This window comes from Xenopus laevis, chromosome 1S, assembly GCF_017654675.1.
Source record: "Xenopus laevis strain J_2021 chromosome 1S, Xenopus_laevis_v10.1, whole genome shotgun sequence".
Taxonomy (NCBI): domain Eukaryota; kingdom Metazoa; phylum Chordata; class Amphibia; order Anura; family Pipidae; genus Xenopus; species Xenopus laevis.
This window is the reverse complement of record NC_054372.1, coordinates 135,405,185-135,549,363: the sequence shown is the minus strand read 5'-3', so window position 1 is coordinate 135,549,363 and position 144,179 is coordinate 135,405,185. Positions and strand designations below refer to the sequence as shown.

The 144,179-nt window shown below is 39.3% G+C and overlaps 3 protein-coding genes and 1 long non-coding RNA gene across 4 annotated transcripts; 3 read left to right on the top strand and 1 right to left on the bottom strand.

The window, feature by feature from the left end:
- Positions 1-8,854: 8,854 nt before the first annotated feature.
- On the bottom strand, positions 8,855-21,364 carry LOC108707074. The gene is made up of 3 exons (XR_005965056.1): positions 21,229-21,364; positions 12,350-12,468; positions 8,855-11,185 (listed from the first exon to the last, which is right to left on the bottom strand). It is a non-coding gene; the product is annotated as an uncharacterized LOC108707074 (long non-coding RNA).
- Positions 21,365-21,768: 404 nt separating this feature from the next.
- Positions 21,769-34,108, top strand: foxn4.S (forkhead box N4 S homeolog). Its single transcript, NM_001095652.1, is given in 10 exon segments — positions 21,769-21,903; positions 22,958-23,046; positions 29,999-30,156; positions 30,244-30,350; positions 30,502-30,609; positions 31,387-31,514; positions 31,681-31,777; positions 31,887-32,094; positions 32,331-32,708; positions 33,448-34,108. Coding segments are annotated over 9 exon segments (1,521 nt in total). The 5' UTR covers positions 21,769-21,903; positions 22,958-22,960; the 3' UTR covers positions 33,699-34,108.
- A 27,265-nt stretch (positions 34,109-61,373) lies between these two features.
- Positions 61,374-95,887, top strand: coro1c.S (coronin 1C S homeolog). Its single transcript, NM_001085893.1, is given in 11 exon segments — positions 61,374-61,506; positions 73,702-73,901; positions 82,943-83,065; positions 83,179-83,308; positions 84,258-84,439; positions 86,007-86,126; positions 86,956-87,060; positions 89,057-89,202; positions 91,008-91,065; positions 93,308-93,553; positions 95,107-95,887. Coding segments are annotated over 10 exon segments (1,443 nt in total). The 5' UTR covers positions 61,374-61,506; positions 73,702-73,706; the 3' UTR covers positions 95,245-95,887.
- Positions 95,888-108,620: 12,733 nt separating this feature from the next.
- Positions 108,621-115,382, top strand: LOC108707073 (P-selectin glycoprotein ligand 1). Its single transcript, XM_018244017.2, has 2 exons — positions 108,621-109,744; positions 112,586-115,382. Exon 2 carries the CDS (start codon positions 112,591-112,593, stop codon positions 113,638-113,640), a length of 1,050 nt encoding a protein of 349 aa, XP_018099506.1. The 5' UTR covers positions 108,621-109,744; positions 112,586-112,590; the 3' UTR covers positions 113,641-115,382.
- Positions 115,383-144,179: the final 28,797 nt, after the last annotated feature.

Genomic DNA, 144,179 nt, shown 5'->3' with positions numbered 1-144,179 from the left:
CTATCGAGGGAATTCCCACTTCAGAGGGGAACCAGGCAGGGGTGCCCACTATCCCCCTACCTCTTTGCCCTGGCCATAGAGCCATCGAGTACGAGCCAATATGAACATATTTCCTCCAGCCTCTGCATAAGATGCAGAGGCTGGAGGAAAAGGTCTCAATGTATGCGGATGACATGCTGGTCTATTTAGCAGACCCAAGGAAGTCAATATCAGCACCTTTGGGAACCTATCGGGCCTCAAAGTAAACTGGGGGAAATCCCTAGTCTTTCCCATAGACTCTGAAACCAGAAGGGACCCCCAACATGGCCCTCAGTTGCAGTGGGTAACTACCTTTAAGTACCTAGGAATAGTGATTCATAGGGAAGCCCCCAGATACTGTATCTGTACCTGACGCCTATCATATGTTACATGAAAAACAGGTTCCAAAATTGGTCTGGTCTGCCACTGTCCTTGCTCGAATCAACCTTCTCAAAATGGTGCTGTTACCAAAACTGCTCTATGTGTTTCATAATTCACCTATCATACCCACCAAGAAATGGTTTTGAGAGCTAGACGTCTAGGTGAGGGGGTTTATTTGGGCTGGGGAGAGACCAAGGATTAAAATGCAGAGGTTGCAAGCCCCAGTAAGGAAGGGGGGACTAGCCCTCCCTAACTTCCTCCTATACTTCTATGCCAGTCAGCTGGTGTATGCCTGGTGGTGGCTCAACCCAGACCCTAATAACCAGACCACAGTCCTTGAGGCAGCAGTGGTCTCATCATTTGAAGCTTTGGCTTACCAATTACACAGAGGGCTCCCCTCTATTTATAAATTGACGCATCTCATGAGAACAGTGACTCAGGTCTTCCACAGAACTGTAACACTTCCCTACAAGGACTTGGCCTTTGGTGCAAATGGACCCCGATTTGGGGTAACAACACACTCTCACAATTTATAACCCTACCGGATGCTGGGTTGTGGGCTGGGGCCGGGGTGAAACTCCTGGGGGATGTGGTACAGGGGGATGTCCTGAAACAGTTTGCCCAGCTCAAAGATGAATTTGCACTACAGAACCACATGTTATTCAGTTTTTTGCAATTTAGATACGCCTTCCAGTCCCAATTTCCTCCTGGCACTTTGACCCTTGCCACATTTACCCTGGAGAAATATCTTTGCAGGCCAGAAATCTCTAAAGCACTAAGTTGGTTTACACCATATTACTCCAAGACAGCTTTGATTCCATTAAAACCATTTCCTTGAAGTGGTCCCAAGACCTTCCCCACATAGAGGAAGGTGCCTGGAAAGACATATTAGACCGGACACTTGCATTGCAGTACGGGACAGATATATCTATACTAAATTTCACAACAGAGTCTATTTGACTCCACATAGACTGGCACAGATATACCCAGGGTGCCCGGACATCTGTATGAAATGCAACCAGGATGCTGGCACTTACCTTCACATCTTTTGGGATTGCCCAAAAATACAGCGCTTATGGACTGAGGTATTAAGGGTTGTGGGTTCCAATATAGGCCTGCCGATCATACGGACTCCTGTTTTTGCCTATTGGGCCACTTGGAGGGACTTACATTAAAGTCAAGTGAACGACTGTGCTTGTTACAGCTCTTGCACTATGCAAAAAACAGCCACAGTAATGACCTGGAAGGTTGTGGAAGCCCCAACGCAGGAACTCTGGAAGAAATTGGTGAATGGCAGTCTCCCAGGTCAAAAACTCACATTGGGTTATATACCTTTGATTTAAGATATGCAAGCCACATGGGAAATCCATATTGGAGAAAGACGTAGGGGCACTTGTGGATAATAAACGTAGCTATAGCAAGCTAGTTAGCAGTAGGCTAGCAAGCTAGTTAGTAGTAGGTACGGCCAGTAAAGTATTGTCTTGCAATAAAAGAGTTATAAATTATGGGGTGGGATAGAGCAATTATTATTTAGACTGGTAAAGCCACATCTAGAATATTGTTTGGTCTCCAGTGTTCAAAAGGGATATTACTGAAATAGAGAAAGTACAGTGTAGTGTGGCTGATTCTTTAGACTGAAGAAAATGTGCTATGAATACTATGTATAATCATATAAAGAAGCATATACAATAAACTATTTATTCACCAGTAGAGCCTTCCAGCAGACACATCTGCATACATTAACACAAGAAGAAAGGAGGTTTCCGCCTTAAAATGTGAAAAAGAGTTTTGTACTGTGAGATTTGTGAAGTTGTGGAATTCTCTCCGAAGGGGTTTTATTGGCAACTACATTATATAGAGAAAAAATACAAAGTTATTGAAACTACAATTGACCGGGTCCCTGTTATAAAAAATAAACCTTCAGGGGGCCCCCCATAGCCTTGGAATGTCACTCATAGCTTGTCAGGACGACTGTTCAAGGAGAACCAAAACACATTAATGTGGGCGGAAGCTTCAATAAATTCAAAAGAATATGCCCGTGAGTGCCTCCAGTATTTCCAGCTGTATACATATATATGGCTAAAAGATAATGGGGCTCATTCATAAACACTGGACAAATTTGCACCTGGGCAGTAACCCATAGCAACCAATCAGTGATTAGCTTTTTTTCAGCCATCTGTAGGTTGAACACTGGAAGCAATCATCTCATTGGTTGCCATGGGTTACTGCCCAGGTGCAAATTTGCCCAGTGTTTATAAATAACCCCCAATATGTATTTAATCATTTTTGTACTTATATTTATTCTAACATAGTGGATTGTATAGATAACACTTCACTTCCGCCAGGCATCTTTTTGCCCTTTTTTTTTGCTTTTGTTCAATATACACTCATTAGCATAATTGTGTGTGATGTCACCAACAAGGCGCGATTTTTAAACTTTTATAATTGGTATTTTCATTGTCCGTTTTTAAATATGGTAGTGCATCTTGACAAAGGTCCCAGACCATGGACTGAAATGTTGATGTTTTTAATATGTATCATGTATCATTTAATATGTATATGTATTTTACTAAACGGGAGTGCGTGCCGCTACAGCCTTTCTTCAGTGCATCCCTAATATATATATATATATATATATATATATATATATATATATATATATATATATATATATATATATATATATATATATTAGGGATGCACTGAATCCCTAATTTCTGGATTTGGCTGAACCTCAAATTCCAAACCTAATTATTTGCATATCTAAATTATGGAATGACGGGTGGGGGTCTACAAGCTCCTTTATCAAGTGACCTGAAAAAATCAGTATGGCAGCTCATAACATTACGTTTGAAACCATATTTACTAATATTGGGTATGTACTGATATAGTGCATATTCCCTTCCCAGGACTATATGCAGGGATGTGCTGAATCCTGTAGTTTGGCTTTAAATTTAAACCCATAAAATCATGCAAACTTAAAGTGCTAATAACTAATGAATGCGCTTTTTGGTTTACAGTTGATGATGTTTAGTTGATTCTATTGAAATCATATTGGTTGCAGACTAGACTTACACTACAATAATTCTATTCACTGTATGATTTCTCTTGAACATTGGCACAACTAAATCCAGGTGTCATTTTGCATATAACCAAGCACAATGACGGGGGGGGGGGGGTGGGGGGTGGGCGTGGCTCTCACTGAGGCAGGAGATGCTCAGCAAACTGACAGGGCTTTTCCCTTTAGAAACATGCTAATTTTTAGGTAACAAACTTAGATTTGATTTAATTATTTACTATACAACTCTGAAACATGAAAATACCACAAAGCACTGTAATATGTCACATTTATAGGAATATACGGTAGCTAATTGTTTTCCAGCCATGTCTAAATATTTCATTTTTTTTTTTGTTATTTGCCAGTAACTATATTTGCCCTAGACTGTGTCACATTTGTCCACTGTGTGAGACACATACATGTTGTGAACAGTTCTAATCTGCAGCCCAATTAAAAATAATGAGGACTGTCCCCGGCTGTCACGGCCAGTTATGCATAATGGGAGGTGATAGATTCTCAAATAGATGTCGTTTTTTGGCAGGCAGTACTGTGGATAGAAGTCTAGCAGGATCTATTGGATAGAAGAGACCACAAAGCATTGATTTGTGGACCTGTCTAGCTCTAAAAATATTGTTTAAATTATGAATAATTAAAGTAAATATCTAGGTTACTTATAATAGTTCTTCTTTAATGATTACTCATACATTCTTGGTATAAATGACCATACACAATTTGTGCAAGGCACCCTTAAGGGCAGAGACATGTGGAGATTTTGGAGATTAGTCGCCCTGCGACAAATCGCCTCTTCTTCAGGCAACTTATTTCCCCAAACTGCCTTCCCGCTGACTAGAAACGGAATCACCGGCTGGATGGCGCTCTGAGCACTTCCTTTTCTGAAGTTTCCTTGTGAGGCAACTTCAGGTGAATTTGAAATACAAAGTGCTTTGAGTGCCATCCCGCCGGCGATTGTAGCTGGCGGGAAGGTGATGGCATGTAATGGCTCTAGGCATGATGCTAAAGACACTAAGTGCTGGAACAATACAATGAAATCTTTTATCATGATATAACTTTTTCATGCAAAGCAATATATGATAAATATAGAAAATAATACAACTATAATAATATATTTCAGAAAAGGAAATTGCTAGGAATGTGATGATGCAATCTGTGTACCACTATAAGATTTAAGCCTTTATGAAATGATGCTGTCAAGGGCAGAACAATTCATTTGTAAATTGGCACTCAGAAAACTGAAGCTTTGGGGGTATTTCTGGGCTTGAGAGTGTGGTGTTTTCTATGATAGGGTATAGTGAGCTGTGAGGACCTTGTTGCTGAAGAGTGTGATTTCTGTATTTCCTTCTTTTTGTTCAAGGAAAGAGCAGGTGGTAAGAAAAAATCTAGGATCCATTAAAGTAAAACGGGAAACTAATTTTCCCTTTGAATGTTGCCCATTGAAGCAAACATAGTTGCCAGCATTAATAATATGGCTACCCGGGCTATTTAAGTCAATTCATCTCAATGAGTGTTTAATAATGCAACCAAATCATTTGGGAACAAGATGCTGGAAAGTAGCCAGTGAGGCATAAATAAAAGGAAAGATGCATCTAAATGTGAGTATACCGATAATCCTGTACAGGTACCAGAATTACAGTTATATAAGCATTTACTTCCTTTGTGGTTGATCTGGCATTATTTGTTGTGATGTTTGATGTGACAGCCATGGAGTTTTCACATTCTAGTGAAATGCTGCTAATCACTAAATCAGTTTCTGATTATCACAGGGAATAAGGGATTGAACTATACTATGGCTGCCCATGAAGTCAGATTTGCTTTATAAAAGAAACACTTCCATTAATTCTATTGTCAAGCTTCTTAAATGAGCAGATTCGTTACATATGCATTAAAGAAATCCTATTCATGTGCAAGGTGGGAGCATACATTTGGAACTGCTGGAAAGGATTAATTCAGCTGGAAAGATCATGTCTTGTATATTATTGCCAAACAGTTTGGTTTACTGTTTAATCCCCCAACAAATGGATCGGTCTCAGACCAATCTGAGCTAAAATTCAATATTATTTGTTTGGGTTACTTCATAAATGAATATAAAATGATTATTTGTGAGACTAGCTTTGGAACACATAACCTAACAGATGAACCAAAGTAATGAATAAAACCCAAGACAAAAAAACATACAATTTATATTAATTTTCTATTAGATTTTTTCATTTTGTGAAGTATGGACTTTAGTAAATCAAAGGTAGTCTGGTAAATGTAAACCTAGTTTTAGATATGTAGGCTCTTTATGGTTCTGTTTTGTAATTAATACTTCGACCTGATAGTTGCTTTATGTTTCTAGACACAAATATGTCTGGTATCCACTTTGTCTATGAAAGTCTATGGCAGGGTTATGTTTCTTCTATGTAGCAGAAATCTGCCTAACAACCACTGCATTAACCTTTAAGCATAGAAAGAGAGATGATGCCAGACAGGCATGCTACAAAGAGACCTCAAAAGGGTATAAATGTATACAGGCATTGTGTGAGAATTTATAAGGCCATTCCAGGGCCATAACTACAAGGTTTGGCACTAACAATAAAATTGCTGTTTAAAGGAGCCAATACTTAATCCCACAGGACAGAAATTAGTGGTATTCTTGGCCACAGGGGCAAAAACATTGCACCAGTGCCCATGGGCCCTAGGAGCAATGCTGGCACAAGATTTATATATTTATGTATTGCTTCAGTTCTATATCTGTTGTATAGATGTTCACTGTAGCTTATTGTACAAGGTACTTCAAGTCCACCCTGATACTTTGTGCTCAGCCATACATTGGTGTTGTCATCCATTATACTGACCTGTGCATTACTCCAACATTAAATATAGATAACTAAATGCTCAATTCATAAATATGCCGTTGCCTCATTGTCTTCTAACACGTTTTCATACAAAGAAGAAAATACACCTTTCCCTTCAAGTTTCAAGCCAATTTGAATAATAGAGGCAACAGAAACAGCATCACCACTGTAGTAGGTGGGGAGACAAAGGATCTGAACGATACAGCACGAGAATTTATTTTGGTCAGAGGAATAGGCCCCTGAATCCATTAAATTAGCAGTGAAGCCTACATGCACTTACTTTGAGAGTCTATAAACGATGAGGCCAAAGGGAGATCAGTCGGATACTGTCTGGTTTAGCCATCCACATGGATGGCCAAATAGCACTAATCTGAACAGAAGTTTGGTATTTAAAGGTTACTGATCCTACTGAAGTAGCTTCAGTGACAGACTATATAAGATGAGTAGTAAAAAGCCTAAATTCAAACACAATAAATTCTAAAAAATGCATAATAATATATCCTTGCCCTCAAAACCAAATTGCATTTTTAGTTAAAAAGAGGCAGGATAAAAAAAAAATATATATATGGATAAAATGTAGACTACTATTGTCTGTATTATACAAAAAATTCTTTCTCCTTGAAAGTACTAATTTTACAATAGAAACCAAGAAAAAAAGCACATACAAAAACCTACACAGTAAACATTACAGAATAAACTGTACTGCAGATCATGCTATTTTCCCCCACAAATGCTGCATTTCTCCACACCTCCTTTTCACTGAAAGAAAATCAGGTTGGACTTGTCTGGAAGTAGCCCACAAAAGATGATCTATTCATTGGGTCTTGTGAACCTCAAGGTCCTGTAGGTCACTGAGCAAATCCCTCCCTGCTGGATTGTTGACAGGTCTTTGCAGGGTTCCTTACTAAACACCAAAACTTAATTGACTGTCTTCCCCCTCACCATGAAATGATTGAGAAAATGTTCGTTTTTAAGCCTATTATCCGTCACAATGAATAACTCACTCTGTCCCCATGACGGTGTCTGCATTATAAGTGCTATGAAGAAAACACAGAGAGAGAGAGAGAGAGAGAGAGAGAGAGAGAGAGAGAGAGAGAGAGAGAGAGAGAGACACGAACAGATTTAAATGTTTTATAGCAGCACATTAATTGGACTTAGAAACACGTTTTTTTGTAAACTTAATGCATATAGTTACATTTCTGTCTCTACCTATAAAAGGGTAAAGGCTTGGCTGCAGTATTTATTAAAGACATAACCAAACTAATGCAAGCGATAGAATTGAAAGGTTGAAATAGGTCACCTAAAAATAATCTTACTTACTCTTAAAAAAGGGCGAAGATATCTTTATTGGAGAGCATCAAACATATTCAAATTTAAAATGTATGGCTCTGTTTGTAATAGGAAGTCTGTTTTAGTTTCTGATATTGTCACTAGCATCCTTAATTATATCTGTATTATTATCTTTAATGTTCATTTTGTGTTTACTTTCTTGCTACAGCTTGGTTTCCATGCTGTAAAAATGTTGTTGTGTTTTGCCAAACACTGAAACCTCCAGTTGCTGCTACTTATTCTATCATATGCACATTACTCTCTCTGCTCCCTTGTATGTCATACAGAATAACATAAGCACATTTACATATTGACACCTTACCGGGGCCTTACCAGGGTCGAACACCAACTATTGTAGCTGCACTCTCCGGGACTTGCTTGCTTCAGGGTCTCAGTTAAAAGTATACATTTTTGTTTACACATCTGATTACAAAAAAGTTTATCAGGTCTGACGCGTTTCGCATCTACGCACTTCCTCAGAGACCTCCTTACCAGGGCCGTACTGGGAGTAAAAAGCAGCCCTGGCAAAAAAATCAAAGCAGCCCACATATATATATATATATATATATGCAAAATTGGTTGCCAGCCCCCCTCCTCGGCTTCGCTCCATCTCCCATTCAGTAGCTTCAGTTCCCATCAGCGGCATCGCTTCAGCTCCCATTCACCGGCTGCTGTCTTCCCTGGTCCACTTATCAATAAGTAGAGTGGCCCATCAGCCATTTGCCAGATTGGGGAGATTGCGAGTACGGGCCTGAACTTTACTTTGTAAAAGATAGTGGAAATAGAGGTTAAAGGGTCTCACAGTAAAAAATTTTAGGCCACCACTCTAAACTTTGAAAATACTTTTTTAGAAATTTATATTGAAATGTTTTTCAGTCAGTGACTTGCTGTACAGGAGCACTAAGGAGGTTCCCGATCTCTGTACTGAGCACCAGATCAATAATTATGATCATCATCATTTATTTATATAGCGCCAACAAGATAGGCAGTGCTTTACCGTAGTTATAACAAACAGGGGATAAATGGTGGATAACAAACAAGGGTTACAGAGTACAATAGGATTAGAGGGCCCTACAAATTAGAGTTCACAAACTAAGGGTTAGGATACAATTGAGACATTAGGATTTTAGAAACAATTTTATGATTTATGATACAGCAATGAATGATTAATTAAGGTACATTGAATAAGCTTCTTTAAACAGGAGGGTCTTTAAGGAGCGCTTGAAAGTTTAGAAAGAAGGAAAAAGTCTGACAGCTCAAGGCAGAGAGTTCCAGACAAAAGCAGAAGCCCGAGAGAAGTCTTGTAGACAAGAATGGCCAGAAGTGATGCGAGGAGAAACGAGGCGGAGATCAGAAGCAGAGCGAAGGTTTCGTGAAGGAGTGTATTTGGAGCTCAGGGATGAAAACGCGTATAACTAAAATTCTCATTAATGAGATACTCCCCGACTGCATTAACTAGAGTGTGTGCGGATATGTTTCTATACTTATGCATCCCATATATTAGGCACCCCCCCCCCCAATATAAAGACTTTGCTTCTTGTTTAAGTGGTATGATTTAAATGTCGATGACATTTTACCAGGGGGGAACAAAAGGCCAAGCCTGGTAATGGTAATAGCCAAATTTAAATTTTTTAGATTTGAGAGAATAGACAAGCCAGGGGTGGGGATTCGTAGTGGCATCAGGTGATAGGGGTGCCCCTGAGGACGAGGCATGTAAAGTGTACATTTTATGCCCCTTAAGCTAGCTGAACTCTATTATATAGGCTTGGCAAGTATCCATTTAGAGCAACCGATAATGTTTAAAATGGGCTAAATGAAGGAAAATATTGCTCCTATACAGGTAAAAATAGAGTAAAACCATGAAACAGTAAAACCAAACACTATTTTGATTGAAACAATATTGGATACAAAGTCATTCAGCATGTGGGAAAAGAAGTTGATGGGGATGTTTACTTTACATTGTATGTAGACTTCACTGTGTGTTATCCAGTGAGTGCCTCAGAAAGTATTAAAGCAGAAGTGATTACTTTAAAATCAGTCTTGTGCCACTGTCTGTCCCCTGTCAAATAACAAGTAATGAGAAGGAAATTCATTAGTGCAGAGAGAAAAAGCCAACTTGACTTCTAACCTCAACATCCAACCATGCTTGATTAGTTCACTGATGCCTATTGTAAACTCTATTTGCTCTGGTTTTGTTTTCTTCAGTAAAAAAGAGGCCAGAATGAAAGATTATGGGGGATTTGCAGGATTTCTAAAACCTTGTAAAACATCCACAATTAGCAACAACAGCAACAAAACACAAAAAAGAAACACAGAACCTAATGTTTTGAAACAAACAAGGTAGAAACAAAAATTGTACTTTGAATTGTTTTTCACAGCTCATTGTACTGCTGTTTCTGCATTCAAAACTGGGTAGGGTTTCTTTTATTTCATTGCTCTTTATTGATTTTGTTTATATTTTTGTTTTATAAAATGTTCTCGCCATCTACCGAGTGTTCGCAAGATATTTTCTTCAGATGAATAGGTGTAATTGGTGTGTATCGTGTGAGGAAATGAGCAAGCTAAAATTTATGAGATAATATCAGGACACTGCACTTTTTTTCCAGACAGATGAATACTATGTAGGAATTAGAAGAAATGTAGTCTGTTAAAAATCCAGGAAATGCACTTCTTCAATCGCTTGAGAAATCAAATTACTAATCAATAAAGCATTTTCCATTCTACTATGGAATTGTTTTGTATCCAAGTTATTGAGATTCCTACTAAAAAGGAATGTTTGCCCTAAATTCCACCGCCTCTTCACTGTGTTCCTAGGCCTTTCTGTTTGGCTGGAAAATCATAATGTGACTTGCATTTAATTCTTCCTGATAAAAAAACTGTCACAATAACATTTGTTTTATAGAATTCCACTGTTCTGTAATAGCAGCACATTATGAAGAATAGAAAGGCATGCTATTGCCCTTTAACATATGACCCAAATCAAAAGTTTGCAAATGCAAATACAACTGTAAAGCAAATAAATGTAGTCAAATTGATACGTGTGCAAAAATACATTGTATACATTTTTCTAAGGTAATTACAACATATACATAAAGGCTAAGATAATAACAACATACACACAATGGCTAAATGCCACAATGTGCCAATGTCTATCACCTGACTTACTAAGGCTATGACAAAAAATGCAGCCAAGCGAGAAGTCAGTGGATTATTTCCAAAGGCAATCACCTTCATTTTCTACACTGTAGCTCAAGGGGGGGTTAAACCCACATGCTGTGTGTAACTGATGCTGTATTGTACTGTTTCCATGTAACAAATTGTACTTAAATGCCAGTTAGTGTGAAATTACAGATAGGTCTCTAGGGATAAGGGGCTGTGATATAAAGGCACCCCCATGGGAGAGTACAGATGGTCCAGGTTAGATCCACAATAGGCACAATCCAATGATTAAACAGGAAACGTAACGGAAAAAATCAAGCAAAGCAGTCTTAGTGCCTGAGCAGCCAGTAGGTTCAAATGATGCAGTTCATCTCACTCATAGTTTCTGTGAAAAAAAAATAAGATTGTGGCACTACATGCTTCATAGTGTTAGTCTCTGTGAAAGGTGGCAGGTATTAACAGAATAATGTCATAATAATGTTTTTCCTCTTGTTAAAAATCTTTTTCTTTTTTTATATTTATTATACTTACAAAGCAGAAAACCAAACGACTGAACATTTGAATAATACTGTATATTATAAGCATTTAAGAGAAGGATTTTATTTATTTGCTATCATAACTATTCCTTGCTGCAGGATGAAGAAGAGGACATGTAAACTAATTGGGGGGAGAAGCTATTTGCAGCAGTATAGGAATGTTTCATGGGAGAATGGAGGCATTTGACTTTATGTGTCAGAATGTTACATTTTGGTGTCACAGTGTTAGGGAAGGGCTAGAGATTATGGACAGAATAGAATCCATGAGACCTATAGTATATAATAAATGCTGTCTGACTATAGTATTGGGACACCCTATGCTGCAGCTTACTATACAAAAGGAGCAAATGCTGGTCTAAATAGGTGGTAATCTGGTTAAGAAATGAATGGACACCATGAGAAGTCAAGAATAGCTTAGACAGAAAGGGGGAATAACAAAGCAGATGACAGAGCAAAAACATCAACGAACAAAACATAATGTCTGCTGGTTCATTCACTTGTGTGAGAGTTTCTAACGGTAATGTTTCACAGCTCTTTAACCCCCATCAACATAATATCAAAATCAGGACAACATAATCCCTATTGGGAATACATAAAAGTGTACACACCCTCTTAATTACTGGAAATAATGTTATCACTATTTATTATTTCATTAATCAGTGTCATACAGACACAGAATGTAATTAGGAAAGCATCAGTTGAAAACAATCCATGTATTCAGTTTGTATAAACATGTCCTATTAAACAAGAACATTATGAGCGGCCAAAGGTAAAGGCTTATTAATAACAGGCATTTCATACAACATGTATTCATATTTAAGTAATCCCTCATGCTTCCCTCAGATTGTGTAGTAGAGCAAGTGCCTGCACATGACTCATGCTCATATTAAATGCACCTTAAAATAATTCCCCAAATGATTAGCTTTTTAATGTAATGAGTTGAAATCATTGAAATATAACTGTTAACACTGATACTATGTGACATGTTGTTATATGTATAATTAGGGGCTCACCGTATATTACTCAGATGCAACATCTTCATACCCAGCTCAGAGAGAGGTTCATATTCCAACAAGAGAGCTTCAGATCACATCTCGCAAAGTTATCTTTTTAACCAGGAACAATCTGATTTCTGTATTGGCAATAGAAATGTGTGGTTAAGTAACAGCTCATTTACTTAAAGAGATACTGACACCAGAAAATAACCTTCTTTAATATCCATCTTAACATTATCTTTGAATGCTATTTATAATTTTGGCATTAAAGTATTTGTCTGGTGCTTTAACATTACCTTTCCTACCCCATCTTCCTCTATAAGGGGGCTGCCATATTTGTGCAGCAGGAAACTCTAACTGACAGACTGAGATGGGACAGTCAGTTTGGCAAAACAGTCAGGTTTATGAACTTTAAGTAATAATTAATTACAAAAGCAGAACTATCAGCAAAAAACGTGGCCTATATGTAAGTTGTAATGTAGATTAATATTTTGAAAATACATTTCTTTGTGTCAGTATCACTTTAAGGGAAGGCAGTGTGTAAGTGAAATAACAGCCATAATCTACCATTTTTTGCACTTTGCATACTGCATTCCATGAATTTTAATCCCTGTCCCAAAATGTTAAATAGATTACCTTTTTACTATAATCTCTCACATGTTTTAAGTACTGAGATAAAACATCATAAATATAAATGGCAGGCTGCTGAGTAGTTTGACAACCAATAGCGAGAGTACCAAAGATTATGTGACATGTAGGGCCCCCAGAAAGGAAACAGTGAATATACATTTTCATTGCTGATCTGTGGCTGCTGCAAAACAAACATTTCAAACTGAAAAAGTAAAACTGACTGCCTTGTCCAACCATTACATATTTATAAAATGTATTTCTGTTATCCTCACTAATAAGACTTTCATGCTAAGGGTCTAATATTTCCACATGACACCTGTGTGCCACTCTCCCTTCATGGGACAGCAGGAGCACTGGAAAGATCAGTTGTCCTAAATGGAAAAGTCCTTTATATACATCCAGATCATGATTGAGATAACTTTTAACAAAGCAATTTTACAAAACATGCATCAATGCGTCATTCAGATTATCATTATAATCATATTAGTTTAAAAATTTTAAGCTCTTTTTAATATAGTTAGAGGATGCTGAAGTATACCTCACGTAATAGTGCCAGTTTTAATGGATAATACTTCAGTCTGTTAAGACCTCAGATATTTTTAATTACATGGGTACGTTACAATCTTTGTTCCCAAGGGTCCTTGGGTTTGTGTTTTCATAAATTAGTAATTATCTGATGCAGCAGCACACTGGTACCTGTCTTTCTCTTGGTGGCACCCCCATGAATAGACAGTGCCTAATTTAATCAATATTTACTTGGGGACTCCTCTGTCATTTATATTTCAATTTCCTTCTTTCAGCTGCACATGATGGTGAATTTGGATTTATATACATTAATCAATGTAGAATCTGGATAGATTTAAGCACTAGTTCATACTCAATTTAAATGTATCTCAAAAACAGGTTATTTTTTCAGTTATTGTTATTTAATTTAAAGACTATGAGCTATAAGATAAAAGAAGGTTGTATTTGAGTCTGGGCAAAACAAACACACAGCCTCCCTGCCTTGTAAGAGCCCCTAAGAATAGGTTGACCCCAGAAAACCATATATTTTTTTTAAAGATTAAGTACAGGTATGGGACATGTTATCCAGAATGCTCGAGACCTGGGGTTTTCCGGATAACGGATCTTTCCGTAATTTGGGTCTTCATGCCTTAAGTCTACTAGAAATTCATTTAAACATTAAATAAACCCAATAGGCTGGTTTTGCTTCCAATAAGGATTAATTATATTTTATTTGGAATCAGGTACAAGCTACTGTTTTATTATTACAGAGAAAAAGGAAATCATTTTAAAAATTTTTAATTATTTGGATAAAATGGAGTCTATGGGAGACAGCCATTCCGTAATTCGGAGCTTTCTGGATATCGGGTTTCCGGATAAGGGATCCTATACCTGTATATGGATGTTCAGGACTGACACTTTGCTGGAAATCAAGTACACTGCCTGCATCTTATGTGTCATAACAGCCCCTAAAAGCTGACTGTAACCAAAGTTTATTTCTTCAAGGTACAGATTCTGCCAAATTTAAAAACGGATAAATATGCATTTCTACTAGAAAGGACCAAACTGCACAGTATTGCAACATTTTGTGGTTATCATAGCATTTCTTAACAATACCTCAAAGCTTGCACTTTGCAACATCTTATATCTATAAAATATCATGTGAATTTTAGGAGACTTCTAAACAATTTGATGCTCAATTGCTTAGGATAATATATTTTTATGTTCTAATCCAAATTACTAAACAACAAATCAAAGATACATTTTGAATTTTGTATGACATTTCTAAAATCCACATGACCTGAGGTAAAACATAAAAAAAAGATAAAATATTATAAATATGATTAGGCATATAACATTTTCTGAATTAAACAGACCTGAAAGAAGAACCAAAGGACAACCAGGATCAGATATTACGCTTCTAGGTAACTTGTTGTTAGTTGTTGCAGATTTAATAATATTTGTGATTTCACTTACTTTCAATGATAGTGAGGGTTTTTTTCGCTAGCATATTTAAGAAAAAATATGAATCGGTTACCCAAGATTGTGTTTACTTGTAGAGAAAAAGTAGACTGAAAAAAAACGGCATTGTTTCATTAATTTTTAAAGGATGTAAAATTCCAGCTGTTTTAATAAACAAAAGCAGAGAATCTAACATGATTAGAGCCAAAAACCCTTCAAGTGCAAGCCAAGTGGTGTGAAGCCTTCTGAAAACACTCCTTTATGTCCCTGTGGCCAGCTATGCATCCAGAACCTCTGGTTTTATAGCAGATACAGCCTTAGTTCAGAGCCACATATCCAAACAAAAAAAACCTGAAAAACAAGCTTGCTAGTAAGCTTCAAATATACAGTACCTACTATACTTACTATACTTACTGTACGTACTGACTTGGAAACTTTAGAAACTTGGCAGACTCTAGTTCAAATTCAAATTTTCACAATTTTTTTTAAAATCAAGAGTTTGCTAATTGAAATATATTCAAGATTTTTTGATATTATTTTCTTGAATTATGGCAAAATCTTGAAATGTTTTCCCGCACAAGTTTGTGACAGATTGTGGAAAATTAGAATATAAAGATCCTGATAATTTTGCCAATGTTTTTTTCACCATGCTGTGAACAAAAATCATACTATCAACTTAAATGACTTTTCAACAATTGGAATATATATTTTTATAGAATGAAGAAAGGAGCAGAAAACTGCCCTGACCTGGTGCTCTTCTCAGTGAGCACAATGGAGTGAAAAGCTGAACCTTATCCAAAAAAAAGTCTTTTCCACTTTACTGCGCCTGCATCGAAGAAAGACGAAGTGCAAGAAAAGGATCGCTCTGTGGTGCACACTGAGAAGAACCCCAGGCTGGTGCAGTTTTCTACTAGCAGGACCACTGGCCTGAGCTAACAGGTAAATGAGTACAATCGGGGGGGGGGGGTGCCTAACTTTTGGCACCTCAGTGATTTCATGTTTACTTCTCCTTTAAAACCAGAATATGTGAAATTTAAGTTTCACTGTATTAAAAAATGTTGTAATGGTTAACTATTGAATATTTGAATAAATACTGGAAAAAAAACTTTACTCGTGTTTTTTTCATCACTTTCTCTACTACTGGTAGGTCTGTAGTTGCCATAATCCTCCCTTTATGATGTAGTACTACAAAGGCTGTTCACCACTCATAAGAAACTATTCCTTTTAACAACAGCAAGCAGTTCAGATACTGTTTATGTTAAATATATGCAGTGCTTAAATTGGGATATAAAAGGTGGAGGGATGGTCGAATTGAAAATGTTGAATTTTTTAGGCCACGCCCACAATTATTGGCCACACCCCTTTTAATATGCCTCGCCCACCAACGTTTTTTTTTGCTAATTCCATGTTTATTAAAATAATTTTTAAAAATATTGCATTATTAATTTTTTAAAGTATTGTTATTGCTACTTTTTATTACTCCTTTCTGTTCAGGCCCTCTACTATTCATATTCTACACTATAATTCAAATCAATGCATTGTTGCAAGGGTAATTTGTACCCTAGCAACCAGAGTGTTGAAATAAAAAAAACACAAATAATAAAAAATTAAAACCAATTACAAATTGTCTCAGAATATTGCTTTCTTAATCATACAAAAATTTAACTCAAAGGTGAACAACCCCTTTAATATTTATGTTTTTCCAATTAATTGGCACATCAAAAGATACAATTAACAAATTGTTTAAGGCATTTGTGTTAAAATTCAAATCAATGCATGGTTGCTTGGGTAACTGGGACCCTAGCAACCAGATAGCTGAAACTGCAAACTGGAGAGTTCGCGAATAAAAAAGCCAACAACTCACACAAAACAACTCCTTACATCAGCAGGAGGCGAGGCAGGGAAGGTAAATAGAATAGGGTGCAGCAGGGCAAAGGGTCTGGTGCTCTGCCAAACTAGTTACAACGATTGCAAGCCCTCAAGCAAGCCCCTTTATCTCTATCTCTCTTTCTATCTATCATCTAATAATCCTCTATCCATCTGTCTGTCTATCTCGCTATCTCTTTCTTTCTTTCTTTCTATCTATTTAGTAATCTATCAGCTATCTAGATGATAGATAAATAGATATAAAGAGATAGATGATAGATAGATAATAGACAGATAGAAAGAGATAAAGAATAGATAGATAGATAGAGATGACAGATGGATAAAGGATTATTATATGATAAATAGAAAGAGAACTAGATCGATGAAGATAGATAAAGGGGCTTGCAATCATAACTAGACTGAGAAGCATTGGCACTATAACAGACAGAAGTTGTAGTTTTTAGAACAGCATTAGGCATATTAAGAGGGGCCCGGAATGACAGCTTTGCTTTAGTGGCTTAGATCTTCGTGAGCACCTGCTGGTGCCGCTGTGCGCGGTACTGTGCACCCAAGGCAGCTCTAGCCGAAGTTTTGTTCCGCAGCTGCAGCTCCGCAGCTGCCCCGTGTTCACCCGAGCGACTGGCCGCTCCCCGTGTGCAGAGTTGGTGCGTGCGCCTGGGTGTGGCTGCTGCCCGGTGTGCGCAAGGCTGGAGGGAGAGTTGTGCAGGGCCGGGGTGTACACTGCGCGATGTGCCGGCAGGGGCCTGCTCCAATGTTCTACCCCTGGCTGCAGGTGCTAGTCTTGGGAGTCGGGGACTGGGAACTTGCGGAAAGACCAGGAGCAGGAGGAAAGACGCAGACTCGCAGAGTATGGGAGCAGCCAGGAGCAGGTAAGCGCAACGTGGGCTGCCTTGGCATACAATGGTAGCGCGAAAACAATAACTTTTTCAATAAAATTATATTATAATAACGTGGAATCCACGTTACGCTAACCTGTTCCCCGATCAAACTACTAGGCCTTTGCATTTTTTAGGTATGTATTGCAAAAACCCCTGGCCCCTGCAAAGAAAAAAAGAGCGTGCAAATCATGCGATGAAACAAGTAGTAGCTAGGAGCCTAGGGCAGCAAAATATAACTTACATGATTTACTTTGACGCGACAGGCCTGCCCAGGTCCAGCCCTTACACTCCGAGTCTCCGACTGCCTTCCTAAGTAATAACCAAGACGCTATTTGTTACTATTTAAGGCCTGCACAGCCAATACGCTGTTGTTTCATTTGGTGCGCTCTAAATAATTGGACATAGCATCGGTCAGTCATTAAAAAGAGCGCAAAAAAAAAAAATGTTCCGGTATTATTTATCTTACCATCCCGTCCCACGGGATGGAAACTATCAATTCTAAAAAAGTGTCGGGATGCCATCCCGCCGCATCCCGCCCCAATTCAAGCACTGAATATATGTCTTCCAAGTAATTCTGACATGTATTCCAAGTGATACTGACGTGCTCTAGGCCAGCAGAATTCCAGACTTTTTCTCTGCATATAAACACAGGTGGTTAAAAGGCTGATGCACTCCATTCCAGCATCAACCTATTAATGGACACACAAACAGATGCTTGGAAACCTGATAACATTTTTATTCCTGATGAAAAATGGTTCTGGTGTGCTGATTGAGGCCTTGCCTGCCGGTGCACTGAGAATACAGTAATGGAATGGAACTCAGCATAGAAAGCCTGAAAGTCTCACAGAAGTTGCCTCCCAGTTGAGGTCAGGGAAAGACTGGCCCAACAAAAGCAGTCAAGTAGTCCAAGAGCAGCACTAGAATGTGGACTTGAAGTAACAGGAGCAGAACTGAAATAGGTACACAGGGCACATTGACAGTGGATGGTATATTGGAAGCTTCTTGAACTAAAACTGTTTCAAGAGCAGCTCTCCTACAGTTTTGAACTGAAACGGAGCCTGACTTGAGATTCTATAACAGTATGGCAGGTCAGTAAAAATTACTCTTGTATTTGGAGGACAAGAGAACATGTATTTCAATTTTTTCCAAGAGCAACTTCTTCTGTGGTGTAAAAGAACGCTTTTTGGATCAGGTGTGATGTAGACACATGGAACAGTAATTTTGGTAGTGAAGATTTAAAAGGATGAGACCTGAATGCTGTTTATGATAAACATGTAGAAACTTGATTCTGTAAATGAAGGAATGCAAGAAAAAGCTAAATTGTGTGATGCCCCACCCAGACTCAAAGTTTTGGGAATGCCACAAAGGCTGAGGCATAGGGTGGCAGGATTTTAGGAGCGGCATATGCGGATCACAGGATGTTTTTTTCACAAAAAATTTTTATTCACAAATCTTTTTATTCACAATGATTTTTAAGCATAATGTGGTCTTTTATTGCGTATTATACAAGGGGTTATTAGTAAATTATTGCCTCTGGCAAATATGTCGGGCTTTGTATTAGGAAATTGGATTGTTATCAGGTGACAGTTGTATGTAATTATGAGGGTATTTATGTTGTGGGTGCACGCTACTTTGCATGTCTGACGAAGGGGTCCGCCCCCGAAACGTAACATCACAAGACTTGAATAAACACGCAGGGGTCCGCCCCGCTTCACTTGCTGTCGAGTGTCTACACAGCTAGGGTTGCCACCTGACCAGTATTTTACCGGTCTGACCGGTAAAAATGATGCTTGGCCCCAATGTTATTAATAGGGAAAAAATGTTAATATACAGGAAGGCCGGTATAGGTGGCAACCCTAGCTGCAGCAATACTGCAATTATTAGTGGGATAGCTAGATTAAGGTGGTAGTATATAGGTATGTATGAGTAATGTAACCCCTACTGTAAATAATACTGAAATAAGACTGAAACCAAGGTTCAGGAGAATTTACGTCAATTAATGCTACTATGCAGAGAGGTATAAGTCCTTTTATACTATGACCAGAGGTAAACAAGTTAGGGACCAGTGTGTGGGGTTTACCTAGAAGTGGTATGGTGGCTTATCAACTTTATGATCATAACTTTGTAACTAAAAACCCCTGAATTACTTAGACAGGGGCCCATGGAATGTGCATTGATTAATTGGCCAAGACAGTAGCATTTCCATTATACTTTTAATACATTTTACTTAGCCTTAGGAGTGCTCCCACAACCCCCCTTTTGTACCCACTGTAAATAATATCACCAAGGAGTTATTTGGTAATATAAAGGCCAAAGGTCATGGAACTCTGACATCACTAAGTACAGTTCATCTATAGAATAAAGTACCCCATACTGTAAAATATAAGGACATTATAAGTCACAGAGGAGTCCCCTGACCCAATAAAAGCAAGAGGCCAAAGGCTGTGAAACTCTGAGGTGACTACTAATATCTGAATATTTTCCAGTGGTGTCACGTGAGATGACACCACTGATTCTAACTGCTACATCATTGAGCACTGATTATACCTGATACAATCACTAAGAAGTGTTTATATAGCGAATAAAGCCCCCCCTATTGTAAAATATAAGGATATTATAAGTAACCGAGGAGTTTCATGTTTTTATACAGGTCATGGAACTCCAAGGTAACTTCTAATATCCTCATATTTTACAACTGGGGGTACTTTATTTATTATAATACACAAGTTTCAGTGAGTCGTGTGACAGAAATGACATCACTACTCACGGTTTATAACTGATGACATCAGAACTCACCGTTTATAACTGATGACATCAGAACTCACCGTTTATAAGGATATAATTTACAAGATATTCATGGCTTTTGTAAGGAAATCCCTAGCTCGTGTGTATATATACACAGTGTAGAGAACTTTGTGGGCAGGAGGCAGAAGCACTTGTAGAGAAACAGTTGTGATTGTATAATGTGGATTTAATGGTGTTCTACAGATGTGGGACACAATACAACGTAAACAGTGGCCTTAGGGTCAGATACGGAAGCCCTGGAGCTCCACGGCAATGATAAAAGTAAAAGCCCAGGGGGCTCCGAGTATTGAGGAGGATTCTGTGCGATAGAGTTCGCTGTCAGAAACAATGGCACAGGCAGGTTTGTTTGTTTTTCCCTCTCATCTTGTCCCTGTGTGAGCGCCGTGTCTGTCCCTCCCTCTCCTCTCCCCCCACTGGTGCCGCCATCCCAGCTGCCTTTCCCGGGCTGAGGCGCGGGCCGAGCGGCGGGCATGGACAGCGCGAGCCGGGCGGGCTCAATGAGTGGCCAACGGCTGGTGCCTAGTGTGTTGGAGAGAAGCAGAGCGAGAGACAAGCAGGACACGGACACACAGGGCTCCCCTGACAAACTGAATGTGACACAGGAGCACAACAGAGCGGCTTCAGTATTGCAGGAAGCCACAGACACAAACTGCCTCACTGGAACTCACGGCCCGTCTCCCAATCCCGCCTCGCTATCTTGGACCCAACTTTCAAACAACCACGGGCACGTACCATCCGCCGCGCTTGCCAGGGGTGTTCACAAATGTTTCAGACTCGCGGCTGAAATTGCAAGTCGTCTTTTTAAACAAGTAACTGGAGGACAGAGGACATTTCACCCTCCCCATCAGCTTTGGGTGCAGGTGTCCCGGCCCAGCTAATGAACCTTATGATTTTTCTTAGCGCCCACTAACCCCATATGCTGATTTTACATCCTAAAATCAGGTGCCAGAATAGCGCCTGACAAACGAGAAACCCCCGTTCTTACCCTAATATACTACAACATTTTACTACTACTATAGTCATTTTAAAGTTAGTATTTGTTCCTTAAGCTCCCCCAGTGCTTGTAGTTGCAGTGTTCCGATGGCACTGAGTGTCACTGAGGCCTGTCAGGAGCAATTGTGAGTGGGCACAAAGACGGGCTGCTGTTGGGGGTAGGGAACATCATCTTGTCTCTAATGGGAACAGCTCAGTACTCAGCAGCTCTGCCCTATCAGTGACCCAGCGAGGCAGAGTGTGCGCATGCGCGGCGCTGGACAGCTCCTGAGAGGGAAATTTAAAAACGGTTTGGGGACAGAGAAATCCCATTACAAAGGAGAGAACACAGTGCCCTGGAAGCACAGAGCTGCTCAATCACTGCAGCTTCCCTGCTCACTAATCATACCAGAGACCTACGCCTGGGACATTTAGGTATTGCATTTACTCCTTATCTTGCTAATATATATATATATAATGTTTTTCCATAAAGTGGAGTGTGCTTATACCTATGCACATGTTATTCTTTATAACCCCACTTGTTTGTGGGCATCATCACTGGCAATAAGGGGGTGAATTCCCTCCTTCTAAACATCCCTTCATATGTGCAGATTGTCAGTGCCTTAATAATCACTTGAGATTCTTATCAATATTTTAACCTCAATGTACCTGTTTGTCTTCACTAACATTTGCTAAGCACCTTTATATAATAGTATATGCTTGCGTTGTTCATATTTGAAGTCCTGCACATCTATAGAGATATTCAAACAGGGAGTGGGGACAACAGTTATTAAACGCTCATAGAAAGCTTTCAAGTTAAATGATGCTGATTTGTTTTTTAACTTGGGCTTGTACATTTCTGTAAATAAATATATTCAGTGCTACGCAATATGTTGGCACTATATAAATACATGTTAATAATGATATTTGTATTCATTATTATTAAATATTTTTATTTCTTAAAAATAGCTTCAAGAAGGGGTTGGTTGTTTGAGGAGATACAGGGTTATTGAAAATAACTCGTATTCCAGGGACTGGTCCGATTGCCTTTTGGAGTCAGGGAGGAATTTTCTTCACCGCTTTTTCATCAAGAGACCAGAAGGGGATTTAGGCAGGTTTTAGATAGACCTAAAAAGGCTGAACTTGATGGACATGTGTTTTCTTCAACCTTACTTACTACTGTATGTAGACATACTGGTGCTAATAAATGCAAACGGCTTAAATAATAATATGTATATTTCCCCCATGCACTATGCATTACATATCTGTAACTCTGTGTGACATGCTAGGGACGTTACACTCACCCTAATTCATGCCATTGACATTTCTAGTACATAAAATCACACCCCTCCCTCCCATTTATATACCATGTCCATTATACTTTCCTTTAAGACAAATCTGGCAAATGCCAATTAGGGGCCACTCTTTCAATTCTAAATCTTTGCATCACAGTATTGACTGATACCATATTTTCTCCTCTCCCCCAAAGGAGATGATAGACAGTGACATCTCTGCTATAATGTCTGGGATAATAAGGACATCAGAGCAGAATCATCATCCACAAAGCCAAGAATACAGGTATTGTTTTGTTTTCATTTTGGTACATGGGATTAAGCACTGGAAGTCAGAGGGGTCTTCTTTATGCTTGATACCATAGGACATTTTCTATAGTGGAGTTTACTGTTTGCAAAACTCAGATTTACCACTTGATTGTGGTGGTCTCTCTTCTATAAAGCTTTCACCCTATTAAGTGCATACCCACATGCAGCATAAACTGTATGTGCATACACATACAATTAGCAGGATAGGGTTTCCTATGCAGGGAAATTGTTTCTAGTTTTATGGATTTCACAGAGATTCACAGACCCTCTGTAAAGCAAAGTAATGTCATTGTTTCATTTTGCACATTGCGCTGCTTGTTGTGCTCTGTGGTACACCTAGTTGTGCTCCTAGAATGGATTGCCGGACTCTTTATGCAGCACTGCAAGTGCTAGATTCAGAAGAGACAGGAGGTGGGCAACACCTGGATGTCTCCTGGAATGACAGAAAACTGTGTAGTGCAAGGTGCTACTGAGCCCTGAACTTAATACCTGCTTAGGGTGCAAGATGTAGAGTGCAAGTTACACATTAAATGGCAGTTTCATTAACTGAGAAGGATCTAGGGGTTTTTGTGGATAATACATTGTCTAATTCCGGGCAGTTTCATTCTGTGGCTGCTAAAGCAAATAAAAAAAGGCAGAAACTCAAGGGATGAAAACATAATTTGGCCTCTTTATAGGTCCCTGGTAAGCCCTCACCTGAAGTATGCAGTGCAGTTTTGGACTCCAGTCCTTAAGAGGGATATAAATGAGCTGGAGAGAGTGCAGAGACGTGCAACTGAACTGGTTTGCAGGATGTAAGCCAAATTATGAGGGTAGACTGTCACGGTTGGGGTTGTTTTCTCTGGAAAAAAGGCGCTTGCGAGGGGACATGATTACACTTTACAAGTACATAGAGGACATTATTAGGGATGCACCGAATCCACTATTTTGGATTTGGCCGAACCCCCGAATCCTTTGCGAAAGATTCGGCCAAATACCAAACCAAATTTGAATCCTAATTTGCATATGCAAATTAGGGGTGGGAAGGGGAAAACATTTTTTACTTCCTTGTTTTCTGACAAAAAGTCGCGTGATTTCCCTCCCGCCCCTAATTTGCATATGCAAATTAGGATTCAGATTCGGTTCTGCTGGGCAGAAGGATTCGGCCGAATCCTGCTGAAAAAGGCTGAATCCCCAACTGAATCCTGGATTCGGTACATCCCTAGACATTATAGACAAATAGCAGGGGACCTTTTTACCCATAAAGAGGATCACCACACCAGAGGCCTCCCCTTTAGGCTAGAGGAAAAGATTCTTCATTTCAAGCAGCGTAGGTGGTTCTTTGCAGTGAGGTTATGATGGCTGATTATATAAGTGCCTTTACATAGAAACATAACATAGTAAGTTATGTTAAAAAAAGACATATGTCCATCAAGTTCAACTTTTTGACTCTTTTTTAACCTGCCTAACTGCTAGTTGAGCCAGAGGAAGGCCATCTAAAGCCAGTCCAATCTGCCTCAGAGGGGTAAAAAATCCTTCCTGACCCCAAGATGGCATTGGACTAGTCCCTGGATCAACTTGTACTATGAGCTTCCATAGCCATGTATTCCCTCACTTGCTAGGAAGCCATCCAACCCCCTTTTAAAGCTATCTAATGTATCAGCCTGTACAGCTGATTCAGGGAGAGAATTCCAGATCTTCACAGCTCTCACTGTAAAAAAAAACCCCTTCCAAATATTTATATAGAACCTCATTTTTCTAATCGGAATGGGTGACCTTGTGTAAACTGGAAAGACCTACTGGTAAATAAAGCATTAGAGAGATTATTATATGATCCCCTTATATATTTATACATAGTTATCATATCACCCCTTAAGCACCTCTTCTCCAGCGTGAAAAACCCCAATTTGGCCAGTCTTTCCTCATAGCTAAGATTTTCCATACCTTTTACCAGCTTAGTTGCCCTTTTCTGTACCGTCTCTAATACAATAATGTCCTGTTTGAGTGCTGGAGACCAAAACTGAACGGCATATTCTAGATGTGGCCTTACAAGTGCTCTATACAGTGGAAGAATGACCCCCTCCTCCCGTGAATCAAGGCCCCTTTTGCCCTTGATGCTGCTGACTGGCATTGCTTGCTACAGCCAAGTTAATTATCTATAAGGACTCCAAGGTCCAAGGTTTAAGAGGAACTTGGATGATTTCTTGGACAAGCATAATATCCAAGTCTATTGTGATACTAAAATCTTTAGTTAGTATATGAGTATATATAAGTTATGTGAGTGTATGGAGGGGTCAGTGTGTGTATGTATGGATGCTGGGTTTCCTTTGGAGGAGTTGAACTTGAGGGACTTTGGTCTTTTTTCAACCCAATCTAACCATCACCTGCCAGTGGGAAGGGCATATCTGCGCCCTTTATCAGGTTTAGGCGGCAATTCTGAACCCCTTAGTGCTTGATTACTTGTACCCTTATAACTGGTAAATGATTCCACACTTGATTACCTTGGCTACCTTGGCAGAAGCATTTTTCTATAGCGAGGGATAATACCTACACCCCTAGTGATCATAATGATTGTACTTTTACAGCTGACATTATACCTACGTGACAGCTGTGTATTTAATGAATAATAAAATCACTATAAATTGGTTTGATTCCCCTTTAATAAAACATGTGCAATACGAAAAAAACTAAAAGGTATACGTAAACATTCTGAATGCTTATACAGAGGCTATATGATTAGCAATGACAGCTGCCTCATTATATGTAATTTACAATCAAAATCTTATGAAATACTGAGATCTATGCACATATTTATACTGAGATATTTATTTTTTTAGAGAAGTGAGCAACTCCTTTTTTAACTTGAAAATATAAAAGTGTAACTGCTTATTTTGTCTGTATTTCATAGTCTACCTCTATGCATATATTTCTGTTCTTTTGTTTTTTTATTTTTTTTTATACAAACTCTGTTTTGTTGTCATAAGTGACACTTGTTACTTGTGTGTAGATTGAAATGTGCTCATTCCTAAAACTGTCTTGGAAGAGAAAAGCTTTAGTGCCCCCTGCTGTATAGGTGAACTAATGCATGCCAATTGTAAAGGGGTGTACTTGTGATTGATGGTAGATGGTGGCCTCCGGTAGTGATAAAACATGTATCTACATTACACGGATAACAAAGTAATATTTACTCTGCCTGTAACAAACCCAAAAAATAGTTGCCAGTCAATACATACATTTACCCACATAAATGACTACAGGTTTGGAGAATAATGAAGTAATGTGCAGCTATGATATATCTGATATTATAGGAAATGATTTACTTAAGCTAATATTTTATTTTATAAGGCAGTCTTCTAGAGTTTGCTGAATTGTATCTTCCATTAGAGATTTAACAAATGAAGTCACAGATGTGACATCACCCATTTTTTGAAAGGGAGAATATGCAGACATCCCCATTAATAATCAAAATCTTATGAGGCCGTGACCAAAATGGCTGTAACTGACTTATCAAACAATACTTCAGATTCATGTAATGAGTTGCAGCAGGCCGTGGCAGCCTATTAATATGTGAATTTCATTCCATTCAGCCTGACAGAGAAAACAATAGATCTGTCATACTGTACGAGTTCTGTTTACACTTCCTTTATCAGCGTGGCATATGACTGGGTCCTAGAGTTCTAGAAATCACTGCGGGGGGTGCAGATGTGCCCAGTAGCATGTGAATATTTCCCAATTAGTCAGAAAAGAACATTTCATTTTAGTCTGCAATCAAAGGCAATATAAGTTATAAATAATAAGGATTTATGTATAAAACTTAATCATTTATATATAATTAGAAGAGCAGAATAGATTGGAAACATGTTTATGTTATAACTCAACTACAAATTCTTGCTTCCTTCCGCTGCATAGCTGGTGCAGTATGCTTATAGTTCTAGGTATGTGACAGCTGGTTTGTCAATGTTTTTAGGTTCCAGTTGACCTTTTCTAATAACATTAGTGCTTCAAGACAAATTGCATGTTTGGTGTAAACAAGTTAAATTTATTTTTTTAAGGTTATTGTTCAGATCTGGATCTGTACTAAGGGCGTCAGGCTCCCTGCTTCTGACCTCTTGCACCCCTCCCATTTTTACTTTCTTTGTAGCACATACCCCATCATAGATAAGGACACTAGTTATATATATATTTATATATATATATATATATATATATATTTATATATTTATATTTTAAATTTTTTTTAATTTGTCCCACCCTACCCCATGGGTTATAGTGGTTAACGTTTCTCTGGGTACAACTGATCACAGCCTCCTTGGCTAAGAGGTCAGAAGTCTCTACAGACTCTTACCTTATTTATTCATCTGTTTCCCACCAGGCACAGGATACCTGTTACCTGGACCTCCTACTATTTAACTTGATCCAAACCACAACACAATGTAGGTCATATGGTCCCTAATAAGACCTCCTGTATTTCCTCACTATCAGGCAAGTTATAGAGGCTAACATGATTACAAGGGGCTTACCTCAGTGAGGTTTTCACCTCATTAGGTCCAGTTCTTACCAAAACACGGACTTAAAAAGGGGAGCTAAAGAGCAATTCATAATTAAGTCCCCTATTTAACTGATAATGCCTTTATTGGACTGAACTGCCTGGGGCTCTTTACCTTATTTACACATACAGCTGTTAATTTAGATGGTGAGTATTTTATATAATGTATTTTTGTAGTACAGGTATGGGATCAGTTATCCATAAACCCGTTATGCAGAATGCTCCGTATTACAGAAAAACCATCTCTCATAGACTCCCATTTTATCCAAATTTTTAAAAATTATTTAATTTTTCTCTGTAATAATAAAACAATGCCTTGTACTTGATCCAAACTAACAAACAGCTGGGTGTGGCTTCTTACTACTTCAATGTCTTGAGTTATACTTCATTATATTTTATTTGTATGCTTCTGGATGTCTTTGGCATGGAATATACTGTTTAAAAACAGGAAGTGCAACACTGCCATGCAGTAATGGAGTTGAGCATATCATATAAGGCGGGGGAAGTGCACATGGGAGACTACGGTGCCCATTGTAGTCCTATAGCTAGTTCCAGAGAAAGAGTTGTACAGGTATGGGACGTATTAACCAGAATGCTCGGGACCTAGGTTATTCCGGATAACGGATCTTTCCGTAATTTGGGTCTTCATACCTTAGGTCTACTAGAAAATCATGTAAACATTAAACCCAACAGACTGGTTTTGCTTCCAATAAGGATTAATTATATTTTAGTTGGGATCAAGTACAAGGTACAGTTTTATTATCACAGAGAAAAGGGAAATCATTTTTAAGATTTGGATTATTTGGATGGAGTCTATAGGAGACAGCCATCCCGTAATTTGAAGCTTTCTGGATAACAGGTTTCCAGGTAACAGATCCCATACTGTATATGATCAAGGTTCTACATGCATACAAGCTTTGTATGTAACAAGAATGGATTGTGGCCCATATAAATAAGATTTTATTTAACCTAAAAGATTCATTCTAAAGGGTGTGGGGTTGGGTTTAAATACAGTCATTTGAGATTATCATTCTTTCAGTTTGCTTTTCCTGAAGAGGGCACAGCTGGTAATGGGTCTGATCCTGAAACAGCACAACTGAACACTAGCAGACTGTTACACAAGTGTTAACACAAGGGTTTGAGGTTTGGAAGTTGCTCAATGAGTTTGCCCTGTGACAGGAGGTGTGCGCAGAGGCTTTGACTCTTAGCACTCCCCATTCGACCTTTCCATTTGTGAAACAAAAAGCCCCCAAACTCTTCATTTCAGACCAGTAGGCATCAGGCGGGTGGCAGATGGCACTCTTTTTGTGCTCCTCTTGTCTGCTGTCATTCAGCTAGATTAATGAAGGGTCTGCAAAGGGAAGAAGGGGGGAAAGAGGTCTTGTGGGGGTAGAGAAATAGAAACAATTAATCCTCCCCCAAAAACAATGGAGACACGTGTCAGTTGGCTTTAGCCGTTTTCTAAGTACAATAGGGCAGTGGTCTCTGAATAACACAACCAACTGTTGCAAATGAGCCTGGTCTGCCCAGCTTTTAAATCATTTTGTTTGATTGTGTTTGTTTATGATTTGGCCAATGGCAGAGCTGGAAGAAGGGTCAGCTGAGTATCCCCCCTCCCTTAACCCTACATTATCCAAATGGGGCATTGTGAGAAGTCACTGGTAAAGCTACTAATTACTGGGTGACAATAGCAGAATCAGAGCACCAAATGTATTGTAGAATTTAAAAATAACATTTGCACTGAAATGGTTAAATACGTTCATTGCTTACTAAATAGAAATGCACCCCAGCTTGGATACAGTCTTATAAAGAAGTGTGTCCTATACAGGTATGGCCTGATAAATATTAGAATTTATAGAAATACATTTGTAGTGACAGGTGCACAGAGCTGACTATTGCCATGGATTATAATATAACACTGGAACAGTGAAAACAGTGAAATAGTTATATCCATGTTAAACCATGTTCTTCTGATTTCTTTGTAAATAGTTTCTTTGTAAATAGTTTTGTTTTGGATAAAGATTGAATGCAGAATATATAACAAGCTTACTTTTGCCCTTTAGCCACGTTACAATTTTTGTGCACAGATGTCTATTATCTCAGCTATTTGGCAATACAATTGTCACATTCATAAAAGTAAAAAAATATAGAGGGGTTTTCAAAACCTCATGGGGAATGGTATTATTCTACCATTATGTGCCTTATCAATTGTTCTTTCTTATGATTGTTTTTTCTTATGGTTTTGTTATGGTTTTTAGCATTGCATGTCCCTATATCCTAAGAAAACCTGTATGTGTTCCTTGCTGTTTAGATTCCCCCTTGATATTTTGTTGATTTTAGTTCAAAAACCTGAATAATAGTGTAATAATGCATAATACTGACCTTTTCTTGGCACTGACCACAGGCATATGAACCCCTCTCAAATGGGAGCCGAGGAGCTTCCTAATGACCTGCAGTCTCTGTCATGGCTGACTTCTGTGGATGTCCCCAGGTTGCAGCAGATGACCAATACAAGGATGGACTACAGCCACACTTCCCAGAATCCTTTGATGCAGCAGTCAGGTAGGTTGAGTCTTTTACATTTCACATAGTATTTTTATGGTTTATCTATCTATGTGCCATTTTTCATGTATATTTTTCTTTCCACAGGACATTTATCAAATAATGTACACTCTCCTGGATCTATGATCCACGTTCCGACAAGCATGCAACAGGGGATTCTGGGTCTGAATACGTTAACATCACATGGGTCCAATGTAAGTAATCCCATATTAATCTTACAGCTGCTGTATGTTATAGTAGACAAAGAAGTTTTATTTCCACAGTGAGGAAGTTATTGTGTTAGGAATGTTGCCACTGTATAAATACAATGATGAAATAACATCCGTTTCTCTTTCTTTTCATTAGATGAGCCAATACAGTATGGCAGGGCACGTGTCTCCTAGTTTGCAGGCTCAGCAGCCTGTGTACCAAACTCATTCACAGCAAATCTATGGACTGTCCCAGGGGTCACAGGTAATACACTTTTCCAGTTTATAAAGCAAATGTGTTTTAGAAAGTTAAAAGGAATCTGTCATGATTTTTATGATGTGGTTTTTGTTTCTAAATTACACTGTTTACACTGCAAATAATTCACTTTACTATATAAAATGTAATTCCTGAACCAGCAAGTGTATTTTTTTTAGTTGTAATATTTGCGTGTAGGCAGCCATCTCAGGTAATTTTGCCTGGTCATGTGCTTTCAGAAAGAGCCAGCACTATAGGATGGAACTGCTTTCTGGCAGGCTTTTGTTTCTTCTACTCAATGTAACTGAATGAGTCTCAGTGTGACCTGGAACATTACTATTGAGTGCTGTTCTTAGATCTACCAGGCAGCTGTTATCTTGTGTTAGTGAGCTGCTATCTGGTTACCTTCCCATTGTTCTGTTGTTAGGCTGATGGGAGGGGAAGGGAGGGGGTGATATCACTTCAAAACTTGCAGTACAGCAGTAAAGAGTGACTGAAGTTCATCAGAGCACATGACTTGGGGCAGCTGGGAAACTGACAATATGTCTAGCCCCATGTCAGAGCAGCACAATTAACTGATGCATTTTGAAAAAACATTTTTTTCCCATGACGGTATTCCTTTAAGCTAGATGGAGTAGCTGGGGGGGTAGTTACCAGTCAGTAGGATGAGTATATGCTAATAGAATAAAAATGTAAACTGAAAGAAATGTAGGATAAAGATGGAGTTTAATCTTATCTTTTTGTCAGGTAATTAAATCTGTTTTTCAATATTTCTCTTTTCTCCAGTGTTCCTCTGCCAATTTGTACAACAGCTCATACAGGGCACAAGCCCAGTTCACACAGCCACATCTTGCAGCTCATCCTACACAGGAACTGCAGCCCAAGAGCTACCCCAAACCCATCTATTCATACAGGTACATTCAATTATTTGATGATTATACTTTATGATTTAAATGATCATATTACCAGTGAAACAGGCAGATCTATATGGGTACCAATACAGGATGCACAGCTGTCTTTTCCAGTGTACTCTACACCATTACAGGGTCTAAAGATTTACACTTTATTTATTTGTAATAGTTGCCTTATTGCAATGGCCTTGAAGAACAGCAAAACTGGAAGCCTGCCAGTGAGTGAAATCTACAGTTTTATGAAGGATCATTTTCCATATTTTAAGGTACGGCATAAGCACTGTATTGGTGATATCTAGAATTGTGTTTTCCTAGCAATTTAGATATGATGCATGTTCTGATGTTCACAGTTCTTTTTCCGTTTTCACTTTACAGACAGCTCCAGATGGCTGGAAGAACTCAGTTCGACACAACCTTTCCCTAAACAAGTGCTTTGAGAAGGTAGAAAACAAATTAAGTGGATCTTCACGCAAAGGCTGCTTGTGGGCCCTGAACCCAGCTAAGATTGATAAAATGGAAGAGGAGATGCAGAAATGGAAAAGGAAGGATCTTCCAGCAATACGAAGGAGCATGGCTAACCCAGGTAATAACAAAATGTATTATTATGTGGGTACCAATAAAACCTAATACGTGGATAAACTGAAATACTTTAAAATGGGTGGGCCTTCAATGCTGTAAAAAGCTTTATCATTAACTTCTGTCGTTGTTGTATGCAAGACGAAATATTCAGGTGTAAAATGCCACTGCTTTTGACAAACTTGACTTGAACTGAAGTTTAAGCTTTCAGTGTTCTTATTTACATCATGTATCTCTTTGCAGATGAGCTGGACAAACTTATCATGGACAGACCAGAGAATTGTAAAGCTCCAAGTAAATTGGTGGAATCAGAAGTTCAAGCTATGACGACCATAGGAAACCTCCCAGGCAGGATTCCTCAGCACCAGCCACACCGTGTCATGACTTTGTCGTTACAATCCATTCCTTTGCACCATCAGATCCAGACCCAGGCCAGGATAGCTTCAGGTTCTCCAGCCCCAGCACAGAGTCCTCCAATTCACTCTGTTCCAGACATGACCCACAGTCCCCTTCAACAGCACATCATGAGCAGGGCAGCTTCTGACTTTCTCAGCCTCACCTCAGATATGAACACAGAGGTTGATGCCCTTGATCCAAGCATCATGGACTTTGCGCTACAAGGTGAGTAGGCAATAAGGATAAGTAAATGCAAAATAGATTTTTTCAGTTATTGAGTTATTCTAAGAATTTTTGCAATGTACACTGATTATATTTTTTATTCCAAGATATTAAAGGATACATGAACTGTTAATATAAATTCATTGTGTTACAACATCACCACCTGCAAGTCAGTTTCTGACCATTCTGACCACCAAGTAGCCAAGGAAGTTGTCAGGAAAAAGAAAGAGGCTGCTCTGATGTTCTTCTGGTTTTTTTTTTAAAAAGATTTGAGGAAGGCTTCTAATTTTTTCCTAAGCAGAAGAACATCAGAGCAGCCTCTTTCTCCTGACAACTTCCTTGACTACTGGGTGGTCAGAATGGTCAGAAACTGACCAGCAGGTGGTGCTGTTGTAACAAAATTAATTTATATTAATAGTAAATATATCCTTTAATATCTTGGAATTAAAAAAATATAAATAATCAATGAACATTGCAAAAAATCTTAGAATAGCACTCTCATCAATTTTACATTCACTTATTTTAAAGGTTTACTTATCCTTTAACTTACGGGGGTATAAAAAGGGCCATTCATGGTGAATCCAATGTTTGACGATAACATTGACATAGTGATAAGTTCTCAAATAAATTAAATAAATATCCACTGTATCTTATTTCATTATGGGGCTGCCTCTGTATATTATTCTCAATGCATTCCAATATTGGCTTTTAACTCCAGTCTCTCTTATGCTTTATGTTAAAGGAAACATATGGGAGGCCATGAAGGATGAGAGCTTCAGTCTGGACACATTAGGTGCCTTCAGCAGTTCCCCTCTACAACTCTCAGACTGTGATTTGGGAACCATAGGTCTGACCCCTGTGTCTAGCAGCGGGGATCATTCTTTCTCAGACTTTCAGGTTACCAGCCTGTACACTACATATCCAACTCTGGAAAATGTGGCACCTTCCCAGTGTGTGCCTGGCTCAGGAACCAAGCCTATTGCTTTGCTTTAATAGCGGGACATCATTCAATTCAAACCCACTGTGATGACTTCTCTATGTATATTGGCACTGTACTGAAAGAGGTGAACACGAGCAACTGACAGGGTTTAGGATGCCTTATTGATACTGGGAAACAAACTTGCACAATTTACTCTGCCGCCAACTATCTGCAAAACAAGAAGCCTGTTTAACAACACAAAGCATTATTTTTACTGTACGATTATTATTGCCATTGCTGCCTCTAGACCCAGTTTTTCGGTTGGAAAAAAAAGTTAAATATTGCAGTGAAATCAGTGTTGCATATTCAGGGTAAAATCAATATTCCATGGATGAAGACTTTGCATCAAAAAACATTTTCTACTGAAGAAGACAATTATTGCACTGTAAAGACACAACTTCTGTTGTCAACAAAAAAAAAAAAAGACACTTATTTTGCTTGCATAGGGAGGTACTATTCAATACCCTTGACTGCACGGTTTTTCTGTAGCCTGCCCACAAATCTAAGTTACAGATACTGTATATACAAATATTGGATTGCTTGTTCTGCTGTAGTTCTATTAGTATCTACAACAGTAAATAAGTATTCACCCCAAATCTTACAAACACTCATGCATTCCCAATATGGGAACCGTTGCTGTATCTGAAGGGCTTATTTACATTACTGCACTGCTGTGTGTAGGCGCCTGTGATTATATTTTCTCTATCTTACACATGGTCTAATCAATCAATTAACACTGCACCTCCCAAGAAAATGCATCCACAAATGTTGGCTTTAGAATGTTCCAGATCTAATCTGCATAAAGCACCCCAAAATACGTATATCGTGTGTTAGCAGTGCCTCCTGTCCTTAACACACTGAACAACACTAAAGAGGCACAAGCTGCCCAATAGCTTTGGAACCCTAGCAAGCAGAGAAGACACTGCAATGAAATCGAGGTAGTGCTATATAAAAGGTATAGGGTAATTTTGAGTGCTTTATTCTCACCTGTTTCTCAAATTGAGAGCTTTATTTTCCTTTGGAATTTCCACCTTTTGAAACCGGCAACAAGTATTCCAACTAGCAAATGCAATTCGCTACAATTTCACATAAAATTTGTATTGTATACAGCAACTCATTCAAAACCTGGGAGCCTTTCATTACTTTTTTGACCTAATTTTAATTTCAAGATGAAAAAAAATCACTGTACAAATGGTAGAATGACTTTTTATCCAAATTTTTCCATGTTTCTAGAATAGTTTATGCGCATGGTTCATCTTTTTATACATTTTAATATTGTACTAGGCAGTATTATATGTACATTTATTTATATTTATTATTGTGAACAAACCTCTGTAAATTAAGCAGTTAATTATTTGGTTTAATGTTGACGCTCATTTTGTATCTGTAGTAAAGATATCTTTATGCAGTCTGATGTGGATCTTATTTTAAACATTTATTCCTAATGACACATATACTCCAGTCAGAGTTATATACATCCCACACTGCCCTCTTAATTCTTTGAAGTTTTGTTTATCATTGGCTGAGCTTTCAAAGTAGCAACTTCCTTTTAATATATAACATGCCTTATGGAAACAGTAGTATTTCAGCAATGACATAACGTTTATTGGATTAACAGAAAATATGCATCATAACAAAATTAGACAGGTGCATAAATTTGGGCACCCCAACAGAGATATCACATCAATACTTAGTTGAGCCTCCTTTTGCAAATGTAACAGTCTCTAGATGCCTCCTATAGCCTTTGATTACTGTCTGGATGACAGTATTTTTGATCATTCGTCCATACAAAATCTCTATAATAGCTAAATTTTTTTTTTTGTCTTATCAGTCCAAAATGACTGTGGCTTAGAGTCCTGCAGCGGGTCGGGTCAAGAGTGATTTTTACTCCTTTTTTCTGATCACGTCTATTTCCAATGATGTCACTTCCGGTTTACAATGATAGCACTGACTGTTTTACTCCTTTTTTTCTGATCACACCTACTTCCGATGATGTCACTTCCGGTTTACAATGACAGCAATTCCTGATTCTTGATGGTCAGCGGGTCTGGGTTGCGGATAAGATACTTGCGGGTCGGGTAGCGGGTCCATGCGGGTAAGAATGCGGGTCCGGGTTGCGGATTGCGGGTACAGGTCGGGTACGGGTTCCAAAAGATGGACCCGTGCAGGACTCTACTGTGGCTTGTCTAAATGAGCTTTTGCATACAACAAGCCACTCTGTGGCGTGAGTGCAGAAAGGGATGCTTTCTCATTACTAGGGATGCACCGAATCCAAGATTCATCTTTTTCAGCAGGATTCAGATTCGGCCGAATCCTTCTGCCTGGCCGAACCGAATCCTATTTTGCATATGCAAATTAGGGGCGGGGAGGGAAATCGCATGACTTTTTGTCACAAAACAAGGAAGTAAAAAATGTTTTCCCCTTCCCACCCCTAATTTACATATGCAAATTAGGATTCGGTTCGGTATTTGGCCGAATCTTTAGAGAAGGATTCGGGGGTTCGGCCGAATCTAAAATAGTGGATTCGGTGCATCCCTACTCATTACCCTGCCATACAGATGTTCGTTGTAGAACGATGTACAGATACACCATCTGCAGCAAGTTGCTCTTGCAGGTCTTTGGAGGTGATCTTTGGGTTGTCTGTACCCATTCTCACAATCCTCTGCATATGCTAGACCTGGGTTTAACAGCAACTGTGCCTGTGGCCTCACATTTCCTGATTCCTTACAATTGAAACTGACAGTTTAAACCTCTGAGATAGCTTTTTGTAGCCTTCCCCTAAACCATGTTTTTAGATCTTTCGAGAGTTGCTTTGAGGATCCCATGCTGTCACTCTTCAGAGGAAAGACAAACAGAAGCACAACTTGCAATCGGTCACCTTAAATACCTTTTCTCATGATTGGACACACCTGCCTATGAAGTTCAAGGCTTAATGAGCTAATCAAACCAATTTGGTGTTGTCGGTAATCAGTATTGAGCAGTTACATGCATTCAAAGTAGCAAAATTACAAGGGTACCCAAAGTTTTGCACAGCCAGTTTTTCACATTTGATTTAGTTTCACACAACTGAATACTGCTTCACTAAAAATCTTTGTGCAGAAAACACCCCAGTACTCAGATGTTCCTAGGAAATGAAATAGTTCACTTTTGCAGACAAATAATATATCTTTCAAAGAAGTCCAGACACAAGTTTTTTGTGAAGTAAATCACTTTTACCAGTGCAGGCAAAACAAACGTGCAACGTTTCGGGCTCCCACCCCTTTCTCAAGCAATGTTAACACCTATAACATTACGCAATTCTAAAGGCAATAGACACACCCATCTTATGCATATGTAATTATACATCTAATTTCTATGTAATAAAGGTTATATGGTTCAGAGCATACAGATTTACTCTCTCATACCCTGCCTATACCAATCAGTTATCAAATGAATCTGACAGAATGATTCAGAGAATTATTTTGGGCAATACAAACACATGATATGGGGAACACTGCAAGGAATAAATACAAAGCTGTTGGCTGTGCCTAGAATGTGGATAGTCGGCTGCTGGACAGCATGGCATGAAAGAAAAAACATAAAATTAGTAGTATAAACATACTTATATCATGCAAAGAAACAGAAAAGAAATTAATGTAAATTACAAAAGTACTCAGAAGAGGACACTGACTAATTCTGTATACATTTTTGAGAGTTTTAGGTTCTTTAAAACACAGAGAAATTCAAAGGTACATACTGTAACTATAAAAAACAGAAAGACAAACTTGAGCTTATTTCTAAGGTTATACCAAAATACTCACTCAGCAGCAGCAGCAGGGTGTCTTTCTAGTGAAACATAGAGGTACAGGATCTGTTATCCAGAAACCTGTTATCCAGAAAGCTCAGAATTACAGGACGGCCATCTCCCATACACTTGTAATGAAATAATTCAACATATAAAACAGATTTCCTTTTGCTCAGTAATAATGAAGCAGAACTCTGTACATCTTTCCAACTTTGTTATAATGAATCCATATTGGAGGCAAAGCAATCCTATTGGGTTTAATTCATATTTAAATTATTTTTAAGTAGCTTTCAGGTATGGAGATACAAATTATGGAAAGATCCTTTATCCGGAAATCCCCAGGTCCCGAGCATTCTGGATAACAGGTCCCATACCTGTATGACAAGGACCTTTATTTATATAAAAATACACTCTTTCTGGCAGCATAGAGGAAACAATGGCGAGAGCAGTGACTTTTCTTTGGACAGAGATGGTAGAATATCTATTGGAGGAGTATAACATGAGTTGCTGTAGGTACAGCACATTGTGCAACAGATGGACTTAACTCATTCAAGGCATTATCCCTAGTTATGGCATTTGGGATAAAACAGGAGGTATTGAACAAGTTCCTCTCTTTCTATCAAAATTGAACCTCATACTATAATAACCATTTTTTTTGTGTATGACACGGAAATGCTTCCTGGCATGTTAAGTTACATTTACCACAAGAACTCAGAACCCAAACCTTTTTTCACCAAGAATAACATACCCATCCATCTTCCCGTTCCATCTTCTATATTCCCAAACACTTTAAGTCCAATTCCATGTGTCGGCCAGCTCAGACACGACTGGAAAACACACTGACAGAGTTAAGCTGGCCATAGAGATTTTTAAAAAATCCGATCATCATCGTGAGACCACGATTATCTCGGAACGATCGTACGATCATACGAATTGTCCATCAACTATAAAGACCAATTTGCCAGGAAAACAAAGGTTAGCTGCCTGCTTGGCCCTGCAAACATAGATAGATTGCACTGGGACCGACAAAGATTTTTTAACCTGGCCGATGTTCAATCGTTCGAATCTGCGAAGGATTGGTCGGACTTCGCTAAAATCGGTTGTTCGGCAAGAGAAATCTTTGCGTCTATGGGGAGCTTGAGGGAGGCGAGGATCTTGGAAGCGTTGCTGTCACGGAAGGACAAGAAAGACCAGGGAGAAGTGGGGAAGGGAGCGTGCGTTCCACAGAAGAAAGCAGGAAGACTGCGTTCCACCGGCAGCTTGAAAATAACTTATCAACAGGAAGAATGTGAAATCGGAGCGCCCTCTTCTGTCACGATTCAGATTAGGGCTCAATGGAAAATAAACCAAAGAAAGAAAAGTAGCAGAGGGAGAAAGACGGATCACACAATAATAATTAGGTGTAGCATTGTATCACAGGTTTGATCACGCATCCAAATCATGCAGTTGAACTGCGTCCAGCTTTAGCAATGACCATTGTGAAGTGCTATGTGCTCCAGAATGCTTGTTTCCCTTCTCTGTTGGTTTCTGTTACTCTCTGCTCAATTTGGTTAACCCCCTCCTCCCCTGCTCATTTCTCTGCCTCTGTTTGTTCCCCCTCCTTCCACTGCTCATTTTCTGACAGTCTCTGCTCTATTTATTTAACCCCCTCTCCTCCCCTGCTCCTTTTACTCCCTATCTGCTTATTTCCTCCCTCCCACCACTGCTCGTTTTTTGTCACTCTCTGCTGTGTTCATTTTACTCCCTCTCCCCTACTGCTCCTTCAAATCAAATGAGCTTTATTGACAGGACCAAATACATTAAGCATTGCCAAAGCAGGTAGAGGGGTGAAATGGGTGGGGTTAGGCGGGGCACTTTATGGGAATAGGGGAAAGTGTGGTTTGGCTCAGTCTATGACAGTCTCTTACATATTGTGCCGCTATTGTTACTGTCAGTGCCTCTTCTCCCAATAGGAAGTGGAGTTTCCTCTCTTCTTTTATGGATGTGAAGTCTGGGATGTGACTGGAGAATCTCAGTGCTGAGTACTTGGGGCACTGTAGCAAGAAGTGGGCCTCATCTTTCACTGCCTCCTGGTCAAATTGCTGGCACAGTCTGTTCTCTCTGGGTCTGTAGGTCTGTCTGTGCTGTCCCAGTTCAATCTCCAAGTTGTGGGCACTCAGCAGGGCCGGGCCTAGGGGTAGGCAGAGTAGGCACTTGCCTGGGGTGCAAGGCTGGGGGGGCGCCAGGCACGTACCTGCTCCGTCGCCTACCCCAAGTCTGGTCCCCTCTCTCCCTTGCGGAATATCCGTCTTTTTGAGTCCTGTGCATGCACGGCCGCTAGCACCAACTCACACAGACGTACCGCGCCAGCGTCAATATGTGCGCGAGTGAACTCCAATGCACACTCTTTCTTTTGACCATCTCCACAACAATGCGAGCCTACATATTCTTTATGTGGCTTTGCTCCTCCAGGATGGGGTGAAAACCCTGCAGAGCAGCAACAAAACACAACATTACAGGATTCAGAAACAGACAATACAAACCCATTAGCTACCATGATCATCAATGGGGAACAGGTGCAGATGGACGATCAGAAGAGAAAATGTTAGCACAACAAGCAGCGCAGGAAGGGCAACAGGGAAGAGAAAACAACATCAAGAAAATGGAACTGCCAGCAGAGGAAAAATAATGTGATGCAGCAAATTACTGACAGAGACCAGGTCTGGAATGGAATTTAAAATATACCCTGGCAGTTCAAGCACAGACAAGAACAAACTGTCCCCAACAGGCCCAATAAAATAGCAACTGTTTCAGGCATCGTATCATCTGCAGTTCCTCTGGCATGTCAAAAGCCGACTTACTTGAGAAATAAGATCCATCACACTGTTATTCAAACAAGCCTTGTCTTTTCAGAGCCATATCCTTCTACCGAAACCTGTAGAGAAATAGCAAAATCTTTCTGTGAAAAACAGGACTCCCCAAACCACATATTGTTCCCTCTTACTTTCCAATGATGCAGCAAGCTAACTACATATAGTAACAGTAATGGGCATTTATAAAATGTGCAGTCATTAGGGATAAACGGATAAATGCACTGAGCAATGTATGGCAAAAGGAGAGGCCTTTCCTTTGGGGAGTGCAATTAAGTAGTTAGTTTTTATAAAGAGGGATTTAGGAGAGCTCTCACCTGTTTCAAGGAAGGAAGTCCTGTGTCCCCTTTAAACTGTGTCAGGTACCAACCTTGTGCCAGAGCTAGTCTCAGGTCAAAGTATCCTTGTAATGGGCCCCCCTAGGGGCTTTGCCCAAACCTCTTGACTTTGCAAGGACACACAACTGAAATATCCAGTGGTAGAAGGTGGTTATACAGAGGGATAGACTTCAAGTTTGCTTCTGTGTCCTGCCTCCTAATCCCATAATTCCTGAGTCCCCAGGGGATAAAATAAATAAAACCTGTACAACAGTGAAAAATGTGCACCTTTCCTTTACACCTTACCCTGCTAGCTGATTTGTCCTAAATGCGAGCATCTACTGCCAAGCAGGTTTTAGACATTTTGTACTCTCTCACATTAAGGGCTTTTCCTGGGGTGGGTCCTGTAGGTTACCCAGGAAAAAATATATTGTTTTTTTTTCAGGACAACCTGAGCTTTCAAAATATGCTAGAATTTTCATGTAATTCCACGTCTGTAAAATGATATAGGCTTCTAAGTGTCTAATAAAATGAAAAATCATGTTTCACATAGTACAATCACATATATCAGAAACATGATTTATTGTATGTAAGAGAACACAGCAGATTTGGGAAGTTCTATGTCTTATGAACGCACCAATACCAAATTTTATATATGTACATATACTGTATATATATATATATATATATATATATATATATATATATATATATATATATATATATATATATATAACAAACAAGGGAAAGTTGTGCTCACCACTATTTTTTAAAACCATTCGGCGGGGGTGCAATGAGGGTGTGACCACAAAATACATATAGTCAACTACAAGAGGTCCTCTGCACTCAACCCATTATCAATATATTTAAGACAGAGACATTTTGTGCATACTGCTACTGAAAAATGCCTTACCCTTTAAACAACACAGGGATTGTTTATCCATATATTGCAATATATTTAAGCTGGCCAACTACGTCAAAGTCATCCCATATCTGGCCAGTCCTACGCTTAATTTTCATCTGATTCATTAAGAATTCAATTGCTTAATTATACATTTTACAAAGGGACTAAGTTTTACCTGCAACGTACTAGCTGCTTTCAACGTAAAACTCCCAAACTTGGCTGCCCTTTTATTAGACACCAGTGGGATCACCTGACTATAGCTGGGAAGGGTGGGAGCTACAACATGGAGCTGATATATATATATATGTTTGTGCCCTGGGTACCCCTGGAATTATAGCAGGGTGACTGTTACCCCAATGTTTCTATATATCTGTAACCTTGTTATGAGCTAAGGGGGCCCAGCCTGAAGGTCAGTTAGGGGGAGATTTGGGGTGAGTGTTTATTTGTGCCCTGGGTACCCCTGGAACTATAGCAGGGTGACACCCCAATGTTTCTATATATCTGTAACCTTGTTATGAGCTAGTGGTGAGCACAACTTTCCCTTGTTTGTTATAGTTATACAGGAGCAGTGACCAGCTCCATGTTGTAGCTCCCACCCTTCCCAGCTATAGTCAGGTGATCCCACTGGTGTCTAATAAAACGGCAGCCAAGTTTGGGATTTTTACTTTGAAAGCAGCTAGTAAGTTGCAGGTAAAACTTAGTCCCTTTGTAAAATGTATAATTAATCAATTGAATTCTTAATGAATCAGATGAAAATTAAGCGTAGGACTGGCCAGATATGGGATGACTTTGACGTAGTTGGCCAGCTTAAATATATTGCAATATATGGACAAACAATCCCTGTGTTGTTTAAAGGGTAAGGCATTTTTTAGTAGCAGTATGCACAAAATGTCTCTGTCTTAAATATATTGATAATGGGTTGAGTGCAGAGGACCTCTTGTAGTTGACTATATATATATATATATATATATATATATTCTGAAGGTGCACTCCGTTTCCTATGTATACACCTGGGTGCCAGCCAGGAAGGATAAACATCTGTATGAAGAATATCGACACTCACGGGATTTGTTTTAAATGCAGATAATAAGTATTTATTTTACTCAACGTTTCGATCCCTCACAGGGATCTTCGTCAGGAGATAACAAACAACCAGAGGCCACTCACCACCCCAGAATTTAAACCCACATATGTTTAATTGCGCCAAAACCGGTTGCTAAGCAACCACCATTCAAATGTGATTGTTCATGTAGAACAACATTTAATTGTGCAAGGGATAGGGGAAGACGCAGGATATGAAGGGAGCATAGTGGTAGTGAGGTTATAACAGAAATAAGGATCAGAGGAAAGTAAGGAGTGTGAAAGGTTGCCACCGTGCCAGATCATAGCTCTCAAACATTGTCTCGGGAAAACCGAGCATTTCCGGGGCAACCGGCATTAACATAACTGGACTGAACAGCTGCTTCATATGTCAAATGCTGTGTCAGTAGGGCCGCATCGTGTGCTGGAAGCTTCCAGTCGCCATACTACTTTCCCACTTTGGGTGGCCATCAGACTGCACTTAGGGCCGTATCGGACCTTGCGGCTTGGTTACTGTGCATGTAACCTTAATAGTGTCCCAATTAGAGGCCAAATTATACTGTCAGGGTCATGTCAGGGATGGGTACTTAGATCTAAACCCACATATCACTGCCCCTATATATCTCTGTTACCAATAGTGTGCCTGATAGCGTCTGGCATGAACAGGGCATAGAAGGCGATGGAAGAATAGAGGAGATTAAGAACAAAGGAGCTTTAAGAGAAGGAGAGGATTAGAAATATCTGTTAAAGGGCTACAAAATATACCAAGACATGGGTCACATAATAGCCATCTAAGCTTATATAGCAATATATATATCACTAAACATTTATGGTAAAGGACAGCACTACATTAAAGTCCAGGGAAGGCAGATATAGCAAAATTGTTCAGATAAAGCAGTAGATCCATTCAAATGAAACAGCCCAGTGGTAGAGTCTCATTTAACCCTCGAAGGGTCACAGTGTCCAATCGGTGGATCCATTTGGATTCCCGTCTATGCAGGGCTAAATCTCTGTTGCCTCCGTGTGGCAATGGTGGTTGAAATTCTATCGCCATACACCGAAAGGTTGGTAGTCCATGTCCCAATTGTAAGAAGTGTCTAGCCACTGGTTGCTTAGCCGAGTTTTCTTTAATAGCGTTGCTAATGGCTGATCTATGGTTCGCAATCCTATCATGTAGCGGGGTCGTGGCTCACATAGACGCATACCCACCAACACTCTGCCTCTGATTGGACAGGTAACGCACTACTGCGACCCTGATTGGACATCGGGTTTTGCTTGAGGGTGTAGCTATAATCTGGCATGGTGGCAACCTTTCACGCTCCTTACTTTCCTCTGATCCTTATTTCTGTTCTAACCTCACTACCACTATGCTCTCTTCATATCCTGCGTCCTCCCCTATCCCTTGCAAATTAAATGTTGTTCTATATCAACAACCACATTTGAATGGTGGTTGCTTAGCAACAGGTGTTGACGCAATTAAACGGCTGTGGGTTTAAATTTTGGGGTGGTGATTGGCCTCTGGTTGTTTGTTAACTCCTGACGAAGATCCCTGTGAGGGATCGAAATGTTGAGTGGAATAAATACTTATTATCTGCATTTAAAACAAATCCTATGAGTGTCGCTATATTTTCATACAGATATATATATATATATATATATATATATATATATATATATATATATATATATATATATGGAGATATAAATATGGAGATTTCTCAATTATATGGATCAAAATCTCCAAGCAGAACACTACCAAATTTCCAAAGCCCAGCACCACAAAACGGCATACTGCTGATTTCAAGGCCAAACATTCCACTAACAGTAGGTTTACCCTAGAAAACTACACATTATTAGAAAGAACAGATTCTGGCAAAAAAAAATGGGTAAATATAGCGATGTACTCCAAACTACTACTACTGCTAAGTTGCAATTCTTTCCTAAAGTTATCATTCTTTATAGAAATTGGTGAATTTTTTGAAAAATTACCTCAAAGTTTCCAATCTGCAGCATCATATATCCCACACATCATTAGGTACCAATGGAAAACACCCTAAATATGATTTCCAGGAGTCCACTGAACAGTTTGATGCCCGTTACCTAAGCATGTGGCATGTAGGGGCCCCAAAATGCAGATACCCCATTTGAGCTATCAGTTCTGTAATTCCAGATCAAAATCTACAAATTTACATAGTTTTGGGGGGAGGGCAAAGGTACGTTCACCTCAGAAAACCATATACTAAGTACACATTCCCCCGAATCCAAATTGGGTATGCATGTCTTCTACACCAGGCCGCAAACCTTTCCTAAATTTGTCAATTTTGGTGACATTTCTAAAAATCACCTCAATACTTCCATCCTGCAGCATCTCATTTCACACATACTGTGAAATCTCAATTTCCCACATTTTACATTTTTGTATTTGTGGTCCCTTCATTTTATAATGCATTTCAATGGATGCGTTTCCCTGATCTTAAGTAATGTTTTGCTGGATTTTACATCAAAAATTTGTCCTGGTGTACCCAAAAACTGCTTGATTTCCTCTATGAATGTTATTATTTGTGAAATAAAGAGGTTTAAAATACTAACAGAATATTTTGCTCTGCGTGTAAATGGTCAATTCCAATTAGTCTGCCCCTTATACAGGGTTGCTCACATGGGTCATATCTGTTGCTGTTGACTCTGAGTTGCTGAGGATCAATTGCAAACTCACTGAACAGAAATGTACCATGTGGGCCCCCTTCAAGTCTCTGATTAGCCAATCAGCACCCCCCCCTCCTATATTAGCATTTCCTTCCTTACCATGACATTTTTTTAATAAAAGAAAACGCATTATTTAATGAAACTTTTAATTTATATAAATATGTCATGTTTACAAATAAAAATAAGGTACACCAAAAAAGAAAAAAAATTGAACCTGGTAAACAAAGTGCGAAGGGTTCACTTAACTCCAATACTGGAATGCTTTTACATTTAACACAACTCCTATGAGAAAAGTGCAATATATGTCTAAGCAGTAGCCCTTCCACTGCTAGCATGCCCATTTTTGAGGTACAGTAGCGTACTAAATATTAATATGTTGCTGCAGAGTTTTCAGCCAATCCTTCTGCCATTATTTATACATTGAAATTAAAGTGCAATTTTTCTTGCTTTTATGGCAGCAAAATGATCTATAACATCATCAACGTCTATTTTCTTTGCAATGTCATGCTCAATTGAAAGGATGCTTAGGTTTGAAAGCCTCTCTTGTCCCATATATGAACGTAAATAATTTTTAATAAGTTTCAGCTTGCTAAAACTTCTTTCGCATGATGCTACAGATACAGGCAAAGTCAGGAATATACAAAGTGCGGTATCAATGTTTGGATAGCAGTTTGCAAATGCATAGTCCTGTATCATCTGGCACAGGTCTAGAGGTGTTGCAGAGTTTGCATCTGGCAATATGGCTTCCACTTGATGTTTAAAGCTCTCAATCTCTGAGCACAATTCAGGAGCATCCAAATCCTTGCTGTACTTTAAAGCAAGGTCAGTTGCAGCTTTCTGTAATTGTGGCAATTCAAATGTGACAAGGGCAGGGCAAGAAAGACACTCAAAATCCACTGAGGTGTCCATTAGTGCTTTTGATTTCCATGTCAAGTCAGATATCAAAACATCAAAAATTTGGTTAAGGCTGATTCTAAAGTTATCTCCAACAGAGAGGCTTGCTGCTTCATCAGCTGCTTCATATGATGCTCTGGCTTTCACTTTTCTTTTCCTCTTTTGGGGAAATGTTGCTGGAATATCAAGTTTTTCACAGACATCTCTGGCATAAAGGTATATTTCATCAGCACTGATGCCTCGCATTTCTTGGAATGTTCTTCTTAGGCCATCAATCATTTTCGAAGCATCAAGGATGGGTATACCTTTGGCTTTCAAGGCTTGGTTAACATAAACATGGCCTAAAATCTTATTCCATACAAATAAAGTGCAGAGAAAATGATAGTCAACTTGTAAAAGAAGAGATTGTGCTGTAGACACAGAATCAGAGTTTGAAGAGTTTTCTCTGATATCTGACAATACCTCACACACATTAATGATTTTAGCAAACAGTGCTTTCACAGCACTTGCCCTTGATGCCCATTGGGTGTCTGTGTGCCCTTTGAGAGTTGTTTTCAGCATATTTTTCAGTATTTCCCACTGACGATAGATGAGAAGAAAAATGCGAATAGTCAAACTGTACCAAAAAAGGTTTTAATTTCAGCATTTACAGAGGCTGCATGTACAGCTGCCAGGTTGAGGCTATGTGCTGCACAATGAACATATTTTGCATACTCATTTTCTTGCAATATTCTTGCCTGGACTCCATATACTTCCCGGACATATTTGCTGCATTAGCATAGCCTTGGCCTCTTGCATCCTTGATATCAATGCCATCTGCTTGTAAAATTTCTGCCGCTAAGCCACTCCAGTTTTCTCTTTGGTGTGGATGAAGTCTACAAAGTTTTCTTCAACAACACTGACATTACGTATGGTTTTACTCCTTTGCTCTTGATGGTACACATCTGGTGTACAGTCAAAGATCACAGAGTAATACTTAGCTTCTTTTATTTTTCCAATAATCTCAGATTTCACTCTCTTCCCCAGGTTGCTGATAAACTCATTTTGAATCTAATGTGAGAAGTAATTTGTAGAATGCTTTTGGTGCGTTTCAATATTTTCTTTCAGTGCTATGTTATGGTGGCTTATTACTTCTATAATATCCTGAAATATGCCAGCATGTGGGCTACCAATAGAATCCGTTGAGCCTCTTAATGCCAAGTTATTCCTTGCACAGAATAAAATGGCACTTAAAATGCACTTTAAAACATTACACCACTTCTGCTTTTAAGTCATGATAATTTTTTCTAGCTCACACTGAATAAACTTTCCTTCTTTCATTCTTTTTTCCATGAGTTTCCACTTTGAATGGTCGCGATGCTCTGCAGAATTTTCATGAGTTGGAATGTGTGGGTTCAACTTCTTCCAGTTCTTTTTCGGGTTGATCAGTGAAAAGGTATGCTTGCCAAACAAAATACATGGAAAAAAACAATGCATTTGATGTTTTGGAGTATATTAACCATGTTCTTTCAATCTTTCTACCACTGGGTATTTGTTTGGTGAACCACATAGGGTTAAAGGAGCGCTCCTCATGTGACTGGGACTTTCCAAAATCCCCATCTTTACCTTGATCAGGGCCCTGATGTACAAAGTATCTTTTGATTTTTTCTGGCCATGAGGGTGGATCATTTAGATTTATCTCTATGTTAGGACTGTCTTCAGTCAGAGTATCTTCTGATATAGTGTCACCCTGTATCAAACTTTTACTGGCAATAGGAGAGCGGGTGGCATCTATTTCATTGACACTTTCCTCACTGTCTGATTCTGCACAGATTTTACTTTTCTCTTTTTCTGGGATTAGTTCTAAATCTTGCTCAGGTTCACAGATTTCAGGAGCTGTTTCCATGATGCTGATACCCTCACCACTCAAACCAATGCCAATTTCTTCTGAAGTGGAAGGTGTTTCTGCTTCTGTACTTTTGCTTGGTTTAAGCCATTTTTGAAAATGCTGTGAAAGTTTACTTGCTTCATCTTCCCTTATCTTTTTCTGAATTCTGCACCAGAAGTTTTTTTGGATGACATTCCTTACAAGATAAAGTTAAAAAAAATAAATTCAGTGTGGTCAGGCCATTTAGACCACGCATAAAGCACCTATAATTAACTTTCCCAATGCTAAAAGGACCATTATTGAAATAAAAGGAAAGTGACATGAAGTGATCAGTTATGAGGATTGGCCAAGTTGGGATTGGTTACACTGGATAACAGGAAGTGAAGGGTGGGGTATGATATGATATATAAATATATAGGGAGACCATATAATAACTCACTGCCCTTCAAGTAGGCATGAAAGGTTTGTTAACAGGCCCAGATTTGTGGAAAGGCCACCTAGGCCCGGGCCTAGGGTGGCAGGATTTTAGGGGGGCGGCATGCTGCCCAACCATACCCACATTGGTTCAAAAACACTGTACGCCAATCCCCATTGCTCCAGTCCAGATGATGAAAAAGGGGAGGGTACAGGGGCAACGAACGGCAGTGGGCCTAAAGGCGCCCACTATGTAAATCCGGCCCTGTTTGTTACAGCCAGAATATTTTAAGAGAGTAAGTAAATACAAGCTTACTAATATAAACACTTTTAGCCTAAGGACTAAGCCATTTTGTGGGTCAGTAAAAATTACCCTGGCCCTCCCAGCTCAGACAAACTGGAGGCAGATTCACATTATTTTACCTTCTCTGGATCACATAGACTATTATTTAATTAAGCACACTTAACCTTAAACTGATATATATAGAGAAAAGCAATTTTCCCCAAGTCATGTGACTTGTGCTCTGATAAACTTCAATCACTGTTTACTGCTGTACTGCAAGTTGGAGTGATATCACCCCCTCCCTTTGACCCCCAGCAGCCAAACAAAAGAACAATGGGAAGGTAACCAGATAGCAGCTCCCTAACACAAGATAACTGTTAGATAAATGTTGTATTTATAAAGGTGTGAGTGGTTAAGTAAGTGGTGAGGGAAGACTATTGATGTATGTGGTCCAAGTAGAAAATAATTTTTCCGCTTGTAGATCTTTTCTTGTCATGGCTTCAAACCAGTCCATATGAAAGATATGGTGTAGTTTCTGTTTCATGAGTGTGATTGATGGGGTTTCTGTGGAAAGCCATTGGTGTAAATTTTTTTCCGAGACGCTGCTGCCAACCTAGCTGCCAAGTGTTTCTCCCCTTTATTTAAATTTGGGTATTGTTGAATAATGCTAAATAGAGCCCATTCTATTGTTGGTTGAATTGGTTTTTTTGTTATTTTCGTCCAATAGGAGGTTACTTCCAGCCAAAAGTTTTGTATTCGAGGGCAAGACCAGAGCATGTGGAAAAGATCTGCCTTGGGGGCCATGCATCGAGGGCACCTGTCTGAGGGGATAGTTCCTATCCTAAATCGTTTTTCAGGTGTTAGATATGAGTTGTGAAGAAGTTGTAATGCCATTTCTTGGTATCTGCTGGTTGGTAACAATTGTGTTGTGCGTGTATGGGCTTTTAGAATTTCTGTAATAGGAATTTGTGGTGTGAGAATTGTCCATTTAAATAAGCGGGATTCTTCGGAGTCTATGTTTATACTTCATAGTATGTGATATATGTGTGCAGTTGAATGTATAATAGATTTCTCTTTCAAAAGGTTGTCTATCAAGTTGTTATCGCTTGTGTGTTTTATTTTGTGTATCGTGTTTCTCGCAAAGTGTAGTATTATTGAGTGTGTTAATGGGAATTTCGCTTTTAGTTCCGCTAGGGAGAGCAGGTCTTGATTATTTTTGATAAGATTTCGTATCGTATCTAATCCAGCGTCTCGCCAGTTGTGTAGGATTGGGTTTGATAGTCCTATAGGAAAGTTTTCTTTTCCTAGCCATGTTAGGTATGGAGAGTGGTGCGGAGGTAGGTGATGTTTTAGTCTCAATAATTGCCAAGTTTTATATGTATCTAAAAATAATGGGTTATCTTTCAACGATTGGGGATTTGTTGAGAGTGGGGAATGTAGAAAGTAATTTAAAGTAAGACCCTCTAAGTGGGATTGATCTAAGTCTGTGTTAGTGAACCAGTCCCTGTTTGTTAGCCAGTCTCCTGCATAGCTAAGTAGTGCTGCATCATTGTATTCCTTAATATTTGGCAGATTAACTCCCCCTAAAGTTTTTGGTTGTTGTAATTTGTAGATGCTGATTCTGGGGCACTTGTTCTGCCAAATAAAGGTACAGAATATGTGATTTATGCGTTTTACATCAGTTGGTTTGATACGGTATGGTAGCATTTGTATTGGATATATTAATTTTGGAAATAGGAAAATTTTAATGAAATGGATTCTGCCCAAAAAGGTTAAATTATGGTGTTTCCATTTTTGTGTGTCTTGTTGAATTTTATCGATGATTGATCGGATATTCAATTTATAAGTGTCTTTATGATGTTTGGGTATTTTTTAAACCTAAGTATGTTATATAGTGTTGAGACTTTGTGAAAGGAAAGTCGTCAGACCAATTTTGTGACGTGGTATCATGGAGATGGAGTGCCTCGGATTTTCCGGCATTAATTTGATTCATCCAAATCTGTTTATGATTGACAGAATGGTTAGGATTTCTATTTGAGGGTTTTGTATAAAGAGTAATATGTCGTCAGCAAAAGTTGTGACTTTCAGTCGTGTTTGATTAATTGGGATACCTGAGATATTTGGGTTTTTCAAAAAATTTTGTGTTTGATTAATTGGGATACCTGAGATATTCGGGGTTTTCAAAAAAGTGTCGTGTTTGATCAATTGGGATACCTGAGATATTTGGGTTTTTCAAAAAATGTCTGAGTAAAGGGTCTATGGCTAAGTTGAACAATAATGGCGAGAGCGGGCAGCCTTGTCTTGTCCGTACTTCACATTTTTAATGTGCTGATCCTTTTGGAATGGATGGAAATGATTCACTGATCACGCACCCAGGCATATGAACACTTTATATTAGAGTGCTGGCCTTCCTGGTGGTATATTTTAATAAGTGGATATCTTATCTTGAATACAAATTATATCCACCAGATATCTTAGATGTGTTTTCATGTTATACAAGTTCACATTTTCTTTTAAAAATACGGTGGTTTTAGTTCTTATAGTGCAAGATTAATAGGTTGTAACATTAATTATGGATATCTGCATTTATTGCCCAGAAATTGTTTATTTTTATGTGTTGAGTGGACAGATGTAATTTTAAATGTAAAAAAGTCATGTTACTGGTCCTTTAATTAAGATCCCCAATTGCTTTTGAAAGTCTTAAAGCATATGGGGCATTTTCTCTGCCAGTATATTTCAGTTGGGAGAGAAAAGCCAAAAATTGCTAATGCTCCTTCCATTTTGCTTAGAGTGAAATGCATGACACTGCTGGTACTGGTGCTTGTGGCCAGTAAATGCCAACTAGAATGTTTCCATGCTGAAAAGTGCCACTATTAGTGCTGTCCATTAGTAACAACATGTCAGTGGAGAATATACCCTGTATGCCTTTATTTTAACCGCCATGTAACTTGCCTATGTCACTGTGCTAGATTATAATACTTTATTGTACCTTGAAAACATACTGCTCAAAACTCCTTTATAGCATTTTGAATTTTGTACTTTGCAACTGTTCTGTAACTACAGGGGTGCTTCGCCAATGAGACAAGTTGAGGCTGTCGCCTCAGCCGGCAGCACCCCACTAGGTACCAGGGGCAGCAAAAATGCTGCTCCTGGTACTTTAAGAGCTAATTTCCGGGGGAGGGGGGGCAGCAGCAACTGCTCTGCCTCAGGCGGCGGAGGGGCCAGGATCGCCCCTGTGTAACTAACCTCACTAATTTGTTTTCCTTTTATATATTATAGGAAGACACCGTTTTGGGCTTTCTGAGTGAATCCTCCTTATCTATCCTGTACTGACTGTATGTACCCAAAACCTCACAAGTAAGTGAGGAATCCCAGCCAGGGCCACCGTCAGGGGGGACAGGGGGGTACAAGTGTACCGGGGGGCCCGGCAGTACTGAACTTTTCGAAAGAGCCAGGCCCCCTTGACAGCTCTGAACCCGTGCCGCCTCCTTCCGAAGTCCCGACAGCTGAAATGCGGAAGTGCTGAAAGTTCTGAAACGGCAAAAAGACCCGAAGCCACGGAAATAGCCGAGCACCGAAAAGATTCAAAGTCACGAAAACAGCAGAAGATGAAGTCCTGAAGCAGCGATAAGACCCGAAGTCATGGAAACAGACGAAATTTAAGTCCTGAAGTGGCGAAAAGACCTGAAATTATGAAAACAGACGAATTTAAGTCCTGAAGTGGCGAAAATACCCAAAGTCACAAAAGGAGACAAAGCTGAAGTCCTGAAGCCACGAGTTCAATTCCTCTGAACACCAATATTTTTTTTAATCCCCTGGCCACCAATGTATTATTTTAATACTCTATAGGCCCCTGACACTAATGTTTTTTTAAAAAAATATTCTTTGGGGCCCCAATTTTTTTAACTTGTAAGGGGGGCCCAGGCGCCAATGTTTTTTTTAAAAAAAATTCTTTGGGGCCTCAATCTTTTTTTTTCTAATAAGGGGGGCCCTGGCACCAATGCTTTTTTAAAAATTTGTTGTTTTTTTTTTAACTTATAGGGGGAGGGCCTGGTCCCCGATAGCTTTTTATAACTTATGTGTGTGGGGGGGTTACCTTTATTAACGCTGATGTCTGTGTGGTCTTTTAACTGTGATGTGGAGTGGGCGGGATCTGGGGTGGGGCTTGGGGGCTGGGATGGACGGGGCCCAGGGTGCCCCAAAAATGTTGTTGTACGGGCCATGACTTCAGTAGTGTTGGGCAGCATGCATGAAGACAAAATGGATTAAAAGCTGGCAAAATCTTGCCCTGACCATTTACATACACCTTCCAAGGTTATTACTGTAACCCATCAAAAGCCATTACACAAAACACAAAAGCAATCAACAGTGACTCCTGAAGTAGAACCCCTTGTGACTGGAGGTTTGCTGTCCAGGAGGGATCCAAAACAAAATACAGAACAAAATATTTAGTTTGCATTAAGTAGTTGGAAATGCCTACAATGCATAGCTACTTGATGTAGCATCAAGAATCTATTATTCAACTACAAAAGGCTGGATTGGTCAGAAAACATACAAAAGAATTGGAGCGCCTCAAGAGTGAAGGTGCTTCTGTTGGCAAAGAAGTTTCTATAGAGAAGACCAATTCTGATGTCTTATATGGTACCAAAAACGTGCCCGCATATCAAGAACTAGGAAAGAGTAATGTGACAAAACAAAAATGCTAGACCCTGGGATGGGCTGTTTTAGAAGACCTCAACTTAAAAATTTTGGAAACTGGATCAGATCAGCAGTTACACTACAGACTTGTTAAAGGAGAATTCAACCCTAAACTTAAAAAAACCCTACCCCCCACCCTACATAGACCCCCCTCCTTCCTCCCCCCCAGCCTAAGTGTTACCCCGGGCAAATGTCCCTAACGTTTTACTTACCCCTCGGTGCAGATTCAGGCATCAGAGTTCACGGGTGCCATCTTCAGCCACTTCGGTAGCCTTCGTAATGAGACTGGCGCTTCTGCAATTTTCATGAGTTTCGGCTCATGCGCAGTTGTTCCGATGCAGAAAATTGTTCCAACTGCGAATGCGCCGTCATTGCAAAGATTTCCAAAGAGAAAAAGATGGCGCAAGTGAACTCATGAAAATTGCAGAAGCACCAGTCTCATTACGAAGGCTACCGAAGTGGCTGAAGATGGCACCCGTGAACTCTGATGCCTGAATCTGCACCGAGGGGTAAGTAAAACGTTAGGGGCTTTTACCCAGGGTAACACTTAGGCTTGGGGGAGGAGGTAGGGGGTCTATGTAGGGTAGGGTTTTTTAAGTTTAGTGTTGAATTCTCCTTCAAAGACCATATGCTACACACCATCGTCTATAATCTCTAACCTCACACGCAGCTCAAGCAGCGACAGCATGCACAATATATGTGGGATGCCAGGACTTGTTAAACAAAGGACTCAGGAGATTAAAACGAGAATGCGTTTAGCTGGTTTTACGCTATTCTTCCTATTGAAGAATAAGTCTGTGATGATGATCTCTTCTGCGGATGACTAATCTCCCCAAATGCTATTTGTATTCTTATGCCAAATGCGATTCATATTCTTGCCGGCAGGATGGCATTTGAATCGCTTCTGATTTTCTGATTAGATTGAAATTCAAAAATTCATCTCGACCTTTGATAAATCTGCCCCTAAGTTACTTTCCTTTCACTGCACTTCATTAAGAGAGATTTTCTTCCATTTCTGAATTTTTTTTTTTCATGGCTTAAACAAATTGTACTCAGGTCATGTAAGATACTCCTGGTTTGTCTCCAGTGGAAACACTGGAAATTGTAGTGTTCTGTCTAAAGCAATTCAATTATCCAATATTTTGGCTGTGCCAAATATTTGCTTAGAATTACATTGCTTGTGATTTAGCCTAGATAAGACCTTTGAGGGCAGATTTCCTTTACCATTTCAGCATCTGTTAGTTTGGGGGGTGTGTCCGTCCATTTACACATTTGCGTCTACAAATGTATATACTTCAATATATCTGTATATACAAATACACATATGATTTGCTCTTCTCTTGCTGTAGATACATAAAGCACTTTTAAACCATATCTCCATTAGACACTGTCCTATTTTGTATAATATTGTGTTCTTGAAAAGAAAAGTATCATTATGTTTCTTCAGTTCCAAAAGTAATATGATTTTTGTTATACATTGATTAATTTAAATTTAGAAAAGCAGAAAGTCAGATTTTTACACGGTCCATTGTGATTGGTTTATGGATGGTTACTTATAATCCTGCTTACCTAACTTGCAAAATTATACTAATGAAAATATACGATGGAGCAGATTCACTAACTGTAGAAAAGTTGCCAGCGACCAATTCGCACCCATCGCTACACTTCGCCAGGTGAAAACTCGCCCAGACAATGCTAATTCACTAAAATGCCGAGTTTCGTCATGGGCGCAAAACGCTGGCGACTTTTCGCTAGCATTACTTCGGCAATGCAAGCAATTCTAAACGAAGCTGCGCGAGCGTCTTTATGTTATATGTTGTAGCAAATACATTACATTGCCACTGTTAATTACAAAAGTCCAGGTAACCTTAATAAAGCCAATAGAGTTATGATGCCCTACACATGAGCCCACTGTATAATTAATGTTCCATATGTTAGAAAATGTATGGGGGAAACCGGTTACCCCCCAAAAAAATTTTTAGGACTTTTGCAGGCTATCACTCTGAAAAAAGGAAAAGACGCAAGCATTTTTTGAACTTTGATGCTTTTTCCACTAACAGAATATGAATTAAGTAACAGAACATTGAGGAAGATCTATGCACTCCAGTTCACTTGGCCTGGTCTGAGCTGGTGAAGGCAAGTCTGGCGAAAGAGGTAACATTCAGTAAAATCTTCATTTTGGTGAATTTGCAGAGTAACGTCCATTCACCAGAGCATATTGATGCTTGCCGATAGAGTGCAACTAAGCGCTAGCGCCTATCACTTTCGCTGAGCCCATTAGTAAATTGTTGATGTCCCTGCGGGCGGTAACGTTTGCGAATTGTCACCAGTGTTTGCCACTTCGCCCTTTAGTAAATCTGCCCTAATGTCTCCCTGTGCCAACTGGTGGAATCCTTTCTGAATCTCTCTGCTGTAAGCAACAGAACGGTTGAATTAAGATGTCCATTTAAGGAGTAGGATTTATGCTTCTGAATCACACAGTTAACACTTTTCCCTTTTTAATACAGAGGCTATTCTTACAGTGCAAGCTGATCTAAAGAACTAAATATCAATATATACTTAAATTCAGGTCTGGACTGAGAATTAAAATAGGCCTTGGCATTTTAGATACACAGAGGCCCAATCAGCCCACACAGAGGCCCAAACAACCCCCACCAGCCCACTAAATACTGACTTTCTATTGGACCTTATAGCAGCCCCTCTGGCATTTGCCAGAACCCACAGATTGCCAGTCCGGGCATTCAGCATTTTGCACCGAAATCTGTCTTGCCTTCAGAACACAAGGAGAGCAGCAAGGCAGAAGAATTCTCCGCCTGTGGAGAATCAACAATGGTATGCATCATCTCGCCCTAGCCTTAGGTAAATTGGTGGTCAAGCTACATAACCAGTTTAAATACATATGAGGAAAGGTAACTACTGATGTTCTGTAGGGTACTCTACCGTGTCCTATAGTCATAGATGATATCAAAATTGGGTATACATTTTGCCCTTGAAACAAAGATCTGCTACAAAGTTGATTATACATTAGGAATAAGTTAAATCCAAAATAGTTTCCAAAATCATTTACATATCTTTGAGGAATGGGAAAGGGTACATTTTAGGGATGCACCGAATCCAGGATTCGGGTTCGGGATTCGATCAGGATTCGGCCTTTTTCAGCAGGATTCGGATTTGGCCGAATCCTTGTGCCTGGCCGAACCGAATCGGAATCCTAATTTGCATATGTAAATTAGGGATGGGTAGGGAAATCACGTGACTTTCTGTCACAAAAGAAGAATTTTTTCCAGTTTTTCCTTTCCTGCCCCTAATTTGCATATGCAAATTCGGATTTGGTTCGGTATTCAGCCGAATTGTTCACCAAGGATTCGGGGATTCGGCCGAATCCTAAAAAGTAGATTTGTTGCATCCCTAGTACATTTAACAAGGCAAAACTATTATACAAGGTAATGCAAAAAGGAAATACTTTTATAAATATGTGGAATACATACTCCTGGATATGTAAAAAATAATGTAAAATTTCTCAGGGTGCTTTTCTAAACACTTTTGCAATTTACATTATTTTTTTTTTTACTAGCATTGCCACCTGCTAGTCAGTTTCTCTGACTGTACAGTCGGAGAGATACAGGATCAGAATAAAACCAGAAAACTGTTCTGATGTTGCTCTGCCCAGGAAATGACAATGTGGCACTGTTGTTTCAAAATTAATTGGCAAAATTAATTGTCAGTTAATAAACAGCTAAATAGCTTCGAAATAGAAAAAAAAGATGTAAATTGCAAAATCGCTTAAAAGCAGACCATCAGCAATTTCTCATTTTTAAAAAAAGTTTACTTATCCTTTATAGGTTACTTTTAAACTGTTTTTTGGATGTCCTGTTTAATGTATGAATCAGTTTCAATACATCAAAACAGAAAAGGCCATGTTACCTTATGCTGATTAGGAAATGTCCTTGTGTTTTAACAAGACAATGAACCCAAACACACCAGTAAATAAGCAACAACTTGGTTCCAGACCAACAAGATTGACATTATGGAGTGACCAGACCAATCCCCAGACCTTAATCTAATAGAAAATGTATGGGGTGACATCAAAAGTGCTGTTTCTGAGGCAAAACCAAAAAATGCAGAAGAATTGTGGAATGTAACAGGTGCCAGAAGTTGGTTGACTCTATGCAACACAGATGTGCAGCAGTTCTCAGAAACACTTCTTATACAACTAAATATTAGTTCAGTGATTCAAAGGAAAGCATAATCATAAAACATTTTTCAGTTTATACAGTGAATGTTTGAGTTTGTAAAGAAGAATACTGATACTGTTATTTTTGGAACAGCCTAATATTCCCTTTTCTTGGAAAATTTCTTTGGAAATAGAGCTACTATAAGGAACACAGCTGTATGTGTCTTAAGGCATACTATATATGGAGCACATAGAAAGTTAATGCCAAACCATCAGCAACATTAAATCTATGAAGCTTTTTTCCCCTAAAGGGCACCTGCCCATTAATAGCCTTGTGTCAATTGTCCTATTACTTTTGAGCCCCTGAAATTAAGTGATTGTGTTAAAAAAAAAGGCTTTAGTTCCTCACATTTTTATGCAATCTTTTTGTTCAACCCACTGAATTAAAGCTGAAAGTCTGCATTTCAACTGCATCTGAGTTCTTTCATTTAAAATGTATTGTGGTAATGTACAGAACCAAAATTAGTATAAAGTTGTCCAAAGATTTATGGGTCTAATTATATATTATGGATTTATTGTGGACATCCTTCAGTGTTTCGTTTTCCTCTCCCTGCTCCTCCATTCTTGGTGATGTTCAAAGATTTACATACTGATTCAGGAAATTGTGTAACCTCATATTACCAATTTACTGCCACTTGCAGTGTCTCTGGCTGCTCTTGTTTGTGGTTTTCCTGCTATCTTCTCTGACCCATGTTTGGCTGTTGTTTTTAATCTGCTTTTCTTGAGCTTGAGCTGTTCCAGCCTGCCTAATAACATCCTCCTAGTCCCTTTTCTAACTCACTGAACATGGGGAGCTTGATAAATTTCCCAATAAACTGGGATTTCCTGATTAGCAGAGTATTTAATCTTGTGCCAAATAGAGGATGTTGAATCAAATGACAAATATGCCATATAATGTAAGTCCCCAACAACTATACGCCATTAAGATTAAATGTTTTTTATTGTGGTGGAAACATCTTCAGTTCTATATGTTTTTTTGAATTTGTAGGGGCCCCGGCCACTGTTTTTTTTAACTTGTGTGGGAGGTTGCCCTGGCCACCAATGTTTTTTCTAACTTGTACAGGGGACTCTGGCACAAATGTTTTTTTAAATGTGTAGGGACCCTGGCAACAATTTTTTTAACTTATACGATGGGCCCTAGCCACCAATGTTTTTTGAATGCAGAGGGGCCCTGGCCACCAATATTTTTAAACCTTGGGGTGGGGGCCTGGCCACCAATGTGTTTTTTAACTTGTGGGGGGGGGGTCTGGCCATCAGTGGGGTGAGCAGGCTCTATGGAGTTGTGGGGCCCAGAAAATGTTGTAGTATGTGAACCCTGCAATTTCTGATGGCAGCCATGGCCATGAATAATGGTATTCAGGTTCAAATCACTAGATGCAAATCGGTTGTATGTGTAGTAACAACTGGCTAAGGGCTAATTACACATGGGTGTTGGTTTCATACTGCATACTGAGTGCAAAAAAATGTTTTCTAATGCAACTAAGTGCACTTTTTTTCCTTCCAAATGCAACCCTCTATTTTATTGATAGCTGCATGAGTGTTGACCACAAGAAAATGCTGCATGCTGGGGCGCAGAAAATTCACTGAAACACAAATGAATTAAAATGCAACTCAAAACATGAACACAGCCAGGCATAATATAATGGAATCAATAAGTGAATGTGTTTATTTGCACTCAAACATGCGTTAAACTGCTAAAAAACACAGAAAAAACCGCCAATGTGTAAGAGCCCTAAGGGTAAGGACATACGGGCAGATAAGGGGAGATTAGACGCCCCATCGACAAATCGCCTTTTCTTCGGGCGGCAATCTCCCCGAACTGCCTTCCCCTACCTTCCGGCCAGCTATAATGAAAAATCACCAGTGGGATGCCACTCGCGGCGCTTCGTTTCCCAAAGTCGCCTCACGAGGAAATTTAAAGCGTGAATTTTTCTCCTCAACATCTGGGGGCATATTTAAAAAGGGTCGAATTTCGAATTGAAAAAACTTCGAAATTTGAATTCAAAAAGACCAACCGAAATTAAGTTGAAGTTTTTTTTGGTTGAATAGATCAGATTTCGATCTAATAGGTCCATATTTGGCCAAATTTGAATCGAATGAATCAAAAGAATAGCGCATTCGATCGAATTTGATTCAAAGTTTTTCCCAAAAAAAACCTTTGATTTTTCAAAGTCCACCAATTGACTCCAAATGGGTTCTAGGAGGTCCCCCATAGGCTAAAACAGCAATTCGGCAAGTTTTAGATGGCGAATGGTTGAAGACGAATTTTTAAAGAGACAGTACATGATAAATTTCGATATTCAGATTTTCTAATATTTTTAAAATTCAAATCATAGTATACAAAAAATAGCTCGAAATTTGAATTTTTTTCATTTGAAAATTCACCTCTATTTTTGATAAATCAGCCCCCTAATGTTGCCAAAATTTATAAATACACTGTAGCTAGAGAAATGTGATGACCCCCAGTGTATTTTACACATAAATTTTTTTGTGGAGAAAATTCTCAAGAGAATTTATACCATAGAGAAATGATGTATATGGGAAATTAGTATGCAGGAGGTGATGTAGATAACGAGATGCAAACGTACTGGCTGCTCTATCTTTATAATGGTTAGCCAGCCTGAATCTGAATACATTTATTTTGGAGAAAAATCATTCTTGTGTTGGTGGTAAACATTAACCCGGCAGGGTCGCAGTCGGGTCGCAGTCGGGTCTTCTCAATATCGAGTTTTACTCCTTTTTTTCTGATCACGGCTACTTCACTTCCGGTTTACAATGACAGCACTTCCTGTTTCTTGATGGTCAGCGGTTCGTGGATTGGGTCGCAGATAGGGTTGCCATCTGCCCGGCATTTTAGCGGCCTGGCCGGTAAAAATGATAGTTGATCCCAATGTTATTAATATGGAAAAAAGATATAATTATATAGGAAGGCCGGAATTTTTTTCCGGAAAAGGTGGCAACCCTAGTTGCGGATAAGGTACTTGCAGGTAGGGTCGGGTTAGGGTAGTGGGTCCAAGCGGGTAAGTATGCGGCTTGCCAGTGCCACCTTTTCTGAAAAAAATTACTGGCCTTCCTATATTTTATGGGTTTTCCCTATAAATAACATTGGAATCAAGCAACATTTTTACCGGCAAGGCCGCTAAGATACCGGCCAGGTGGCAACCCTATTCAGGTCCGGGTTGCGGGTTTAACAAATTGGTTCCCTGCAGGACTCTAGTTTATGGACTCCTTTGGGGTATGGGGCAGTGGTTCCAACCAATTTTTGCACCACAAATTGAGATGAACGGTATTATGTGGAGAAATGCCATAGCACTTGAGAGTTACACTTAAAACAAAGTCACATAAATGTTTATTTAAGACATAACTAATCAATGCTTAGTATTTCTATAGTATTTCTCTTAGTATATACACGTGAGAAACAATATACATATTAATACGCCTAAGCCAAACTGTCTGCACTCTCAGCAAGCATGGTACTATTTTATGTTCCCTCCCTATTGGGCTTCTCACCAGGCGGAGTGATAGCAATATAGTTTCGGCTTTGGGTGCAGCCCGTTCGCTTATCCATTGGCTACTGGCTACGTCAGTCAGGAATGGCGGGAGGGAGGTGGGGACTGTAGCTGCGCTTCCGGCTGCGAGGTAGGGTAGCGGGTGTGAGCGATACAGAGCTGAGTGTGCGGGAAGGGTGGAGTGTGAGTGCCGCTAAGCGCTGCTATCAGCCCGGTGAGGAAGACCTACTCCTGGAATAAACAAAGCTCCTCAGAGGAGGGCACCAGGAATAGAACATTGAGCCAGGTAAGGACTAAGCACTTGAATTCATGTGGCAGCGCGGTGTTATTAACCCGGAACCTTCAACTACCACTCTCCAGCTGCTATTTATTGTACTACAAGTCCCAGCATCCACGTGGGGCAGTGCAGCCACATCTGGAGCGCTGCTTGTCGCAAAGCCGCCCTATTGGCCGTGAGTGAGGAAGCTCAGCCTTTTCTGTAACGCCGGTGCAATGATGTGGCGTGAGCGCAGGCTGACCCGTGATCTGTATGAATTGGCGCACATTGTGCAGCGGTGATACCATGACGGGCCTGCAATGTGGGAGGGTTTGGCTCAATGCAATTCACAATGTCAGTGAAACAGAAGGGCTCGGTGTAGGAATAATACGGAAGCCCGTATAGGCTCATTATATAATATTTTCCTAATCTGATTCCTTAGCTGTTTTATGTTGGGCAGGAGCAGAGTGCTCAGATGCCACTGGGCAATTTGTGGCTGGAGGGTCGGTTCTATTGGGATCCCTTGCGCATACGTTGCAGGAAGTTAAGGGCTCTGAATGACATTACATTGGCTGTCTCGTAAGTGACCATTATTGCCCATTAGCCGGTCATTGACTGATCCTGGCTGTGAGCATTTGCCATTCTTCGCTTTTAACCCTTTGCCGCACAGTGATCGCTGTGGAGTGGCAGTCTGAAAACTGTTCGTTGAATGGAGAATGCAGGCCTCCTGTGTTTTAATATGACTGTCCTCATAATGGTGTACTCACTAGAGGCAGTGTTTTTTTTTGGCGTGTATGTATATTTCATGCATATCCACTGAGCAAACATCATTATTAACAAGTATTTATATAGCACCGGCAGATTTCGCAGCACTGTAAAGTATAGCTGCTGTTTTAAATAAAAAATCTGCAATATTCAGATAAATATGGCTTGATGCAGCAAATATTAGACATCTGATCTTTGTTTTAAAATGACCACTGTTGATTAACACATAATTTCCCACAAATTTAGCATTTTGGTTGGCCAGTGGTGTAAGTTGCATACCCCTGGCATATACTTTTATAGTGCCCTTTAGGGGGGAAAAGCTTCATAGATTTAATGTTGCTGATGGTTTGGCATTCACTTTCTATGTGCTCCATATACAGTTAGGTCCATAAATATTTGGATAGAGAACTTTTTCTAATTTTGGTTCTGTACATTGCCACAATGAATTTTAATTGAAACCACTCAGATGCAGTTGAACTGCAGACTTTCAGCTTTAATTCAGTGGGTTGAACAAAAAGATTGCATAAAAATGTGAGGAACTGAAGCCTTTTTGTTTTATATATTTTTTTTTTTTTTTAACACAATCACTTCATTTCAAGGGCTCCAAAGTAATTGGACAATTGACTCAAAGGCTACTTCATGGGCAGGTGTGGGCAATTCCTTTATGTCAATAAAGCAGATAAAAGTATTTGGGGGGTGGGGGTACTTGTATGTGGAAGATTTTGCTGTGAACTAAGAACGTGGGGTCAAAGGAGCTCTCCATGCAGATGAAACAAGCCATCCTTAAGCTGCAAAAACAGAAAAAAAAACATCCAAGAAATTGCTACAATATTAGGTGTGGCAAAATGTACAGTTTGGTACATCCCGAGAAAGAAAGAAAGCACTGGTGAACTCGGCAACACAAAATGACCTGGACATCACCTGGTCTCACCACGTAAGAAAACAGTGGTGGATGATTGCAGAATAATTTCCATGGTGAAGAGAAATCCCCTCACAACAGCCAAACAAGAGAACAACACTCTCCAGGAGGTAGGAGTATTGATATCCAAGTCTACTATAAAGAGAAGACTGCATGAAAGTAAATACAGAGGGTGCACTGAAGGTGCAAGCCACTCATAAGCATCAAGAATAGAAAGGCTACATTGGACTTTGCTAAAAACATAATAAAAAGCCAGCACAGTTCTGGAAAAACATTCTTTGGATAGATAAAACCAAGATCTATCTATCTATCTATCTATCTATCTATCTATCCTTGTGAGACGGGACCAGGGAATGTGCATTGATTAATTGGACAAATCCGTTGCACCTCCATTGTATTTAGACAATTTTACTTGGCCTTGGAGTGCTCCCACAACCCCCCTTGTACTTTTTGTTTTGTAGCCAGAAGCAGACTAGGCTTCCATGTGGTTTGTAGCACCCCCACACCCGCCCCTTCAACAAAGGTGGTCTCATGCCTTTAACTTCTGTGAGAGAGTGCCAAAACCAACACCCATTTTTAAACAGTTAAAGGTAAACAGGTTAGGGAAAACCGTAAATTGATTGATTGGGAGGTGTTTCATAATACAGATGGACAACGACCCAAAACATACAGCCAAAGCAACACAGGAGTTTATTAAAGCAAAGAAGTGGAATATTCTTGAATGGCCAAGTCAGTCATCTGATCTGAACCCAATTGAGCATGCATTTCACTTGTTGCTAAACTTTGGACGGGAAAGGCCCACAAACAAACAGCAACTGAAAGCCGCTGCAGTAAAGGCCTGGCAGACCATTAAAAAGGAGGAAACCCAGAATGTGGTGATGTCCATGAGTTCAATACTTCAGGCTGTCATTGTCGGCAAAGGGTTTTCAACCAAGTATTAGAAATGAACATTTTATTTTCAGTGTTTTAATTTGTCTAATTACCTTTGAGCCCCTGAAATTAAATGATTGTGTTAAAAAAAGCTTTAGTTCCTCACATTTTTATGCAATCTTTTTGTTTAAGCCCCTGAATTAAAGCTGAAAGTCTGCAGTTCAACTGCATCTGAGTTTTCATTTAAAATTCATTGTGGTAATGTACAGAACCCAAATTAGAAAGCTTTGTCTCTGTCCAAATATTTATGGACCGAACTGTAGGTCTTTTGGGCATGAGTTGTTAATGCTGGTTTTAGTGCTTCTTATCCAGCGTATCCCTGTTCTTACACTGTCATGTAGATGGGAATTGACAGGGTGTGTGGCAGTACTGGCTCTGTATGTAGGGAGTGTTCGAGTTTGATAAATAACTCAAATCACTAAGTCTATATCAGCATAGTCTGTCTTTACTAGGGTGTGTTTTATGGCTTTTATTGCATAGTGTATTGCGTTATTCTCTAGGAGGGATCTCCCACCATTAAAAGTTAACTTACCTTCAAAAATAGCTGTGGGGCCAGTATATTACCTCTGGTGCTGTTAGAGAAGAGCTGATAACCCTTTGCACAGATGTCTGTAGTTTTCTCTTTCTTGTTTGTGTATGTCCTTTACATGAATTGGCTGACAGCATGAGATGCCCTGCTAGGTTAGAAATGAATGGACGTGTCAACTATTCACATACAGGAGAGCAGCAGCTGTTTTTCCTTTCCTGTGTTTTTCTCTTCCTCTCTCCTCCTTCATATTTAATTTTTAAGCCATGTGAATTAAAGAAATTAATTTGCCTTGGAGGAGGGTTTTCTGTCTCCTCTCTTATTTCAGGAGTAGAAGGAGGTAGAGAATTAAGAAAATTCATTAACATTGTTTTTTTTTTTTGTTTTTTTTTTTTAAGCTTTTGATCCATAAATGTTTTAAGTGCTATATAAAAAAAATTAAACACTTGGCGAATACAGTGGTCTGCAGCAAATTGTCCTTATCCCTAAAAATACAAATGGTTGGCATGTGGTGGTTTGTGCATTAGATAGAAAAGAAATCCATTCGTTGTCTGCAATCTGTTGTATATGTGGCAAATCCAACAGTTCATTTCCAGATGGGTTTTATTCATTAAAGGTGCAATGTCATTATTCATATGGAAACAGATGATGTGTGGGCACCATGGATTGCCTCTGTCTTCATTACTGTTTCCATCTGTTAAGTACCTCCTTCTCTTGCTCTTTCGCTCATCCATCTTTTTTCTCTGTTCTATTTCCCTTCCCTCTACTGTCCATTCTAGCATCATGTAATTGCTCTATTTTAGTTGAATTCCCTTTTTCTGTTGTGAGGAAAAGATTTCCTGTGTAGAAATATTTCCTGCTACCACATTGTCAGCTAGTTGACATGGTGCATTCTTATAAATATTTGTAAATGCAGCTTTAACTGCCAAGCACATATATATAATATGTGCTGATAGGAAAATGCTCACATTGCCAAGCACTTATTACATACGTGCTCAGCAGAAAAGCCCCCAACCCCCTAGACAACGAGCCTAGTGGGCCTGCTACGCGGGTCCTGCGTCACAATCGTCGCAGGACCCAAATTTATACGTGCTACCGTCACTGTGTGGCTTCTTCCAACATCCTGTACTGAACCTTGTGCGATCAGCGCTGCCCATTCACTTCCTGCTGCGTGTCTCTGCGATCCTCTGCTAAGGACTCCTTCTAGAGACTCTTAAGTTTTTATACACACACACACACACACACACTCTGTCTTTTATTTATTTTATTTTTCATACATATGCACATATTTACACAGTCAAATACACATATACACTTTTTAGAGCTGTACGTACATGCATACACAAACACACTTTATAGGGTTTTTTATTTATGTTTTAGTTCTTCATTTTATCAGTTTCCCTCTAATCAGGCTGTCGGATCAGTTATTTAGTTGATTTGCCTAATTATATTTAATTTTTGTGATTTTTATTGCGGTTTTATGCTTACATTGCTGTTCCTTACGTTGTTTTTAGCGTCGTTTGCACTTTGATCATTTGGAGTACAACTTTTTTTTTTTCATTTGAACATTTTATTGATTTTCAAAGAAAGATAGGTCAAACAGTCATAATACTGAAAGCACAGTACAAATAAGAATAGCACAATGTCACATTGTCTGTCACAATTGTACATTGGTATGCATTTAGACATCAAGATGTATATGATTTAGTAATGCGCACAATGGTAGAATAATGTGCAGCAGTTTAGCTCGTATGTCAAACCAGTAGGGGAAGAGGGTGGGTTTAGGAGGAAAGAAGAAATAAGGGTAAGGGTACAAGTTTTAGTTCAGGTTCCATAGTGACTACTAAGACGGAGAAAATACAACTTTTTTTTTTTTTTTAAGCAATTTTGGATTCGTCAGAATGTTTACTCTACAAAAATATATCTTTCTGGGGGGTCTTTGTACTGTTAGGTGGGTATTGTGGCAAATAATACACAGTCAGTGGTCTTTATTCACAGAAGGCGAGAAAATTCATATGCACTTTTTATTTGGGGTCCGCAGATGCCAGCTGCTTTGGTATATTGGGCATCAAACTGTTCAGTAGCCCTTTGGCATCAACATTTAGGCTGTTTTATAATTGTATGTAAGAAATTGGGTGAGATAAATGTGGCCAATTGCAATATTTTTAGGTGATTTTCAGAAATATCAAACGCGGCCTTTAGCGTAGCTTTGCAGTATGGTAGTCTGGTGTAGAAAAACATAATTACCTATTTTGGATTCGTCAGAATCTGTACAAAAATATATTTTAGGGGGTCTTTGTGCCGTTAGGAGGGTCTTGTGGCAAATAATACACAGTCAGTGGTTTTTGTTTACAGAAAGTGAACCGGCAGCGAGAAAATTCATATAATTTATTTGTATTTGGTGCCCGCACATGCCAGCTGCTTTGTTATATCTATGCAAATTGGGCATCAAACCCAGTAAACCCTTGGTGTCAGTATTTAGGGTATTTTACAATTGTATTTAAGAAATTGGGTGAGATAAATGCGGCCAATTGTAATATTTTTAGGTGATTTTCAGAAATGTAAAAACGGCTGCCTTTATCGCCAAAGTTAGGAAAGGTTTGCGGCTTGGTGTTTTGGAGTAGAAAGACATGCATACGCAATTTGGATTCGGGGTAGTATGTGCTTTCCGAAAATATATGGTTTTCTGGGGTAGAATGTAGGCATCAAACTGTTCAGAGAACCCCAGGCTTTCATATTTGGGGTGATTTATCTTGATATCTAATAGAATGTGCAGGGTGGAAATTTTGAGCTGATTTTTGGAAATATCACCAAAATTGCCAAAGAAAAAGAAAAGGTTTGCATCTTGGTGCTTTACATTAGAAAGACATACATACCCAATTTGGATTCGGGGGAATTTGTACTTTCTGAAAATATATGGTTTTCAGGGGTGAACATAATTACACAACTAATGGCTCAAATGGGGTGTCTACATTTTGGGGCCCCTATATGCCACATGCTTAGGTAAACCTATACATATTGGGCATCAAACTGTTCAGTGGACCCCAGGCATATTTGGGGTGTACCTAATAATGTGTGGGATATATGATGCTGTAGATTGGAAGCTTTGAGGTCATTTTTGAAAAAATTAACAAATTTCTATAAAAAATTATAACTTTAGGAAAGAATTGCAACTTGGTAGTTTGCCGTACATAGATATATTTACCCATTTTGATTTGCCAGAATCTGTTCTTTCTAATAATGGGTAGTTTTCTAGGGTAAACCTTCTGTTCGTGGAATGTTTGGCCTTGAAATAGGAAGTATACCGTTTTGTGGAGCAATGCTTTGGAAATTTGGTAGTGTTCTGCTTGGAGATTTTGATATATACAAGTGAGAAATCTCCATAAAACTATATATATTTGGTATTGCCACGTTCAGAAGACATAGACCTTTCGAAATCGGCTGTGTTCTCATACATAAGAATAAAAAAAAAAATATTTTTTTAATTTTATCAGACACACTTAGAAGCTTATTTTTTTACAGAAGTGGAATTACACCAAAACTATTAAAATATCTAGCGCTATACTTGGATTTAAAACTATTCATAAGTCCATTTAGGGGATCCGACTCAGTGATTCATTTACGCATGGAAAGGAATCCTTTACGTTGCTCACGTCGTTTTTGTTTCCTGACGTGGCCTGCAGTTTTCTCAATGGGAACTTCTGGCTACCTCAAAACCAAAATCTTGCTTATTTTCCAACTGGAGATTATATTATTGGGAAAGCATTTTTAGGAGATTAGTCGCCTGCGGTAGAGGACATGTGCCAGTATCCTTATAGTTGCTGATGTATACAGCCTTAATGACTTAATTATAGTTTTTTGTCATATAAAAGGCATGGCTGTATGATAGATTTTTGGTATATAATAGAATGAGTTTGTAGCATGAAGACTGCTCTCTTGCAGATATGATTGTAGAAAAGCTTGGTCTTCGGCCGTACACACTGAAGGATTCGGTTGAGCATCTTAATCATTTTTCTTTATTGTAAAAAACCTAGGGTCTGATAACAATATCCTTGCCTTTGTTGCAAACGAAACCGTTTTTTGGCAACAGCCTGTTACTCTGTGTACAGGACCGAAGTGGTCGCCTTTATAGTCAAGGTAGGCACCATGTGCATTTTTGAAGTCGCTTATTTCAGGCAATAGGCTGGTGCATTTTTTGGAAGAAGAGCTTTGACCTGGGGCCTAACATAAGCACCTAGACTCAAGCAGCATCGTAGAGGATGTAAACATGTAATCCAAATCTATATACAGTATATTTTTTTTATTAAAGCATCCATAGCTGTTGTAAACGCATTTAAAAATCTCAGCTGCCAATCAAATATTGCCTGCCCTTCCTCTATGTCTTAGGCAGGGCAGACAATTTCACTTTCCATTCAGCTTTTCCTAGATGTCACTGAACTCCTCGCATTCCCCCTTTCTGATCACAATTTAATTGTTTAGCCAGTGCACGGGGATGGATATCAGGTGCCATATTCTGGTGCACAAGAAAAATTTAGGCTTGCCTCAATAACAGGGTCCACAAATGGGCGCCTGTCTGTTTGCTATAATTATGAATTCCCAGAAGGAAAGAAATAAGATTAAAATAATTTATATAGTTTATTTTGCATGACTTAACATGGTAAAATAGGATTGGAATTGGTTATTGGGGTGACAGGTCCCCTTTAATGGTCAACCAGCACGGCTAAATTATTTGCAGTAGGTAAAACAATGTTAGCAAGAGGAAGCACCTTAATTAACCATGAATTAAACTGTAAGAAAACAAATCTCATCCAGTATCCTAAGTGCAAGAGCACACAGAACATTGCCTGTGTTGCTGTTAACCTGCATTTTTAGGCAGACGGAGAGAAGCAGATTCACTCTCTCCTGCAGCTATGTGTATCAATTGCAGCTTCTGCTTGAGTTCAGGTACATGGAATGAAGATGACCTGAAAAGCTGCCTCGAGTTTTTTGGGCCAATATTTTCTCTGCTCCATGTACCTGCATTCAGGTGGAAGCTGTATTTTTCAGTGTAGATACGTAGAGCTGTGGAAGAGCGCAGATCCGATTTTCTTCCCCTGCCTAAAAGTCAATGAAAGCAGCACAATCTAGGCTCTTTGATCCTATGTCTTAAGGGAAAAATTGTAGCTTGCAAACTGCACAAGGAGGTCTTTTGAGGTGTCTGTCTCATGACAGGCAAGGTCTACATTGCTCTACTGCTCCTGTTTCTTTACTTAAAGGAACAGTAACACCAACAAATGAAACTATTGAACATGTTATATACTTTTGCCCTGCACTGTTAAAATTGGTGTGTTTGCTTCAGAAACACTTCTATAGTTATATAAACAAGCATGTGTAGCCATTGGGGCAGACGTTCAAATCTGAAAAGGAGAAAAGACTCAAGATACATAGTACATAACAGATAAGCTCTGAAGTATACAATGGTGTTCTTCTGAACTTATGTTATCTGCAGTGTATCCTGTGCTTGAATGGCTGCCCCATGGCTACACAGCAGCTTGTTTATATAAACTATAGTAGTATATCTGAAGCAAATACACCAGTTTTACCAGCACAGGGAACAGTACATTATATTGTAATCCCTTAAAGCAGAAGGAAACCCTGTAGAAAAAAAAAAACCCCGTAACCCCCCCCCCCCCAGGCTAACTGCCCCCCGGGGAAATGCCCCATACTTCATACTTACCCCTTGTCGCAGATTCTGGCAGCGGACTTCACGGCATCCATCTTCGGGGTCCTAGTTAAGCTGACTGGGAAATCTGCATCTCGGCGCGTGTCTGCGACGAAGGGTAAGTATAAAGTATAGGTCATTTCCCCGGGGGGCAGTTAGCCCGGAGGGGGGGGACTACTTTGGCGGGTTCAGTTTTTTTTGTACAGGGTTTCCTTCTCCTTCAATTTGTGGTGTTACTGTTCCTTTTGATAGATCCAAATCCTACCTACCCAGCAGTGCCACACAGTAGAGGAAGTCCTCAGAATGAAGAAGAGAATCTAGCCAGCTAGTATGGAACCACAAGACAAAATGAGGAAGACAACCCAATTTGTTGTTAAAGCAACAATGTGGCCAAAAACTTGTTTATGTTCCTTCCGCATCTATACCAATGGGCTTGTGATAGATACGTGCTCTAGTTGCACACACTTAAATATAGTTATAGGAATATGTATGTACATCATTACTTCTCATAGTAAAGATGTTTTATTGTTGCCTCTTCCAGAAACACAACAGCGTAATCCTTGTATAAATATTTTCTAGCTAAGCGCATCCAAGGATTATTTGATGTCAAGGGATAGCTTAGCTCTGAGTGATGTGGTATATGTTTATTCTGTTGTACAGTGCTGCTGAAACAATGGTGCATATAAATACTTGTTAATAAAATAATTGGCAAAACTACGCACACATGCTGCTATTTTTCCCACTAGATGGTACTGATTAGTAAAACGACAATGTTTTTGGCAGACTATCCAGTAGGCAGCCCCTGAAACAAATTTGTGTGTAGCAAGTGCAAAAAAAAACATGCTTTTTAACTTGTTCTGCTGTATCCTAGCTCTCCTGAACTATGTAATACAAGGAACTATCTAATATGTAACACAAGGAACTAAGTTGACTGGGTATAACTGAGCAGTTGAAAAAGATGATTTATGCACAAACGCCATACTCTTTAAGACAAGTTGCAGTTGGTCTGGAAAAAGGCAAAATAGAAATGCTAAGGCTAATAGTACACTGCCCTTCTGATTCTGCCTCCTGCATTCACTTTGCAATTATTTGCTTGTCACTATGCAAACAGAGCATAGTATGTTGATATCCACTGAATGCGGTAGAAGGTTAATGCAAGCAATGTGAATGCCATAAGCCTAATGGCTAAAATCATAATATGAAGACCAATGGAAAAGTTTCTTGGAAAGATGCATCTGTGACATACTATATATTGAAAAGGTGAACATCCTTTTTCATTTCTGTCGGTGCTTTGTTGGTTTTTTTGTGCCCTCCTTCTATCCTGAAACCAATCTCACTGTAGAACTGTTTGCACCAAAGTAGTTGATTGCTGTACAGTTGTGAGTCATTTGTGTATTGTAGTGATAACGTGGGATATTTAGGGCAGTGGTGCGCAAGGAAATTTTAGGTATTTTGCTTGCCATGTTTTTTTTTTTTTTTTTTCTTTTCTTCGTGTTAGTGCTTGCTTTAATGCTGCCCAAGGCCATAAAGAGTTGACATTTTTGTACTGTGCTGTAACAAGTAGGCAAAGATATGTAGAAAGGCTTTTGTATATGAAACACCATGTCTGGAAGCTCCGTGTATCCTAGTTTCTATAGAATAGCCTAGCCTTATAAGGACTAGAATGCTGTGTTAAAGTGAATCTAGCGTCCTTCTGTATTCCTTATTTAGCCATGTAATGTAGATATAAAGCCTGTATTAATTAGTATAGGTTCTTTGACCTTCATAGTATTCAGGAAGGATGCACCAAATCCAGGACTGGTCTCCATTACCACACAAAGACTTGAAGGTACAGGTACTGCTCTATTCATTTGAACATGCTCATTTTGCTTTTTATTAGAACGTGCAGTAGGAAACAATGCTAACTGTGAGCAACTGAGTTCTTCTCTATTGAATTTTCATGTACAATACCTTAAGATCAGTAACTGAAATTTCTGCTTTAAGCGTGTGTATTTTTTGGCTTTTAGATTTATTTACAGGTTTATGTATGAAAATTCTTTTTTCTTGGGATAGGGGCAGCATTCTTAGTACACTTAGAGCAAAATCCATAAAAACATCATCATTCTGCATTCTCTGAGTTAGTTTACATATATTTAGTATATTCTGCTGACATTCATGGCATTGGTCTGAAATCACTAGTGTGATCTAGCTTTAACTTGACTTGTTGCTGAAAAGTAGATGTTTGCTTAGAAGATGTTGCTGAATTGAATTACACTGAGAGAAAACACGTTTAACTGACGACCCATTTTCAGCAGCAAAGTTATCTAATGGTACTGACCCATAGGGCTCCATGTGCTTTTTTGTACTGGAAATGTGCTGCCGGCACTTAGCAGGTAAGGGAAGGTCTGTAGTAGCTATTAGGCTTCAATATCCTGTGAGTCAAGCAAGGTGGTTCTATCATTCTGAATTAACGTTGCTGTTGGGGTAAAAAGCAAATAACTTATGAGGTGCCTGCACTTTCAGCCATAAGATACTTCTTTCATGGTGTTACTGTGTATGTAAAAATGCTTGTTAATGTGTTCTTTTTGAAAATTTTACAAATCCCATGATATAGAAAGTTATATATGGCAGAGTACTGCTGTTGCTACAACATAAATATCCCTTAAAGGCCTACACACTCTAGTACCGAATTATGGAAAGGCCATCTCCAATAGACTCCATTTTATCCAAATAATCCAGGTTTTAAAAAATTTATCAAGGGTCGAATTTCGAAGTTAAAAACTCGACCATCGAATTGAAATACTTCAACTTCGAATATCGAAGTCAAAGTTTTTTTCATTGAATTTGGGTATTCTGCGATCGAAGTTAAATCCTTTGATCGAAGGATTTCAGCGATCGATCGAACGATTTTACTTTGAGTTAGAAAAATGCTCTAGAAGGTCAAAATAGGCTAACATAGCACTTCGGCAGGTTTAATTTGGTGAAGTATTGAAATAAAAGTTTTTTTTTTTTTAAAGAGACAGTACTTCGATTATCGAATGGTCGAATATCGAACGATTCTATTTTGAATCGAAGTCGTAGTATCCTATTCGATGGCCGAAGTATCCAAAAAATTACTTTGAATTTCGAATTTTTTTACTTCGAAAATTCCCTCAAATTCACTTCGATCCTTGATAAATCTGCCCATTTATATTTATATATATATAATTTTTTTTTATTATTATTTTGTAGGACACAAGTTTTTTATTTTTTACATTTTCAAGCCTTTTTTTTTTTTTTTTTTTTGTCATGGTTCTCAAATCAAATTCTACTTATAGGCCCAATACTTTTAGTATAGATGGTTTTAATCAACAGTATGTGTAGTAGCATTCTTGTGTTTAACTGTGTGTTTATGTACTTTTACAGATACAATGAGGCGTGTGGTGCGACAAAGCAAGTTCCGTCACGTCTTTGGGCAAGCGCTAAAAAACGACCAATGCTACGATGACATACGGGTCTCCCGTGTTACTTGGGACAGCTCTTTCTGTGCGGTAAACCCCAATTTTGTTGCCATAATTATTGAAGCAAGTGGAGGAGGGGCCTTCCTGGTGTTGCCTCTACAAAAGGTAATTGTCACTTTATAAGTCATGAAACACAACAATCATGTACATTGTACAGGTATGGGATCTGTTATCCAGAGACCCTTTATCCAAAAGCTTGAATGTTTTTTCTGTAATAATAAAACTGTGTATTGTACTTTATCCCAACTAAGATATAATTAATCCTTATTGAAGGCAAAACAGTCCTATTGGGTTTAATTATTATTCTGAGCATTCTGGATAACAGGTCCCATACCTGCATTATGATAGAAAGTGTTTGTTTACTTTTCCTATTTGAAATAAAACTTTTCACTAGTCAACCAGAAACAGCAGCTTTTAATCTCTTTGTATGACTTGGGGCTGTTACATGGCATTTGATAAAAATGCCCCCCTTCTTATCAAGAATTTCTTCCCTTAGGCATTGGTGGAGGCATTTGTAATTGTCCTGAATGGCTGATCATCTCCTGATAACACTCCTGTCCATCATACATTTTCTGCATATTATCACATTCTGAAGACTTGTGGCTCTTCTGGTTACTGATATTTAGGTGTTTTTTGATCCCAGTGATCCCAGTTAATCTGTGAAACTTGTAAGGATTGAAAGGAAGCCAGGCACAACAATAACATTAATTTCATACTCCAGTGCAAACACACAAAACAAATGTTAAGCCAGGTTGGGAAATTTCCAATCCTCCACCACCTGAAGTGCCTAGCAGGCTCGGACTGGTAATCTGTCCCTTCCGGCATATGCCTGAAGGGCCGCTCTACCCTGCTTTCAAGTGGGCCACCCGCTGCCTAATTAGATGCGGTGCTTTTAACTTTCAACTCATGGCTGGCCTTAGGCCGATTGAACCTATTGCACCCAATCATGCCCCGTCCAATGGGGGCCCTGTACCACAGTTCCCTTGCACACGGTGCTTGAATCAGGGTGTTTGTGCATACCGGAGCTTTTTCTTTTGGCTCCCCGTTGCAGTCCTGCCAATGCCTTTTCGGAACTCCCAGGTATCGATTCATGCTCATGGCTCTGGCTTGTGTAACAAAGTCTGTTATCCTGTGAAAGAGAGAGATGCAAGCAGTAGTGATGTGCGGGTTGGGCTTTTCCGGACCCGCACCCGCCCACAACCCAACCTCCCACCAACTACGCCAACCCGAGCCCACAGATGACTTCACATAAGGGGCGAGAGGCACGCATCTTTAAAAACCTCAAGTCGGAAGCCAGCAAAAGACCCAGAAAAGAGCATGCGAGGCCGGCCCGAACCTGTTGGTATCTGGTCGGCCCGCACATCACTAGCAAGCAGGCACGCAGCCGAAGTCTGACCCCGTAACCTAGGTGAAGGAAGTGATCAGCGATGACAGAAGAATTTAAGCTGTCCACTGACTGAACATCCATGCTGCTTTGAAGCGGAGTTATAACTTATTGTAAGAGCTGGCTCAATTGCTGTAAACTGCAGTTTATGATGAGGGGGAGTTTACTAAAAACATCTGATTTTTGAATAATATTTACAGAAAAGGAGAGGCTGCCAAACATAATTCATTGACAGAGCAGGGATATCATAAACTTAATCAATGTGGGGCAGACAGGTGAGAAGGGACTATTAGTGTCAGGACAAAAGAAGGGGAGAAGAGTGGGAGGCTCACTCATGTATTATAAGGGATAATGTACCCCCTAGTGTAAATAAAGATATACACACACGCATATTTTATATATGTATATAAAGATAAGTAAAACACCGGCACGCATTTGTGTGGGCTGCTTAGTTTTTTTTTGCGGGGGTTGCTTTTTACTCGCAGTCCGGCCCTGGTGCATAGTGATCAGTGTTTGATAATAGAGTAAATATTAGAGGGGAAATAAGTGTTACAGCTCTTCATTATTGGAAACGTCTGCATTCCTTGGCAGCTATTTGCTGTATGACCTCTGAGTGCAAACAGGAGGGCAAATGGTTCCTCCCAGCCTACGTTTTGTTTATTTTACCTCGTTTTCATTTTTTTTTTTTTTTTGTCTCTGGCATTCACTGTTCAGCAGACATTGTTCAGCGGACACTGTTGACTTGTGCACCTTGTGATATTACAGTGGAAGATAAAAAACGTGCTATTTTTGTATGGATGTGTATAAAACAAATAGGGGGGAATTCACAAAAGTGTCGGGAACAAAAAAATGTCTTTAAAATGTCGTCGAAAGTGTCGTCGCAACAGCCAACAAATTCCCAGAGCATTTCTCCGCCAAATTTTCCGACACGTACGACACTTTTGAATTAGTGTCGTTAAAAGTGGGCGTGGTTTTTTCGGCGCTACTTTTCCAGACATTTTTATGAATTACTCGTAAACTTTTTTTTTTTTTTACCAACAATTTTTCAGACACTTTAGGCTCTCCAAAATGAAAATGTCAGTCAAATTGGGGGGAATTCACAAAAGTGTCGGTAAAAAAAGTAACCCAGAAGTGGCGGTCGACAAATTTGTAAAATGTCGTATGAACGGCAAATTCACAAAGGCAGATGTTACCATCTCTGAATGTCTCGTAAGTCTGACAATTTTCTAAAATGTCGTATATCTTTTCATCGTACAAACGACATTTACCAAGACTTTTTAAACGACAATTTGTCTGACATTTTCTTATAGGAGAGCCTAAAGTGTCTGAAAAATTGTCGGTAAAAAAAATGAGTTTACGAGTAATTCATAAAAATGGCGGGAAAAGTGGCGCCGAAAAAACCACGCCCACTTTTAACGACACTAATTCAAAAGTGTCGCACATGTCGGAATGAAGTGTCATTTAGTGGGCACATGTATAAATGCAGAAGCAAAAAGCAATAAAAAATTCTGTGCCCTTCTGCACATATGAAATCCGTACACAAATAGGGAATATTTCCTGTTGTAACATGGGCTATAATGTCGTCTGACTTTGCTATGAAAAATTGGATACCTGGATTTAGCTGAATTATGAAAACTGTGCCACATCCTGAAGCAAATCCTGTCTTTAGTGCATTGAATCTTAGTGCATAGCTGAACCAGAGCCAAACCCTAACTATAAAGCAATGGCTAACTGATTTTACCCTAATTTAAATATATGAATTACTAGTTTCGTTCTCTGGTATAAAAGAAGCAGTGAAATAAACCTTTAAAAAAAAAAAACAAAAAAAACAATGCATTGATTAGAGCTTACCTACACACATACCATCTCTAAAAAATGTATTTATAATGCTCATTCTGATTTGAGATATGTTGTCTTTTAACAGTGTATTTCAATAGTACAGGTATGGGACCTGTTATCCAGAATACTCGGGACCTGTGGTTTTCCGAATAACTGATCTTTCTGTAATTTGGATCTTCATACCTTACTTCTACTAGAAAAGCATATAAACATTATATAAGCCCAATAGGCTGGCTTTGACCTCCAATAAGGAATACTTATATCATAGTTTGGATCAAGTTCAAGGTACTGTTTTATTATTCCAGAGATAAAGGAAATCAATTTAAAAAAAACTGGCTTATTTGATTATTATGGAGTCTGTGGGAGACAACCTTTCCATAATTCGGAGCTTTCTAGATAACTGGTTTCCGCATAACTGATCCCATACCTGTATTTCAAAAATATCAATCCCTTGTTCCACTTTTTTGTGATACTATAACTCTGACAAATCTGTCCCGAAGCTGTTCTTTCTCTTTGTTCTGATATGAAATTCCTTGCCATATGGTGCCCTGTTTTAGCATATGAATATTGCTTGGAGTGTTCCTTCTTGTGCTTCACTTACTCCCCCATGTTCTTGTGTTGCTAGAAAAAATAGCAGTACAGCGCACAGCCTATTCTGTTAACCTTTCTACACAAAGCAATTGCTTTAAGACCCAAAGGAAAGTGTTTAGATCAGTTGTTCTCGTTCAAAACTTAATTTGCTTGTTAAATGAACCTTTAAATGTAACTTTTTAGTATACCCGGCAAAGGGGAATGAAAGAGTAAAGTAAAATATATTTAAAAGGGGAATTGCTTTAATGACAATTTCTTATTGCTTTAATGACCGTTATTTGTACATGCAATTGCAGGAAAATCAAAGCTTATAGGGGAACTGTTGTGAAAATTAAAATGTAATATAAGCTTCATCATACTGAAATAAGAAATGTTTTTAATACAGTAAATTAAATATTCTGCATTATTCTGAAATAAAGCTCATCTTCACTATTCCTCGCTCAGCATCTGTTTCTCTTCAGTCTGTCTTTGTGCAGCAGTTAGGTATCAGGTAGTCAATGACTCTACATAATGTTTAATTGATTATATTTCGTAAACTTCTTATTTCCGTATGATCTATCGAATACTAAATTTTCATTTTCGCAATTGTTCCCCTTTAGCAGGTCCAGGCAGCCATAGCCCTTTAACAGTAAAGATCTGTATCACTGTGTCACTGATGATGCCCCAGTAGCTTTCCCCCCCCCCCCCATTCCTGCCCATTGGCCATAAGCGAAAAGATCAGTTCATTTGTCGAGGTTCGCCGAACAAGCGGATCTTTCTCCCGTATGCAAGAGTGATTCGGCCCCTAAGCCATCCTGAGGCGGCTCCTGTGATGCCGCTCTTCCGTCAGAGTGGGTCCATATGGCTAGTGCAGAGAGTGCAATTTGGTTTTAAAGTGGAAATTCGGCTTTTTGCTGCCCCTTGTAGCTTGCAGGGAAATGCCTCCTGAGTAGAGTTGCCACCTGGCCAGTATTTTACCGGCTTGAATGTCAATGAAGATTGACCCCAATGTTATTAATAGGGGAAAAAAATCTAAATGTACAGGAAGGTCGGTATTTTTTTCCCAAAAATGTGGCAACCCTACCCGAGGCAAGGTTTTGCCTCATTGCAGGCGCTCTGCTGCTCATATACCCACATTGAGATTCAAGCGAATATTGCACACCTCCGATCACTGTGACAGGGATACAGACCACTGAGTTAATTGTTCAATGTATGCATATTGGAAAGGTTTTATTTACTTTCATTCAGGGAAAAATATTTTTTTTTCTTTACGCAGAGAACCCTGTCCTTTAAGGGATTTCTACAGGCTGGGTATTGCTAATGTGGATATTCAGATGATCTTTTTAACCATGTGTGAGGCTACATGTTACAACCTTCCCATGATCCCGTGCTCTTTGATTTGGCAGCTGAAGGGTTTAGCTGATGATCCTGCTGTGTCTTTTCTTGCTAAGCACACAGCCTGGCCTTGTCACTGTGCCTGAGAGACCGTGCAGCCAATGAGCAGGCTGGATAGGAAGCTGGGATTGTGAGACTGTGCAGCCAATGAGCAGTCTGGATATGAAGCCGGGCTTGTGAGCTTGTCAGTCCTCATATCTCCCATAGCCTTATATGGGCAATTTTACTGAGAGCTCAGGCAGAGCTGGGGAGGGGAGTGGTGTGCATGTGATCTTCCACCATCTCTCTCTCACTCACTGCTTGGGATAGAAAATAGTTCTTCATATCCCCTGCTTGGAAGACATAGTATTGTTCTTTTCCTACCTAGAGAATAACTTCATGAAGCACCCAGTTGTGGGTTGTGTTACATTTCTTGTTTCCTTATATATTGAGATTATGCCCATTCAGTGAATGCATGGTCATTTGTTTCATTAGACTCCAATACACAACTCTGTTTGTCATTGCTCCTGTGACACCATCATTATATTAGGCTTATTGCATCCACGAGGGCTTCATTTTAAAACTGATTAATGTTGCGCTGTCAACTGTAAATTATGCAAGCTCCAAAATGGGACTGAACAGGACTGATACTTCACCATATAAATGAACATTTTTAGCCCTATTCAGTTTTTGTTCTTTTTCCAACTGTTTTTTTGTTTATTTAGAAGAACTAAAGCAGTAGGGCAGAAATGTTGTAAATTATGTTTTGGGCTTCTGTACCATCCCAAGGCGACCACAGCAGATCTGTGTCTCCAAAGATGCCCCAGTAGCTCCCCATCTTCTTTTCTGCTGATTCACTGCACATTCTCTGTGCTGCTGTCACTTACTGAGCTTAGGGACTGGCACACAAGGCTGTGAGCTACTGGGGGTTTGCGCTTCGTGTAGTGTTGAATAAGCTTTGAGGCAAACATACTTAGCAGATTTCTTTGATGCTTTTTAAATCTGACTCATCCCACATTACTTTGCAATTAGGTGATGATGCTGCTAAATCCTGTGCTTGCATAAACAAACCTTTGGGGCACACTCTCCGGTTTTATAAGGCTTCTAACAGACTCTTAACAGTTCATGATACCTGTGGATCCATTTCTATATATAAATAGAACTGTAGTACATTTTTACCTTTTATTAAATTATCACTTGATGTGGTCATAATTGTATGGGGCTGTTTCTTAGAGTGCTTCTGTGCTTTATTTGGAAAGGAATATTTGTACACAAACTATTCTATTTTAACTGACTCTCTAAGAGGAAATAGATGTGACTTAATTTATTTTTAAGGGGTATTTACTGAAATAAATTTTTTTTTTTTTTTAAAAATAAGCATATAGCCATGGAGACTGCTCCATTCTTACATTTTTGGATATGTTTAAGAAAAACGCATGTTTCCTAGCTACCTTCATATTGCCCCCACCACCCAGTTCTTCCACTACACAGTATGGTAAAGGTATGGGACCTGTTATCCAGAAAGATCAGGATCTGGGGCTTTCCGGATAACGGATGTTTCCGTAATTTGAATCATCAATCCCTTAAATCTATTTGAAAATCGAAATAACCCCAATAGGCTGGTTTTGCTTCCAATAAGGATTCATTATATCTTAGTTGGGATCAAGTACAAGCTACTGTTTTATTACAGAGAAAAAGATTATTTGGATAAAATGGAGTTTGTGGGAGACTGCCTTTCTGTAATTCTGAGCTTTCTGTAAAACAAGTTTCCGGATAATGGATCCCATACCGGTACTAATTACAGGACTCCATTGTGCTGTAGAACACTGGCTTCTATGGCTCTTGTACAACTTGTTTAAACAGTAGTGCACAATATTTTTATCTGTTTTTTTGTACTGGATTGTTTATATTTAGATGTCTCTAAAATAGGAGTGTTGTGCTTATCACTGGGAAACAAGTGTTCTGCAAAATGCTACTTCCCCTTAGACATAATGCCATATTTGTGTACTGCCTGTTGGTCTTTTTTTTTCGGCTCTAAAGATATGCATTGAAAAAGATTGTAATTGTTAAATCTATTGCCATCTTTAGGCTAATAGGAGCAACCATGGCATCTGTTTTCTCTGCAGGCAGGAACAAGCCAATGCCCCTCCATCTGATCTCTCATGTGCCTGCACTGACAGGCAAATGATGGAATTTTGCACCAACATCTGCTCCATGTGTGCACACAGGCCGAAGCAGGGAATGGGACATCAAAGGGCAGCTGAGGCACCTTTCTGTAGTAGCTCAGCTCACGGAAACATTTTTGTATTCACCTCTTAGTATTTCCTTTGTATAATTACAAAGAGAAAAATGTCGGGTGGCCCTAATTTTTCAAATGATGAATCGTGCACAAGGCCTTGATAATTGTGTGAATTAAATAAAACTCCAGTGGCACATGTATTATGAATTGTGTACTTTGATCTCCCCCTAGTGGATAAAACAAACACTTATTTTTTTCAGTGTTGGTAACTACAAGAATTGTTGTAAGAGTACAGGTATGGGACCTATTATCCAGAATGCTTGGGACCTGGGGTTTTCTGCATAATGGATCTTTCCATAATTTGGATCTTCATACCTTGTCTACTAGAATATAATGTAAACGTTAAATGAACCCAATATGCTGGGTTTGCTTTCAATAAGGGTTAATTATATCTTGGTTTAGATCAGGAACAAGGTATTGTTTTATTATTACTGAGAAAAAGGAGATTATTTGGATAAAATGGAGTCTGCTTTTCTGTAATTTGGAGCATTCTGGATAACCGGTTTCCGGATAACGGATCCCATACCTGTACTAACAAGTGTTCTGCAAAATACTACTTCCCCTTAGACATAATGCCATATTTGTATACTGCCTGATGGTCTTTTTTGATAATAAAAGTGAGCTTTGATGCAATTAGCAAAGTATTGTGTAGATACATGACATAAATATAGAAGTATGAATAAAAAGTGCTCAAATGTATAACTTTCCCTCCGGTTGCATTTAATTGCTTTTTCAATACTGGTATGGGTATCCTTTATCCAGCAACCCGTTATATAGCAAGCACTGAAGTAGGAGAACGCCATCTCCCATAGATATGACCATAAGCAAAATTTTCAAAATGATTTCTCTTTGTTCGGATCAAGTACAAGGTACTGTTCTACTATTGCAGAGAAAAACGAAATCATTTTATCCAAATAATCCACATTTTTAAAATTGGAGTCTTATCTGAGACGACTGCCTTTACTGTAATTCAGAGCTTTCTGTATAACGGGTTTCCGGAGAACTGATCCCATACCTGTACTAATACAAGGTACATTTTTAATTACCAGTGTGCTGCCAGAAAGAATAACAGCATTCACACCTCCCTTTCCCAGGGACAACCCTTTCCATTAAAATGAATGGCAAACACCATTTTTGTGGCAGATCTTGGAACAGGGCTGCTTGGGAACACTAAAACTAAAGTTAGCCAGTGATGCCTTCATCTGCCTCATTTCCTGTTTATTTGATTATGGGGTGGAAGGCATTATCTTTTTGGTTTTCCCTCATTCGTTTTTTTTTTCAATGTCTTGATAGTTTCACAACTCTTATTTCATTTCATTTATAGTTATGTTGATAATTAACACCGCTGCTGTTTTATGGCTTTTATATAAAAAAAATTGTGAGGGAGGAATATGTATATCATGGACACCCAACTCTTCCCTAGCCAGATATACTAGAAATTTGAGGCTTTTGCAATGAATCCTTAATACTTATTGGGGGAAGTAGTGATGTCAGTATGCATGCACTGTGCCTTGCCATGAACAACAACTGCCAAATTGGCAAACCGCAGTCAAGTAGATGAGCACAGGTTAGGCATTTTTATGGGTGCAATTCTAAAAGCAGATGTCAGGCCTAATCAAAGTAATCTTATGCTCCAGTTAAAGAATTCTGTTCTCACGCTGTCCTTCTTTATTTTATCAGTCTGGAAGAATCGATAAAGCCTACCCAACAGTCTGTGGCCACACAGGACCAGTGCTGGACATTGACTGGTGTCCACACAATGACAATGTTATTGCCAGTGGCTCTGAAGATTGCACAGTTATGGTAATTAACCTGCCCTTTATATAGTGTGTGTGTGTGTGTGTGTGTGTAAATGAATAATTTAATTTTTTACTTCTATCTAGTAATCAAATTTTGTTGTTAATATAATTATTCAGGTATGGCAGATCCCAGAGAATGGTTTGACTATCCCTCTCACTGATCCTGTGGTTGTGCTGGAAGGACATTCCAAGCGAGTTGGCATTGTAACGTGGCATCCAACTGCTCGTAATGTATTGCTTAGTGCAGGTAAGAAAATAATGTGCATTCAGCAACATAGCAAACTGACAATGACGTGTATGCTTTGATATGGCAACTATTGGATTTTCTAAAATAAGAATGAGTGTTTAAAAACTAGGGATATACTGAATCCACTGTTTTGGGATTTGAATGAACCCCCGATCCTTCATGAAAGATTCAGCCAAATCCTGAACCCTAATATGCATATGCAAATCTGCACAGTTAAAAATGTTCAACGTCCTTGTTTGTGTTATGAAAAGTCACTTGATTTTAAGTATTCAGGTTTGGCCAGTCACTTGGATTTAGCTAAATCCACATCCTATTGAAAAAGGCTGAATCCTGGATTCTGTGCATCCCTGTTAAAGGAAAACTATACCCTTTAAACAATGTAGGTCTCTATAAAAAGATATTGCATACAACAGCTCATATGTTAAACCCTGCTTCATGTATATAAACCATTTTCATAATAATATACTTTTTTATTCGTATGTTGCATTGGGTAATTTAAAAAATAAGGGCCACCCCCTGTGATTGTATGATTCACGGCACACAAACAGACTATTCATGTTAGGTCACATGAGCCAAATGACAGACGAGTTCTGTCATTTGCTTCCACGCTTCTTCCTGTTACAGTTGCAGTATTTCTGGTCAGGTGATCTCTGAGACAGCACACAGACCATCACGAAATGGTGGTTCAAGGCAAGAGATGTAAAAGAGAAAAATTTACTTAAACATATATACCAGTTTGATAAGATTCTTTAATATGCCACTTAATTTGATATACAGGTAAACTATCTGTTGCTCAAGTATCCATTTTGGCGGGTATAGTTTTCCTTTAAAAACAATATTAATTCTGTAATTGTATATAGCTCTCATGCAATGCACAAGTAAAATCAAATGTTAACATGGCCTGGCTTGAAGAAAGAAACAAATATTAATTTGCTATTTTATTTCATAGGATGTGACAATGCCATCATCATTTGGAATGTGGGCACTGGAGAGCCTTTGATAAACTTGGAAGATATGCACAATGATATGATCTACAGTGTTTGCTGGAACCGTAATGGGAGCCTCATCTGCACAGCCGGCAAAGACAAGAAACTTCTTGTAATAGATCCACGAAAGATGGAAGTGGTATCGGTAGGTCTCTAAGAGCTGAATAATTCTAGACTCCCTGAATATGCATAAGTCTATGTATTGTATATTGGAAAGGCACTCTGTGGCTCCACCACGGTTCAAGGGAAGTAGAATTGAGAATAAAATCACTCAGTCTTACAAGATATTTATTTTTTTTAATGTTAAAAACAATTGTTCCCGTACTAACAATTGCCTCCTCAAGGGAAGGCCCAGTGTAGTGGCGGGAGTGTGAGACTGCTGTGAAATTTGGTGTGGGAGTTTGTTTTTATATTTGATATTTCCTGTCTGTAGTAGTCATGCAGAGGACTATTCATGACCCTGCTTCTATATTTCTATATGCTAAGTTAACAAAAAGGAGACTGGACCACAATAGACAACTAAACTACCCACATGATAGTGCCTGCCACTTGCTCAGTGCCCTTCTGATTGTGCCTAGTGTCTGTCATTGTTACCCTATAAGAATAATCATTTAATAGTAATAAGGTCTTTGTAATATGGAATTGGCCTAGGATAAAAATAGTGCCTGCCTTCTGCAATATAAATAGGTATTTATTATTCGTATTTATTACTTATCTCTAAAGGAATACATTTAACTGACCCAGGTATGTGTGGGGTAGTTTGTCATTGATGTTAATGTAAATATGTTATATTGTTTTTACTATAATATTACTGACCATATTCATAATATGACCTGTTTATCAACATTATTTAGTAGGCATAGCTCTTGTTGTGGTTGTTGAACATATCAGTAATATGTGTAATTCAATTAAATGAATGGCCCTTTCACTGGCTCAATGGTAGGGATAGAGATTTTTAAATGAACTAATAAATTTGGATTTTTACTATTATCCTTACCTACATGGTAATCTCTACCCCTACCATTGAGCCAGTAAACGCGCCATTAATTTAATTGAATTGTTTGCACCACATTGACCAGAGTGGAACGACTGGACGGAGGGATAGAGCTCTCGCCTTACCCCGTATGTGGAGTTTGCCTGCACTCATTTGCTTCTCGGTAATATGTGTAGCCTACAAGCTGCTAAGCACATCTACACAACACATGTATACTATCAAGAGCCAGTTAAGCTGCCTGTATGTTTGTGGAATGTTAGAGAAGACCCAAGCGCTTTACACTATATTTTCAGATCAGCAGTTTTCAGATAGTACACCAGAAATAGTGTTTGGAAGGTGAACATCCCTGAAGGACTGTTTAGTCATAATCTCTTATTTCAGACCTGTTATTTTCTATTTTTTTTACACAGGACCATTTTTCTCAAAGTGAAATTAATATTTCAATGTTGCTATCTAAGCGTACACTATGACTGTTACAATTTTCTACATTAGTTAATGCTGCTTCTTTGTTATGCTTTTTTTTTTTTTAAATATTTTTGTTGAAATATAGCAGCCAAGGTTAGATGTCAAATTCATTATACCGAGCTTATTTGCCATATTGCATTCTGAGAGAGTAGGCCCTAAAAATCACCCTTACTGCATGTGTTGAGGGTTCTCATGCTCATAATTTTTGTGATAATGGGAAGAGCTGTCATCTCAGTTTTCCTTTTTCTTCCAGGAGAAAGAAAAAGCTCACGAAGGTGCCCGGCCCATGAGAGCAATCTTTTTATCTGATGGAAACGTCTTTACTACAGGGTTCAGTCGGATGAGCGAACGTCAGCTAGCATTGTGGAATCCAGTATGTACTAATCCTTTTCCTCTAGTCTGCAGCTGATGGCTTTTCTTACCCTCAACCAGAAACCTTGAAGATGTTTTTTTCGTTTGATATTTGTTGACTTGACCATGTGTTAAAGTAGATATTAAAAATACTAATTTTCTAGTATGATATTCTCCCTTCCTTACAATTGGTAATGATGCAGGAAAAAGAACCTTCTACTTCAGAGGCTAGGCTGAAATGAGGAACGCGAGTGTCTCTTTTACTGATAGGCAGAACTCTGCATTAGCAGGGGAAAAACCCCTCCCACCTTCCACCCTGGCATCCCATTCCCAATTTGCCCATATCTGTCATAACTCCCTGCAATTATTATTGATATACAGTTAATGCACACTGTTTATTTTTATCCAGTCAAAGAAAATGTATTTTTGTTGCTGTATAACTCCTTGCATCTTTTTATGCTGCACTGTTTAGTGTATGTAGGAAACACATATGTTTGCCAATTGCACACAACATAAACTATAATCAATCTATGTCCAGATTATGATCTGGGGCTTGGGTATGTGATCAGCTTGTAATACAATTGGGCAGTTCTAGTAGTGGATCACTGCAGGCAGGATAGAGCTTATCAGGATAGGTGTAAGAGAGCCAAAATGAATCTAAACACTGCAAGCAGGAGTGCCGAGAGGGGAGTTTGGGAGGGAGCCTGGAGGAATATGAAAACTGCGAGCAGGCGAGCTGATCAGGGAGGGTGCCAACAGGAATCTGAACATTCCAAACAAGAGAGACAAAAACTTTGAACAAGTCAAGTTAATTTTATTTTATTGTAATCTAATCACATTTGCTATTGCAGAAAAATATGGACGAGCCAATTGCACTACATGAAATGGACACTAGCAATGGAGTTTTGCTACCGTTTTATGATCCAGACACTAATATCATTTACTTGTGTGGAAAGGTAAGCTAATCAATCTGCTTCTATGATCGTGTTTCCTTGAGGATTACAAACCAGGCTGTACATGCAGCTCTTTTACTATACACTATAAATGTACTTTGAAAATGACCTTTGGGCTATACTAACCTGTAATAGAATAAAAATGATTTACATTATGGGACACGGGCATTTTGACTGATGCACAACATCGAAGCAAGCCTTTCTCTTTGGTGGTGCACTTATCCCATGCCTCTGAGAACCAGAAATAGAGACAGATGGGTGTTTTCACCTGGTGTCGAAACACAATGAGGTATTGTTGACATACCCAGTTGTATACTTTTGTAGCTCCTCAAGTTATTTGCCCATGCGTGTGTAGAATTTTACTCTCCGATTTAAGATTCAGTAAGTGATTTTTGCTTAAAGGAAAACTATACCCCCCAAACAATGTAGGTCTCTATTAAAAGATACTGAGTAAAAAAGCTCATGTGTAAAACCCTGCTTCATGTAAATGAACCATTATCATAATAATATACTTTTTTAGTAGTATGTGCCATTGGGTAATCATAAATAGAAAATTGCCATTTTAAAAAATAAGGGCCGCCCCCTAAGATCGTAAGATTCACTGTGTACACATACAAACCACATGTAAGGTCACATGAGCCAATTAACAGACAGAGTTCTGCCTTTTGCTTCCTCACTTCTTCCTGTTACAGTTAGTGTTGTAGTATTTCTGGTCAGGTGATCTCTGAGACAGCACAGATAGAGTCACGAAATGGTGGTTCAAGGCAAGAGGTGTAAAAGGGCAATATTTATGTAAATATATATTCCAGTTTGGTAAGATTCTTTAATATGTCATTCAATTTGATATAAACTATGTGTTGCTTAAGTATTCATTTTGGGGGTATAGTTTTCCTTTAAAGGAAAACTAATTAAACTGAACCGAACAATGTAGGTCTCTATAAAAATATATTGAATAAAACAGCTCACATGTAAAACCTTGCTTCAGGTAAATATACCATTTTCATAATAATATACTTTTTTAGTAGTATATGCCATTGGGCAATCGCCATTTTAGGGCTGCCCCTTGGGATCCTAGGATTTACATTGCACATAAACAAGCCATAGATGTTAGAACTCTGTCTGTTAATTGGCTCATGAGACCTGTCTTTTGCTTACACGCTTCTTTCTGTTACAGTTAGGGGCAGATTTATCAAAGGTCGAAGTTAAAAAAAAAATTCGATCGAAGTAGACCAAATGCTCCCCACTTTGACCCCAAAAAACTTCGACCTCCGTTATTGGTCTTTTTGAATTCGAAGTTTTTTTAACTTTGAACTTCGTCCTTTGATAAATCTGCCCCTTAGTGTTGTAGTATTTCTGGTCAGCTGATCTCTGAGGCAGCACAGAGACCCTCAAAAAATGGTGGTCAAATGCGGGCAACCATTTGTTTATTGGTGGTTGAAACACGTCAGGGCTGCTTTGTCTGTATTTGGATTACACCACTCTGATGAATTTCCATAAAGGAAGAACATACTTGTATCAATGGTCGAATTTCAAATTCATGTGAGTTTTTAAAAACTCCCATAAATTCGAAATTTGACGAATCCAAATTTAAAACAAAAAAACGGATTTTTCAAATTAAATCAACCCGAAAACTCGATTCAGATTAGATTTGAATTTTAAAACACTTTTGTGGGTTTTTTTCGGAAGAAAAACCCTGAATGTCAGGAAGGCTGCAAACAACTGCAAATTGATCCCTGGACGTCTTCCATTGACTGACTTAAACAGCAATTCTGCAGGTTTTAGGTGGAGAATAGTCTAATTTGAGTTCTTAAAGGGCCACAGTATGATAAATCTCGAAAATCTATTTTTTTTTTTTTTTTTTTTAAAAACTCGAATTAAAATAACTCCCTAGTCGAATTTGATAATTTTGACTATAAAAATTTTTCGAATTTGAATTTTCAATTCGACCCCTTAATTACACAACAATTTTTGAGTGGATACCGCTTTTTCTTCCTTGCAGGGTGATAGCAGTATTCGGTATTTTGAAATCACAGATGAGTCCCCATATGTCCACTACCTCAATACATTCAGTAGTAAGGAACCACAGCGAGGGATGGGCTATATGCCAAAGAGAGGGCTGGATGTCAACAAGTGTGAAATCGCCAGGTATTGTTTTGTAGCCATGGTTTAGCTAATCCAGGGGTGTCCAAACTTTTGGCTTGCCGGGCCACATTGGAAAAAGAAAAATTGTCTGGGGCCACACATATAGCTCTATCTGGTTATCCAATGCCAGTTGGATAACCAGATAGAGCTATACACTGGAATATGGGACACCTGGATAATAAATAGACGTATTATTATTACTAACTGGGCAATGGGCAGAGACCCCCCTCCTCCTATTTCCTCGGGAACCAAGAGTTTCAAACTGGGCCGCATTCATATGCATCCTGGGCCGCATGTGGCCCTCGGGCCGCAGTTTGGACACCCCTGAGCTAATCACATCTTTTCCTTTTTTTTCCCCACTGATGGAAACTACATCTGATGTTAATTTTCAAGTCGTATATTGTAGTGATACTTCATGAGAATGTTGAGACTAATTGACCGTTAAACATTTTGCCATTTAACTTTCATACCAAAGTGTCCCACTTTTTCTTTTTAAATGTCTCTTATGAACATTTGTTTTCATATCTGTTCTTTGTTGCTGTTCAGTGAAAACTTTCTGCCCAACATTTTATGGTTTTTCTTTATAACTGTCCTATATAAAAAAAAACAAAAAAACTTTTTGGCCATTCAGTATGACTTACTAGTATGACAGTTGTAATCTGAAAAACATATTTGGTGTTTAAAGACTTATTTTTCAATTCCAGCAAAGCACTTCTGTACCAGATAAAACCAGGCTTGAGTTAAAATATTCACTGGTAGTGGTAAACTAAACCAAAGTAATCAAGAATATTACAAGCACATTTCTTCCATCAGCCATATCTGTACAGCCAGTTATAAATACACATATTTGGATGGTTGTCTAAGCAGCATAATTCCAGTTATGGTAAGGACTGAATGATCACAGTACCTTGGAACTTTTAGTGCCTATATGAGGAATACTGGCTTTGACTTAAAGTGGAAGGAAAGGCACTCTTTACTTGGGGGTGCCTAACTTTTGGCAAAAACTGGGCTAGGGTTCGTCCAGCGAGCACCACAGAGCGATCGGCTTCCCTTTTCTTCTTTCGTCACGCAGGTGCGCATGTGCAGTAGCGGGAAAAGCCGAAGACGATGGATATTTTGTTCTACTGCACGTGCATCTGCCCCTGGAAATTTGAGGAAATAAGAAGTAAGCCGATCCCACCTGGTGCTCATTGGAAGAACCCCAGACAGGTGCAATTTTCTCCTGATAGGAGCACTGGCCAGGGGTGTTAGGTTAAGTGTATATATAATCACTTGGGGTGCCTAAGTTTTGGCACCCCCCATTAAATAAGCCTTTCCTTCTCCTGTAATATTTAGTTGGGCCCATGTTTTCAGTCTTTTCCTGCACCTAATGATTGCCATTCCACATTAAGAGGAAGAATACTGCAGTGTGATGACTCCACCACTCGGTCACACACACACAAGGATTAAGAGATGCCTCTGGGATTAAGAAACAGGTGGTACCTGGTGAAAATGGGGGTTTAGTTAGCATTTTATTAAAAAAATACGACCTGCAAAATAGATGTATGCCGTTTTTTATGTGAGTAGACTTGAGGTATAATTTGTTTACTTATCACATTGTGGTTATAACAGGAACGTTTCAGAACCACATTATTTTGTATTGCATTTAATATGAGCTTTGATTAAGCATGACTCTAAAAAGCTTCCATATACATATAAGGGGAATTAATTACTGTGTGCTTGTTCGTTTTTTGGTATCTGAATAAAAAAAGAGAGGCGATTTTTATCTGTATACAGCTTTAATATTTGTCTGTGTCTCTTCCAAAAAGGTTCTACAAGCTGCATGAGAGGAAGTGCGAACCAATCATCATGACTGTTCCCAGGAAGGTAAGCAAATCGAGGGATTTCAATTGCAAGCAAGCAGCCGAAATAAGCAACTCCAATTACAGCAATTAATTCTTTTTACATAACCAGGTGCTTTGTGGTTTATGACTCCTACAGCTTGGCTTTTTAAAAAACCACTGAATGATGCAGATTTAGAAATTATTCAATTCATTCTTTTGATTTATTGCTGTCCAACATTTATTAATGTACCATTCCCTCATAGGCTTAAAATATCCTATTTATATGTGGCTGAAAATTAACCATTTTTGGCCTACATCTATTATTATAGAAATCGTCAGAATTCTCTTAATTGTGGAAATTGATTCTGCACTAGAACATAAACTACATTGAGCTTAGAATAGTAACTATTGAAGATTGTTTTTCCATTTTATATTGGGCAACATCATGTAAAAACATAACTAAGAACTAAGGCTTGCTTCTCTGGAAATCGGTAAATATTTCCTAACACTACTGTATTGCATAAAAGTTTGAGTTGTGTCCTAGCTTAAATTAACCGTATACATAAATTTGATTTGGCTTCCCAAATCAAGTTGTGGATAATTTGGCCTAAGGGCCAACAATTGCATTACAATACAACCCATTGGGATAGGACATACTATGTTTCCAAGTGAAGTTGGTGTTAAAGGGGTTGTTCACATTCCAACACTTCAGTTGGTTTAAGATTGTTCACCAAAATTAGACTTTTTTTCCCACTTTCTATTTGCGACTGTTTTTTAATATTGTATATGTTCTGATACATTAATCTGATACATTTGTTATTTTTACCCATGCTATCAACTAAATGTAGCATATTGTAACACTTGCTACAATTAAATATAACAATTGAGAATCTGCCTGTGGATTACTGAGCTGCCAGACTGAAACACCAGCCACATTAAAGGGGTTGTTCATCTTTGACCAGTGTCGGACTGGCCCGGAGGGACACCACGAAAAAACCCGGTGGTCCCCGACCCTTAATCGGCCCCCGTTGGGCCAGTCCCCTCTCCCGACAAGTTTTTCAAGGCGCCGCGCCATGTGCGCGGCAGCGCCTTCATCCATGCGCGCTTGATGCGTCGTAGTAGGGTCGGTGGGGGGCCCTGGACATTAGTCCCGGTGGGCCCTGGGCCCCCCAGTCCGACCCTGCCTTTGACATAACTTTTAGTATGATGTAGAGATTGGTAGTCTGAGACAATTTGCAGTTTATTAGTTAAGGTTTTTGAGTTATTTCGCTATTTATTCAGCAGCTCTTTAATTCTTAACCAATATGGTAACTAGGGTCCAAATTACCCTAGCAACCATGCATTGATTTGAATAAGAGACTGAAATATGAATAGAATACTGAATAGAAGATGAGTGATAAGGGAGGGAGATTCAGTTTACAAAATGGGAGCACTCTCAAAGTCCACATGTGCTCACTCTGTGCTGCTGCGAGTTTGTTTACCTGCGGAATACGTAATCCAACAGAGAAAAATTCTTATGCTCGGAGCACTTGGACTTCTCTTTATTAAACAAATAATAAAACCATGTATGTGCGCTTCATGATTTTATTATTTGTTTAATAAAGAGATGTTTTTAAGAGCATAAGGATTTTAGCCTTTACTGGGATACCTGCTCTGGAATACTTCCTGTCTCTTTTATTATATGCAGGGAATTGGTTTTTTTTCTGCAATCTAAACCACTAGGAATCCATTTTTTTCTGTATTAATTTGGTTTATGCACACAAATTCCACATGTTATTACTCACATGATTAAATTAATGTTTTTCATTTCTGCATCAGTGTAGGTATACTTTATATCATATTTTTAAGGATTTAAGCACTAGTCAGAAAATAACTAATGGAAACAGTAAGTCCTTTATGCGTAATCATTGGACCCTGTGGATTTTACTATGACTAATTTGAACCAGCCTTTTCCCACCATATTTATTTCACAGATGTATAGCTTGTTCTTATTTTATAAAAGGAATCTGCCTTGTAATTGCAGACAGACATCTGGGGTTTTATGTGGGTCACCACTTGACAGGGCAAAAGAATAGTGTACATTTCTGAACCTTCAGCATAACCCTAGCATCTAATCCTTCTCTGGCAATTTCTAGTTTTACTGTAGGAAGTAGGATGCCTCATTCATAACAAATTGGTTGTGATCTGTTTTGTCTTACATTTTTATGCACATCATTTCCCTATTGGAAAATATTAATTAATTACATTAGAATTGCTTTTCAGTTTGTGATCTACTTGTCTTTCAGTCTGATCTATTCCAAGATGATCTATACCCTGATACTGCTGGACCTGATGCTCCAATAGAGGCAGAGGACTGGTTTGATGGGAAAAATGCAGACCCCGTCTTGATTTCCCTAAAGCAGGGGTATGTGCCAACCAAAGGCAGAGACCTCAATGTAGTTAAGAAGAATATCCTTGGCAGCAAGCCAGCAGCCCATAAAAAGGCTGAGCCAGCCAGTGCCCCCAAGAAGATGGCTGAGACTTCCCATCCAGTGAGTAAATGCTTGAAAACACAAAATAATTCATTCAATGTATTTGTTCTTGCAAATTAGTGCACTGTCTCTCTCTCTCTCTCTCTCTCTCTCTCTCTCTCTCTCTCTCTCTCTCTCTCTCTCTCTCTCTCTCTCTCTCTCTCTCCCCCCCCCCTCTCTCTTCCTCTCTCTCTCTCTCTCTCTCTCTCTCTCTCTCTCTCTCTCTCTCTCTCTCTCTCTCTCTCTCTCTCTCTCTCTCTCTCTCTCTCTCTCTCTCTCTCTCCCCCCTCACTGATAAGTTAGTATTGTCTTAATGCACCATATAGAGGTTGTCTTGTGTATGCCAACTTCTCTTTCAGTTTGATTGAAGAGTGGGGATATAAAGAACCATTGATGTACAGATGGTTCAGTATTTGTTGATATCTGGGCTGAGGGGGCTTTGCTGTAAAAGAGTTTCTGATTTAACTTGAGAAATTGTTGTTTTGATTCATCACAGATAGAAATTAAATATTTGCCTTCATCCACATTGTGTCTTGTAGACAAACTTATCAATGTTATAAAACTTGATATGTTTTCCTCTGATCATTTAAAGGCACTCCTTAAAAGGGTGGTTCAATTTTAAGTTAACTTTTAGTATGTTATAAAATGACTTCTTCTAAGCGATTTTTTTTTTTTTTTTATAGTTTGTCGCCTTCTTCCTCTTTCCCGCTTTCAAAGGGGCACACCAATCCCATCTAAAAAAAACAAATGCTGTGTAAAGCTACAAATTTATTGTTTTGCTACTTTTATTGCTCTTTCTATTCAGGCCTCTCCTATTCATATTCCAGTCTCTTATTCAGATATATTCATGGTTGCTAGGGTAATTTGGACTGTAGGAGCCAGAATGCTGAAATTGCAAACTGGAGAGTTGCTGAATAAAAAGCTAAATAACTCAAAAATCACAAATAAAAAAAATGACAACCTATTGCAAATTCTTAGAATTCTCATTAATTTATTTTATTTTTTTCTTCATTTAAATGTATTATCTATTGTAGTGTGGAAAACGCAAACTTGTATGAAAATTTATAGTATCGCAGATACGTTAAAGGAGAAGGAAAGGCTAAAATTAAGTTAGGTTTATCAGAAAGGTCTATATAAATACACTAGTAAACCCTCAAAGTAATGCTGCTCTGAGTCCTCTGTCAAAAGAAAACAGCATTTCTTTCCTTTTATTGTGTAAACATGGGCTTCTCTATCAGACTTCCTGTTTTCAGCATAAACCTCCAGGGCAGGGCTTGAGCATGCTCAGTTTGCTCCTCTCCCCCTCCCTCCTCCCATCCCTGCTGTAATCTGAGCTCAGAGCTGTAAGTGAGCAGGGAGAGACTCTGGTAGGAAGTGATGTCACACCAAGCTTATATGGCAGTTTCTATCCTAAACAAACAGAGACAGTGTCTAGAGCAGTTTACTCGGGTATGGTAAAGCATTCTGCAGAATAAATATAGCATTCTAGCTTGCACTATTGTGGCTAATCTGTTGGAGCTTTCCTTCTCCTTTAAGGGAAATATTTCTGTACTGAATCTTTCTCTAATTTCTAGCCTAATGATGACAAGGTGGATGACATCATGATGGAGCTTCGGTCAATGAAAGAGACCATGCGGCGCCATGGGGAACGAATCGCCAAGCTAGAAGATATAGTTGCCAGTCTCACCACCAATGATGAGTCAGAAGAATGAGCAGTCCATACTCCTGACTGAGCTGGAGGATCCCACTGCCAGATTCCACCCTTCACATTCCTCCAGGCCCAAATGATCACCATTCCAAAAACAGACTTCCCACCATTCCCTTTATTTCACTGACACTTTCCAAATACTCCTTCTACCAGGTGCCTCTCTTAAGACCCTAATAGTGCCACTTCAGAAGTATTGCTTGAGAGTCCAACTACTGAGGGTTCATTATTTACATTTCAGCTTGTACTTTCTTAGGCAAGACCCATATTCCAAAGGAAGACATTTAGACCAACATCTGCCCCAGCCCTTACATTAAAAGCCAAGTTTTTTTTACCCTTAGCTATAAAGTGTTACATGAAAATTATTTCCTAATTCCAACATCAGTACAATATATATAGTTTTTTTTTTATCATTTTGGTTCTGAAAATTGATTTTCAGGGGAGGTGATATAGAGGATGGACCAATGCCACACTTATGTTTTCTTTTGCCAAAAAGACCTTTCTGTGAGGTTGTTATATTGGGACCATGCATCTTATATTTTTTTTTATTTTTAATGTCAAGCAGAAAGCACTGTGTTACACTGTCTGGATTGCGAAAATAGTAATTACCCATAACGGCTTTATGAGTTTTATATAAATCTTTTTGCTAATAATGTGTAGAAGAGTTTCTTTTGGACTCCGTGTCTGGATGGGGGGGTTGAGAGATCATTTTTTAAACAACATGTATTAAAACTGAACGTTATTAAAAAGCCCTATAAGCCTCACTTACTAAAAACAAGGGAGGCGTGTACATTTCCGTTTGGAGTTCCATGGTTTTTCTTGCTTTTAAGCAGATTGAGACTTTATGTATCGCTATGCCTTTAATTGATTGATAACCTGGGACGTACTTCACATCACTTTTTGGTTGGTGTCCTCCTTATGACAGAGCTTCAGTCAAAACGAACTGTTGACAATCAGTTTTGCGCACAGTTTAGACTTGTGTGCATATTTGTGCCATGAGGGACTAATTACCCGTTAAGAAATAACCATGCTTATTTATGGTGTTTTTTCCCCCATACATTCTGATTATCTTTCAGGTCTTTTTAGAAAATCATGAAAGCCATAGTACCAACTGATAAATCAGTAGCTTCCATGGATCTTGAATGGATCTCCAGCTGCACTTTTGGTAGCAGAATTTTGCCCATATTTTTATGCATGGTAGGTCCAATGTAGACAAATCCAGATATGCTACTGCTTTACTGCTATATGTGTACTCAGACATTCACCTCCTGATAAGTGGTTTATGTTGATTTCAGACTGAAACTGATGCACAGAAAGATTTACTTGTATGGCAAGCATGAAGGGAGGAATAATTGCCCTCCTAGAAATCAAAGGATGTATTATTGTATAATTCTTCTGAATGATCAAGGAAATTCCTTTTCAATGGCTCAGGGCAGCCGCCTGATGACCTCCAGCTGCATGAATTATTTGATGTTCTGTACAGAAACTAGAGAGCATATATTTGCTGTTGAATGAAGATCAACCATATTTCAAGGGCGGAAAAAAGCATTTCCTTGATTAGCAAGTGATATTGCTAATTTTGTAATCCTAACTGATTCTCTTGCATAATGACTGCTAAAAAGGAGGATGAGTTGTTTCTTATTTCTGTATGTCTGGTATTAGATTAAAGATATTCATCCAGGATAAAAGTAGTATCCGGTCACTTTCTGCAATTCACACAAGGTGTTCCTAAATCCACATTTCTTACTAGTATCACTATAGGGATAACTATATGCTGACGTGAATAAGTAGATGTAAAGTAAGTGGGCATCCACTAAAAATCTTAAATTATTACAGAACTACCGGTACATTTCAGAAAGGGGCTAGCAAAATTATAGTGAAGATAAATGTTTACCGTTTCATTTTAATGTTTAATTGTCATTACTTCTATCTTCAGGCTTATTGCTCTTGATTTTAGGGAACATATTATGGGAAGGAGGTTTTCCTTATTATATATCATCAAGGTCATATTGCACAGACCTAGGCAGAACCAATTCAGAATTAAGCATGCATAGTTGTATTTGAGAGAAAAAAGGCAAAAAAAATAGGTTTAGCTTGAAATGGAACCAGAATTTTGGGAGTAATGGCAAAAAGGTTGCTTAGAGTAGAAATATTGATACATGCTCTGCAATAAGAACTCCATTACTTGACTATCCTTTCAAAAAACTGATGTTCAGTATGACTGTTCACAGAAGATTTATATTTTATATAGTATGACTGGTTTACACTGACTGTCTACCAATATCTGGGTATTTGTGAGAAGAATGTATGCCAATTTCTTATTCAAAGGAATAAATAAATGCCGGTATACTGCTTATTGGATGAGGCGGAGTTGGGCTTAAATAAATGTGTGGATTTGGACCATAAACACGTTTTTCCCCCTAAAATGAGCTTAGGAAAAAATTGATTAGTGTGCATCTTGTGTATTAGGGAAAAGTGAGCTTTGAAATTCAGGAACCACGTTATGCCTTTACTGGTTTGCTAAAAAGTGTGGCTCTCTGGATTGCTGGGAAAAAGGTACTTTGGAGAAAAGACGAGAGTTGAACACAGAAAGGAAGGCTGGAAGAACAAAGAGGGTGATAAAAGTACATATAATGCAAAAACAATGTAAGGAGGAGCGAAAGGGACAAAAAAGGAAAATGTTGAGGCGGAGCCCAGCCTTGTCAGCACCTTGATGTGGTTTTTATCTGATGTTTCCGTAGGCCCACTCTATCTGATAGTAGGACCAGCCAGATTGGGGCTAGCACATGGGTGTTCAAATCGAATAGATATCGGATTGTTTGGTGAAGTGTCTAACCCTGAGGAAGATGTGGCTGGCTGCAAGTTAGCCGTAATCTGAAGTGCAAACTGCCACACTTTGTATAACCACCTGTTTAGTATCTGTTCCAATGATGGCACAAATCAGGACAAAATAAAGTTTATCAGGTTACAAGCCTATGCTACTTTTAAAGGGCATGTAAAGCCAAACAAAAATAAAATCCCATTTTTACTTTCTTTAATGAAAAAGAAACCTATCTCCATTATATTTTAATTAAAAAATGTTTACCGTTTTTATAAGAAACCTGACTGTATGCAGTGAAATTCTCCCTCCATTTACTGCTGTGGATAGGAATTGTCAGATGGTCCCTAACTGCTGAGCAGGGAAACACTCATACTTATGAACAGCAGGGGGAGCCCCCGCCTTACTTACCAGCCATGCAGAACTCAAGCAGCTTTGTTTATAACGATCCCTAAGCAGCCCAGACCACACTGAGCATGTGCACTTAGTCTTGCAAAGATGTATAACAAAGTTATAAGATGGTGACCCCCTGTAGCCAACTTTGAAAGTATAAATTATTTGTTTGATTAGGCTTGTGGTGCAGTAAGTTCATGTTTATATTTAGTATACAAAATACTGCATTTCTAGCCTTATTCTATTTTAGACTTTACATGCCCTTGAACGTGGTTGCCTCCAAAATACGACATTTTGACTTCTCCATTTTGAATATAGTGAAAATAGTTTTTAACCCCAGTCTTGTATAGGCCTCAAACCCAAGACTTTTCGCTTTTGTAAAAGAGGGAACCACAAGGTAAGACTGCCGATTTCAAGTCCCAGCATTGCAGTCCAGGATATAGTTACTGCTATTTATTGTCCTTGCAATTTATTGGCTGCTTTTCGGTCTCTTGAACATGTCTCTGCTTTCAGATGCTTGCCTTTCCTGCTGAACGAAATTATAATGCTCCTATCAGATTGGATTGGATTTTACATTTGTATCTGACAACAGTGCAGTTCCATGGGAGACAGTCTGTCTTGGAAAGTTCCATAAATGGCTTTTTGATGAAACCCTAAATTTATAATTAAATGCAGCATTCTTTTAATTCAGAACAGGAGACAGTCGCCCTGTATATATAAAAACAGAGTTTCTTAATATTTTTTTCCTATGACATTGCTCTGGTGTTTCGTGAGGTGTAGACCACCCTCATTTAAAATTTTCTTTTTCAGTACATTATTTGTGAGAGGTCCTTCAGTAATGGACTAGTATGCAAGATCTGAAATCAAAAAAATTTGTAAATTTGTGTTATTCCTTTACTGAAAGTGAAGCAAAGGGAATATTAGGTTGTTTCAAAAAAATAAATAGCAGTGTCTGAATTTACAAACTCAAACATTCACTGTATAAACTGAAAACATTTTAAAGATTTTGCTGCTGCACATCTGTGTTACATGTCCACCAACTTCTTCTGCATTTCTTGGCTTTGCCTCAGAAAGAGCATTTTATGTCACCACAAAAGTTTTTCTATTGGATTAAGGTCTGGGGATTGGGCTGGTCACTCCATAATGTCAATCTTGTTGGTCTGGAACCAAGATGTTGCTCGTTACTGGTGTGTTTGGGGTCGTTGTCTTGTTGAAACTCCCATTTCAAGGGCATTTCCTCTTTAGCATAAGGCAACATGACCTCTTCAAGTATTTTGATGTATTGAAACTGATCCATGATCCCTGGGATGTGATAAATAGGCCCAACACCACAGTATGAGAAACATCCCCATATCATGATACTTGCGCCACCATGTTTCACGGTCTTCACAGTGTACTGTGCCTTCAATTCAGTGTTTGGGGGTCGTCTGACAAACTGTCTTTGGCTCCTAGACCCAAAAAGAACAATCTTGCTTTCATCAGTCCACAAAATGTTGCTCCATTTCTCTTTAGGCCAGTCAATGTTCTTTGGCAATTTTTTTTCAACAATGGGACTTTTAGTCCTTTCTTGATCTTCCTGGAGCTGATCATTGGCTGAGTCTTTGCCATTTTGGCTATTCTTTTATCCAACATTTAAGTGTTGACATTGAATTACTTTGGAAAAAAACTGCATTTATTCGGTGTCATTTGGAAGAACATTTTTACTCGTATAAATGATGAGATGAAAAAGCAAACACAAATTGCTGTTTTAAAAGTTGGCACTTGATAAGTGATGTTAAGCTTCCAACATAGAAGGCAAGATGTCCCTTTAATCCTGTGGCTCAACTATAGGAAAGGCCCATGTCATGCATTCTCTGACGACACCCTTTGATAAGTATGACCGTCCATATTGTATATGTGAAAGCCCTATGACAGAGAGTACGTGTGGCATTATTCGGGGTAGAGGGACATTAAACCTGCAACTGGGAGAAAAAAAGAGAAGTGTAGGAGAAATTCTGTAGAGGTTGCAGTATATATACTGTATATCAGTGGTGTATAGCCCTTATTGCATAACATTTTGTGTTGGAGACAAGTAATGTGTGACTGCAGACAAGGATAGCCTGTGAAATGATTTACTTGGGTGGCACACTAACTTTTAGTTGTAGCACCTCTCACAGGCCTTTTGTAAGTTTGTATAGCATAAACATGCTGGTGTGAACGAATGCATTATTTGGTACAGGTATGGGATCCGTTATCCGAAAACACATTATCCAGAAAGCTCTGAATTTTTAAAAATTCTTTACTTTTTCTCTGTATCAATAAAACAGTACCTTTTACTTGATCCACGCCCTGCACCTGGACCCCACAGGGTATACTTACGTTACTGGATTTTGGATTCTGCTTATTATTTTGAGCCCCAGTCTAACCTAAAGATGGATACCTCTCCTGTGCTCAGTAAGTTTGCTTTGGTGCAGTGCAAATTGACTTGCATGTCCCTTGAGAATTAAGAAATTTAAAACAAGATAAAAAAACATTGCTCAATGAGGCTATCATTTTAGCTATTGTTATACTTTTTCTCTTTCTATTTAGGCCCTCTCCTATTCATCTTCAAGTCACTCATTCACAACACTGCGTGGTTGCTAGGTTAAATTGGACCCCTAAGAACCTAATCGCTAAATCATTTTTTTTTTAATAAATGCAGACCAATTGCAAATTGTCTCAGAATATCTGTCTACAGAATACTGAAAGTTAATTTAAAGACTGAACTACCCCTTTCATATCCTCATCCCATGTTGCAGCTATCAGTAACTGCAGAGGAGTAAAAAGCATGCCACTTCAGAAAAGTAGAAATGATTTGTCGAACTCTAAAATAACATTTCCAGAAAAATAAATCTTTTAACATTCCCAGTTATTGAGAACTGTGGTCACAAATTATGTCGGCTTAGCTCTGGGCTAACTGATCTGCTAGGTATGAGCGCAGTCATGATTTAATGCTGCAAAGCAGTTGCACCAAACCCCTGAGCAGCTATTTTAGGAAGAAGGAAGAGAAATGAGAAGCACGATAATGGCCTGAACAAAGATAACAGCTCTAACTGACAAGACGTTGGCCAGTGGGGTGGAGCTTGATGCTGCGGTAAGATACCAACAGGAACTCTACCAGTACTATCTTGTTAGCCAGCAGCAATATCTCCAGTAAGTGATTAAAGTACTGCGCCTAGTAAATAGAACAGGACTCTTTATCAAAGGCACAATTAACAAAACAAATACTATTAATAGTTGTCTATAGTGTTAATTATAGAAGCAACAGGAGCGCCCTGATACTTTCATATTTTCATTGGTCATTTAGGATCAGAGCTTTACAAAGCAACACCACTAAACAGTATATGTGTTTGTTTGTTTAAACTATTGTAACCCTGAATTTCGTGTTTATTCAAATGCTTTATCTAAACCATGGCTGCCCAACTCGCCCTATGCCCGCTGTGTGTGCCATACTCTGCCTGCCCTGTGCCCCCTGTGTGTGTGTGTGTCATACTCTGCCTGCCCTATGCTCCCTGTGTGTGCCATACTCTGCCTGCCCTATGCTCCCTGTGTGCCATACTCTGCCTGCCCTATGCTCCCTGTGTGTGCCATACTCTGCCTGCCCTATGCTCCCTGTGTGTGCCATAATATGCCTGCCCTATGCTCCTTGTGTGTGTGCCATACTCTGCCTGCCCTATGCTCCCTGTGTGTGCCATAATATGCCTGCCCTATGCTCCCTGTGTGTGCCATACTCTGCCTGACCTATTCTTCTTGTGTGCGCCATAATATGCCTGCCCTATGCCCCTGTGTGTGTCATACTCTGCTTGCCTTATGCCCCCTGTGTGTGCCCTACAATGCCTGCCCTCTGCCCCCTGCATATGCTCATTTTGCACCAGCTTTCCACTTTGTAAATGACCCCTATGGATTTCTATTTTATTACTGATGATAGCAATTGCAGTAAACCTGTTGACTACGGATACACCAAATCCAGGTTTCAGTTTGGGATTTGACCAAAATTCGACCTTTTTCAGCAGAATTTGTATTCAGCAAAATCCAAGCGCCTGGCTGAACCCACTCTGAATCCAAAAAAAAAATCGAATGACTTGATCATGCAAACAAGAAAGTAAAACATTTTAACACAGTTCTCTTTCCCCCTCGTTTCCCTAATTTACATATGCAAATTTGGCTCCGGTATTCGGCTGAATCTTTCACAAAGTATTCGGGATCCGGCCTTATCTTAAAATAGTGGATTTAGTGCATCCCTACTGCTGAGTTATAACACTGTCAGAGGCATCTGTGCAGAAATATTGGAAGTGCCCCTCCACCAGAGACATGGGTGCTGCATAGCTTAAATAATCCATAGTAAAACAAAAGCTTCAATGGGGGAAGAGGGTTACCATGTCTACTGGATATTAGTGAGTGTACAATATGGAACTTTACTGCACATGCTCTGACTGCAGAAGGAGGGTAAGTCTAGAGCAGCACAGACCAAAATTACAGCCCTGTGGGCAGTGGGGGTTTCTTTATCTGGAACCTGTAAAACTGTATGTCATTCATTTTATTGTCTATGGTGTTGACATCTATTATTGTTGTATAGGAATCTATAAAATGTTGATTTGAAAAAATGAATGTAAAATTACTTTTTCCAGTAATATTGCACAGTATATGCTTCACATGACAAATAAGTAAGGACTAAGGGGTTAACCCAGTGACTCACCCCTGCCAGCTCCTAGCTATGGATACGGCAGTAAATATTTGAGTTGTGCGGCTACGTGCTGAGTGATGACTCTTACAGAAAACACTGGATTGGAACACAAAAGGTTAAAGAAAGGCCCCATAACAAACTTCCATTCCCATTATCCATTCAATTAGTTAATCCCTCCCTGCAACATCAATCACTAGTGGAGCGCCATTTAAATGAATCTTATTTTTAATTTGTTATGAAGTACACAAGATTTGGTTTCACATTCCCGTTTCTGCTTTGTGTTCTGAGTTGCAGACTGTGCGACCTCCACAATTTTACTGATGTTGTTCCCTCAAACAACAAAGTCACTTTATATTGATCGTCCTTTTTCTATAGAGAGATGGCATTATGCATTAATGTACAATGTTCTATAAGTTCACATAACTGCACTGTTCTTTATTTTCCGAGGGAAAAAAATTGTTTTTTTTCACTGGACACCACCCAATGAATTAGCTTATCCTTAGGGTTTGCTATTCTCACTACATAGTGGGTGAGAGTCCATAATGGTAATTAAAACAAAAGTACTATGATTTGCTAGCAGACAGCCCTCATATAAACAAATGTTTTGAATAGGGTTACTGAAGTGTTGCCATAAATAAGCTGTTGGGCACCATCAACCGCATATTTGTCCTGGTGCCACCAGTATCTTAAAGTGACCCTGCATGTATCAGGACCAGAACTAAGGGTAGGCAGAAGAGGCACATGCCTATGGCCCAAAGCTTGGGGGATGCCAGGCATGTACTTTCCCTGTCCACTAATGTGCTCCTGTTCGTGCAAACGCAGGTGACAATGCAGCTGGCCTAGCCTAGCCCTGGCACGTATACATGCAAATAAAGAATGCAGACTATTGGCAATACCTAACTATGGTTTTTCTCATGGTTTTGTAGACAGTAGGACATAAAATGATGATGTGATGAGTAGTGTCAGTGAGCCCATAGGGTAGTCTTGCATATGGTTCCACCCACCTGTGAAGATGTAGAGTAATAGTTGAATTGGCAGACATGAGGGCGTGTGTGGTTTTCAGGAGGGTGAAGGGTAATAGGATAAAATGTTAATGGTTTACTATAAATGTTTAAGTAATGGCTAATACATATGTTTAGGTTGGCCACTAGGGGAGCTGAAGAATAACAGTTAAGAGGGAAAGTCCCCAGTGGGTGGAGAATAGTAGGTTATATAAGGGAAGGTTTCAGGAATTTATATTTTGAGATGCATCATGGGAAGAAAGCTGAGCAGTGGGCTCTGCAGCAGTAGGTACTTAGCCTAGGTAGTATGAGACCTAGTGGTAAAACAGTATACTCTAGGGAGTGTAAGAGAGCAAGGTAATTAGTATGGGCAGCTATAGCCCCAACTAGGAGTTCCTACCAGGAATCCTGCTAGCCAGGGCTTAAGAGGAAGGGCTAGGTCTGGAGGCAGTGTCGGATTGGGCCAACGGGACACCTGAAAAAAGCCCAGTGGTTCTTAATGTGTTAAAGGAGAACCAAACCCTTAATTATAAAAACCTCGATCACCCTACCCTACATAGACCCCCATCTCTGCTCCCCCCCAGTCTAGCTGTTACCTTCGTTAAATGCCCCTAACTCTATCTGCGCATGTGCCTATACAGCACTTACTTCCAAGTGAACCTTTGCCATTCAGCATACAGTTGGAAATATAGAACTACAGCTATTTAATTCCCACAGACCGTCCCATTTCAACTTAATGGTCCCACTTCGAGTTGATTTTTGTCTCATTCAAAAAATAGGTACAATTTATTGACACCTTACATATTTAAAAACTAGAGGCCTCATTTATAAACAAAAAAGAAGATGCCGGCTCCAATCTCCTTTGGACTGATTATAATCTATCAATAGAGCAAAACACTTATAAACTTAACTGGTCAAATCCCTTATTTTTATATGCATGTATATATGCATGTAATGCTCAAATTGCTCAAATTTTTACGTTGATGTAAACCGCTAGGCAATCCTTACCAAGCAGAAAAATCTGGCCTATCTTCTAACGCACAATTTTTTCACATTTGATCGGACTTTTTACCTCCAAACATGCGGCACCTCAATGGGTGCGAAATTTGCGCCCACCTATGCAAATTTGTACATGGGGTGGTGGGAGGAAGTCCATCTTTTTGGGGGTAACGTCACAGGGGTTAATTTTATTAAGTTATACAAAAGGTATGTGGATGACCTGATCTTGGTTTGGAGAGGTTCAGAGTCACAGTTTTCAAGTTTTGTAGACAGTCTTAATCACAATGACTGTAATTTAAAATTCACTTTTTCTTTTGATTATGCTACTATAGATTTTTTGGATTTGAAATTAAAAAGTAAATCAAGTGAAATAGTAAGCACGGTATATAGGAAAGAAACAGCGGGAAATTCGTTGTTGCGGGCGGACTCCTGCCATCCTAAACATATTTTCAAAGCAGTACCAATTGGGCAATTTCAGCGATTGCGTAGAAATTGCAGTACAGATGTAGAGTTTTTGTCACAATCAGTGCAACTGAGGGATCGTTTTTTGGCTCGAGGATATTCTCTACCCCTTTTAGAAACAGCTTTTGTGAAGGCTTTTAAAGAAGATAGGAATACACTCTTAAATAGAGAGAAAAAGTTTAAAAGCTCCACAGAAAGTACTTCACCACTGTTTATCACTACTTATAGTAGGCAGTTTTACAAGATTAAGAAAATAGTTCAAAAATATTTACCTGTTTTAGATGGTGATGACAAATTGCGAAGGGTTATGGAAAATGGATGTAGGTTTGTGTCACGTCGAGCCAGAACAATTGGAAACATCTTGTCACCGAGCGATGTATGTGGGAAGCAGAATAGTCCGAGAACATGGCTGAATGTATGGGGTACTTACCCATGTGGAGCTGGTCGTTGCGTGACTTGTAAATACATAGAAAAGGCTCCAGTTTTTGTGAGCAGTAGTACGACCAATACCTACCATAATAAATGCTACATAAATTGTAACACCACTTTTGTAGTGTATCTGTTGACTTGCAAGAAATGCAGCATTCAATATGTAGGAAGTACCACTAGGAATTTAAAATGCAGAATGCGCGAACATATACATAGCATTGAAACCCGCAGCAACAGCACAACAGTATCCAGGCATTTTTTGGAATGCAGTAATGGTGACATAACTAATCTTAAAATCCAAGGAGTAGAAAAGATTTATCAGTCCTCAAGGGGTGGTGACAAAGCAGCGAAACTTCGTTATAGAGAAGCGTATTGGATATTTACATTAGACACGAGGCAGCCAAAAGGATTAAATTTTCGATTTGACGTGGTGTGTCACGTTTAAAATAGATATATATGATATTTTTAAAAATATATTTTGGCTTGCCACTGAAGATAAGTCCGCACATGAATTTATTCAGCATTTTTCATAAAGCTAAAGTATGTACATTGTCTCTCTACAGTTTATTTTATTATTTATTTAAACGTTCATTTTTTCATTTGGAGTTTGGGAATAAATTAATTAAACAAATTATAACTTTATAGTCAGCAGTTCCGTAGTTTAAGTATTAAACAATGTAGAAAGTAGGAATAGGAACTTGACGTAACCGTATGGATTTGCGACACTCCAGCTAACAGACATGACCAGAGATCATGTAACAAGGTTTCAATATGAGTCTGTGTTAAGAAGCAAAAATGTTTCAGTTTAAAAGTGATGATACATGTGTTTAAGCGATGGATGTAGGTTTTCAGCTTTTTCGCTTTAGAAGTTTTTCTGTGGAATCTAAAAGCATGAAATCAATTTTTAAATATGAAATTTAAAAAATATTTAAATATGAAATCCAAAAAGTATAAAGGTGGGCTTGAAGTATTTAATTTAAAATATTAAAATTGAAATGTACATAGGAATGTTTTATTAAGATTTGCATGCTTTGTATAAAGTAAGAATGAATTTTTTCAAGATCGCAATTTCTTCTAATTGTATTTTTTCAAATGATGAATTTTTGTAGTAGTAACTTTCCGATTTGTTAAGAGTTAATTGCTTTTAAGTATTAAGTCCGATGGGAGTACCCTAAGTAGGGTCATCCAGGACGTCATTTCCTCTAATTAGGTTTAAATTGTTGTAACGGTCATTTTGTTAACAAGTGCCTATGATTACGTATCTGTTGATACGAAACGCGTTAGGACGCATATCTTTTAACTAATATGGAATAAAGTTACATTTTTAACCTCCATGGCCATGGTTGCAGGAGTGCGTGCAGATTTATTTTGAAGGCTCATTTATAAAGATGATACAGAAATCACAAAAGGTTTTACACAGTGCTCCATTCCTTCACAGAATTCCAGCACTGTCTTGTCTGGAGCAAACTGATGCTAAATGCACAAGTTGTGTATAGTGCACTCTTAGGTGCAAGTTGCATCTACCAAGTAATAAGAGGCACAGGGAGAGGACATTTGCAGGAGCTTCTACTTAATGCCTACTCAAGAACACTAAAGCACAAGTCACCCTTCTACCCAAACGTGCTGCATCTTGGCCCTGATGTGCAAAGTTAGGTGCAACAAGCACAACTGTGCAGTGCATTTTTATAGTGTACATTTCAAATCCATTAGCTCCATCAGCTACATATACGGTAATAAATTAGCCCTTAAAAGTTTGTTTTTAAAATCTTAAATACCATTTCTATAGATTTGCTGTTTCTGTATTAATGAAGGCTGTGGTTTGGGTTCCCATATAGTCTGATTTACAAAGCACACTACAGATAAGCATTCAATTAGTGATAAGCAGCAGTCAGATATTATTCATGGCTCCTATACCAAAGAGGGCTGCTGCTAGCAACTATATTTTATTTATTAAAGGGGTTCTGTCATGGGAAAATATAGTTTTTGCAAAACACATTAGTTAATAGTGCTGCTCCAGCAGATTTCTTCACATATCTATTTTTAAAAGAGCAAACTGATTTTGTTTTATTTAATTTTGAAATGTGACAAGTGACTATGCATGGTGTTAGTTTCCTAGGTGCCCTTAGCCATGTGACTTGTGCTCTGATAAACTTCAGTTACTCTTTAGTCCTGCGCTACAAGTTGGAGTGCTATGACCCCCTCCTTTTCCTCTCAATCAGCAGAATAATGGAAAGTTAACCAGATAACAGCTCCCTGACACAAGATAACAGCTTCCTGGTAGATATAAGAACATCACTCAATAGTAAAAAATCAAGGTCCCACTGCGACTCCTTTGTTTACATTGAGTAGGAGAAACAACAGACTGCCAGAAAGCAGTTCCATTCTGAAGTGCTAGCTCTTTCTGAAAGCACATGACCAGGCAAAATGACCTGAGATGGCTGCCTACACACCAATATTACAACTAAAAAAAAAATACTTGGTTCAGAAATAAAATTTTATATGGTAGAGTGATTTATTTGCAGTCTAAACATTGTTATTTCAGAAATAAAACTACACCATAAAATCATGACAGAATCCCTTTAAAGGCTTGTGTTGCACATTTTTTCCTTTGGATCACCTAGCAGGTAGTCAGGTTTCATATGGACAAAAAGGATGAACTCAATGGATGCGTGTCTTTTTTCAACCCAAACTATAATGCTACTAACTTGTAATTTCTTTGAAAAACTGGGAAATACTGGGACTCGGGAGGGTGATTTCTGAGGCTGAACTGGGCTTAGCATTTGTCATGGTCCTGGTGTACAAAGTACAGGGATATCCTAAGTAATAGTACATTTGTAAAAACACCACCTATAATGCCCCCGTGGAGCACTTATTCAGTTTCATATTTACATCCTATCAGGAACGGCTAAGCAGGAGTGCTATATGTGATAAGGTTGTTTTTTTTGTTTTTTGTAAACTAGGCATTTTCAAGAAAAGGGAAATGGAACAACCGTGTTAAGTTGAAATCAATCTACAACACAATTATTAATCCTGTAAGAATGCACTCTGACTTAAATCCGCCATTCTGCTCATTCATATTTTTTGAGACCGGGATTATGTTATTACCTTTGGCCCCATTCATTCAGACCTGAAGCTTTATGATTATTCATAACGTGAATCCCAGTTAAGAGCATAAGGATGGTTTCAGTGCTAATCAGTCATCAGCTGCCCCACAAACGGTAGATTTTCAGCATGTGCCGTCATGTCTGCAAGTTTGGCTCCCAGCAAGACACATGGGATCTGCCTCTGTAATGACCAATCCCCCCACTCCTCACTTCAGGACTGTCTGAGGTATAGTGCTGCCTGCTATTACTCCTTCTTCTCCATCAACCCGCTCTGTTTCTTTTATTCTTTTCACCCTTCTCCTGCCAACATTTATTTGCACTGTCCCTCCCTTGTCATTGTTTATCAGCCGTTTGCTTTTAACACACTCACATCTCTTCTACTACTTCCCCGCCTCTCTCAAAACCACAGCCTACGGCAGTATCCTTCCTTATTTATTAAACTTTCCACACCCTCCTCTATATCCTGTGCAGGTATACTGTGTATACAACTCTGAAGCTGGGACATGCCCCAGTGCTGGGAAGGACTCGGTCAACCTGAGCACTTTGGATGCTGAGCCACACACCCGGAGCCCATTCTGCAGTCTGTACAGGTTTGTAGGGTAAGTAGATGTGGATGTTACAAACAACTGTATATGATCACATTAGGGTAATAGCCAGTGATGTAGGTAAAATATGGGATTTTTAATGCTATTGAGCATTAGAGAAAGGGTTTATTTGTAACATTCGCTAAGTAGGTAGGCAGAAAGATATTAAGAAAATGTTTAGGCATCTGAAAAACAAGCTGTTGTAGCGAGTTGTAGCGAGAAGCAGTTAAACTGCAAGGGAAGTGCATTATACATTCTCCCAAACAGTTAAAAGAATGTTCATCTCTGCAATTGCCAATGCAGTTAAGTGATTCCATGCTCACTCTGACCACACAAAATGTTCCAACCAGTATGGCAACTTCTGCTATTGTGCCTAAGGGGCATGTAGTACTCCTAAATTGTATCTTGGCGTAGCAGTAGCAATTAAAAACAAAGTCGGGAATTAACTTCACAAGGGATTTTTCTCAGATGCCCCCGTAACAGAGGTAGTCGCACATTTCCTTAACATTGTTTTTATTCGTTACATATTCGTTACTGCCACCGAAGCTGGCATGGCTTCATATACAATGCAAGTGCACATGGAAAAACAAATGCATCTGATTTTATCTTACATCATTAAAGATCGCATTGTGGGGTATTCCACAAATGTTTAAGCTGTCCTAGGAAATTGCGTCATAAGATTTTGTGGGTTTGTGAAATCAGTGATTTTATTCGCATTATTAAGCCCAAGTAACAAAGCCCTTGCTATGCCAGATAGCTGGCTCTCTACGCAACCCAAAACTATTGAGAAATAGCTATGGGGAAACATCATAGGCACTTTATGAAAAAATTAAATCATCTGGGCAATGAAAAAAAAAACATGAGCACAACAAAATATGGGTTGTGTAGAAAATGTAAGTTGTTATATAAATATAAATACATGCAAAGTTATATGCAAAACATATCATAACACTGAAAGTAAAGGGCTAGTATCTGGGGTGAGTGATAGGCCTGAAACTTCTATTTAAACCCTTGTAACCTAAGCAAACAATATATTACATATTAGACCCCCTGTACACACTGAATAGGGAAAGTATAGTATGTTGTGTAGCTTTATATTGAACCATCATGGATTTTAAAAGCAATTTGTGTATTTCATGTGTTTACTAATGGTTTTGCTATGTTTGAAAGCTACTGTGTTCCAAATGTATTGCTTGCTAAAGCCTAGTAAGCATTCTACATATATGGGATCTCTTATCAGGAAACCTAAAATCCAGGGAGTTCTGATTGATGCATCTGTCTTTAATCAATGCTCTAAGGGTTTTCACAATGAAATTTGTTCCAGATAACTAATTTTGGAAATATCCCTTGCAATCCAGCATACAAGTTCTGTGTAATCCGTGATACATTAGGTAGATTGTCGCCTACTGCTAGACATGTACCCGGAGACAAGTTGATCAGAACAGCAGATCAATTCTCTGAATCAGTTTAATTAGATCACAAGCCTTGGTTCTTCCTGTTAAACACATGATCTAACAGACACATTCACTGAAATAAAATTGTGCGTTATATTTTTCTATGGTAGCACCACAAAGTTCTCAGAATGCTGTTTTAGTTGACGTGTTGACACCCCCACCTTAATGGCGTGTCTGCGATCCTCCCAAAATACAGTCACTGCTTAATATGGGATTTTTCGTTTTGGTAGAATGTCAGAGCTGACTAGTAAATACGCCGTATGTAACATCTTATGTCTGTATTTCTAATTCAGTTTAATAAAAGTGTTCACTTGGTGAAGGTTTATTACCACAAAGGCAGCACATGTTTTTGTGGAACTAGCTTTGTTGTTTAATGTCACCTCTAGCACATATGAGGATTCCTGTATTCCTCATGCAGTTAATGTGCACATTCTATACACTCCATTAGTTCCTGAGCAGTTACGTAGTGTTCATCTCAACAAGTGATGCAACATTAGAGACAGCAGGTCCAGCTGCTGTTGGGTCTCCAGTATTGTAGAAAGCCCATTATTCTAAAAAGAAGCATACAAAACATTGCCCAAGCCTTTATCCTATTTAACCCCGCAACAATAAAGTGGCTGAAAATATGGCTTAGACTCAGTGATCCCCAACCAGTAGCTCGTGAGCAACATGTTGCTCTCCAACCCCTTGGATGTTGCTCCCAGTGGCCTCAAAGCAGGAGCTTATTTTTGAATTCCAGGCTTGGAGGCAAGTTTTGGTTGTAAAAAATAACAGGTACACTGCCAAACAGAGTCTCAATGTAGGTTGAAAATCCACATAGGGGCTACCAAATGGCCAATCACAGCACTTATTTGGCACCCCAAGAACATTTTTCATGCTTGTGTTGCTCCCCAACTCCTTTTACTTCTGAATGTTGCTCACGGGTTCAAAAGGTTGGGGATCCCTGGCTTAGAGAATGGCTTAGTTAATTCACAGTATTCTGTCTAACATGCTCAGGGTTCAGTTCCTTTGATAAAGGTTGTATCAGTTCCTGTAGTCTATGGCAATTAAAGCATCATTCTTCTCTACCCACTTTGTCTTTGTTTCTCGCTCTCCCAATTTCTTGCCCTTCCCTTTGCTCTCCTGCTCTACCATTGTGTTCCAATGCTTTCTGGTGCACTCTTCTCTTCTTCTTCTCCTATTTCTATCCTTTTTTTTCTTCTCCTCAGTTCTATTTCAGCCACAGAGACATTCAAAGCCTATCCACATAGAGAGGGAGCTGCTACACTGCTTTCCATCGGCTATAGATAAGCTAGAGACAAATGTTGCAACAACACAGTCTATAGCAGTGGTTTCTGACTTGTTTGAGTTGCCCCCCTCCCCCAGGGTCTTTGCATACTAATTCTTGGTTTCGATGTTACAGGTAAAATGCTTTCCCCATGGGTCGCCTTCTTGGAATTGAGCATTTTTATTCTCCTTTCTTTTGCCTACAAACTTCCAGCTCAAGACAATGGACATTTGGCTTTGCAGAAAGATGAAACCTTGCAAGACCCGGCCACGGGGGCATATGAGGGCAAAATGGAATTACAGTATTCTAGATTATTCCGTAAGAAAAGGGAAAATGCTAATAATTCTGTAGATGCTGGGCTGGAGAATAGCAGTGCACCAATTTCATGGACATCTGAGCCTATGATCGTGACCATCAAACCAACTTCATTATTAGAGGAATCCACTGACGCTTCCATGCTGGTGACCCACTCAGAATCAAGCCTAGATTTAAGTGAAACTAATAGCATTTCACCTGAACAAGAAACAACTCAGACAACACTCATCCACAAGTCTACAGGTTCTCCAGATAGTATTTCATTCCTAAATTCTACAGAGTCTCCAGAAGTAAATTTTAGCACCACTGAAGACATTGAGGAAACCACTAACTCTGATCACATCCACACAGAAACCATTCATTCCACTACCCAGTCAAAGAACGACACAGGCCATGCGAATGAAGATAATACATTAAGTCCACCTTTGCAGTTTTCAAAAAAATCACAATTTGAATCCATAGTGACATCAACTCCTCATCCTAGAGACTCCGAGGATACCACCAAACCTAAAACAGATGATTCCATTTCATCTTCCAAACCTATGGTTGTGACATTCATAACAACTTCCGCAGAGCACTCACCTCCTGTACATTCCCTCATGAGGCAATGCATGTTGGCTATCTTGATTCTGGCTGTTATATGCACAATTTTTATTATATCTACTATTGCGCTTGCTGCTAAACTTTCCAGAGTTAAAAGCCGCTACAAGATGCGCCAGTCAAACTTTACAGAGATGACCTGTATCACTTCTCTGCTACCAGAAAGTGACCAACAAAGTAAAGTGAAGCCAAAAAAGTTGAAGACATTTGCTACCAATGTAGAGGAGAGTGATGGAGATAATACAACGCTCAACAGCTTCCTGCCTGACCACTAGGACAATATTCTTTGGACTTTACTAAGGTCTGAATTAAGTCTGAAGCAAGTCATCAAGTCTTAAATATGAATTCTCCTTGCTCTTTTGTCTTACAGAATGTCTAAGCATGACCTTTTCTTATTCTTCCTTTCTTGTCAAATGTCAAAACATGAGCTTTGAAAGATAGTGGAATACCCAGGCTGGTCATTATTGGATAGACAGATGAACAGTCAGTATGAACTAAACTGCCAACTGTGTTGAGAGATGACAGGTGGAATAGTTGAGGTTGCATTCCATTTTTTTTGTGCGGGTGTGTATCCATACATGTATGCACACAGGTTAGGGCCTGTGTTCAAAAGCTGGCAGTTAAGATACTGTCTTTTTTCTATTGTAAAAACGAAAGCTATGTAATAGGTTTACCCATGCTTGAACAACAAAGTATAAGATATAGAGACTCAATTGTGACCACAGCTACAGTTGCACACATATTGATGAAGTTATTGTAGGATTTGACACCATTCATTAAAGGTACTTTGGTCCAAAGCCGCTCATTGCACTTCTGTGTTTTGCTCAGTGCCGCTGCACCCATTGTGCTCTATCTGTCCTGCCTCATGTTGCAAATAATGCACAGGTGCACCAACTGATGCTGAGGAATGGTGGCAGTAGCTCCAGGGTTACCATAGTGGCCAGCAGCATTATAAGTGCAGTTGACACATCAGAAACAATTGTGTCAAGTACATCTCCCACTCTTGAATGCAGTTACACTGGAATTATAGGAAATGCTGCATGTTGGGCAAAAAACATGGCAATGTTTGTCTGAAACTCAACTTTGCTACAGTGTTTCCACAGTGCTCAGCATTCCTTAGTCCATCTCAGAGCGGACACCATTTTATTCTGATTTTCATCTAATGCATCCAGTGTGAGCGCAGCTGTTCTATTTTTGATACAATTGTATCACACTGCTAATATGCTGGAATTTTGGGAAAAAACACTGTATTGTGGATAAAAAAACATAACAATTGTGTCTAAGTTTACTTATACAGAGTACAAGCCAGGCAAGATTTAAATTTAAATTTATATATATATATATATATATATATATATATATATATATATATATATATATATATATATATATATATATATATATATATTTTAAAACATTTTCTAAAGTACATTCAGGTCTGAAAATGAACGTTACATTCAGCCTTTAAGATCTATAATGATTGTTCATGGGTACATTTATACTACATTTAGCAGATTATTTGAAAATTCAGGGACACTTCTAATAAATGCAAACTGCAGGGCTGCACTTCTTGCATTAGGTTGGACTGTGACCCTGAATTGTTCACCTAGATTTATACAAATGAGGAAACTGTGTTCTACAATGCAGCAATTCTGGTACATTTATCAAGGAGGTGAAAGGAAAAACAGCATAAGATTTCATTGTATCAAATTTCAATTAGTTATTTAGAGCTGACTAAATCAGAAATAAGTCAGGGAGAGAAACGGAAGCGAGTGAGAAGGGCTGATGAGAGCCAGGCCACAGGGCAGAGATGTTTTGATACTTGAGTTTGCACTATAAGGAAATGTTTGCAGTTTCAGATTGCTCCACCCATATGATTATTCTTTTGACTGATAACTGATGTATACACTTTTATATCTGGAGCATACACTTGAAAATAATGTTTGTTTTTTTAAATATTTGTTTTAAATATTCTGTTAGTTTCTACTTCTGTCTCAATAAAAATGATTAGACATGAGCAACATATATTCTGTTCAGCAGCAAGAAACAGAACTGCTATGCATTTATGAGTTCAAATATCTGTAATACCAGGAGCAAAGTTTGCTTGTGTGCAAATGGCCTAGAGCAACCAGTTAGTAGACATAGTGGAATCCTTGCACCTGTTATTCCAGCACACCTAATAAAAAATACAACTCTAAGGGGTAATATAATGTAATAAGGCATAAAGTCTAGTAGTAACACATAGCAACCAGAATATAACCTTTAATATTTACCTGTTTGAAAGCAAACATTTGTTTATTAGCTATGGATTACCAAACCAGGTGCAAGTACTAGTACTTATATTACATGATCCCACAAACAGTATTTAACAGTAAGCAGTGATTTTTGGGAAGTGAGTCAACTCACCACTTTATAAAAAGTACAGCTAAACTAAAGTACAGCTGGATTAAACTTTATTGTCAGCCATGGAAAACCTTCATGGATGATCACAGAGTTGACCCGCAGCCCCCAGCCTTGCCTCCCATTATGATTAAACCCATCAACACTATCCTTCACTAATAACATTTTTTTTAAACTAATTGCATGAATTTATTAACAGTAGGGTCAGACATACCCCTGAAGACCAACCATGAAAGAATCTTGTAGGGTGTAGAATTAACTAGATCCTTCTTCAAAAAAGAGACTTTATTATTCTGTTATCCTGCTAATTTTAGCCAATATAGGTATAAAACCCAAGGTCGTCCTTTACTTGAATAAAATTAAAAGTATTTTGGGAGAACAAGACCTTGCCAAAATGTTCTGCTTGTAATGATACCCTGAGATATGATTATTAATAATATTACTATTACAGAGGATCAGACAGGTTTACAGCACTGGAAGGTAATAGTACAAATTACATTTTTGCATTCATATGCACTTAACACAAATTTGAACCTGCCACTGCTGGGTGTTGTTGATCTACAGCTTCCTGCACCCCACCTTTCAACAGATCTTAACCTCCTTTATTAACCAGGGCCTCCCTTTCTCTCCTCCTCTAACCCAGAACTGATCACATCCGTTCCCCTTTGGGCGGTGCATGTGGTCTTTTGAAATAGGATTATGCATCCTGTTTGTCTGTGGGACAGCAGCTAGATGTTCATTTTACATCCACATTATACACTGGCTGAGTTCTCTTACTTTGATCTTTGGTATCTCGAAGCTCTGTAATACATACATTAACAAGGCCAGCATCTCAGTAGTTTAAAAGATAAGAAAATATTTCTGAAATCTTCTTTTATTGTGAGGGTTAGAGAAAGCAATAGAGTAAATCTGTGCACAAGAGCAAAGGCAGCAGGAGAGTTGTCACATGATTACAGTTAATTATGCCTTACAAAAGGTTAAATATATACCCCAGGCGTATTGCAGGAATCTTCCAATTAAGTCACTAGCAACCTTGCAAATATTTCTACAAGTCAAAACACCTTTCTTCTACTTGAGTGATATCATCAAAGCCTTGCAAGGCATGTGTCCAAAAGACATTATGGTGCAATGACTAGGCAGTCAGTAATAGAGAAGCAGTGCTTCAGTATGGAAGCTTTTCTTCTTATGCCTCATGGTACTGAGCATAAATAGCTATCCATGGCACACACATATGTAGGAGGAGCACATGTTTGTTTGTTTTTAGGTGCACTTCAATGAGGCCATGACAAAAGAGACCCATCAAGAGCAACATATGATTTATAGCAGTCCTGCTCGATTATTTCTTTTCCATGTAGTGAGGCAACATACCACATGTCTGTGGGCAAGATTACGTCATAAGTCTATGTAGCCTTTGAAAAAACATATGAAATATCTAGTGTTAGTAACTAGAGATGTCGCGAACTGTTCGCCGGCGAACTTGTTCGCGCGAACATCGGGTGTTCGCGCTCGCCGGAAGTTCGCGAACGTCGCGCGACGTTCGCCATTTTGGGTTCGCCATTGTTGGCGCTTTTTTTTGCCCTCTCACCCCAGACCAGCAGGTACATGGCAGCCAATCAGGAAGCTCTCCCCTGGACCACTCCCCTTCCCTATAAAAACCGAAGCCCTGCAGCGTTTTTTCACTCTGCCTGTGTGTGCTGAAGAGATAGTGTAGGGAGAGAGCTGCTGCCTGTTAGTGATTTCAGGGACAGTTGAAAGTTTGCTGGCTAGTAATCGTTTTGATACTGCTCTGTTATTGGAGGGACAGAAGTCTGCAGGGGTTTGAGGGACATTTAAGCTTAGGTAGCTTTGCTGGCTAGTAATCTACCTTCTACTGCAGTGCTCTGTATGTAGCTGCAGTGGGCAGCTGTCCTGCTTCTGATCTCATCTGCTGACTGCTGCAATAACAGTAGTCCTTGTAAGGACTGCTTTTATTTATTTTTTTGTTGTTTTACTACTACTACTACTACTACTACTACTATAAGAGCCCAGTGCTATTAGTCTAGCAGTGTTGGGGAGTGGGACTGGTGTGCTAATCTGCTGCTCCTAGTAGTTCAGCAGCACCAACTTTAATTTTTTTTTTTAATATTCATTTTTTTTTTTATTTTACTTTTTTTTATTTTACTACCGCTGTAGTAGTGTATAAGTTGACCTTTTAGGCATTATTTGCCCTGTAGGCATTATTTGCACAGTGTTTTCTTCAACCCGCCATCGAGCTGTGTGACCTTGTTCACATTCTGTCTAAATATCCATAATATTACCGTCTCCAGAAAAAACACCGGAGTCACTTTTTTCAAGCAGCCATAATATATTTTACGTAATCCGTATCCACCGCTGTAGTAGTGTATACGTTGGCCTTGTAGGCATTATTTGCACACTGTTTTCTTCAACCCGCCATCGAGCTGTGTGACCTTGTTCCCATTCTGTCTAAATATCCATAATATTACCGTCTCCAGAAAAAACACCGGAGTCACTTTTTTCAAGCAGCCATAATATATTTTACGTAATCCGTATCCACCGCTGTAGTAGTGTATACGTTGGCCTTGTAGGCATTATTTGCACACTGTTTTCTTCAACCCGCCATCGAGCTGTGTGACCTTGTTCCCATTCTGTCTAAATATCCATAATATTACCGTCTCCAGAAAAAACACCGGAGTCACTTTTTTCAAGCAGCCATAATATATTTTACGTAATCCGTATCCACCGCTGTAGTAGTGTATACGTTGGCCTTGTAGGCATTATTTGCACACTGTTTTCTTCAACCCGCCATCGAGCTGTGTGACCTTGTTCCCATTCTGTCTAAATATCCATAATATTACCGTCTCCAGAAAAAACACCGGAGTCACTTTTTTCAAGCAGCATTCATATATTTTACGTAATCCGTATCCACCGCTGTAGTAGTGTATACGTTGGCCTTGTAGGCATTATTTGCACACTGTTTTCTTCAACCCGCCATCGAGCTGTGTGACCTTGTTCCCATTCTGTCTAAATATCCATAATATTACCGTCTCCAGAAAAAACACCGGAGTCACTTTTTTCAAGCAGCCATAATATATTTTACGTAATCCGTATCCACCGCTGTAGTAGTGTATACGTTGGCCTTGTAGGCATTATTTGCACACTGTTTTCTTCAACCCGCCATCGAGCTGTGTGACCTTGTTCCCATTCTGTCTAAATATCCATAATATTACCGTCTCCAGAAAAAACACCGGAGTCACTTTTTTCAAGCAGCATTCATATATTTTACGTAATCCGTATCCACCGCTGTAGTAGTGTATACGTTGGCCTTGTAGGCATTATTTGCACACTGTTTTCTTCAACCCGCCATCGAGCTGTGTGACCTTGTTCCCATTCTGTCTAAATATCCATAATATTACCGTCTCCAGAAAAAACACCGGAGTCACTTTTTTCAAGCAGCATTCATATATTTTACGTAATCCGTATCCACCGCTGTAGTAGTGTATACGTTGGCCTTGTAGGCATTATTTGCACAGTGTTTTCTTCAACCCGCCATCGAGCTGTGTGAGCTTGTTCACATTTTGTCTAAATATTGATAATATTATCGTCTCTAGAAAAACCACTTGAGTTACTTTTTTTCAAGCAGCATTCATATATTTTACGTAATCCGTATCCACCGCTGTAGTAGTGTATACGTTGACTTTGTAGGCATTATTTGCACAGTGTTTTCTTCAACCCGCCATCTAGCTGTGTGTATTATCGTTTCCAGAAAAACCAACTGAGTTTTTGTTGTTGTTGTTGTTTTTTTAAAAATAATGCCAGGCAAAGGCAGGCCGCCACGCAGAGGCCGTGCTAGGGGCCGTGCTGCTATGCAATCCTGTGGCCCTAGCAAATTGCCCAGTTTTAAAAAGCCAATGACCCTGAACTCCCAAAATGCTGAAGAGGTAGTTGACTGGCTTACACAGCACACCCCATCCTCTACCGTTTCTAACTTTACCACAACATCCTCCTCATCCTCCACTGCTATGGCCACCCCACGTAACACTTCCTCCACCACCGGTGCCCCTTCTTCACTGGGGTCAGAGGAGTTATTTTCCCATGAGTTTCTTGAACTGAGTAATGCGCAACCATTATTGCCAGAAGAAGATGAAGGAGATGAGGACCTTACACCAGATTTAATTCTGGCAGAGAACACGATAGAGATGGACATAATGAGTGATGAGGAGGAGGTCCCCGCTGCTGCTTCCTTCTGTGATGTGTCAGAAGAAATTGATGCATCTGAGGAGAATGATGATGAGGAGATTGATGTTTTGTGGGTGCCTAGTAGAAGAGAGCAAGAGGAGGGTAGTTCAGATGGAGAGACGGAGAGTCAGAGAGGCAGTAGGAGAATAAGACTTAGAAGAAGCAGGGAGGACAGCCCGCAGGGATCAGTAGGGCAACAACATGTATCGGCACCTGTGTTCAGCCGGCCAACGCACCCGCCATTGCCGCCAATACCGCCAACTCCGCCAACTTCTACTGTTACCGCCAGATCGCACACTTCCAAAAAGTCAGCAGTGTGGGATTTTTTTAATGTGTGTGCCTCTGACAAAAGCATTGTAATTTGCAATGAGTGCAGTCAGAAACTGAGCCTTGGTAAGCCCAACAGCCACATAGGTACAACTTCTATGCGAAGGCACATGAGCGGCAAGCACAAAGCACTTTGGGAGCAACACCTCAAAGGCAACAGGCAAACTAAAAGCCACACTCCTTCTGGTCCAGCATCTTACTGCTCTACCTCTGCTCTCCTTGACCCGTCTGAACCACCCTCCACTCCGCCTTCCACCTTGACCACCTGTTCCCATTCCCAGTCATCTGCCACCAGCCAAGTTTCTGTGAAGGCCATGTTTGAGCGTAAGAAGCCAATGTCTGACTGTCACCCCCTTGCCCGGCGTCTGACAGCTGGCTTGTCTGCACTCTTAGCCCGCCAGCTTTTACCATACCAGCTGGTGGACTCTGAGGCCTTCCGCAAATTTGTAGCAATTGGGACACCGCAGTGGAAGGTACCCAGCCGCAATTTTTTTTCTAAAAAGGGAATACCACACCTGTACCAACATGTGCAGAGCCAAGTTACCGCATCTCTGTCACTTAGTGTTGGGCCAAAGGTCCATATGACTACTGACGCATGGTCCTCCAAGCATGGTCAGGGCAGGTATGTCACCTACACTGCCCACTGGGTGAACTTGGTAATGGCTGGGAAGCAGGGAATGGGTAGCTCAACAACAACAGTGGAGTTGGTGTCACCGCCACGGATTGCACGCGGTTCTGCCACCACCTCTACTCCTCCATCGCTCTCTACCTCGTCTTCTTCTTCTTCTTACTCTGCTGCTGGGTCCTCCTTCTCCTCCTCCACACCTGTGCACCCCCAGCTCCCCCTAGGCTATTCGACGTGCCAGGTACGCCGTTGTCACGCTGTCTTGGGGATGACGTGCCTGGAAAGCAAAAACCATACCGGATCTGTACTCCTGTCATCTCTGCAGTCACAGGCCGATCGGTGGCTGACCCCACACCAACTGCAGATCGGAAAAGTGGTGTGTGACAATGGAAGCAATCTGTTGGCAGCGTTGAGACTAGGCAATTTAACACATGTGCCCTGCATGGCACATGTGTTAAATTTAATAGTCCAACGTTTTGTCTCCAAGTACCCAGGATTCCAGGACGTTCTCACCCAGTCCAGAAAGGTGTCGGCCCATTTCAGACGTTCCTACACAGCCATGGCACGCCTTGCTGACATTCAGCAGCGCTACAACATGCCAGTCAGGCGTTTGATTTCTGACAGCCAGACTCGCTGGAATTCAACGCTCCTTATGTTGGAACGTCTGCTGCAACAACAAAGGGCCGTCAACGAGTACCTTTTTGAACTGGGTGGTAGGACTGGATCTGCACAGCTGGGGATTTTTTCCCCCGTTACTGGGTGCTTATGCGCGATGCCTGCAGGCTCATGCGACCTTTTGAAGAGGTGACAAATATGGTCAGTCGCACCGAAGGCACCATCAGCGACCTAATACCCTTCGCTTTATTCCTGGAGCGTGCCGTGCGACGAGTGACAGATGAGGCTGTAGACCAGCGTGACGAGGAGCTGGAAGCGCACGATTTCTGGTCGGAATCACCAGAACGAACCCAGGCACATGCTGCAACGCAGGGAGAGGTGCCAGAAGTGGAGTCAGAGGAGGAAGGTGGCTTTGTGGAGGAGGAGGAGGAGGACCAACAGGAGCAGGCTTCCCAGGGGGCTAGTGGTGACCTTTTGGGGACCCCTGGTCTTGTACGTGGCTGGGGGGAGGAGACCGTGGATGATGCAGTCCTTGATAATGAGGAAGCGGAGATGGATAGCTCTGCATCCAACCTTGTGAGAATGGGGTCTTTCATGCTGTCATGCCTGTTGAAGGACCCCCGTATCAAGAGGCTTAAGGAGAAGGACCTGTACTGGGTCGCAACGCTACTAGACCCTCGGTACAAGCATAAAGTGTCAGAAATGTTACCAACATACCACAAGTCCGAAAAGATGCGGCATTTACAAACCAGCCTGCAAAACATGTTGTACAATGCTTTTAAGGGTGATGTCACTTCAGGAACTCATCAACATTCCAGGGGCAGAGGTGCCAGTAATCCTGCCACGAGCACACCTGCAAGGACAAAGCCCTTTGGCCAGTCTGTAACGTCAGACATGCAAATGTTTTTCTGTCCAAGGCAGCGCCACAACCCTTCTGGATCCACCCTCAAAGAACGCCTCGACCGGCAGGTAGCGGACTACCTGGCATTAACTGCAGATATCGACACTCTGAGGAGCGATGAACCCCTGGACTACTGGGTGCGCAGGCTTGATCTGTGGCCAGAGCTGTCACAATTTGCCATGAACCTCTTGTCTTGCCCAGCCTCAAGTGTGCTCTCAGAAAGGACCTTCAGTGCAGCAGGAGGGATTGTAACTGAGAAGAGAACTCGCCTAGGTCACAAAAGTGTCGATTACCTGACCTTTATTAAAATGAATGAGGGGTGGATCTCGGAGGGTTACTGCACGCCGGAAGACTTGTTCTGACTTCTATGCAGCTGTCCTTCTCTTCAAGCCTCATGACTCCACACACAGCTGTCCTTTAGCGTCCTCCTCCTCCCTCCGCCACCGTTACAAACTAGGGTGCAAACCCTACTGGTTTAATTTTTTCTGGCCTCTGTGCTTCAGTGGCTGCGACCAAAAAAATGCCTATTTTCTGCATTTATATGACATAATTTTTCTGGCCTCTGTGCTTCAGTGGCTGCAACCAAAAAAATTTATATTTTCAGCATTTATATGGCATAATTTTTCTGTCAACTGTGCTTCAGTGGCTGCGACCAAAAAAATGCATATTTTCTGCATTTATATGGCATAATTTTTCTGGCCTCTGTGCTTCAGTGGCTGCAACCAAAAAAATTACTATTTTCAGCATTTATATGGCATAATTTTTCTGGCAACTGTGCTTCAGTGGCTGCGACCAAAAAAATGCATATTTTCTGCATTTATATGGCATAATTTTTCTGGCCTCTGTGCTTCAGTGGCTGCAACCAAAAAAATTTATATTTTCAGCATTTATATGGCATAATTTTTCTGTCAACTGTGCTTCAGTGGCTGCGACCAAAAAAATGCATATTTTCTGCATTTATATGGCATAATTTTTCTGGCCTCTGTGCTTCAGTGGCTGCAACCAAAAAAATTTATATTTTCAGCATTTATATGGCATAATTTTTCTGGCAACTGTGCTTCAGTGGCTGCGACCAAAAAAATGACTATTTTCAGCATTTATATGGCATATTTTTTCTGGCCTCTGTGCTTCAGTGGCTGTGGCCAAAAAAACTGGGCAAACAATGCCTACAAGGTCAACGACGTTGACCTTGTAGGCATTGTTTGCCCAGTTTTTTTGGCCACAGCCACTGAAGCACAGAGGCCAGAAAAAATATGCCATATAAATGCTGAAAATAGTCATTTTTTGCCATACGTTGACTCAACGTATATGGCAAAAAATGACTATTTTCAGCATTTATGTGGCATATTTTTTCTGGCAACTGTGCTTCAGTGGCTGCAACCAAAAAAACTGGGCAAACAATGTCTACAAGGTCAACGTATGGCGAAAAATTACTATTTTCAGCATTTATATGGCATATTTTTTCTGGCAACTGTGCTTCAGTGGCTGCGTCCAAAAAAACTGGGCAAACAATGTCTACAAGGTCAACGTATGGCGAAAAATGACTATTTTCAGCATTTATATGGCATATTTTTTCTGGCAACTGTGCTTCAGTGGCTGCGTCCAAAAAAACTGGGCAAACAATGCCTACAAGGTCAACGTATGGCAGTTGTTTAAAGAGAACAGTAGATTACTAGCCAGCAAAGCTACCTAAGCTAAAATGTCCCTCAAATCCCTGCAGACTTCTGTCCCTCCAATACAGAGCAGTATCAAGCAGATTACTAGCCAGCAAACTTACTATCATCTGTCCCTGAAATCACTAACAGCTCTCCCCCTACACTATCTCTTCCAAGCACACACAGGCAGATTTTTCAGATACATTTTTGCCCTTGATCCCCCTCTGGCATGCCACTGTCCAGGTCGTTGCACCCTTTAAACAACTTTAAAATCATTTTTCTGGCCAGAAATGTCTTTTCTAGATGTTAAAGTTCGCCTTCCCATTGAAGTCTATGGGGTTCGCGAACCGTTCGCGAACCGCTCGCATTTTTGCGCAAGTTCGCGAATATGTTCGCGAACTTTTTTTCCGACGTTCGCTACATCCCTATTAGTAACAACTCAAACTTAAAGGGGAAGTTAAGTCTAAAATAGAATAAGGCTAGAAATGCTGTATTTTGTATACTAAACATAAACATGAACTTACTGCACTACAAGACTAATCAAACAAATTATTTATGCTTTCAAAGTCGGCCACAGGGGGTCACCATACCTTTGTTAAACATCTTTGCAAGACCAAGTGGGACATTCACTAAGAATCGTAGTTGCGTTGGTGACCGCTTCGCTGCACTTCGCCAGGCGTATTGTCACTAGCGCTCCGCAAATTCACTAAAATCCGTAGTTGCGCTCAGGGGTAGCGTAAGGTTGCGAAGTTGCACTAGCGTTGATTCGCAAAGCAAAGCGAAGTTACGCTAGCGATGCTTAATTTGCATACGGCGCCAAATTGAAGTTACAATGGAGGTATATGAAGCAGCACTACACAAGCCTGGGAAACCTTCAAAACATCAAATAAAATTTTTATTTTGCCCTACACATGTGCCCACTGTATAGTTAAGGTGCCATGAGTTAGGAAATGTAGGGAGGAAGGAGGGGAGCCCCAAAAATTTTTTCGATCTTTTTCAGCCTATCACCCATAATAAATAAAAAAAACGCCAGTGTTTTTTGGGACTTAGAAACATTTTTAACTTTTTTTGAAGCAATCCCTATCTACTCTATTGCACTTCACCTGGTCTGAGGTGGCGAAGGAAGTCTAGCGTAAACGGTAGCATTCAGTACAATGCGAGCATTAGTGTATTTGCGTAGTTACGTCCGTTGTGCAACTTCGCCAGGCGTAAGGGTGCTAAGTAACACTAGCGAAGTTACGCCAGCGTCCGTTAGTGAATTTGCGAAGTAACGAAAATGCCCAACGTTAGTGAATTCACGCTAGAGTTAGGCGCTTTGGCGCTTAGTGAATTTGTCCCCAAGACTGTGCACATGCTCAGTGTGGTCTGGGCTGCTTAGGGATCGTCATAAATTATCAAAACAGCCAAATTATATCTGCCAGAAGCCGATACAGCAAGACTGATCAATAATCAGAATATGCAGACTGCACTGGGTCCTGTGTTGTCATGTAATTTAATGTTGATTTCAGAGTTTTAATACAAACTTTCTCCAGCTCTGCAGAACCAGTAACTGCAGCAAAATAATCCTCCAAATAGAATCCCAGTTTATCTGTTTAAATCTGGCTCCATGATCTTTGTCCCTGCAGCTGGAGTTGGAAACAGTAAAGGGGATGTAAAGGCAAAAATAAAATCCAATACAAATCTCTTCACAGTCGACGACTGCTCTACAGGAAAAAAAAGCAAAGCTGCTTGAGTTCTGCATGGCTGGTATGTAAGATGGGGGCTCCCCCTGCTGTTCATAAGTATGATTGTTTCCCTGCCCAGCAGTTAGGGACCGTCTGACAATTCCTATCCACAGCAGGAAATGAAGGGGGAATTTCACTGCATACAGTCAGGTTTCTTATCAAAACGGTACACATTTTTAAATTAAAATATATTGGAGATAGGTTTCTTTTTCATTGAAGAACAGTAAAAATTGGATTTTATTTTTTTGCCTTTACATGCCCTTTACATAGATTAATGATACATAAGAAGGCATATGCACATTTGTGAATCTCAGCAGAAATGTTTTCTGCATGCAACACTTTAATATTTCATAACAGAGAAATATGGCTGCTTGCATTATGTAGCACTAAACTATATTGATAGTAAAACTGACCAAGATGTGTATTTAGCTAGTCCAGTAACGCTTGTCCTCCTGGGGATGGGGGCCAATAAAGGTGGCCATAGACACACCGATATTATCATTCAAAGCAAATTTTCGTACAATATTCAGTGCGTGTATGGTGGAAGATTAGCCGACCGATATCGGCAAATGACTTGGATATCGGGCGGCTCATCGAGCAGGGCAGGTGGAAAATTTTAATTGGGCACCTTTGAAGGTACACGTAAATGGCCCACAGTGCTAAATCGTCAGATACAGGTAGAATTCTATTGTTTCTACCTGTATATCTGACAATTCAGCTCTACACATGTGTGATCTATTCCAGGAAAGATCGTAATTGTTATATTATGGTCACCATAGGGCCATATATATGGGCTTAATAGCAAGTGACTGATACAACCATAGATTTATTTACTTGTAAGCTTCCTATAAGGTAAGAATCCCTGACCATATTCATAATAATTTATATATAGAAGCAACATTTTTAGAAGAGATTGTTTAGCACGCACTGCCCAATGGCAATTAACTTGTCAGTATGATATTGGAGGAAACCCAAACAGATGGAAAGATGATGCAAACTCCATGCAGATCCTGCTCAGGTCAAGCCCAGACCTACTGCACTAGAAGGTAGCACTCCTTGATGCAGTGTTACTCCTGTTGCCTCAAATCAAGGTCTTAACTCAAAAGAGTAAAAAAAAAACCCCAAAAAGACAACAAAAAAACACTGCTTTAAATATCTACCCTACCTTTAACCATTTAGCCAACATCAGACCACGGTTCTTGCTTCTGTTTGTAAAGAACAAATGACTCTGTTCATGCTCAGAGTATGGCAATGGCTGTAAAAAGCATTAGAGGCAATTAATGACTTAAATGGATTATTTGCAAGACCATATATTGGAGTTTAGGTAACTGCTTTGGAAGGCCAAGCTATATGTGTAAAAAGATAAAAATATAGTTTAGTTTAAGCAATTGTTATGCAACAAACATACCAGGGATTTTTAAGTGGAGTTCCAGGTGTGACCTTCCAAGTTGTGTGCCCCCCATCCAAATATACACTTGTGTAAGGGTCAGTTTTCATGCATTGCCAACATCACCCCCTAGTGATCATACTGTAAATTGATGTCTGTACATGTATCTATATTTACATTTGACCAGCAAAAAGGTCTCCCCGCAGCCTATTTCTAAATGTATATTGGCACAGGAAGTATTATTGAATAGTTTAGAGCTCGAGCTGGCCCAGTGTGGCCTTACCCTTAAGTGCAATTTTCCATAACAACGAAGGCAGATCAAAAGTCATCCCCTTATCTTACCCCTTCCATCATTCCAGAAACGGCTCCTCTCATTGTAGTTGGGGGGCAGGGAGAGTTAAGAGATCCAGTAAACACAAGAGGGGGCGGCATATCCTCACCCCAACACACACAAGCTCCCATAAATTAAAGTAAATGTATCCATATCCAAGAGGAGCAAAGCACACAAAGCAAGTGTATTGTAAATGCCATAAATCAATGAACCTTTGTTCAGTCCCCTCTTCTCCTAAATTTTTTTTTACAAAAATAGAAACAGGCAAATCCGTTTTAACCACACTGACCAGAGAGTCAGGAACACGTCTTGGCCGGCTGCTTTCTGCTTTTTCAAAGCAATTTTATGCATCGTATCTCAAACAACACTGTCTTTGTTGTGTTTCTTTACTTATTTTCCTTCCTTCCTTTCCCTTTATGAACATGTTGACTTTCTAGGAGTTGGGATGGGGGGGGGGTTATCCTGTAAAGCTGGATAAATGGCTTTACAATTATAAGAAAGGTCAGCACATATTGTAGCACAGGCATTTATTTTATTCAATGCCTCACGCTATTAATCACAATCTATTGCAAAATTCATCAGAATCCACAAGGGGCCAGACTTGCACAAGAGTACAAGCATCGAGAAGCCTGTCAGGCGATAAACTGAGTCAACCTCCGATTTGTGAAACTTCTGTTTTAATCTGAGTTCTAGTGCAGCATCTTTAAGGAAAACGAGCCCTTAAAATTCCTTAAATTCACTTATACATTAAAACTAAAATAGTCAAATTTAGTGATTAAGTGCCTTTAAAGGGATACTGTCATGGGAAAAACATTTTTTTTCCAAAATGAATCAGTTAATAGTCCTGCTCCAGTAGAATTCTGCACTGAAATCCATTTCTCAAAAGAGCAAACAGATTTTTTTATATTCAATTTTGAAATCTGACATGGGGCTAGACATATTGTCAGTTTCCCAGCTGCCCAAAGTCATGTGAATTGTGCTCTGATAAACTTCAATCACTCTTTACTGCTGTACTGCAAGTTGGAGTGATATCACCCCCTCCCTTTCCCCCCCCCAGCAGCCAAACAAAAGAACAATGGGAAGGTAACCAGATAGCAGCTCCCTAACACAAGATAACAGCTGCCTGGTAGATCTAAGAACAACACTCAATAGTAAAAACCCATGTCCCACTGAGACATATTCAGTTACATTGAGAAGGAAAAACAGCAGCCTGCCAGAAAGCATTTTCTGAAATTGACAATATGTCTAGCCCCATGTCAGATTTTAAAATTGAATATAAAAAATCTGTTTGCTCTTTTGAGAAATGGATTTCAGTGCAGAATTCTGCTGGAGTAGCACTAGTAACTGATGCGTTTTGAAAAAAACATGTTTTCCAATGACAGGATCCCTTTAAACATGAAACGCGTAAGGCTTTTTTTATTGAAATGTTAACTTCAATAAAGATGTTTTTTTACTTTATTTTACCTGGGATTTTTGGAGTGCTTACTCATCTTTTTTTTTACTAGTCTATCCAGTGGTAATTCTAGCTGGGCTAGAAGAAAGTCTTGCAAAAGCACAATGCCACTTGAGTTCTGTAAAAAGAGCAGCTAAAGCTCCATCACATATGGTCAGTTCACTGGTGGTTGCTGCCCAAGTAAACAGGACAATGGCATCTGAATCGAGTAACATGCTACAATACAGAACAGGTAGAAGCCAATCATTTTGGATTAAGGTTCTGGAGGTCATAGTTTAGGGCAGGACATAGACGGTGTTTTTTCTAACTCATAAAGGGGCCCCTCAGGAATAAAACATTCTTTAAAAAACCAACCTTTTTATCATGGTGTAATTATGTTTTTCTATTTATACCAAGTATGTCCAACCATGAAAAAGTAGGATCATTTAATTTAAATTCATTTCTCTAATTAAAAAAAGACTTTCATCAAAGTCCCTTGGTGAGCCAACAGTCTGTACCTTGTGTTCTACTTGCATCGCTGTACTTTTGCTAGTTTTTAATGCTGGGATTTGGAACGGTTCCTTATATACAGACCAGCTAATCCATTTCCCATATCCCACTTGGCTTTCCACTGAGGGTGTTTATCCAATGATACTGTATGTCGCATCTGGGCTCTTCTTCAAATATTTTCTTGTTTAGATGGAAAAGCAAATGTTTATGCTTCTTAGAATGAAGTGTGTGGCAAGGATTTTCTGGGAAACACTGAACATGCAGAGGAGGATGAAAGTATCCTGGAGGTCACGGCTAATGTTTATGATGCCCCATAAATCCCACATAGTTGGCCAATGGTGAACACGTCTGGAACCACTTAACGTTTGCAGGTGCCTTCCTCCTCGTTTGTGTTAATTTGCTCATTATAATTTTTATCCTTTGTCCTGGTGTGCAGAAATAATAATGATCAGTGGTCTAACTAAAGGTTACTTGGCCACACAGCAAACTCATTTTATGCCCCACATTTAAATGGATCCAGTTGCTTATTTACCAAGGCTTTCCATCTAGCAACAGTTGGTAGAGCAGAGCACATACATGTGTATTGCTGTTGCTATTCATTTTTTTACATAAAATATTAGGAAGAACATTAGGGTACAGGAAGCGGCAGCAGGTCATAAACTATATGCAACAGGCAAACCTTTGGGCATAAACCATTAGGCAGTGCCGGCTTCTTCCTTCCTCTGCAGCTTCCTGTGCGCTCATTGGTCACTGAACTAGTCTCGGTAAAGCAGCATGGTGACTGGATGGGCTGGAGGGGAAGTTCAAACTTCACTCATCCAATCTCTGTGCAGCATTACCAGGCCTTACGATCGTATAGAACCTGCGTAGGGGATAGATTGTGCAGCAGCCAAGCTCTTGGTCGCTCTACCAAAGTCTGCAGGTCACAGCAGGGGGCCCATCTTATCCAGGTATGAACAGCACTGCTGGGTTCCTCTTTAGTTAATACAATAAATTATTTTTTTTACATCTCTGCATTCTTCAGTTACCCTATTCAGTTTAATTTGATTTTGCACACCTTCTGATTTTTGACTTTATTTGGAGTGGAGGTGCTTGCCAAATTGTATAATATATAATATATTTCAAAGGGAAAGTAAATTTAAAAAAAAAACTAAGAGCCCTTATGGTCCCAGGTTCTCCAACTATTTCTAATTTACATTTATTAAAAAGTCTATACCATTTTTATAAAAAAACATGACCCCTTGCCTGTAATTCCCCCGTTCACTTCACTAGATCTGATGACTGATTGCACAAAATCATAAGTGGTCGCTGACTGGGCCTAACCTTTGTCAGAAACAACCCTGCAAGCTGCTTTCCTGCTGTCCAGAACTTGGGTAGCGATAATGATTTCGAAGTATTTCAACCAGGGGCATCTAAAGATCAGTAATTGGAGCTCGCGGAGTGAAGAGAAGAATTGCAGGCAAGGGATTGCATTTTATATGAAAACTGTATGGATTTTTTAATTCCTTTTGTATTAGAAATCAGTCAGGAACATTAGGACCAATGGCCACCAATGTATATTTTGGCTTTGAACCACTAAGCCCCCTGGGGTCCCTGATCATTTTGTTGCTTGCGACCCTGTGATTTCTGATGGCAGCCCTGCACAAATCAAGTTCAACTTTTTAAGGCTATATAAAATCTGCCTCACTACAGACTGTACTAATAAGAGGTTGCTGCATAGTTGCTCCTAGTCTATCTCTTCCATTGGTGGGTAAAGTGATTTCCATTTCAGTTTTGCAGATACACTGTATTCTAATTTCTTGGCACTAGGATAGTAGCGGGCAGACTCTAGTCTAGTGATTGGAGTGCGGGGTACAAAATGTCTGGTATATTGTATATGGTTTAATCTCAAATTTTAGAATAAAAGTAGACAGGGTTGATGTGTCTTAAAGTGACCCCCTTGAGGCAAATCTTTAAGTCGCCTTTAAGTAATTACCATCTTACATTATTTAAGATTAAATGCAAAACCTTGGAGTGCTTCCTGTATGGGGCCGTCTGAGACGTTCTGCCTTTTAGGAAGTGGCAATTTGAGAGAAGGAAACAGACAACAGTAGAGACCTAAGAAGTATAATATCCCTACTGAGCAGATACCCATGGTACAGGAGAGTCTGACTTTGTCAAATGCCCCAATTTCTTTGTATGGAGGAAGACAATTTTTGTTTTTCAGTGAGAAGCATAGAACCCTCTGTAGAGATAGAAAAGTAAAATGTATTGTATTGAAATAACGAGTGCAAGAGATTAGTGGGAATAAGATGTGTAATCCCTTCTCCCCAATTGCTCATTCCACCAAATCTTGGTCTTGGATAAAGTCAAAAATAAGACTTTATTTCTGAACCCATGTATGGTTGTGAGGTACAAAGTTGAAAATTATAGGTGGCCATCCTAATAGGGAAGGGTCAACCAGCTAAGGGCAAAACACAAGCCAGCACATGGAAAACAAACAAAATCTGAATTATATACAGAATATACTCAAAATACATTTTACTCTATTTATGAAGAGACTGATGGCTCCCGTTCACCAACTGTTCACCAACTGTACAAGTCACTGCTAACCCTTTCCTGCCCAGAGGGGCCCTGTAACATACAGCTTTTGGTTTAGACAAATGACAGGCAGAAAGTTCAAAGCCCATAAAATTACAGAGAGCAGCAACTACACAGTCTCAGCCCCTAACCAACATGCATTCCTCTGATGCTATTTATATCTGCTTCAAACCCCTGTGGTTGCAATACTGATGATGAGGGAGAAAAAGTCCCTTTGTACTTGCTTAGTCCCTTCTGTTGTTTAGTTAACAAACATTTCCAACAGTGTGAACTTAGATTTATACATTTTAAAGCATCACACAATACAAACAAGAAAGGTGTCAATGCACAATTACAGTTTTCTGCATGGTTAACAGTTCCAGGGAAATTGTCTGCTTCTTTGGGATTAGGAGAGTGTTATGATGGGTGCACATAAGCGCCTAAAGGCTGCCAATTTTTGATCAAACTGGTTGACAGATGGTGATGTGTCCAACTCCAAACAACTGAATTTCAAATCAGAACCGGCGAGCATCAGATATGTTGGTCAATTAATTCAGTGGGCAACTATCAAACTATTTTAAGAGGACTGTGGGACCTGTTATCCAGAATGCTCCGGACCTGGGGTTTTCCAGATAGTGGGTCTTTCCGTAATTTGGATCTATATACTTTAAGTCTACTAAAAAATAATTTAAAGATTAAATAACCCCAACAGGCTGGTTTTGCTTCCAATAAGAATTAATAATATCTTAGTTGGGATCAAGTACAAAGTACTGTTTTATTATTACAGAGAAAAAGGAAATCATTTTTAAAAATTTGGATTATTTGATTATAATGGAGTCTATGGGAGATGGGCTTTCCATAATTCGGATCTTTCTGGATAACGGGTTTCCGCATAACATATCCCATACCTGTACTTGAGATTTTGGCTACCAGTGTACCGTCGTGAACAGTCAGCTGCTTGTTCAGCTATTGACATATTTATGCCAGCTTTAACATCTCTGAAATCTGCACATTGTACTTATTACACAGGGAATATATGTGTCAAAATTGTAAAGTGAGCCTTAGCCAAGGAATATTGATAATATTCACATACACATGGGCATATAGTTATGTTCTTGTTTTCCTTGTCATCGTTATTTACATGTTAGTTTATGGTCATGTAGCATTTCTGATGGTTTATCAATAGGGCCCATGACAATAGAAAAATGGCAGGACACAGCCCATAGGGTCAACAATGGCACAAGGTGGGAGTGGATATGGCAGTTGTCAGTATTATAATATTTTACATTATGTAATGTTTTGCTTTTTTAAATAAGTGGGAAAAGTAAAAAAAAACTGAGAAAGTGATTGTTGCGTCATCTTGAGTGATTTTTCATTCTCATTAGCAACTTATATATAAATATTATTTAAACAAATCATTTTAAGACGTTAAAGAAACAGTAACACCAAAAAAATGTAAGTGGTTTAAAGGAATGACAATATATTGCACTGTTGCCCACTGTCATGAAAACGGGACTCTCAACTGCACATAACTCTTGGTTTTGGCTATAAAGGGTTACACTCAAGTTAGACTAATGTCAGACACCCCAAAACATACCAACACCCACAAAATGAATTCGCTGCCACCATCTATCATTAACAAGTGATAGAAACCCAATGTGATAATTCCCCTGCTCTCTATCACAGGTAATAACTCACACTACAACAATGCAGCAACCACTCTCTCCTATGCTAGATAGTAATAGAGAGTAAGATCGAACTAGTTCAACAAACACTCCAGCAGCCAAAGGACTAATTTACATTCAAACTCACACACTTTCCTGCTAGCCATACTAGGTATTCAAGATACAAATAGATAACTTTCCCTTTCCACGCATACAAAGAGTTAATACACTTAAGCACAAGCATTCATATGGCCAATGAGTTTGCTAGAGCACAAGGACAAAAGTTATTAAAAGGTTGTTTTTAATATTACCGCAGTAACAGTGCATGTATATAAAAAATATATTACAAAGAAGACATAAAACTGCAAAAACTACATAAAATAAAAGGGAATAAAACACTGAGAAAACCCTAGGTACTTAGCCAAGTTTAGGAATTTCCTGTGAGGCATGAGTTGGGAAACATTGAGCATACAATCCACGGATATGGAGCCTCCTTGCATGACATGGAGTACTGGGTCTATCACCTTTTTATTGCTTGCTGGGACATTCCCCTCATTACCTTATGCATGAGATAGGAGTGCCCCTGTAGGAGGTTGTTATTTTCAGGCAAGATTTCCCAAAATAATATTGGTACTTGCCAGTACCCAATATTATAATGAAAACATGGGCAGGCTGTGATCCATATGTGGGCAAACAGAATGGTACCAAACACAAAGGGCAGGACTACACGGGCGATTCCGCCGCGATCCGAGGCGCTGCGCAAAATCAAAGCAAACATACCAGTTGTACCAGTGCAGGGCAACACTACATTATATTTTCTTCTATATTTCTTTTCAATAAACTTTCATTTTTGGTGTTACTGTTCTTTTAAATCTCCTTTAATCTATCTAGTACACTGAATTCAGGTGATGTGGTGATCATTTTAATTTAAGAGCCAAATCGAGATAGAAAATAGTCTAAGGCACTTATAAGTAATGCATGGCTTCTGGGAATGTTCATATTGATATTATTCACTTATGACAACCCTCCACTGTGATAGGACTTTTGAGGTCTGACTTCAGATGATATTAAAAAGCCATATCTGCTCCTAGCTTCCGCTCATTTAAAAAAAAAAAAAAATGATTTTGTTGTCAGTCTTGAAATTCTCCAGAACTGATAAAAGATAATAAGATTTGCATAAAAGCACATACTTAAATGTATAGCCCTGCAGCAGTTTAGATGAGCATCTAATAACATCCTAATCCTAAACAGCCAGTAAGGCTATGGATACACAGACTGTTGTCAGCAACTCCATTGATTTGAATCCAATCAGCATGTCTGCAGTCACATATAGTGGAGCTGAAGCTGGGGTCAGTATTTGGGTTGACTTTAACCTGTGTCAACCTGTTGATTGGATTCAAATCAATGGAGCAGGGACACTGAGCAGATCTGCTCCTCTCAGCCTGAAAAATGTGCAGGCTGACAACAGCCTGTATGTCCATAGCCTAAGTTACTTTAATGTTAATAAATCAATATTATGTTATTAACTGAAAACTATGCTTAGCTGGTTAAATCCATTTAAAATGTATATTCAGTTTATATAAAACTATTACATAATTACTTTATAATGGAGGGTGGATCCTACCTCCAAAAGCACAAAGAGAATGATGGGGAACAGGGCATAGGGGATGCTGTTGCAGAAAATTGCAGAATAAAATAGAAAGACAACTATTCAGCCCAGGGGTGTAAAATCAGCCAGTCATTCTATAACTTACCTCCCTAAATCAGTGGGTTGAGTTGCTCAGAACATTCAGAGATTGTCAGATTTCACCCGTGAGCCACATTCAAATGTCAAAAGTGTTGGGGAGCAACACAAGCATGCTAAATTGCCTTGGGGTGCCAAATAAGGGCTGTGATTGGCTATTTGGTAGCCGCTATGTGGACTGGCAGCCTAGAGGAGGCTCTGCTTAGCACTATGCTTAGTTTTTATGCAATTAAAACTCACTTCCAAGCCTGGAATTCAAAAATAAGCACGTTTGCAGCTTTGAGGCCACTGAGAGCAACATCCAAGGGATTGGAGAGCAACATGTTACTCACAAGCTACTGGTTGGGGATCACTGCTCTAGAGTAAGTATAAAACTTACTTAAGCTAATAAAAAAAGTTTCCTTTTATTAGTTAAAAATTTCATACTGTTCTATGTCTGTACTCTAGATATGGGATACTGCAACTCCTTCTAGGTATCTAGTATCTAGGTATCCATAACCATATAAAGGCACAAAGCCACGTGGAATTAGAAGACACCACTCCAAGGTGATATTATGTATATGTTAAGATTGTAAATGTTTAGCAGCAGGGAGTACATTACTCTTCTAACAAATAACATTTTTTTAGTGTGCACCTGCATAGGGCTGGTAAGTGTAAAGTGGTAGACGTATGAAGAGTTGGTGGGGCTGGTCAGTTTAAATATCTAGGAAGTTTCCCAATTATATTATTATATGAGGTTTTGCTTTTAATGAAAAAAAGGTTTCACAAATGTAAAATTAACTTACAATGGGTTGTCCTACAGCATATGCACAAGAAAGGTTGGCTGAAGAATTTTTCCACTGTCTTGGTCAAAATTTCCAGACTTGACTGATTTTCTATTTCCTCCCTACAGCTGAAATTCTGTTATTCACATTGTTTGTGGCAGAACAATGATTTATTTGCCTTTTTGGCAACGGGAGATTTGATTTGCCTTATAAAGCCAATTTTCTAAAATTAACTTACAGTATGTTTGCAAGAAAAAAAGTCTCCCGAGTGAGTAACAGTCTTGAAATGGCACAGTGAGGCTTCTAGGCTACTAGTATCTACAATTCAAAGCTAGGTAGGAAATTGCTCTTATTTAAACTTTCAGGAGTCAAGAAGAGTGTAGTAGCCCTGTCCCTGGGACTTACAGAGATAGAAAAGAGTCGGTGTAATTGCATTTCAGTGTGTTCAGCACAAATCAAACAAATAAAATGACTTCCCCTTGTTTTTTTTCTTCTCCCACGGGACCCTCTACTACAGATGGATGATGCATTTCCACTATGAAAACAACTTCACAGATGCATTATAAATACTATTGCTAGCTGGAAAAATGATCACACAAATATAAGAGGATCGATTTAAAATATGCTCCTATTGGAAAAGAAGAATTACATATTATGAGGTTGATTGCTGAAAGGCAGCCCTGGATTATTTCTGTATCCCTCTGGAATTTAAAATCAGCTAGGAAAAACTTCCTCAAATTGTAATCTCACTCATTAACGGAGGCACATTATCCATTGAGAAATCTAAGTTTATCCATGAAGAAAACAGAATTTCATAAAGAAGCAGACACAACTGCCAGATTGTAGGTTTGTATATTCTACCTGGATATGCTTAGAAAAGACTTAGAAAATAGTTACGTTTATTCTGAATTCAGCTGCAGTAACATTAGCAAAAAAACACTTACATTTTAAAGAAATGTATATTGGAAACTTGCTTATACTTTACTTCCATCAGGAAATATGTTTTTTTTAAATTTATTTAGGTATTTATTTTTTGCTCTGATGCAACAAACAGATTTCCCTGGTCTTGTGTAATCTAATATCTTACCAGTATCTTATCAGCTTTTGTGTATAAAACAGAGAAATGTATGTCTCGTCTGCACCCCTGGTTCTGATACCTTTGCTCAAGGCAAGACTGCATTTCCCACAATGCCTGTTTTACAAGTCTGGCTTTAGCAGTGTCGTACTGAGATGCCAGTGGCCCACTGTAAAAACTTAGACCATGGGCCCACTTTCCAAACTATTATTCCGCCTCTACTCACTCAACCTCTTTATTCTCCTACTCTTTTATATCTACTTACTATACTATATTCTACCATTATTTAGCCTCTTTTATTCCATAAACAAATAGGGAATGACCATGAAATAGGCCAAATGGTTAGAAGCAAGAGTCCGACACTGGGCTTTAGTGTTCCACTTGTCAGAACCAGCAGTGCAAAGATTACAAAGAGATGGACACATATTACTTTCAGTTACAATTCCCTTTACAAATAACTTTAAAACTCTTGAAAGGGTTTAGTTTATATATAATGGAATGCTGTTTATTTGGGGGTTTACATCCTTTTTAATGGATCACTTCAAACAATAAAGCTTACGCAGATTTTGCTAAGAGAGTTTGGAACCTTGAATGAAGGAGCTGACAGTTGACTTTAGGGTGACTTTAAGCTTCATAGACGAGACTGCTAAATGATAAGTATTAAAAACAAAGAAGCAGTACATTGAGAAGAGCAAACAAGGAACAAAGCCTTTTCGGGGAACAGTATAAACATTTTTACCCCTTTCATCAGAAGGTCCATTCATTTCCATGCAGACAATCTTAGACTAGTAACCAAGAATTGGGTGAAGAAGTTAACAGAACTACAAAGAGGATGTACAGTTTACAGGTGAGATATCAGCTCTCAGGAAGGGAAGCAAAGGTATATGGGCTAAAATAGAAGTCTAATAATAACAGGCCATTTCCATTGTGATGACAGCAAAGATCTAAGATAATATGTCAGACTCTGCGTTACACAAGCGCTTCTAGTTTAATGAAAAATCACCATTAACAGGGTGGTTTAACTTCTTCTATGTCAAAGAATGGCTAATTCTAAACAACCTTTCAAATGACCTTCATTTTTCTGTTATAGTTTTTAATTGATTTGCCTTCTTCTTTTGACTCTTTCCAGCTTTCAAATGGGGGACACTGACTGCATCTCAAAAACAAATGCTTAGTAACATAACTAATAACTGCTAATAATAAAACATGAAATTGAATTGCAGTTAATTTAAAGGTGAACATCCCCTTTAAAAACAACTCCTAGGGCTTCGTATTTTCAGCAACAGCACTTCTTTGTTTGTACTCAGAGGATTTTTCAGAGGATCTATTTGTAAATATCTATTCTGAAACAGTATTTAAAAAGAACACACACTGTAGTTAGGATTTAAGGAATCCTGCTGTTAAGGCAGAAAATAACCTTAATGCAATGCTATGGTAATGTGCATTAGTTAGAGCCGCTCCGTCCATACTGTCTCAATATATGGCTGACCTCCTTGGCAGTGAGGGGGCTAAAAATGTCTTGGATGTGTTGCTTCTCTGTAACTGCACATAGCACTGTGTTACAAACTGTATTTACTTACAGTATATGTTACTGTGCCAGTATAACTTGTGGTATTGCACTATTCATTATTTTGACACTGAGCAGCCTGTGTTGCCTGCACTCTCCTCTATAATTTGCCCTGGATAAAATAAGGATAACACAGTTTACTTTGAAATCATAACCTCTGCTATTGCAGGTTATCATTGAAAGTCGGCCCAGACCCAAATTCTACTAATTTGCTCTTGCCTTGATTAAAGTCTGGCTGCAACAGAAAATGAAAGGTCTGCAAGCTAAATGGCAGAAACCAGCTGGAATGATCATGTGAAGGACGATTTATTTGGTTACCCTGAAAATAAATGTACTAAATAAATGTACTGCTTATTAATATGGGGAGAACGGCAACAGGTTTACAAGTAAAATTTGGTCTGTGTGCAGTATGATTAACTAGTATATTATTGCCGCCAACAAATGTAATGGGCCCAGTATTGTACCTGTGGCTTTCACAACATATTAAATTGATTATCAGCAGGGCTGATGGCATTGCTGCTGGGAGATGTGACTATTGAATTCACAAGACAAAATACTGAAGCACGCAATTGGATGCTCACAGTAACATTGTGGACACCCTTTTCAAGCTGATAAAAGCATCATATTAGTGCACTGATCCCTAACCAGTGACTTGCTAGCAACGTTCTACCTCAATCGATGTTGCTCTCAGTTACATAAAAACAGGCGATATTTTAAAAGCAATTCTTGGTGGCACAAAGAGACAAGAGTAATGACAAACAGAGAGTACTGCAGACTGGCAGTCCATACTGCACTAACAAACAGAAAGAAATGCTAATATATGGAACTTTGTGCATAGGCAATGGTCTGCTTATATTATTGATAAGACTAGGACATCATCATTTAAAATATATATGTATATATTCCCCTGAAAGAGATCAAAATAAATCACAATATTTAAGCACCTTTTGCTATGTGTGTGCCATCTGAATCTTCTTGGTTACTGCTGTATATATGGAACTGTTGAGCAGCAAAGTTCCCAGATAGAGCACCACTGAAACGTTACGTGACCCATGGAGTTCGGATTTTATTAAAGTACATGTATATATTTACAGTCTATCAATACAACATATCCCCATGACATGAAAAAATGGAGCACTAATGGTTCTTTTGGTTCCGCTAAGAGGACCTTCTCAAGACTTCGCACTCCCATGAGTGATCCACGTTTTCATGTGGATAGTCAGTTCTTTTGGAAGCACCTGGGACATTTTCTCCTATAATGGGAGTGTCTTACAATTATTTGTTCCCTTACGCCCCATACGGCAGCAACCGTGAGATTTATCTTCTTCCCTGTTAGGTAGGACAAGTGGCCAATCACAATTTAACTAACTTATTGGAATCCCTATCTAGGATTGAATTAGTGGTAGATTTTTTGTGTGATTCCACAATAGAGAGTACTAAGATGTCTGCAAAAGCTATGGCACTTTCCACCATGGCCAGAAGAGCTCTATGATTATAACGTGGTCGGCTGATGTTACATCTAAAAACAGCTTCTGTTTCATGGGATTTGAACCTGGGCGTTTGTTCGGATCAGAACTTGACAAGCTTATATGGTCCATTTCAGGCTCTAAGGGAGCCAAACATCTTCCGTAGGAAACTGCTCAAGGAGTTATTCTCCCTAAAGAGAATCTAGCTTTCAGAAACCAAGAGACCAAGAGGCAGAGCTGTGCAGGGTGTTTTTCGTCCATTCAGAAATTCCCTCTCCAGGAAGAATGAAAGAGGGAGTGATGGACACTCAGCTCAGAGGAAGAAGACTACCTTCAGACAGTCCAAGGTCTTTGGAACCGCATGGAAGCCTCCATGTCTTCGAATTTCAGGGAGTTGAGGGCAGTCTACAATGCAATCTCAGTTTTTCAGAACCAAGATGGTGGTTGAGATGGAAAGATCATGACTGTGGCATATATCAACAGACAGGGGGGAACCAGATCCGGAGTGCTGAACAGGGAAGTTTCAAAGATCCTCTCTTGGGCAGAGATGATTGTTCCCAGGATTTCAGCAGTCCATATAAGAGGAGAAGACAATATCCTCGCGGATCAACACAGCAGGAAATGTCTGAGGCCGGGGGAGTGGATGCTGGATCAGGAAATTTTCCAGAAAATTTACCATCATTGGGGCCACCCTTGTATAGATCTGATGGCAACCAGAGGAAATCAGAAGATAGATAGAGTCTGTTCACTGAACAGACAGGATTGTGCTCTCTGAACAGACAGGATTGTCATTGACGCTATGTCATTTAGGTGGGATTTTCCCTTAGTATACATTTTCCCACTCTGCCGATGATCCCAAGAGTCTTGCAGAAGATCAGACAGGAACAGGCGAATGCCATCTTTATAGCACCATTTTGGCTCAGGAGGAGCTGGTTTTCCCTTCTGAAGAGAATGTCCAGGAATGACTACTGGATATTTCCCCAGATTCCCTCACTTCTGACGCAGGGGGTCCTATGGTGCCAGAATCTGCAACTACTTCAGATGACTGCTTGGAGACTGACAGGTCCATACTAGAAGCCCAGGGGCTGTCTACTGAGGTGAATGACATCCATATTCAGTCCAGAAAAAGATCTACGAATAGAGTTTACTCAAGAATTTGGAAGATTTTTCAAAAGTGGGGAGCCAAGCATGTGATTGGGAAGGAGTTATCTTCCACCAATACACTCCTTAAGTTTCTACAGTAGGGGTTTGACAAGGAGCTGGCAGTAAATACACTCACGGTGCAGATTTCGGCTCTGTCAGCTCTCTTCAATAAACCACTGTCCTCGTTGGCCCTCATTAAGGGGTTTCTCAGGGCCATATCTAAGATTCGGCCCAGACAGCTCTAACCTTTTCATGCATGGGATTTATCGTTGGTGTTGGAAAAGTTGTCTAGAAATCCCTTTGAGCCCTTGGAAGAATGCCCCCTAAAATGTCTTTCTTTCAAGGCTTTATTCCTGGTAGCTATTACATCAGCTAAGAGAATTGGAGAATTGCAGTCTTTCCCCGTCAAAGAACTTTACCTGGTGTTTTTACCAGACTGAGTAATCCTGAGACCTCTTCCCTCGTTCATGCCGAATGTAAATTCCTTTTCCAACAACAATCAGGAGATTGTGCTTACATATATAAACCAAGCAGGAGAAGAACAAGAAACGCTATTGCTCCTCCTAGATGTTGGTCGAGCTATCAAGGAGTTTTGCAAGTGTGAAAATCTGTTTGTCTCATTTTCTGGAAAGAACAAAGGTATAAAGGCAGCCAAGTCTTCCATTTCTAGATGGATTAAGGAAACAATTCAGATGGCATATTTTAAAGATGGCCGCATTCCTCCCTTCAGGATCAGGAGCCATTCCACCAGAAACATCTCCACATTGTGGGCAGAAGCAGCAGGAGTGTCTATGGACAATATCTGCAGATCAGCCACTTGGAGTAACCCGAATACATTAATACAGCACTACAGGACATCTCAGCATCTCAGGAAGATTCCTTTGGTAGGAAAGTTCTCCAGAAGATGATGTAACTGGATCCAGCCCTTATCTTGCTAACTCTCACGGCTGCTGCCGTAAGGGAATGAGTAAATTTTATACTTACCGAAATCTACTTTTCCCTTAGTCCCTTCAGCAGCAAAAATTGTCCCACCCTAATACAATTCTTGCATTCTGTTTGTGTGCTTTTTTTATGCACTGGTGATGAGGGGGAGTTTACTCCTATTTATAGGCATGGTTACTTAAATTGTGATTGGCCACTTGTCCTACCTAACAGGGAGGGAGATAAATCTCACGGTTGCTGCCAAGGGACTAAGGGTAAGGGCACATGCTGCTATTTTGAGAGATAAGTTGCCCAGCGACAAATAACTTCTTTAGGCGACCAATATCCTGGAACAGCCTTCCCGCCGGCTAGAATGTAAATCGTCGGCAGAATGGCAGTCGGATCGATTCGCTTTCCGAAGTTGCCCGAAGTTTCCTCGTGAGGCAACTTCGGAAAACTAAGCACTCTGAGTGCCATCCCACCGGCGATCTCAATACAATCTCGGTACTGAGATTAACTGGCCCCTACATTGTTTATACCTCTGATTCAGACTATAAACTCCAGTATTTTTCACACCTGTAATCCCACCTGCATTGTTCACACTTGTAACATCTCTATTGTTCACACCTCAGACCTAGACTGAAAGTGCCCACATTGTTCACATGTTCACATGTTCACACTCATACAAACTGCTCGAGCGAAACCAGCACTGTGTCACTGTATATAGCACAGTATGAACTGGTCATCTTAGAGTCCTGATAGGCTTCCCTGTATCCTGCCTTCCCTATGCTCCCTGTGTGTGCCATACTCTGCCTGCCTTATGCTCCCTGTGTGCGCCATACTCTGTCTGTCCTATGCTCCTAACTATAGGAGACTGCCTTTTCTTAATTCAGAGCTTTCTGGATTGTATGTGGATTATTATCTGTCCAGAGTTGCTTTTGTATACATGTATATAAACACTTGCTTGAATTCAGTGTTTCCTGTTTACAAATGCATGCATGTCAAAAGCATTCTGAGTATTACAAAGTATATGTTTACATATATTTACATTACACATTGCAATTAAGATACCAGTCATTTAAAAACTAGCTTCATCTGTCTGGTTATTCTAAACAGAACACATATTTCCCTTTTTAATAAATTCGATTTTATAAACAAACACTGCAAACTGTAAAATGTATCTTTAATTATTATCTCCAATGGCCTTTACACTTCTAGCTAGAACCTTGATTTATTCATGGGAAGACAAATATAACAAAATCTGATTTCCTGTGTAGAGTGGATCCATTTTTTTTCAAAGTCAGATTGCACCATAGTTAATCATCTGAAAGATCTATTTGGAATCATGCCCCTGGGAAAATAGTAAAAAAAGATTCTGCACCATTCCTCCCTCTTTTCCCAGAGAAAATAAATCCCACTTTATCTCATATTTGATCCCCTTGTCTGCAAAGTCACAGATACTGAAAGAACCTTCACTTAAAAAATTGTTCTGGTGTCATGAGAGCATAAAAGTCTTCTGCAACATGGCACCCTTTAATATTACACTTGCAATGACAACAACAACATGTTACATTCATATAGACAAATACAAGAGGTCCTCTGCACTCAACGCATTATCAATATATTTAGGACATTGAGACATTTTGTGCCTTAAGCGACTAAAAATGCCTTAGGGTCTGGCCACACGGGCAGATTCAGAGAGATAAGTCGCCAGGGGACAAATCTCCTCTTCTTCGCGGCGACTAATCTCCCCGATCTGCCTTCCCCT

Bases quoted from the DNA above. Each gene is read 5' to 3' on its own strand.
- LOC108707073 (XM_018244017.2), top strand. From the start codon at position 112,591: ATGCTTTCCCCATGGGTCGCCTTCTTGGAATTGAGCATTTTTATTCTC.